Genomic DNA, 144,179 nt, shown 5'->3' with positions numbered 1-144,179 from the left:
CCTGTCTTCTCTCTTTCTCTGTCTTCTCTCTCCCTCTGTCTGCTCTCTCCCTGTCTTCTCTCTCTCTCTGTCTTCTCTCTCTCCCTGTCTTCTCTCTCTCTCTGTCTTCTCTCTCTGTCTGTCTTCTCTCTCTGTCTGTCTTCTCTCTTTCTCTGTCTGCTCTCTCTCTCTCTGTCTGCTCTCTCTATCTCTATCTCTCTTCCTTTCTCTCTCTCAGTCTCTCTGTATACTGAGGGAGAAGGCAGATGTCTAGGAAGTTATATGGTACACTAGATCCCATAGGTCATCTGAAGCTTCATCTGTGCTCAGCCTCTCTCCTCGCGCCATTACCCTTCTCAAGGCCTAACCCTGGGAGTCTGGGAGGGCGGCTGCATCTCTCCTCCATTTAAAATGTACAAACATGGCTGGAGACAAAAGCCAACCCCCCTCCGTCCCTCTGTTCCTCCTTCCCTCTATCCACCCTCCTCTTCTAACCCCCCCCCCCCCCCTGATGACCACAGTGCAGCTTGTTAGTCACACACATAAACATATACACACACACATACACACAGCGAGCACAGTGTGTGCTCCTACTGTACATTGTCCATTGTGTGAGATCTCTCTGCTTCTGCTCCAGGAGATGGGCGGAGGTAGTAAGGCTGGGTCAGGGGCCATAGGAGGGGGGATTTCACACAATGAGAATGCAGCCAGGCAGGGCAGCGGAGGCCTGGGCAGAGGGCCCCGAGTAACCCCTCGGCCGAGCCAGGCTCACCTGAACTGACCCCGTGTTGTTATTCTTGTGCAGGGGAAAAGGAAGCTCCACTGACATGCCCTCGGCTTCAGACCCAAGGCCCAGAGACAGTGAGGGAGAGAGAGAGAGCCCCAGCTGTGGTTGGATGGGGCTGGCTGGGCTGATATGCAGGGGCTCCAGTCCAGGGTCACCAGAGGGAAAATAAATGTCACACATATCACGATGGGCACCGATCGTGACTTGTGGAATTGTTTTCTTTTGCCAATTGTCGCTCCGTTTTTTTCCTACTCTCTCCCAATGTTCAAGGGTGATGGAGAGCTACGGCAGTTCAATGACAGAAATCTTGTTTTTTTAAGAGGGCTAAACTTCAACGTCAGAATTATTTTCTTTTTTTTTTTATCTGGATGTTGAAAAGTTGAAATCAGGTCAATTTTCAGTTCTGAATGAAAGTTGAAAAGACATTTACAGATATGGAAAATACCTATTTTTTCTGTCATTCATTTTATGGCAAAATTTCAACTGCACACACATTCTCAATGAAATAACCATTTTATCACGATAATAATTGTTCTGTCTATTTAATATAGGAAAGAGGAGCCTCAGTAATGGTTACATAGGTGTTTTTTTCTTGCTATGACTGTGATATGTTGTTATTTATCTACCTTAGCTGAATACACTGACTGTAAGTCACTCTGGATAAGAGTGTCTGCTGAATGACTGAAAATGTAAATGTATAAACAAACACTTACAAAGCATGCTGGGTATTACTCTAATGAGCTTTGCCCCAAAACAAGTCAAAATGTGGTTGGTCCGGACGAGACCAAATCTGAACACTTTACTGTTCTCTACTTTGCTCTACTGTATTGTACTGTACTTTACTGTACTATACTCCACTTGTCTTTACTGTACTGTAATGTACTGTACACTACTGTGTTCTGCAGTACTGTACTGTGCTGTCCAAACTTGTGAAACATAAATGTCTATGATTGGGCCAAATCAAGGCCAGTCTGTGGACGTTGAAATCAAGGCCAGTCCAGACCAGATCAAATCTGAACCAAACATCAATGTCCTCAGTATGTTTGGGCCAAATCATGGCCAGACCGGACCGGACCAAATCTGAACCAAACAGATGTCTATGATTGGCTCAGATTTGGTCCGGTCCAACAACAACAACAACAAGACATCCAAAAAGACGTCGGCATCGGTCCGTGTTTATTAAGAAGACATTCCTGGAGATGTTGCCATTCAAACCTGTGTTTTACTCCTGAATAACAGCCCACTTCATAATATCACCGAATAATAGTTCTACATTACAGGTCTAGGATATAAAGCAATTCTCAGCCTATTACTTTCTCACGGATTTGTTGCAATAGAGCGTCTCTATTCCTTAGTATCCATGCTATTACTGCATGTCATTAACATTAATATACTGTAATACCTCACAACAGCAGCAACCCAACCTTTCCCTCCCTCCAACAGATGGCAGTATGAATCACATGATTACACGTGTCAGAGAGTTTCCCTGAAGTGCTCCTTCCAGAAACCTTGTTTAGATTAACCTACTGTGTTTGTTCCACTCACGATGGTAAAGCTAGAACAGTTTTTCCCCGAAGCAGCTTCAACACAGAGTAATTATCCATAGTAATTATGCTATTGCCCCTCTGGAAAGAAAAAAAGAAGAAGCTAAATTTAGACCTGCAGTATATTATATTCTACCTCGACCCAGCCCAGAAATGGCCTGCCTCCTAAATGGTAACTTATTCGCTATATAGTGCACTACCTTTTGACCAGGGCCTATAGACTCTGGTCAAAAGTAGTGCACTATGTTGGTACTAGGGTGCCATTTCAGATGCAGACATGGCCTTTATTTGGACTCAAAATGAACCATGCAATTAGACCAGGCAGTCCAGTCTTTTAGTCCAGTCTGTGAGCAGGAGGAGATATGCTAGATGTGCTAATTAACTGTGACAAGAACTACTATAATTTGAGGCAGGTTTTCATTTATCTCGTTTATTTTTGCTGTGTGATAATTGGTGTTTAGTAGGCTGACTAGGGTCACACATGAGTATGAGTTGGACAGAGCTGTGACAAGCCTGAGCTCTGGACTGAACTGACTGCTTTGCTGTTGTTGTTGTTGTCGTCAAACAAACTCAAACGAACAAAGAACGGGGCAGTTGGCGTTCAGCAGTATGGCTGGGTGAGGCTGCTCTGCAGATAATACAGCTGGTCCCAGGGAAGGGGCAGGAGGTAAGCCAGGAACGGAAGGGTGTTCCTCTGTCAACACAGCCATTGGGTCCTGGTCCTCTGTCCCCAGTTGGTCCCCACTAAGCCCACGTTCCCCCCACTGCTGTCCCCCTGTAAAGAGACACTTCGGGACAGACAGGGTTGCAGAGAGAGGGTTGGGCCTCTATGGGTCTCAGAACAGTGTTTCCCCTACTATTGGTTAGGCTTGGCAGGGTGGGGTCCCAGCCTAGCTTTGTTGTCCCCCTCCTAAAGAAATTTGGCCCATGTAGTTTCAGTTAAACATTCAATTGAAAATGTTAGTGTTTTTCAGGCTGCTGTGTTATCCTAAGGGCTTTGGTGCCCCGCCCTATATATAAAAAAAGATTGTGCCACATAGTATGAGTGGGGCGGGGAGACTGTCTGGTGGTTTGTACCATGTGCTGTTTAGGAGGGTGGGGTGGGTGGGTTGGGGACAGCTGAGGCATCACCTGTCTGTGTATCACATGTCCTTTGACACAGTGAGGCAGACAGCGTTGTCACCAGCCATCCCTACCCCTCCACAGTGACACAATCCCAGCAGCGGTCAGTCAGTCACACACCCTTTTATGTTGCCTACCACTGCCTACCATGGGTTGAAGTTGCCAGCAGGCATAGATCTAGGATCAGTGTAATGGAGGTGGTTTGATAAGCACCTTGCCTGAGACCAGACGACTTGTGTTAGCTCCCTGAGCTAACACCTATTAGGCTAGGGTGAGAGTTGACTGGGATGTGGACACGAAGCTACACTGAAAAAAATGAAGGTTCCTAAACTGTTCTTCCTTAAGGCTCCTTGGAGAACTCTTGCCCAATAAAGAACCTTTGAGTTAAGTGTGGGGTTCTCGACGTGGCATCTACGGTTCATCAGAATTCTAAAAGGCATTTGAAATGTATGGAAGTTCTTTTCATACCACGCAGCAAATTGGCCAGTGTTAACTAGTGTTGATTTTTCAATGTAACATTTCTAGTGTTGATTTAAGAGTTACATTAGCACTGTAAATAGTTCCATTTAAACAAAGCGGTTAGTGTTGGTGTTCAAAATTAGAGTTGAACCAAAACCCCACCCATCATTATCATCTTTCCCAGCATGCTCTATTGCAGGTAGATTTTTTTATTGTTTGTTTCAATATCTACATTTTTGTAAATACATTGATTAATTCATCTTATGCTACTCAAATATAAATAACAAATGTTTCTAAACTATTCCAATCTGTTACTTGGACTTATTGCAACCATTAGTGATACTGAAATGTTTTTTCCAGTTTAGATGTTTAAGATAGTCTCATTTGTTACTCTTCCCTTACCTGGTAGTCATTCTGAATGTAGGTTGTGGGTGAATAGAAATGCAAAATGTTGAATATCCCCACTCTGGCTGGATTCTAATAGGAATTACACATCACTTTGCAAACCAGCCAAATGTGACCTGATGTGGCCTGCAAACTATGAGTTTCAGGTCACTGCATTATGGTAAAACTAGGTCCTTAGCTAGGGTTAGGGTTAGGGTTGAACTAGGATGTGGACATGAGGCTAGGGTTAGGGTTGAACCGGGATGTGGACATGAAGATAGGGTTAGGGTTTAACCGGGATGTGGACATGAGGCTAGGGTTATGGTTGAACCGGGATGTGGACATGAGGCTAGGGTTAGGGTTGGACCAGGATGTGGAAATGAAGCTAGGGTTAGGGTTGGACCAGGATGTGGACATGAAGCTAGGGTTAGGGTTAGGGTTGGACCAGGATGTGGACATGAAGCTAGGGTTAGGGTTGGACCAGGATGTGGACATGAAGCTAGGGTTAGGGTTGGACCAGGATGTGGACTTGAAGCTAGGGTTAGGGTTGGACCAGGATGTAGACAGGAAGCTAGGGTTAGGGTTAGGGTTGAACTAGGATGTGGACATGAGGCTAGGGTTAGGGTTGAACCAGGATGTGGACATGAAGCTAGGGTTAGGGTTAGGGTTGGATTTAAGGCCCCGGAAAAGGAGGAAAAACACAATAACAAGACAGGCTTAACCCTAACCCTAACCCTGTTCAGAACTCTAGCTTGAGCCCTAACCCTAACCCTGTTCAGGATTTTAACCCTAACCCAGTTTAGCCCAGATTACATGTGGTCTATCTTCTTAACACAGCTATGTGGGTCATGATAAACATTGTAGTTTAATCCAAGGCTTGTTCTAACCTTTTGTTATTTTGCTTCCTTCCTACTTTGATGATTATATGATGAATCATCGATGAATGATGAATCATCATTATATGACTCAATCATCGCTGTGGGGGGGGGGGTCTTATTGTATGTGATTTAATATCCTTCATCCATGGTTTCATATCCCAATAACAATGAGTGATACCCAATGTCCTGGTCTACTATAAAAGTGTCATGGCTGTCCAGCACACACACTCAAAGATGGATAAGAGGCGCCTAATCCTCAACACAAAAATAATACCAGTGAAGTCTGCAATGTGAATTTCAGACAAAATACTGCATGGTTCCTCACTATCAGTTATGACTGGAATGAGATTCTACAAATTCCAGTCTGTCTGTTGTATGAGATGCCATGGCTCCTTCACATACTTTGATGTACTTTTCTCTTCCCTTCAACCTCGTCAGGATCCATTACCAGGTATCTCAATGACCATAGAGTTTGCCAGCTTGTAGTCCTAAAAAAAATGAAATTACTTACCTCTGGTTCGTTCAGCCATTCCTATGGGGAAAATGAATGGGGAAAGATTAGGGTTTTGGGATAAACGCCGAAAATAAGGTCTGAGGTTAACACAGGCTTAGCAGATCGTATGCCTTTTGTTCTATGAGATAATAGCAGTCAGTTTACATGAACTTTATGAGCTATGAAGCCTTTATGTGCTTTTTCTGATTACATGAATGCTTCAAAGTTCACAAAATGTGACGTCAGCTGATGAAGATGATCTCATGGAACAAAACGTAGCAGATCTCCTAAGCCTGTGTTTACCTCAGACCTTATTTTCTGCACTTATCCAAAAAAACTTACAAAAACTCCATTCATTTCCCCATAGGCTTTGTCCAATGAACGTAACTCATGTATATAACACGAGCTAGTTCCCACAAAAAGACGCCATTACCATTGGTCTCTATTGCATTTATAAATCAGGTTAACAAGTAGTGTTAAGTGAAGCCTAAGATGGTGCCTTCCTGAAAAGATAACTGGATAACTCAGATATGAAGACGCAAAGCATTGCAGTAAAGATCTGTAAAAACTCATTGATGTTCAGAAAGGGGTGTGCGCACGAGTGTGTGTCTGTGTGTCGGCAGACAGTCCGGGTAATAGAAAGAAGTCGCCCGGTGGAGATGCGATGTCCCTATCAATTGGGTGACAGACACACACACCTCTGTTTACAGTTGAAACACCATGTCAACAGTAGCCATGCAGCCACAGCTCCTTGTGTGTGTGTGTGTGTGTGTGTGTGTGCGTGCGTGCGCTAAGAGCCCTCCCACTCCTGGATCACTCAACAGGCCCAGCTGCTATAATGAGTGGTTTTAGTAGGTAGACCGTGACAGATAGACAAACATGTTATTATACTCCACTGGTCTGTCATTGGGATGGGGTCATATTAGAGACCTGGCATCGCGGACAAAAGAAAGGCACAAACTCAGGGACACTCCTCAACTGCTGCACCCATTTAAATGCCCTCACTGATTGACTCTAGTCACGCACATATAATTACTAGATTTCCACTAGATGGGCCAGCTGCAAAGTCAAAATTGGCTATATATCGTAAAAATTCATAAAAAATGTAAGGCTTAGGCATAAGTTTAGAAGTGTGGTTAAGTTTAGAGTTCAAGTTCAAGTTTTATTGACACATGCACAAGTGCAGTGAAATACTTCACTTGCAAGCTCTACCCAATAGTGCAGTAATCAATATCAAAATAGTCTAACTAAAAGTTTTAAAATATATACTGTGCAGTGCCTTCGGAAAGTATTCAGACCCCTCTACTTTTTACACATTTTGTTACTGTAACGGTCGTCGATGGTGGAAGAAGGTGAGGACCAAGGTGCAGCGTGATATGTGTCCATATTTATTAGAATGAACACGGAAATAACAAAATAACAAAGAGAAATGACCGAAAATGGCTGGTGCAGACACGCAACAGAAAACAGAAAATAATCACCCACGAAACACAATAGAAAGAAAACAGGCTCCCTAAATATGGTTCTCAATCAGGGACAACGATTGACAGCTGCCTCTGATTGAGAACCATACCAGGCCGAACACAGAAATAGCAAATCATAGAAAAACTAACGTAGACAACCCACCCAACTCACGCCCTGACCACACTAAAACAAAGACATAACAAAATAACTAAGGTCAGAACGTGACAGTTACGTTCCAGCCATATTCTGAAATGGATTAAATAAAAATAATTCCTCAGCAATCTACAATCAATACCCCATAATGACGAAGTGAAAACAGGTTTTTAGTATTTTGTGCAAATTGAAAACAACTAAGCAGAAATACCTTATTTACATAAGTATTCAGAACCTTTGCTTTGAGATTTGAAATTTAGCTCAGGTGCATCCTGTTTCCGTTGATCATCCTTGAGATGTTTCTACAACTTGATTGTAATTCACCTGTGGTAAATTCAATTGTTTGGACATTCGCAGTTGACAGTACATGTCAGAGCAAAAACCAAGCCATGCGGTCAAAGGAATTGTCCGTAGAGCTCCAAAACAGCATTGTGTCGAGGCACAGATCTGGGGAAGGGTACCAAAACATTTCTGCAGCATTTAATGTCCCCAAGAAAACAGTGGCCTCAATCATTCTTAAATGGAAGAAGTTTGGAACCGCCAAGACTCTTCCTAGATCTGTCCACCCGGCCAAGCTGAGCAATCGGGGAAAAAGGGCCTCGGTCAGGCGACTCCTGCAAAACACCAGCCTCAACGTCAACAGTTAAGAGGCGACTCCGGGATGCTGTCCTTCAAGGCAGAGTTCCTCTGTCAATTGTCCTGTATTCTTTTGCCCATCTTAATCTTTTAATTTTATTGGCCAGCCTGAGATATTGTTTTTTCTTTGCAACTCTGCCTAGAAGGCCAGCATCCCGGGTCGCCTCTTCACTGTTGACGTTGACACTGGTGTTTTGCGGGTACTATTTAACTAAGCTGCCAGTTGAGGACTTGTGAGGCGTCTGTTTCTCAAACTAGACACTCTAATGTACTTGTCCTCTTGCTTAGTTGTACACTGGGGCCTCCCACTCCTCTTTCTATTCTGGTTAGAGACAGTTTGTGCTGTTCTGTGAAGGGAGTAGTACACAGCGTTGTACGAGATCTTACATTTCTTGGCAATTTCTCGCATAGAATATCCTTAATTTCTCAGAACAAGAATAGACTGATGAGTTTCTGGCCATTTTGAGCCTGTAATCAAACCCACAAATGCTGAAGCTACACATACTCAACTAGTCTAAAGAAGGCCAGATTTATTGCTTTTTCAATCAGGACAACAGTTTTCAGCTGTGCTAAAATAATTGCAAAAGGGTTTCTAATGATCAATTAGCCTTTTAAAATGATAAACTTGAATTAGCTAACACAACGTGCCATAGGCCTCTGTACGCCTATGTAGATATTCCATAAAAAAATCTGCCGTTTCCAGCCTAAATAGTCATTTACAACATTAACAATGTCAACACTGTATTTCTGATCAATTTGATGTTTTTTTAATGGACAAAAAAAATGTGCTTCTCTTTCAAAAACAAGAACATTTCTGAGTGACCCCAAACTTTTGAATGGTAGTGTATATAATAAAGAAAACATGAGAAATAGGAGAGGGAGCTATATACAGGGTCAGCGCTAATACCCAATTTACAATGTGCAGGGGTACTGGAGTATTTGAAGTAGATATGTACATATAGGCAGGATTAGGAGAAACTGATTGATAGCAGAAAAAATAATATTAATAGTAAACTAGCAGCATAAGTGGTGGGTGGGAGTGGTGGTGGGTGTTTGTATCTAAGTGTAAGTGTGTGAGTGAGGGTGTGTGTGTGCAAGTGTTACAGTATAGGTGTGATAGGCAGATATACAGTGCCTTGCGAAAGTATTCGCCCCCCTTGAACTTTGCGACCTTTTGCCACATTTCAGGCTTCAAACATAAAGATATAAAACTGTATTTTTTTGTGAAGAATCAACAACAAGTGGGACACAATCATGAAGTGGAACGACATTTATTGGATATTTCAAACTTTTTTAACAAATCAAAAACTGAAAAATTGGGCGTGCAAAACATATCTTTATGTTTGAAGCCTGAAATGTGGCAAAAGGTCGCAAAGTTCAAGGGGGCCGAATACTTTCGCAAGGCACTGTACATGTAAGACAGGGCTGGAAAGTGACTGGTAGCAGGAATATATAAATACTTGTGGTAATAAGGCAAGGGTTCGGTTTAAAATCAGATTGTATGACTTTGTGGCTGTGCCAGCTAGTAACTACTCTGCAGAGCTGCCTCCAGTACATGAGTCATCTCAATAAATCCCAACCTGCCAGTCAAGCATGGGTATAATATGGCCGTCTCTGTTGTTTGTTAAATGTCCACCCTGTAGTCACCCATCCTACAACATGTGCCCTTATGTTGTTTATTTTGTGTGTGTTGTATAAATAGATATACCAGATGGACCATAAGATGGAGGCAGTGCTGAAGATCTTGGTGGACCAGTACAAGCCCAAGGCAGAGCTGCTCCTGAGGGCCCCAGCCCCAGCCCCTCCACCCCCAGCCCCCTACAGCTCCCGCATCAGCATCGTGAGACGCCAGAGCATCGGCGTCAGCTTGGACGAGGGGCGGTGATGTCACAGTGGACAGAGAGGCGCCAGTGATGGACCAGGACCAGGCGTGGACCAGGCGTGAGATATTAGCTGCTTGGCCAGGAGGCCACAGACTCAAATAAAGAAAAAGAGAGTACTCCTGTTACTTCATTAGGAAGGTGGTGTAGTTTGGCTACTCATACATGTAGTACCCCATGCTACACTTTGTCTCATAACCCCCAAAAACCTTTATGTCACTGTCTTTGACCTCTGACCTTAGAGAGAGAATGTGAACAAGTCAACTCCTGCTTCTGTTCCCCTCTGGTGAAGAGGGGGGCTTGTCTGAAAGTTCCGGGAGGTAGAGAACCTTGAGAGGTAACATGGCAGAAGCAAACTGACAGCCACAGGCATACAGTCATGCCGTCCATCCTCCGTCCCCCACATCATGGTGAACGGGGATATGGGGTTCTCCTCTTCTTCAGAAGTTGTTTATCTCTATCTCCCTTTGTAATAGCAGCACAATGAAAACCTGCTGCTGAAACTTCCACAGCATAGAGTGTAGGGAAAGCACACATAATTCCCCTTTAGTTACATAAGATTAGCCTGCCACTTTCACTCCTCTGTAAATAGTCACATAAGCTATGCTAATGTATTCAACTGTATTCATTCAGTGAGGCACATCAGAGCACTGATTATTATTATCATTTCCAAGCAAACCAACACATTAATGACATTATTAGGAGCACTCACTAAAGACCACAGCAGACCAGAAGTCTAACAGAGGAATTCTTCAAATCCTACTGATGATCTTGGCACCATAAAAACCTAAATACAGCACCACTATTTCCATATGGCCACCAATTCATCTCAGCTTACTGTATTTAGGCCTGGCGTATGTTTGTAGGTAGTTATCAAGTGACATAGAGAAGGACCAGGAGATGATCTGCTGGCTTTGCCCGGAGTGTGTGTCTGTTAGTGGCTGGGCCTGTGCTGCTGGAGCAGAGTAGAGGGGGGAAAAAGCTCTGCAGGAACTAATCTGGCGCTGATTTACGGCTACGGTTAAGCTAATAAAAATAGCAAAACAGCCGTGACAAGGCAGAGTGCAGTATTACAGAAATACAGTGGTAGAAAGAACAGTATGGGGAGTTATGGTACGGCCTTTTGCAGTTGACTCAACACCCCGTGCCAAGATTTTCACTCGGATATTCCTATGAACCACTTCACCACCCACCCTTCTTCATGCTAAAACATTTTTATTTTCCTTCTCTGGACTCCAACTGCTGTATGCAATTTGAAATGAATTTTCCCCATTAGAGAGCTGATTATTTTTCATTCTCTTTCTAATTAAGTGCTGAATTCCTGGTAAGGCGAGATTGCTCTGTGTGTGAGTTGACTAATGAAAATAAATACTGGAAAAATGTGTACAATTTAAACAGTAGGCTTACATAATTTAGTGTGAAGGCCCTGAAATATCAGGCTACCACAAAGAGAGAGAGATGTACCATGGTTTGATTTCAAAGGCCTTTAAAGCATTTGAATAGAAAGAATGCTTCTCTTTTAGTTTCTCACATATTTCTCGACGGCCGGGACCCAGCTGGGTATAGCCAGTAGAACAGATTTTTTTAAATAACCAAGCTATGAATGCAAGCCCTTCCATTATTATAGTATGAGAGAGAGAGAGAGAGAGAGAGAGAGTGACTCTCCACTACTAGTATATATTTTATTATTTTGCCGTGGTTGAAGATGAGTTGTATGTATTTTCTATTAACAGGTTGCTTTTTAAAGCAAGTTTCTTTGACATAACTGCGCCACATACATCTGGCTGACCTGTATAGTTTTATAAGAGTTGTGTATAATGACATTGCCTCATATTTATTATCATGTGGAACGATCAACCTGGGAAGTCTCCTGGTCTGTTGAGAGATGATGAGAAACAAAGAATGTTTTAAAACGGATTGGAATGACTGTAAATTATATTCACAACCCTCTGTAAATCTGGTGTAAATAAAAATCTATTTCATTATATTTTCTGGGCTCTCCTTGGGCTCAGTGTTTCTTGATTACCGGCTCATCTTGTCTATAATTTGCTTTCCTTGGACTCAATCCTTCATTCTTGGCTGCATCTGTTTGATTTGCCACGTCAGGTCAAGGTAACCCATGGCCTCTCAATCCCACAAAGTTTTTAAAAATACTTAAATTCAGTGTTTTTTCTTCACACTACAATCAGGGGAGAAAAAAGAAGTTCACTGTGCCTACTTTGAACTTCAATATTCCATAACCATTCAGGAGTGAGGGAGGCATGCGGGCAGGGGAGTGAGCGAGAAAGAATACATCTCAAATTACCACTCAATTATATTTCCCTTCAAAGGCCAATAAATACTGGGGATAGCCCAAGAACAGCACGGCCAGAGCGGGGAGAGAGAGAGGTCTCTGGGGAGGGGTGGATGGAGGGGAGGAAGGCAGGAGAAGGAGGATTGGGAGGTGAGGGGAGTAGACGAGTAGACCAAAGACATTTTCAATTACCCAGAGAGCCATAGTCTCCACAGCCCAGCCGAGGTGTTATGCTGCCATTGTCCTCCCCTGGTTTATGTCAGTGGTGGGGGACCTTGGTAGCCCCTGCCCCCTGGGGGAGACCAGGTCTAGCTGCTGTTTACTGAGCCAGCTCAGCTCTTCCTGGTCCCTGCTACTCCACTTTCATCTCCGACTCCCCACTTCAAACAAGGTTTTGGTGTCAGAAGAACACAAGAGCAGGATCACAGGCTAAAGCATGGAACACACAGAGAATCTGACTGCCGATAGACTGCCGATAGGTACTTATCACAGTAAGGGGCCGTTCCTTCACTTGCTAGAACAAAAGAAGTACCTGCTGTGTATCGATGAATCTGAAGTCTCTACTTGTAGAATCGCAATGCTCGGCAGCGGCCGACAACTTGACTTTGAGCCAATCAGAGAGCACGAGCCTCTGCGTGGGGGAGCTGACAGGATTGATAAGAAATATGTAAAAATACGGCACCTTTCCCGGTGTAATCCACCCCCTTTTCATCAGAAGCTGCATAATACATTTTATTTTCTAGAGGAAGGAGTTTTGTTCTTGAAGAAGGATTTATTTGTTAGGTTTGATAATATCCACTAGCCTATTAGTTAGCTAGCTAGACACACTTCATATGAAATGAATGGGGTAGTAAAGTGCAGCACAATGCACACAACACTAAATGCTTTCCCAAGCTAGCTATCTGGCCACTGTAGCTAGTAACATTATAATTAAATCACAGTTTCCATGAAGCAGCTGCCTGCAGCTGGCAGCCAAGAGTCAATGCAGTGTATTTACTTTACCTAGCTAGCGCAACAGCTAGCTAGCGAATCATGCTAACCATTTAGCTAACTTTAGCCAGCTAACTAAAAATGTATATATGGGCTCTATGCGATTATGGAGAGTGAATTAAATTGTTTCATTGTTATCTTGTAGCTAGTTATCTAGCTGTGGCCATCTGGCTGGTATCAAGGGCTTTCTAAAACAATAGCAACATTAGCCCTAACATTGACCATACCATAAAGCGACACATTGCCAAACAACGCCACTGCCACCTTCTGGTTTGGAGTAGTTTAACAAGGCTCAGTGGCTGACGACTTCAAGGTCTTTGCTGTGTGAGCACAAAAGAGATTGACTGCCGACACTCTGTTCAGAGGTGCTAAGTACTATCGGCAGGCAAACTGAGCATCAAGAGATGCTCAGTGTGTCTGAGCATCAGGAGAGAGCCAGCAAGAAAGTGGAATATAATGTAGCTATGTGTGGGATGTAGTAGCCTATACCCTCATAACTTGTTTTCACGATAGCATGTTACGGCATCTGAGAAAGTTATATATAAACAGTAGTAGTGAAAAGTTTGGACACACCTACTCATTTAAGGGTCTTTCTTAATTTTTACATTGTAGAATAATAGTGAAGACATCAAAACTATGAAATAACACATGTGGAATCATGTAGTAATAAAATAAAAATGATTTTGATATTTAAGATTTTAGATTCTTCAAAGTAGTCATCCTGTGCCTTGTTGACAGCATTACACAGTCTTGGCATTCTCTCAACCAGCTTAAACTGGAATGGTTTTCCAACATTCTTCAAGGAGTTCCCACATATGCTGAGCACTTGTTGGCTGCTTTTCCTTCACTCTGCAGTCCAACTCATCCCAAACCATCTCAATTGGTTTGACGTCGGGTGATTGTGGTGGCTAGGTAATCTGATGCAGCACTCCATCACTCTCCTTCTTGGTCAAATAGCCCTTACACAGCCTGGAGGTGTGTTGTGTCATTGTCCTGGTGAAAAACAAATGATAGTCCCACTAAGTGAAAACCAGATGGGATGGTTTAGTATTGCAGAAGGCTGTAATAGCCGTGCTGGTTAAGTGTGCCTTGAATTCTAAATAAATCACAGACAGTGTCACCAGCAAAGCACCCCCACACCTCCTCCATGCTTCACGGTGGGAACCACACATGCGGATATCATCCGTTCACCTGCTCTGCATCTCACAAAGGCACAGTGGTTGGAACCAAAATTCTCAAATTTGGACTCATCAGACCAGAGGACAGACTACCACCGTGTTTCTTGGCCCAAGCAAGTCTCTTTTTCTTATTGGTGTCCTTTAGTAGTGGTTTCTTTGCAGCAATTCGACCATGAAGGCCTGATTCAGGCAGTCTCCTCTGAACAGTTGATGTTGAGATGTGTCTGTTACTTGAACTCTGTGAAGCATTTATTTGTGCTGCATTTTTTAAAACAATTTGTGCTGAGGCTGGTAACTCTAATGAACTTGTCCTCTGCAGCAACAGTACCTCTGGGTCTTCCTTTCCTGTAGCGGTCCTTATGAGAGCCAGTTTCATCATAGCGCTTGATGGTTTTTGCGGCTGCACTTGAAGAAACTTTCAAAGTTCTTGAAATTTTCCGTATTGACTGACCTTCATGTCTTAAAGTAATGATGCACTGTCGCTTTGCTTATTTGACCTGTTTTTGCCATAATATGGACTTGGTCTTTTATCAAATAGGGCTATCTTCTGTATACCACTCCTACCTTGTGACAACACAACTGATTGGCTCAAACACATAAAGAAGGAAATAAATTTCACAAATTATCTTTTAACAAGGCACACCTGTAAATTGAAATGTATTCCAGGTGACTACCTGATGAAGCTGGTTGAGATAATGCCAAGAGTGTGCAAAGCTGTCATCAAGGCAAAGGGTGGCTACTTTGAAGAATCTCAAATATAAAATATATTTTGATTTGTTTAACACTTTTTTGGTTTCTACACAGTTCCATATGTGTTATTTCATAGTGTTGATGTCTTCACTTTTATTCTACAATGTAGAAAATTGTACAAATAAAGAAAAATCCATGAATAAGTAGGTGTGTCCAAACTTTTGACTGGTGATGTGTATCTCAGGAGACCTGGAATATGGTATTTAAGACTGGGCACCTTGAGGGCCCCATGCAGGCCCAACAACGCAGAAAGCCGATACCGGTGAACAGGTGTGTGTTTTTTGTGTGTGTGTGGGTGAGATATGTGTGTGTGTGTGCGTGCGTGTGTGCATACGTGTGTATATGTGTGTGCCTATGTGTGTGTCAGAGAGGGACATAAACAGTGTCAGCAGCAGCTGATGCTAGCCACTCCATCGAGAGTCCCTAAATAGCGAAGGGCAATAGTTGGGTTCAAGACAGCTGTTGTTGCTGCTACTGTGGCTCCTCAGCCACTGTCAGTTAGTGTTCAAGCATAATTCAAATTCCCATTCAAAATCCCCTCACCCACTTTTTGCAAAGGGCTCCATCAAACATGTCATACAAAGCCAGTGGAGTACAATGTAATTTATTCTAAAAAATCCATCACAGTGGAATAAAAATAGCATATGCCATTCAAAGTAGTACTGTGTTGTCAAGCAGACAGCAGTAAGTGCTGTCCTTAGGGACCCTGGCCTTTGACCCACTGCAACCTCCAGAGGCCTACCTCACCCTAGCCCCCTTCCGTAGAGCACCGGATATTGTCTTTGAATGTAACCATTTAAAAGAAGAGACAATACAGTGCACGACCTCTGACCTCTGCTGTGGTTCGTATAGGTAGTTGCTACATCACCCCTGGGAGAGGAATGACCAAGAGGTTACAGGGTTAGTTTGACCATCGGTGACTTTTGCCCTCTGAGATTTCCCTTGGACCATATGTCTGGTGTGGTTGTTTGAACCTATCCACTGACCAGTGACCAGGGTAAGTAAGTTCAACAGCCAACAACAACTAGATCTCAAGATCCCTCTAGTCTACGCTCCTCTGGAACGCCCCACGCTGCTCTGCTTCATGTTCAAGCCAGGGCAAGCCGGCCGTCCGCAACAACCCCACCCAAGACTGGCCAAGTAAGCCAACAGCAGCAGCAGCTGCTGAGGATCAGGAGGAGAAGGACGAGGAAAGGAAGTCTGGGGTGGTGCACACATGTTATGTAAAGAGGCCAGTGGACAGAGAGGCTGTCCATTGCTTATGTAGGTCACAGTATTGGGGACTTTTCCCCCAGACAGGCTGAGATTCCTGGCTGGAACTGGAAGGACTTCAGTGGTGCGGTGGGGTTTGGCCAGCCAGAGCAGTACGTGAGGCATGGAGTACAGCTGCAGCTAAGGGCTACTGTGGAGACAGAGGCCGAGTAGGGCCGCAGAGGAGAGGAGGGGAGAGAACATGGCTTGGAAAGGGCATGGTGTTATGTCACACCACACATTGTCATACAATAGCCAAGAAAAATACAAGGGTTATTTTGCAAGCACTACCTTTATGATTGACATACCTTCTCATGTTAACATTACTTTAAAAAGTATATATACACATTGCTGCCAACACATAACAGAGTAAATATTGGAGTCCCTGTGTCCGTTGGTCATATCTCTAAGTTTGTGCATGGCTGGCCCTGACAAAGAGCCTGACAAGAGGAGAGAGGACTGTTTTCCTCATCATGCTGTGTACTTGAGAACATGCTACATTCCTCACTATAGCAGCTGTCTCTTCTGAGCCCCACTGAGCCACGGTTCAGGCCTGCTGAGGCACCTAGGGACATGAAGAAGCAAGAGACCTGCATGGAGAAAAGAAAAACCTCCTTCTGAGTTCTGCAGCTGTGTGAGAGAAAGCTCTAGTATCTTCTGACGTGCTGCCTTGGTGATAGCCCGAATCAGCTGGAGTTATGGGCTGCTTGATTGATCAAAGGAAAACTCAACTGTGTTTTGTTGCAGTTTCAAGAAATTCCACAAAACAGATTGGCAGTGGTTTTTAGGGGAGAGAGAGTGGCTGTTTAGTGTGATATTTCCCTCTGTGCATATGCCAGATGTGAGGTCATTTATTTGTTGGTGTATCAGTTTCGTTATGACTAATATTAAACGCTTACTGGATGTTTCTTCTCATCATATCATTTCATTTGAGTCCCGCTTGTTTGTGTATTTATGTATTCAACATCTCAATATTCTTAACATTTTCTTCCTTATGTTAAAATGTTAAAACTACGCCTCAGATCAATTTCCTACCTGGGACATGTTGACAGCAACTACTACTACTACTACTGTGTAGTAGCATTATGTTGCAACATGTAATTTGACTGACAGGAATGATTGCCACATCCACTTTTTTTGTTTGTTTGCATAATCCTCGTGAAATGATGTGACACACACCACCACACCCTGTGTCATCATCATTCTCGGTAAACGAAAGATCAGCTAAGCAAGATTAATATTTATCTTCAACAACAAAATGATACAGCATAGTAATACTATGTTGAGCATCTTACTGCTTCTGCTCCATTCGCTGTGTGGAACATCTCCATTGTGACCATTACACTCCCCATCCCACCCCATTCCCTGCTGTACAAGTAATTCCTCAGACTGCAATCTGTTGAAACATCTCACATATGTAGCTGTAGAACAGCTGGTTGTATCAGTGTGGTCCTCCTCTCTAGCAGTCATCTGCAGGTCATCACACCTGATCACATCCATGAGTATGGCACTTCTTTAGCTCTCAGCTCCCTCCAATCCCTGTCTGTCTATCTACACTGCACAGATGTTTGAGGCCCTGTTTTCTGGACAACAGCATCTGAATGCATCCTTAAGACATTCCTGACTAGATTGGGCTAGGTAGGGGAGAGTGGGGTAAGAGGAGCCAAAGGGGGTAAATTGAGCCACCCTTGTTTCTAGGAAACCATGTAAAAAAAATCCTAATTTGACTAAATATTAATTTCAGGGAGTCTGTGAAGGAAGAAACCACATGTAAAAAAGTGGTAAGTTAGGTCCAAAGAATATATTTTCACCAAGTCAAATGAAATGGTTGTGTTAGAGGTTTAATGATACTTGTATCTAAACCAAAGTAGATCACTTTAAGATTGTTATATACATCAGTTGGGGTCTCTATACGCTTCAATATGTTGTCCTAAACCTAGCATGAAAGTGCATCCTTGTAGCTGTGTGGGCTAATATAGCTAAATGCTTGACTTGGGGTAAGTTGAGCTAATAACCATGAGGTAAATTGAGCCAATGTTTGCGCCCATGGCAAGTTGCAAGGCAATATCGCTGGGATATGAGTTAACAACAGGGCCTGGACTATGTTAAAAGTGTTTAAAAAAACGACATAGTGTTGTTAGGCATTTAAGCCTGTGATAAAAGACACTTAAAATGATTAAAATACAAAAAGGTGATTGTGATTGTGTTGAATTGTGTTTGGGGAATAAAGATCGACATGGTTTTACACAGGTAGTGGTAATATTTAATTCAGAACAGAAATGTGTAGGCGACTTAACTTACCCTGTCCCGCGGCTCAACTCACACCCTTACCGGGGGGGGGGGGGGGTAAGATGTGCCAAGAGGCCACTTTTTTTGGTCAGACCCCCTTTACCTTCAGAACATCCTGGATTCTTAGGGGCATTCTACAAGGTGTCGGAAATGTTCAACAGGGATGTTGGTCCATGCTGACGCAATCGCATCACGCAGTTGCTGAAGATTGGACGGCAGTACACTCATGCTGTGAACAGCCCGTTCCATCTATTCCCAGAGATGCTCTATTGGGTTGAGGTCTGGGAACTGGCCAGGCCACTCAAGTAAACTGAACTCGTTGTCATGTTCCAGGCAATATTTTAACACACCTCAATTGTCCAATGTTGGTGATCATGTGCTTATTGGAGCTGCTTCTTCTTGTTTTTAGCTGATAGGAGAGGAACCCGTTATGGTCGTCTGCTGCAATAGCCCATCTGTGACAAGGATCGACAAGTTGGGTGTTCTGAGATAAGTTGTGTGTAAAAAGTGGAGGGCGGAAGTTCCTGAGATACTGGATCTGACTCGCCTGGCACCGACAATCATACCATGCTCAAAGTCGATTCACAAATTTTGCCCATTCTAATGTTCAATCCAACAGTAACTGAATGCCTCGATGACTGTCTGCCTGTTTTATATAGCAAGCCACAGCCACATCTGTAAGTAGGAGCGGGGTGGTGTACCTAATAAACTGGTCGGTGAGTGTATACTGTATGTAGATATCTTTGTTGGAAAGAATTCTATATTTCCCCTGATGGAGTGATGCTGAATGTATAAAATGGCTCAACTTACCCTACTCTCCCTTACCACAGACATACTGGTCATGGGGTAGGAGGTACTTAGGAGAGGGACAGAGTGTGCCTTGCCTCTCTTGATTTCGCGGTTCTATCTGCGTACTTGAGCAGATTTGCACCGATAACAGATAAAGGGTCTTTGATAGGCTGCAGGTGCGCTCGTTTAATGAGCATTAGGGCCTAACCATTAGCTCCCCCACAAAAACTAAACATGCCATAGACACATCTGTACATCTATCATTTGGTGCTCCGCAGCATCACATCTCTCATCTCTCCACAGAATTCACCCCTCTCTCTCCACCCTCTCCAATCATTAATCTCCAACTATTCATTGGCCATCATTGTGCTGTATTTGTCAGAGAAGAGGGAACACAGGCAGGTGTTTGTTTGTGGGCGCTCTTCCCCCGTAGGAGATGGTGCCAGGGGATTGGGTTATGACGTTGGTTGTGGCCAATTCAGGAAACATGGGGAGGAACTAGTGGTTTTATATAAAGTACTGATGCGGTTAACAGGAAAAGATAACCTGTTGCTGTTGATATACCTAGGAAGTGTGAATTCAGTCTCTGTCTGGCTTGGCACATATAAAACTGAGACAAAGAAATGTTCTGGAATATTCTCAACTTCATAACTTCATATTCTTTATGGTGGTCAGAGTGAATAAGAATAAAGTAGAGAAACATGCGTTGTTTTATGTTTGAATTTGAAACACTTCAAGGAGATAGCAAAGGGCCTTTGCTGAAAGTTGGGACTTAAAAATGATGGCTATATTCTTTGGCCTCCATAGTCTTGTCTATGGCTCATTGGATGGCTGAGATGTTGCTGGTAAAAGCAGAGATAATAACAGGGGAGCAACTTTGGTTTGAGAAGTGGGGGGACAAAAACATATTTTTTATCCAGTCGGATAAACACTCCAAACAGCCTACCCGACCGCTCGGATGCATCCGCTTGGTCCTAAAGCACACAGTTGCCTCGTTCTGTATCACATTCCAATATTCCAATAAACTGTGGGGGACAAAAATGTCCCGTCCCCATCCCCAGTGAAAGTTGCACCCGTGGATAATAACAATGTAATAACAGTGTAGGCTACTTTCATGTTGAACATTTCCAGTCCAACTGTTGGTTGGGCCTCTGGAGAATAACCAGGATTGCCTGTGTGGTCAAACTTACCCTTTAGTTATAGAGAAATTAATTATACAGAAAAAAAACAGCATTGCCTGACAGAATTCCTGGTGAACGTTATAAAAACAGAGGGGCTCCTGTTTTGAATGAACCAACAAATTAGTGTACTCAATGTTTGGCACAAATAACCTAACATTGACCTTGACCTCTGTCCATGCCAATATGACTTAATGACACAAATCATCCCCCCGTCCAGTGATACTCTTAGTGTGTTATTCTCAGACTGCAGATAGCACTTCCTCCTCCTCCTCCTCCTCTCCAGTATTTCGGGCCGGCAGGGCGGAGCCCTGCGGAGGCTCCTAGACGGGCCCTTTTGTCTGACTGGGAGCCCCAGACACAACAGTGCCAAGCGCCCACCCCTCACAATGGCCTTCCGCACAAAGCCACACACACATGGACAATGGACCCAGCTCTGAGTGGGGGTGAACAGCAGAGCTAAGGTTACCCACCTGCACACTTCAGAATGAATCAGGAACCCCACTAAGAGCTGCTGCTGCAGGTGTCTTCCTGATGCATCCTGCTTTCTGGTGCTCTCAGGCTGTAGTAGGGTAAGGAGAGGAAGGAGCCCTTTTACCAACTAAACACTCAATATCCTCTTTAAAAAAAATAAGTTTTTAGAATTTTAGTGGATGGTTGGTACATGAGCGTGAGTGAATCAGACTAATGGATTGAATTGACCTCTCCACAAGGTCAAGGTCTTAAACTGCCATGGAACTGATCAGATGGAATTTGGTGAGAAATGGCACAGGTCTTGACAAATGCATGACAAATTGTGCAATAGATTTTCAAATATCAGTGTGAACATGTTTTTATTGCTTTGCTGCTAATCTTTACAATGCCATTGATGATTTCCAAAATAGATTCTTTAAAAAATTGAAAATATTAAAAGGATTTGGAAACCAGATTTATTTGCAAAATTGATGCTATAAAATGTTTTTATGCTATTTGTGTAGGCGAATATATTGTTTGAAAATGTAGGCTACATTTTATAGTTGTAAAATATAGTTGGCCTATAAATTGTTGCAAACAACTCTGCAAATAGGGCTGAAATTGTATTTAAAGTAGCCCAGTAAAAACATCTAGGACAAAACACAATTCTGGTGTAAAAAGTGAAAATAAATATATGCCATTGCCCTTCATGACAAAACAGAGGAAACTCATATTTTTCATTTAAACTAATTACCGAATAGGCTACAAAATAAGGCAAATTAACAATCTACATCAAAACATTGTTTGTATAGCTTTAATATATAAAGACATCAATAACATGATACAAATATATAGACATCATATAGGGTTGTTGCTTTATTCAACGGATATTTCTACATGCATTTTTCTATAATTCATTCAAAGTCAAACTACATCTGCATGAATGCATTTAAAGTACTAATTGGTTATCGGCTATACTTATGCACTCGGGGAGATGAAATTGAACAAAAAACGCATGCACTAAGACTAACTTGCGTATTTCAAATGTGGACCCGTGTGGAGAGCAAAAAAGTGAATCGTTTCAAACATGCCGTTAGACAAATGTAACTGGATGCAACAGCGGTGTGCTTTCCTTAGACATAACCGGATTGGAGGACCCAAACGTCAATCACCACAGGCATCATTCTTTTTTTAAATACTCTACGATTTCATCATATTGGGAGTGTCACTGCGCAGACGGCGGCAGCCGTGGCATAGTTGATTTTAAACACAAGCTAAAATATATTGAAATAGCCTGATTTTGTAACCGTAGTAGTAGCAAGAACATCGTTTGTATTTACCGGATCCTGTTACGTGCTACTTCAAGCTTCAAACATGCAAACGTAATGTGCCAAATGGTACTCAATACGCACGGTTTGGTTCCAGTTTGTCCTCGAGCCGAAGAGAATACACCAATTTATAAACATGTTAACTTAATTTACTGAAATACTGTATCTAATCATAAATCCTATGAAAATCACTAGAACCACAAAAATACGTTTTTATCGAGTTAAATCTTTGCATGCCTTTGACTTCATTCCAAAATTGTAAATGGTCTAAATCATACTAAAAACAGTGGATATGGAGAGAACTGAGGTATAACACAATCACAGCAATCTGTTATTTTCTTATGCCTAAAAGCAGGGCCCTGAGGCATTTTTACTTGTGATTCACAAATAGGCTATATGAAACAAGTTATGAAGCAAAGGAATATAGATATAGTGTAATCTAAATAGTGAGTGTAATCTAAATAGAATAACTTGTATACTACTGGCTGAGAGATAGGAATGCTCTCCAGCCTACACAGTCTATCAACAGTGCAAACATGACCAACAAATCAGATAGATGTAATTTCTCAGTTTTAATTGATTGCAACATATCTTATAACCAACCACACAATACAAAATGCACATCAAATATTTTTTTTAATCAGGCTCAGGTTGCAACCTTATTTGATAAAATAAAAACTAGCAAAAATATGATTTTACAAAAAAAAAGAAGGTATAATGTAAATGCCACTTTGGATAACCGTAATCAAAAACCCATTTTATTCTACATTTAAAAAAGCCTGACATAAATAAGTTAGTATAATTTCTCAGTGTTTTTACACAGTTATGTACACTTCAAAGATTTACACGAAATACACAGGCAGAGTGACTGCTTTTTTGTGTGACAATTCTTAGCCTCTGAACAAAGGCTGATTGTAGCTGGGTGAAAAAAGTTATTTTCGAAGCTACATTTGCATGATCAGCAGTCTAACAATGTCATGGAGAAGAAGGGGGGGGGGGGGGGGCGAACAAATTCTATTACCTTTCTTAATCACGCAGGAGTACAATGTCAAGGCAACCTGATGGTAAGTGAAAGCGTCGACAGCCATATTGAAGCAACCAGGTATTTGGTATTGTAGGGCATTATTCCACCCATATGGAAACGCCTCCTTAAAAAGTAACATAACCATTAAACTAACAAAGACATATTTGAGCATGTCAGGGAGAGGATACAGTCGATTCATACAACCAGTACAGTTAACATAAGACTATCCTTCAGCAAATGATAACCTCCCACAACTTCAAATACAATTGGCTACACTTTCAAAAACGGTGAGAAGGAAAATGTGTTATTCCCGGAATCTCTCAAAATACAAAAAAATATTGGCTGACTTCAGATATTTTTGTTGCTGTTGTGTCATAACAGAAATAGTTTGTGGGGTGGATGAGAACCCAGATTGAGTGACACTTAAATGACCTTAAAAAAACAACAAGGCCACACATTAAGTACCGTCCTTCTCTCCTTACATACAGGGATGACCCATGAAGATCTATAATGACGAGGAACAATTATTTAATCCATAATAATTTTCTCAATGGAGCAGATTTATTATACTTCAACAGGTTACACTCACTGCCTTAAGATACACAGCATTTTGAAAACAAAAATACACTGCAATTCTTCAAGTCAAATCAAATTCACGCCTTTTACGTAAAGGATAAAAAAAAAAAAAACATAATACGTTTTATGTGCTACATATGAAGAGAAATATATACACAGGTAGTAAAAAAAATGAGCAAAAAAGGAAAACCTAATTGCACACTGCTACATTGACTGCTTTTAGAGGCAGTAACTTTATGAGTGCCAGAACTTTAGTGTTTATATTCAGTGCTTGCACAGCATCCCCATCCTTCAGGAGAATTGATATGTTTCATTTTCTTTGTAGTTCCTCTTCAAAAATCAACCAACACTGAGGCTTTTGATGACAAAAGGGGAAATACGGCTTCAGCTCTGCAGAGAAATTTAAAAAAGTTATGAGATCAGCTCTAATTTACAACCATGAACATGATTACATACAAATGCATTAAAAAAAACAGTGGTAGTTTTGACATGACAAAACATTTCTAAGAAAGCTAAAGACAGCCAAATATTGAAGTCAAAAAGACACCCTGTGGACTCATTCAAAGCACCAAGACTCACCAGAATACTTTCACTTTCCAAATTATAATTTGTTCTCTCCAACACACACTTGAAAGATTCATTAAAACTTTAGGCCTATTAAAAAACGTTGATAGGCTACTGTGCTTTCATTCACGAGAATGGACAGATGTTTTGAGAGGGGCCTAGCGTGCATAAGGCACTCTGAGGAGACCAGCCTCTTCTCCCTCTGGTGAGGGCAGTGGTTGCTGACGTTTTACTATAGTGTTGTTCTGAGACTTGTTTACAGTTTCGTCGGAAACTCAACCTCACCGTGGCAATGGTTGTAGTAAACGTCGCCTATGTGTAGCCTCTTGGACTTTAACCCTTTACTAGACCGCATTGAACGCCACGATATAGTTCATTATGCATTTCGAGCTTCATTAACGGGAATAGTCACTTGGCAATTGCGCATAACGTGAGAAATTCACAACTACTTAATATATTATTTAGACAGTAGGTCTTAAATTATTACAGGAACACACGTCAAGTGATGTCTCTTCACAAAACCCAACTTGAGCAGTTTTACACACCCTGCAAAAAAAATTGCTAAATTATTGGGTGAGTTCCAGAACAGCATAGTCCATCTCACTGAAGCCAGTCAATATCTAACGAACTATGAAACTAGTTGCCTGAGCTAGAAATAGAGAAACTCCAGCATATTCCAAGCTCCAAGAGACCATAGTCCTTCTGTCTAGTTGTATCAGATAAGTTACTCACCTTTGTCATCTTCACGTTTGAGTCCTGGGACTGGTTTTCAAGGGTGTATGTTCTACAGAATGCGCCAAGGCTGGGCAACGAGTATTTTCATCCGAACTGCTGTGTGACCTTTTATTTTGGGACGAGAGGTCTGGAAGAGAAATCAAAAAAAGTTAAGATGTCAAAATTATATTCTCGAAATGAAGTATTGCGAATAGCGCCGGGCGTTACTTTAAATTATATTTTGTGATTTTGCTTATCAGATTCTATACCGTCACAATTTGACAGTCATATACTACCCGTAAAGCCTAGTGAAAACGATGATAATACATTGCAGTAACGCTTTTATTTAGAATAACTAAGTGGGCCATCTAACTGGTAACTTTCGACAATGTAGCAAACAAACAGTCTGCTACAAGGTTACAACGTCGAGCCTGGCTGATACAAAATTACATCAGCGAATGGGCCAGCACCGGAAAAGTAGCCAGAAGGCAGAAAGACAAAGTAGCCAGACTGACATCATGATCAGAATTTATCATCATTATTCATAAACGCGTACCATGGCAGGCTGGTCTTTTTCTCTGCCCGGTGCACTGCTCTTTGCTCTCCGACCTTTCTGTGTTTTCAGAGGGCTGCGGTGGAGTCACACAACTATTCCCATTAAGATCCACATTATTATTCCCAGAGGGGCAAAGGCCCTTTGCCGATCGTTGAGTTCTGCTGTAGAAACGTGGAATGTCTTTACTATCCACTAATTCCCATTCGAATCTCCCGTTTAATAGGGGTGTTTGACTTAAAAAATCGAAGTTCCATTTCGCTGAGGACGTCTCTTCAATCTCTTGCAAATGTCCCTTTAAATCCCTCCTTAACTCTTCGTGATCCACCGGGCCGAAAAGGTTCCTGCAGGCTGACGGTTTGGGGTGATCCGAAAACCGAGCATCGGTCCTTTCAAATGTAGGGCTCCCATTTGAAACACGAACATTTGACATTTTCCGAGAATCAAAGAACGTCCAAATAGAACACTTAAAAATGCGTATTTCCTCCTTGCTCGCCGCGATCCAAAACAAGAGTAAATCGGCTGATCAACACAAACGCATGCATAGGTCTGTAAAGAAACGCTAACTTCCAATATGGCAATATGAGCTAAAGTAGTCTCGACAGACCATCAAAACAAAGTGCCGTAACTGAAGCCACTCCTGTCAATTTCGTCTCGTAGTAAGAGAGACGAAACAACAGACAAACCTTTTCAGTACCCAATATGGCGATTGAGGGAGGCTGACTAGGGTAGAAATGATTGACACAGAGAACGATTTAAAACGAAGAAGGGCATTCATTGGTTAAAGAGTATAGACCCGCCCATTTCCCTTAAGGTTATCTACACGCTACAAAGGCTTTCTTCTATACGTTAAACTTCATGAAACCTGCTGTAATCACAATAGGCATCTGTAACATTGTAGCAGTGGATGTAACGAAATAAAGGCCACTATAAGGAAACGTCAACAAACGAATAATGGATACTTTATGTTGAGAAAATACTTGAATGGCAATGTTGTCTATCTCTGTGTCAAGAGTTTTTCAGCACCAAAATGTAACAATAAATATACAGGGGGAAATCTAATTTTATTTGTGAATTCTAGAATGCTAATAGTTTTTCAATACATGTGGAGATTGTAATACCACCTTAATGATTTGAAACGTTTGAAAATACACAAGTCAGTGTGAAGCAACTTGTTGCATGAGGTAGGCACACTTCCATTGTCATATCTGTCAAGCATTCTACCAATCTGAACATTTTAATTATTTTACACGCCGTTGGCTTAATTCTCTCCATGATTTAGATGAGAATATTTACTTATTTGGGCTAAGTCAAAGTCACCAGTGGTCACCCCAGCAAAAGGGATGGGTATCACAGTAGTGGCAAGCATCTCTCATTGGGAAAACAATCTTCATCTGCAATATATCGAAACAAGACAATTTTGAAAAAAACAATCAAACCATCAATGAAACACTACCTATATAAGTTCCAATAACTTCTTCGCCATCTTCAATAGAGACAGACTTGGCAGTACAATGTGACAAACATACACTTGTTTTTAATTAGTGTGCATGGTGAAGGCAGGACACTGGATTTCTTACATACTTCTACGTATTACATGTATTCCGCCCTCTTTAGAGCTGAAACTATTTAAGATATTAACAAGAAACCAACTTTCAAATGTGCAGACGGAAATCAAAGGGCCATAGACTTCAATGTTAAAAATGACACAATTTGGCCACGCATCTCTTCCTGAACCGTTTAATCTATTAACACCAAAAACAACATTGAGATGTTCAGACGGACCTTACTTAGATTGGTTGTCAAAGACTTTTTGAACTATTCTGATTTAACATGTGCAATATTAACACGAGAGTCAATGGTGACCACGAGAGGTAGATACAGTAGTCACAGTGCCACTGCTTTCTAACCATTCAAGCTAGAAACTCCAGACCAACTTCAGGATGATGGAAACACTTCGTAGATTCATTCATTATTTAATTCCCCCATCCTTTAATCAGCTGAAATGTGCGGAAATTCTGTAACCGTATAAGCTATAAACACAAAACCAACTTTCAAACGGGCAGACCACCCCAACTTTCCTTGAGAAAATTCTACAAATATTTTTTTTTTACAGCATCTATACTTTTTTTGTACTACAACAATATTTAAATGAGCTCCCAATGCACTTCAATGGCAATGAAAGAGCTATAGACTTACATGGGGAACATTTGGCAACGCAACTCCTCTTGAACCATTTAACACTAGAACTGGGGCCTCGAGGGACCCCCGCCTTCAAGCTAATAAGCAGTCAATCTCACTGCAACAATCTAACAGTGTAATTAATACATGTCATATATGCTATGGCAAAAATAATAATTTGGTTGTGTTTATGACAAGCTTAGGTAAGATTAGAATAAGATTTATTTTTCTGTATAACAATAGCATTTTCATTAGTTTATGTTACTGTAAAACTAAAAACACCAACATTCAAGTGTTCAATCAATTTTAATTTGTGGAGTGCCTTTGTTACAACTATGAAAAACAGAAAGCATGTGTTGAAACACATTAACAGCTTATTTTAACAACAACCAAATAAAAATACCCCAAACACCAAGCCTGTGTTCCACCTATATGCATCTGGCAGCGGCACCCACCAAGCTAGACACCATGTTCAGGCTATCCATTCAATCAATCAGCCAATCAATCTTTCCATATACATACTTTTCCAACTATAACCAGTCACCACCCATTACTACTGGAGTCACTACTAGTGATGCGCGGGTTGACTCATAATCCACATGGTGGATGGGTTTAGGGTCACTAAATATTGTGTGGCTGAAGGGTGGGTGCGTGGCGGGCGGGTTGAACAAAGAGAAACAATACCATAAAAAAAATCTATAAAAAATGTTTAATTCTTGTGCAATTTATATAGGCTACATTGAGGTTTTTCTGTCATTATTTTAGGCTATCTGGTATTAGTGCATAAACCTAAGATTTAGAACTTAACTGTATGTGCCAAATAGCCTACACAGCCAATCACCAAATAATGCTTTTGGGAACGGGAGGAAAAAGTTCATGTCAAACCAGGTTTGAGGTTAAAAATTTAATTCAACAAGACCAAAGCTGTGAAAGGAGATTTGACAATAAAGAGAAGGGAGGGCCAGAAAAGTCATGTTTGGGAAAGATTTGGTGAAGTGGTTAAAGAGGAGGCTGTGTGTGATGATTGTGAGGCGCGGTACAAATCCCACAGTCACAAGACGGGACTTCAAATAGGCCTATGGCACGTCAAGGGAACTGTAGCCTAGTGTTCAGATGGGTTAAATGGAAAGTGAAATCTGGCCACTGACTCTAGGTCTATAACCTCTCACTTAGCCTTAATATTAACTCCTGCAGAATGAAGCCTTTCTTACAGTAAAATGATACACCAAATGTAGGCAAAATTTGGAGAAATAGGATTTCTTTCTTTCTGCATTTTGATAGAATGCATTGCTCAGTTAGATAGATCTGCAGAGGTGCTGTCTTCATCATAAGAGCAGCATAAAAGCTGATAGTATTTCAAACACATAAAATATGCATCGAAGCCAAACTGAAATATTATCAGAAACACTGGGTCATTTTCACAGCTTTCTTTTTCCTTTCAACTGGTCAAACTGATGTCATTTGGACATTTTGCACAGAAATCATTTTTGTTGTTGTTGCGTCATTGTATTTTCTCCCCAGTCCCTAAACGTATTTGCTCTGCAAAAGAAGACAGAAAAAACATTACTGATGTCAACTAGATTGAAGCATTCACTCTAGGGATCTATTACATTATTCTGGTGAGCAAGGGTTTATGTAGTCTTTTAGGGAAACATAATAATGACAAAAGAGAAGCTACATGCATCCAATTATTGGCAAGTAGACTAACAAACAGCCTACAAATATGTTGGAAATTATAAGCAGAATCATGACTAACAAATAACCTACCAATATGTCGGAAATTATATGCAGAAACATATCTAAATCATGCCTATAGCGCATTTTCTACATCTTATTTCATCACATGTAGTCGTGCGGTTGCAGATGGGTTATTAGCAATTGCGGGCGGGTGCGGGTGAACAAACAGCTGACCCACGCACCATTAGTCTGTACCACAACTATAACTTATTTCAAAAACCATAAATACTTTAAAACAAGCTAGCAAGCACACATTTTCTTCAGGAAATATACTTCCATAATTTCCTATTCCTATTGTCATTTTTTTTTAAATTTGAATTATAATTTATTTTAGCTTTAAGATATTTCTGCCATTGAATTTTAATTCCTGGATGTAACTAGGGTCTCACAACCGAGCTTTGCTTCAGGCTTGCTAAAGGAGGCTTTTCCCGGTCCTCATTGAAAGAGAAGACAATACTGACACCTAGTGGTGAAATTCAATAGTAGGCAAATCTGCTATCTAATATCGAATGATCACAAAAATAAAACAGTTTACAGACACAGTATGTAACATACAACTAACAAGACAAAAAACTTCTAACAAATATACTTAATACCACATCTTACAGCATCATTAAATCCACACATATATAGTGCACTACATCCCCTCAGACACAAATAGGGATGTATTGAAACAATACAGGTCCATTTCCAATATCCATCTCCCTTCACCTAAGCCTCCCAGCTTGCGGTCCTACCTCCAGTCCACAAACAGTCCATAGTAGTTTCAAGGTCCCAGTGCCACTCACAGATTGAGCCACTTGATGATGTGGAAGTTCTTCTTGCCCACTTTGAGGAGAGAAAGTCCGTTGGCCAAGAGGTGCTGTCCAGGGATCAGTACCTGCTCTGGGCTGTCTGTCTTACTGTGGTTGATCCATACAGCTCCTTCTGATACCATGCGATACCTGCAGCACATCACAACACATTACAGCACAGAAAGAGTCAGTTAACACCGTTTGAAAGTCAGACAGACAAAAAAAGGTAGAATTTGAGAGAGAAATAGAGGGAGTGAGAGAAACAAGCAAATAAATTAAGACCGGCCCAAAAAATAGCAATGTACTGCTCTGTCCCTGACTTTACTGCTCATTTGTCTGAATTTTTTAATCACAAACAGAAAATTATTTGGAGCTTAAATTAAAAATTAAAAAAATCCCCCCACACCTATTCCCAACTTAACCCACCAAGACAATGCATTGTAAGACATTGGTACCCAGTCTGGAGCTAATGTGTCTCTCTCTCCTTCCTGAATGAATAACAAATGGATAAATGGGCAATAATTGTTTTCATAACAATCGGAGATCGGTATTTTTGGGCGCCGATTTCCGATTATAAAAAAAAAACAAAAAAACATTTTTTTTTTTTTTTTTTTTTTATACCTTTATTTAACTAGGCAAGTCAGTTAAGAACACATTCTAATTTTCAATGACGGTCTAGGAACTGTGGGTTAACTGCCTTGTTCAGGGGCAGAACGACAGATTTTCACCTTGTCAGCTAGGGGGTTTGAACTTGCTACCGCACAGTTAACTAGTCCAAAGCTCTAACCATTGCACTCCACGAGTAGCCTGCCTGTTACACGAATGCAGTAGAGGCCAAGGTAAATTGCTAGCTAGCATTAAACGTATCTTATAAAAAACAATCAATCATAATCACTAGTTATAACTACTAATCCAGTTTGGCAGGCAATATTAACCAGGTGAAATTGTCATTTCTCTTGCGTTCATTGCACGCAGAGTCAGAGTATATGCAACAGTATGGGCTGCCTGGCTCATTGCAAACTAATTTGCCAGAATGTTACGTAATTATGACATACATTGAAGGTTGTGCAATGTAACAAGAATATTTAGACTTAGGGATGCCACCCGTTAGATAAAATACCGAACGGTTCCGTATCTCACTGAAATAATAAACGTTTTGTTTTCGAAATGATTGTTTCCGGATTTGATCATATTAATGACCAAAGGCTCGTATTTCTGTGTGTTATAATGTTATAATTAAGTCTGATTTGATAGAGCAGTCTGACTGAGCAGCAGCAGGCCCGTAATCATTCATTCAAACAGCACTTTAGTGCGTTTTGCCAGCAGCTCTTCGTAAGCACAGCGCTGTTTATGACTTCAAGCCTATCAGCCTAATGGCTGGTGTAACCAATGTGAAATGGCTAGCTAGTTAGCTGGGTGTGCGCTAATACTGTTTCAAACGTCACTCACTTTTAGATTTGGAGTAGTTATTCTCCTTGCGCTGCAAGGGCAGCGGCTTTTGTGGAGCGATAGGTAACGATGCCTCGAGTGTGGCTGTTGTCGATGTGTTCCTGGTTCGAGCCCAGGTAGGGGCGAGGAGAGGGACGGAAGCTATACTGTTACACTGGCAATACTATAGTGCCTATAAGAACATCAAATAGTCAAAGGTATATGAAATACAAATGGTATAGAGAGAAATAGCCCTATAAATACTATATTAACTACAACCTAAAACCTCTTACCTTGGAATATTGAAGTCTCATGTTAAAAGGAACCACCAACTTTCATATGTTCTCATGTTTTGAGTAAGGAACTTAAAACATAGCTTTTTTACATGGCACATATTTTACATGGCACATATTACTTTCTTCTCCAACACTTTGTTTTTGCATTATATAAACCAAATTGAACATGTTTCATTATTTATTTGTGGCTAAATTGATTTTATTGATGTTTTAATTAAGTTAAAATAAGTGTTAATTCAGTATTGTTGTAATTGTCATTATTACAAATAAATAAAATTTTAAAATTTTAAAATCGTCCGATTAATCGGTACCGGCTTTTTTGGTCCTCCAATAATCGGTATCGGCGTTGAAAAATCATAATCGGTCGACCTCTAGTGGACACCCCTTCAAATGAGTGGATTCAGCTATTTCAGCCACACCCATTGCTGACAGGTGTATAGCCATGCAATCTCCATAGACAAACATTGTCAGTAGAATGCCTTAATGGCCTCAATAAGTCAAATTTCTACCCTGCTAGAGCTGCCCCGGTCAACTGTAAGTGCTGTTATTATGAAGTGGAATGTCTAGGAGCAACAACGGCTCAGCCGTGAAGTGGTAGGCCACACAAGCTCACTGAACGGGACCGCCGACCGCTGAAGCACCTAGGCCCCTTAGTTCCAGTGAAGGGAAATCTTAACGCTACAATGACATCCTAGACAATTCTGGGCTTCAACTTTGTGGCAACAGTTTGGAGAATGCCCTTTCCTGTGTCAGCATGACAATACCCCAGTGCACAAAGCGAGGTCCATACAGAAATGGTTTGTCGAGATCAGTGTGGAAGAACTTGACTGGCCCGACCTGCACAGAGCCCAGGCTTCAACCCCATCGAACACCTTTGAGATGAATTGGAACGCCGACTGCGAGCCAGGCCCTAATCGCCCAACATCAGTGCCCGACCTCACTAATGCTCGAGGCTGAATGGAAGCAAGTCCCCACAGCAATGTTCCAACATCTAATGGAAAGCCTTAGCAGAAGAGTTGAGGCTGTTGTAGCAGCAAAGGGGGGTACCAACTCCATATTAATGCCCATGATTTTGGAATGAAATATTCGACGAGCAGGTGTCCATATACTTTTGGTCATGTAGTTTCTTTAGACCTGCATAAAATAAATCATATGTTTATACAAAAGGGATGTATTCCATATCAAATGGATTTATTCGACTTTGTAAACGCAGTTGTTCCAAAGGCACGCATCAGCATCTCAGTACGCTGAGGCCTGGAGATGCTAAACGTGTTGATGTTCAATGACAACATTTTGAGACTGCCACAGCCCTATGCACGTTACCTCACAATCGAATTTCAATAAGGCCTAACTGATTGATAAGGAGGGTGAAGAGATTAGAACAACAATAGTGTAAAGATCTTGTGTTCTGCCTATTTATCAGGGTTGGGACCCATTTTAATCATTTGACCGCGGGCCTTGCGAGTTGATATCATTCTCTTTTACATGTAACTTTTTTTAAAGACGCTATTGCGGGACAGTTTTATTTACTACAACTCTATTACTAATAAAATGCAAGACGGGGGGGGGGAGCGGCGGCAGGGCAGCCTAGTGGTTAGAGCGTTGGACTAGTAACCGGAAGGTTGCAAGTTCAAACCCCCGAGCTGACAAGGTACAACAAATCTGTCGTTCTGCCCCTGAACAGGCAGTTAACCCCACTGTTCCTAGGCCGTCATTGAAAATAAGAATTTGTTCTTAACTGACTTGCCTAGTTAAATAAAGGTTAAAAAAATAATATCCTTGACTCTTTCCAAGTTGATGAGTGCAGGGCCTTTGAAGCTGGCCCACGAAACTACACCTAAACTAAACCGAAACTACTTTCACACATAATAAAAGTTATCCTGAAGACACTATTAAATTGATAATAGTCTGATGAGTGACAATATGCAGGGAAAGGAGCCTTCATCAAATCCTCCTTCATGTTCAATGTTTTGATTTCAATACTGAACACAAATACAAACACATATACAGTGTTGTTCCCATGTTTCATGAGCTGAAACAAAAGATCCCAGAAATGTTCCATACGCATGTTCCATACGCACAAAAAGCATATTTCTCTCCAATTTTGTGCACAAATTTGTCTACATCCCTGTTAGTGAGCATTTCTCCTTTGCTAAGATAATCCATCCACCTGACAGGTGTGGCATATCAAGAAACTGATTAAACATCATGATCATACACAGGTGCACCTTGTGCTGGGGACAATAAAAGACCACTCTAAAATGTGCAGTTTTGTCACACAACACAATGCCACAGATGTCTCAAGTTTTGAGGGAGCGTGCAATTGGCATGCTGACTGCAGGAATGTCAACCAGAGCTGTTGCCAGATAATTGAATGTTAATTCCTTTACCATAAGCCACCTGCGGGAACATCTGAGACCAACCACCCGGACAGCTGATGAAACTGAGAAGTATTTCTGTCTGTAATAAAGCCCTTTTGTGGGAAAATACTCATTCTGATTAGCTGGCCCTCCCAGGCCCACCTTTGGCTGCTCCCCTGCCCATCCATGTGAAATCCAAATATGAACTGTAACTCAGTAAAATCGTTGAAATTGTTGCATGTTGCATTTATATTTTTGTTCAGTATATATAGTATCAGAAAGAGTATATTCTGCAGTTTCTATGACACTTACCCGTGGTAAAATAACTTAAAATTCAAGAAGTGCATCTCTATTTCCAAGAATAGCTGCGCTGTCCATGCGTTCAGCACATGCATGACCACTCTGCTGTCCATGCCTTCATGGACAGCCGGAAGAGTCGAAATATGGCTTTAGGCGTACGTTATTCACTCAGACTTTGTAGAACTACACAAAACATATCCTTGACTCTAAACAAATATCGATTGATACATGTTTACATGGATATAATTCCACAAATAGGTCTTCATGCCATTCATAATTTACAATAGTTGATGCACTATTTATGGTGCTTATGTGTTGGTGCTTGTGTTTGCGCACCTTGAGGGTTGATATGCATATGATGCTTATGCTAAAGGTGCGAGTAGCGAAACAGAGAGTGAGTGACCCTCCGTGTGAGGTAGTCGGGTCAGGTATAAGGAACAGAGGAACGTAAAGGGGGAGCCCTACCCTTTGCCCCCCTGGGGAATGGCCTCTGCCCTGCGGCAGGCATCCAGTACTGTGGTCCCTGGCTCCAGCAGCAGCTCATGGAAAGAGGCCTCTCTGAAGAGCTCCTGCAGCTCAGCATCACTCATCTGCTCCAGGGCCTGTAGGTTACTGTGGTACAGGGCATTGGTGCATCTGGAGGGAGAGAAACAAACAAACACACACACACAGCATTAATAATAGTGCCAAGCGAAACCTCATTAATGACACACAAATGACCTACGCACATGTGCACTCACATAACACACATGGACACACTCCTCACCTTTTGGCACTCTCCAGACCCTCCTTGCCGTGGACCAGTTTGGTGATTTCGGCGGCGAGGCGTTTGTGTGCGGGCCGTTTGCCTGGCTCCTGTCTCTGCTGCTCCATCACCCTCTCCACCTCGGCCAGGGGTAGGAAGGTGAACAGCTTCAGATACCTGCAGGTAGCACAACCAACCAACTCCAACTCAGTCTCCAACACCACCATACATAGGCTGCACTCAGGTGCTAATACCACCAGGTCCCATGTTCACAAAGCATCTCGGAGTAGGGGTGCTGATCTAGTTGCGCCTTTTAAATCATAGAGGGGGGACCTTGTCCTAGATCAACACTCATCACCTGAGACGCTTCAATACGGGCCTAAGGCCGGTTTCACTACTCTGGTTAAGCCTAGTGGTCCTAGTCTATACAAACAAAGCATCAAATTATACCAGAATGAATATAAGCCTAAATAGAAGGCTCTGATAAGTGGGCCAGTTCTATTGCGGTCTCAGTCTCCAGCCACCTACCATTCCACACTGCTGTCAGGCTGCCTGAGGAAGAACTGATAGAGGTCAAACGGAGATGTCTTGTCCCTGTTCAGCCACACTGCATTGCCTGCTGTCTTCCCCAGCTTGTCCCCCGCAGAGCTGGTCACCAGTGGGATGGTCAGCCCATACACATCCTGTCCAGTCACCCTGTTATAGAGAAATTGATACAATGGATATTAAAGAGGCCATCACCGGTCAGTTAATGTTGAGGCATGTGTGTGTTATTGCATGTTTACTACTGCAGGCTATTTATGGCCTTGAAGCATCACTCTGGTGTCTGATGCACCATGCAGATGCTAGGCTACAATATCTGGAATCAATGTGATAATTGGTCAGTACATTTGCAAATGTCTCTGTGTGTGTCCAATGAATCTGATGCAACATTACTTGTGTATAAACTCGTGCCCAGACATCAGGTTGCCCAGCTGGTCTGTCCCTCCCAGCTGGATCTTACAGCTATGATTCTGGTTCAGGTGGTAGAAGTCATAAGCTTGAAACAGCTGGTAAGAGAACTCAGTTAGGCTCATGCCCTCTGCACTCTTCAGCCTGGACTGGACACTGTGCCTACTGAGCAGGGTCCCCATTCGGAAACGTCTGCCAACTTCTGACAGAAAAGCAACCACATTCCAGTCTTTGTACCAAGCTAAATTGTTCAATAGGGTTACAGTGCCAAACTTTTTAGAGTCGTTGTGGAAATGCAGTTCATGGTTGGTGAAGATTCGCTGCAAGCTGTCCCTGATAGCCCTTGTATTGTCCTCCACTACATCAGACGGTAGCTGCTCTCTCTCGCTCGTTTTCCCGCTTGGGTCCCCTATCTGTGCTGTTGCACCACCGATTAGAGCGATGACATTGTGTCCTGCGCTTCGAAAATGCAATAGCCCGACGATGGCAAGTAAATTACCCACGTGAAGGCTGTCCGCCGTGGGGTCGAATCCGCAGTACACGGTCTGGCACCCAGACTGCAGCAGTTGAGGAAGTTGATCTTGGGCTGCGTTTTCGGGGAAAGCATCCTTCAAAATGCCCCGTTTATTTAGCGAAAAAAGAAGTCCACTTTGGGTTGTTGCAGAGCGATGAAACGTGTATCTTAACGATATACATGGGAGTGTGTTTTTCAAAATAATACAAGAACCATGCCACGATACACGTGAAAAAAACCTGGCTATGAATGCCGCCATATTGGAAACTGTGACACACCGGACAGGAAAATGAAAGGGACTAATGTATGACAGAAAAAAATATAGCGCCATCTGGTGTATTGTGTGGTACCACATCCTGCCTGTTCCTCCTGACCTGTGGCCTTTTTATTCAAAGGAGCATCACCCTCACCACTGTGCACTTTCACCACCCTGTGAAGTTCCTCATAATTTACGAGTGGTAGTGGGAGGACCACACAACATGTCATCACGTGACTCCAAATTTACTTCGGCATGATGGTTATTACAGTATATCATTCAAAACGATTCCACCAACATTTCTCACATAATTCATTTGACCAACACAAAAAGATTCCACCTTGTGTAGCATATTTTGTTTAGTCAACATTTGGAAGGTTTAGCCTACCTGTTTCCATCAGGCCTGTCATGACATGTTTTATCCGACATGTAGGCTACTGTACTAGCATGAAGAAATTGGAAGGAAATCTGATTATTTTCCAGATTTTTTCTGCCCGTTCCCAAAAGCTTTTGGCGATTGACGTGTAGGCTATTTGGCGTCTGTACAGTTAGACTCTAAAGTTTAGATTTACACACTAATGCCAAAGTTCCCAAAAATTCTGGAGAAAAAAAATCTCAATGTACTCCATGGATATTAATTGCACAAAAAATCTAAATATATGGATTTTTGATTGTGTTCTCTTTATTCTACGATTTTGAAGCAACCGCCCTGATTCCACTTGTTCTAGTACCTTTTCTAACACATCTGCCCCCAGAAAATCGAGCATTTTATGCAGTTGCGCAAGATTTTAGTTCTGGGTTTCCGATATTATACATTGTGTAACATTGTTCGTACGTAGTTTCAATATTGAAATACGATCTCTAATATTGAGAATTAAGTGTCAGGACGACACTCACATGTTATATCAGCCAGTCGAAATCATGAATCAACATACATTGTATGGATTTATACAAAGAAATGTAAAAAAAAACAGGTCAAACTTCGCTGTTATTCCCCCCCCAAATAAATGCACTACTAAGCAGGTGGGGGGTTTGCTTTTATTTTTAGTCTCCTTGGCTTTTGTCATTGACATAGGGGGGTAAGAAAACATGGTCAATTACACATTATTCCCATTTTCCAAATGATCCAGATTTAAATTTGTGAGATTCGAATGGGATATCCACATAACAGGCAAACACACAACCCAAACAAATACTTTCTTTCATTATCAACCTGAGAGGATAATAAGACACATTGTGTAACATTAAAATCAAATATATATAAATATTGAGGTTGTTATTCTGGTGACATGATGATCGTGTTTGGCTGCCATTTGATAAATTAAAAATAATCTCACACTTTTGTCCATAATAATCTCATCATGTAGTTATAGGTATTCCCAAACTGGGCAATGCCGTTAGGGGTTCGCCAAATAAAAACATTTAAAACATATATATAGTACTTTATTATTCTAAAAAAATAAAAATAATAATAATATTCACATTTTCAAACAGTCCATTTATATTTTCCAACGGGGCTGTACATTTCGGTGAGGTTTTTATCTCACCTGAGTAGCATCGTTTCACTGCCAAATATAAAATTAAACTATCCAGTGTTCAGCGTAATAACATCACAATGTCAAATACAGGTAGCCTAGTCAATTGATTAACATCCAATCACATTAACCGTTACTCTCTCGCGGGAATTCCACTAACGGTCCGTATGTTACCAAACGTAGCTGCTGCTCATTCTGTTTGCTCAAAAATTGATAAATGGTAAACATTTTTTTTTAAAGTAAGGCCTGTGTCCATAGAGACACATACCAGCTCTACTGGTAGTACTGCTAATACCAGCATTACTACACCTGCACCTGTCGACGACACAAGTTGTTCTGCTTCCACGAGCACGTCCAATGCGTAGCTTCTGTAATTCTACATTTGTTGTTAGCCCAGCTAGCATGGACACTGACAGTTGTGAATCTGATGCAGCCGTGCATTCCCTGAAAGCACCAAACAACAGACAGGGACGATGGACAATCGAAGAGGCACAAATTTGACGAGAACTACTTTGATTAGGGGTTCACTTATATTGGGAGTAGTGCCTTTCCTCAGCCACAGTGTGTTATATGTGCAAAAGTACTAACTCACAACTCGATGAAACCTTCACTCTTGTGCAGACATTTCGAAACAAAACATGCCAATTAGAAAAATAAGCCACAGGAGTTTTTTTGAGTGAGAATTAAGACGACTTTCGAGTAGTAAGACATGTATAAAAGCAACAGATACCATTAATAAGAAAGGCCTAGAAACGTCGTATATGGTGAGCTACCGAGTGGCTAAGACAGTCAAGCCCCATACTATTGTGGAGGACTTAATTCTTCCTGCTGCAGCGACTATGGCTGGGACAATGCTGGGGGAAAAGGCCAAAAAAACCATATAGACAATGTTTTCAGCAAACAACACTGTTTCACGACGCATCAGTGATACGACAGGAGATGTTTTGAAACAATCACTACTTTGCATACAAGCCAGTGAATTCTATGTGTTACAGCTGGATGAGTCAACAAACGTGGCGGGCCTGGCACAGATCCTGGGATATGTTCGTTACTTTTATGGGGGGTCAATTAAGGAAGACATCCTCTTCTGCAAACCAGTGGAAACCAGGAAATTATATTTTTAAGTACTGGACAGCTTTGTGACATCAAATGGACTTTGGTGGTCAAGATGTGTTGGTATCTGCTCTGATGGCACAAAGCCATGACAGAGAGATAGTGGAGTGGAAACGCGCGTGCAAGCAATTGCTCCCAACGTCACTTGGGAACACTGCAGCATCCACGGAGAGGCTCTTCCTGCCAAGCTTGACAGCTTGAAAGACATTTTGGACACTACAGTGAAAATGGTTAACGTTGTTAAAGCAAGGCCCCTGTATTTTCTGCACTATGATATGGCCAGCAACCATGTAACACTTTTACAACATACAGAAGTGTGCTGGTTATCAAGGGGCAAAGTATTGACACTTTTTTTTTTTAAATTGAGAGACGAGCTTAAAGTTTTCTTCACTGACCATCATTTTCACTTGTCTGACCGCTTGCATGATGACGAGTTTCTCACACGACTGGCCTATCTTGGGGATGTTTTTTCTCGCCTGAATGAATGAACTGAATCTAGGATTACAGGGACTCTCCACAACTATATTCAATGTGCGGGACAAAATTGAGGCTATGATTAAGAAGTTGGAGCTCTTCTCTGTCTGCTTTAACAAGGACAACATACAGGTCTTTCCATCTTTGTATGATTTTTTGTGTGCAAATGAACTCAAGCTCACGGACAATGTCAAATGAGATATAGCGAAGCACCTGAGTGAGTTGGGTGCTCAATTACACAGATACTTTCCTGAAACGGATGACACAAACAACTGGATTCGTTATCCCTTTCATGCCCTGCCTGTCACAACCTGATCTGTTTCACCTGTCCTTGTGCTTGTCTCCACCCCGCTCCACGAGTCGCCCATCTTCCCCACTTATCCCCTGGGTATTTATACCTGTGTTTTCTGTCTGTCTGTGCCAGTTCGTCTTGTTGGCCAAGTCAACCTCCTGTTTTTATTCTAGCTCCTGGGTTTCCCCAGTTTCTGATTTCCTCATTCTCCTGGTTCTGACCCTTGCCTGTCCTGAATCTGAGATCACCTGCCTGACCATTCTGCCTGCCCTTGACCTCAAGCCTGTTTACTGCCCTGTACCATTTTGGACCTGGTTATGAACTCTTGCCCGTCCCCGATCTGCCTTTTGCCTGCCCCTTGGATTATAATAAATATCAGAGCTCAAACCATCTGCCTCCCGTGTCTGCATCTGGATCTCGCCTTGTGTCGTTATACTGCCTCCAGTCCACTTACCGATATCTGAACAAGAGAGCCTCACCGAAATTGCAACAAGCGGCTCTATGAAAATGGAATTTAATCAGAAGCCACTGCTAGATTTCTGGATTGGGCTGCGCTCAGAGTATCCTGCCGTTGGCAAATCGTGCTGTTAAGACACTGATGCCCTTTGCAACCACGTACCTATGTGAGAGTGGATTCTCGGCCCTCACTAGCATGAAAACTACATACAGGCACAGATTGTGTGTGGAAAATGATTTAAGACTGAGACTCTCTCCAATACAACCCAACATTGCAGAGTTATGTGCATCCTTTCAAGCACACCCTTCTCATTAAACCAGTGGTGAGTTATTCACAATTTTCAATTAACAAATAAAGTTTTATATGTAAGATGGCTAAATAAGGAGAAAAAGTATTGATTATTATATTACTATTTGTGCCCTGGTTCTATAAGAGCTTTTTGTCACTTCCCACGAGCCGGGTTGTAACAAAAACTCACACTCATTCTTATGTTAAATAAATGTATTGTATAGTGTGTGATGCAGGCTTACAATGATGGCAAAAAACAACATTTGAGAATGTGCTGACCCTGGTGCTAGAAAACCCCCTGTACGCAGCTGGGGGTTGAATGTTTGAAGGGGTACGGGACTACAAAAAGTTTGGGAACCACTGATGTAGTAGGTTAGAGCCAGAGTGGGCATATTATAGCCTACAAACCATAGCCGCAGGAAGTAGGGGTGCTGAGTGTGCTGCAGCTCCCCCGAAAAGAAATACAAATAATAATAATTTAAAAACCAGTGCACTGGGCCTTTACTAGTATTAGCGGACCAATATCAGTCTGTCGCACTGGCAAAAACATTTTTTCAGGAACTCCTCTTTGGTCAAAAAAAAGTTAGCTGTATAATTAAGAACAGTATCTTGCAGGATTCAATAGCTGGAATTGTAAGAGTTGTTGCCCCGTCACTTTCTCTGCGATTGAATCCAGAAAGAAGAAGAAGAAAAAAAAGAAGTTTTTGTGCAGTATTAATTTACCATCCTTACAAACCACTTAATGTAAATGTACATTACTGTATTGTACATAGGCTGGTCATCTAGGTTTGTGTCTGTAGACTTTCCATCACCACAAAGAAAAACAATGTTCAATACAGTAATTGAGTACATTGAGACATCAAGTGGTTTGTGATGATGTGGCTCAGTTGGTAGAGCGTGCCACTTGCAATGCTAGGGTTGTGGTTAATGTTCACTGAGCTTAGAAGAAATATCAGCCCGCGCAGAGACGCACTAGACTGAACTTCACTCAACTTTCTATAGTTTTCTCCTTTAGTTAACACTATTGACGTTTCCATCTACTGTGGGAATTGTGATTGAATCAACACAATATTAGCCACTTTCAGTGTAACTTTCTATAGTTTTCTCCTTTAGTTAACACTATTGACGTTTCCATCTACTGTGGGAATTGTGATTGAATCAACACAATATTAGCCACTTTCAGTGTAACATACCGAAACAAAACGAACTATGCAAGACCCTTAGTATGCTAAACTAACTGGGTAAGAGATATTCTTGTAGGTAGAGTGCATTGGAGAAGGATTCTGTTGCATTGACGAGCATGACTCAGGCCTGTCTGGACTGTGTTTAGGCTACAGTAGATGTGCTTGTTGGAGATCAAAGCAAGAGCTGCACGTAGCCACGTGTGCACATTTGTTCATATTCTTTGCTAGTTAGTGAGTTATTAGCCCAGTTATAGATCATTTTAGGTCTACAATGGGGGAGTGGTTGCTTCCTACAATAGCACAACATTTTAGCCATCTTTGAAAAGCGAGGCAGGTAAGGAGCTTTATATTATGTCTTAAAGGGGCAGTGTTGTATTTTGAGAAGGTCTTGAATAAGCTAAGTAGCCAATATGCAGAGCGTATCATAATTTGTCTGATTCTCTGTAATAGTGGTATGGGGATAATAATGAATTGTATTTTGTAATGGGGTTCCTTGCATCAAGCAAGACAACATGTTCATTCACTGTGTCTGAAGTGGAAAAACAGGTTAATGTCAAGCCTCATGGAATATAGGCCTTCATTGAACACCACACATTGGCTGCTACTGTGGCTGAATGATATAAACAGCTGTTCTATGTTAAAATGTTATGGGATGCATTTTTCTCCGAGGTGGTTTATGGTATGCCTACAGTGCATATTTTTAAATAAAAAATTCAAGCTGAAATATTACATTTACATAAGTATTTATACCCTTTACTCAGTACTTTGTTGAAGCTCCATTGGTAGTGATTACAGCATTGAGTCTTCTTGAGTATTACCTTACAAGCTTGGCACACCTACAGTTGAAGTTCGAAGTTTACATACACCTTAGCCAAATACATTTAAACTCAGTTTCTCACAATTCCTGACATTTAATCCTAGTAAAAATTCCCTGTCTTAGGTCAGTTAGGATCACCACTTTATTTTAAGAATGTGAAATGTCAAATCAAATCAAATTTTATTTGTCACATACACATGGTTAGCAGATGTTAATGCGAGTGTAGCGAAATGCTTGTGTAATGAAACCTAAGATGACCTGGGGTACTAATGTAAGAAATAACACGTAAAAAAACAAAAAACTGCATAGTTTCCTAGGAACGCGAAGCGAGGCGGCCATCTCTGTCGGCGCCGGATAGCTTGTCAGAATAATAGTACAAATAATGATTTATTTCAGCTTTTATTTATTTTATCACATTACCAGTGGGTCAGAAGTTTACATACACTCAATTAGTATTTGGTAGCATTGCCTTTAAATTGTTTAACTTGGGTCAAACGTTTCGGGTACCCTTCCACAAGCTTCCCACAATAAGTTGGGTGAATTTTGGCCCATTCCTCCTGACAGAGCTGGTGTAACTGAGTCAGGTTTGTAGGCCTCCTTGCTCGCACACACTTTTTCACTTCTGCTCACAAATTTTCTATAGGATTGAGGTCAGGGCTTTGTGATGGCCACTCCAATACATTAACTTTGTTGTCCTTAAGCCATTTTGCCACAACTTTGGTAGTATGCTTGGGGTCATTGTCCATTTGGAAGACCCATTTGTGACCAAGCTTTAACTTCCTGACTGATGTCTTGAGATGTTGCTTCAATATATCCACATAATTTTCCATCCTCATGAGCCATCTATTTTGTGAAGTGTACCAGTCCCCCCAGCAGCAAAGCACCCCCACAACATGATGCTGCCACCCCCGTGCTTCACGGTTGGGATGGTGTTCTTCGGCTTAAAAGCTTCCCCCTTTTTCTTCCAAACATAACGATGGTCATTATGGCCAAACAGTTCTATTTTTGTTTCATCAGACCAGAGGACATTTCTCCAAAAAGTACGATCTTTGTCCCCATGAGCAGTTGCAAACCGTAGTTTGGCTTTTTTATGGTGGTTTTGGAGCAGCGGGCTTCTTCTTTGCTGAGCGCCCTTTCAGGTTATGTTGATATAGGACTCGTTTACCTTTGTACCAGTTTCCTCCAGCATCTTCACAAGGACCTTTGCTGTTATTCTGGGATTTATTTGCACTTTTCGCACCAAAGTACATTCATCTCTAGGAGACAGAATGTGTCTCCTTCCTGAGTGTGTCTCCTTCCTCAGAATGTGTCTCCTTCTCCTCCCTCCTGTCTGCGTGGTCCCATGATGTTTATACTTGCATACTATTGTTTGTACAGATGAATGTGGTACCTTCAGGCATTTGGAAGTTGCTCCCAAGGATGAACCAGACTTGTGGAGGTCTACAATTATTTTCTTGAAGTCTTGGCTGATTTCTTTAGATTTTCCTATGATGTCATGCAAGGAGGCACTGAGTTTGAAGGTAGGCCTTGAAATACATCCACAGGGACACCTCCAATTGACTCAAATGATTAGCCTATCAGAAGCTTTTAAAGCCATGACATAATTTCTGGAATTTTCCAAGCTGTTTAAAGGCACAGTGAACATAGTGTATGTAAACTTCTGACCCACTGGAATTGTGATACAGTGATATAATCTGTGAAATAAGTGAAATAATCTGTCTGTAAACAATTGTTGGAAAAATTACTTGTGTCATGCACAAAGTAGATGTCGTAACGGACCTACCAAAACTATAGTTTGTTAACAAGAGCTTTGTGGAGTGGTTGAAAAACAAGTTTTAATGACTCCAACCTACGTGTACGTAAACTGCTGACTTCAACTGTATATTTGGGGAGTTTCTCCCATTCTTCTCTGCAGATCCTCTCAAACTCTGTCAGGTTGGATGGGCTGCGTTGCTGCACAGCTATTTTCAGGTCTCTCGATTGATGTTAGATCGGGTTCAAGTCCCGGCTCTGGCTGGGTCACTCAAGGATATTCAGAGACCTTTCCCGAGTATAAGGGCACAAGGCGAGACCCAAATGCAGACACAGGAGGCAGATGGTTGAGCTACCTCTTGCTCCGATATTTATTATACCAAAATGGGTTGGCAAAAGGCAGGTCGGGACAGGCGAGAGTTCGTAAACCAGGTCCTAGTCCAAACAGTACCAGGGGATAGGCAGGCTCGCGGTCAGGACATGCAGGGGTTCAGTGAACAGGTCAGAGTCCAAACAGTATGAGGGGATAGGCAGGCTCGAGATCAGAACAGGCAGATTGGTCAGGCAGGCGGATTGGGCGTCAGGGCAGGCAAGGGTCAAAACTAGGAGGGCTAGGAAAAAACAGAGACTGGGAAAAATAGGACATTGGAGAAATGTTGGTTGACTTGGCAAAACAAGACGAACTGGCACAGAGGGACAGGAAACACAGGGAAAAATTCACTGGGGACTAATTGGGGAAATAGGAGACACCTGGAGGCGGGTGGAGACAATCACAAAGACAGGTGAAACAGATCAGGGCGTGACACCGAGGCCACTCCTACGTTGTCTTTGCTGTGTGCTTAGGGTTGCTGTTCTGTTGCAAGGTGAACCTTCACCCCAGTCTGAGGTCGTGAGTGCTCTGGAGCAGGCTTTCATCAAGGATCACGCTGTACTTTGCTCCGTTCATCTTTACCTTGAGCTTTATTACAGACAGAAATACAGGTTTACAATGTTTTTATGCAGATTTTAGAATATTCGCATGAAGGTCTGTCACCAATTGGATGGAAACCTATAGACACCCTAAAGACTGACGTGTGCGGGTCGAGTGTCACATTGATTAGACTAGGGTTTAATATTTTCCCGGTATTTTACAAATGTTCCATCCCGAGAATAATAACTTTTCTCCTGGCTAACCAAATATTTCCCGCCCAAACCGGAAGTGTCATTCTAAAGCATATAAAGCATATTAATATGTCTGGATTTGAATAGAGTTCGGGTCGGCAATTCAAGACTGGTGCTACTTGAGTCATACAGCCCAAGCTCAAAAAAGCCCAAATGATTGTGCTGTTATCCAATACATAGCCTATAATATAGGCTACTACCCATTACGCGTGACAGAAACATAAAAGCCCATAGATGTAGCTATGTTCATAAATAAGGTGGCCCCTGAAAGCCGGATAGAGATGTGTAAAATAGGCGTGCGTCCAGTTCTTATAGTACTGTAGCGTTTGCTGCAGCAAATGTAGGGACCACAATAAAAATAAGTCCCCGATTTTATTGTGCAATCCCAGTCACTTTTAAAATGTGTATATACAGTATGCCTTTAACTGACAAATAAAATCAATCAATAATTTGATGAATGGAAAGAGACATTGTCAAGCCAAACTCGGGTTTTCCCCTGGCTGATCATTGTCTGCAACCGGCTCTGATCGTGAAGCAATGAAACAGGCAGAAGGAGTGAGCTCATCTGTGGTGGTCGGCTAACCTCAAGCCTCTGGCCCATAGCCCTGTGTGGCATCAGTTGTGCCACAAAAGCAAAGTCGATATCCACGTTTATTAACACAGGGTCACTACAGTTATTGTTATTTGTAGTGTTGTTTATTCATGGATGGCAAGGGAAGCAATGCTTCCCCCAAAAATGTACCAATAATTATTTTTTCCCCGATAAAGTTATGTATCTTTCGTCTCTCTGTGTTTCAGAATTTTCCTTCAATTCGCAAGAGGCTGAATGTATCTCACAGGAGAAAGCATCCGAGTGAGCGAAACAGTGCCCCTCTGTCTCTCTACGCATAGGCCATCTATCTGATGCTGTCTGGTCCAAACGGGTATGACATTGTTGCCGCCCGTAGCATTGAAGGCAAGGGAAGCATATGGCCACCCTTGACAATAAAAGTATACAAATTAGCCAATCAGCGTTGAGCTAAACTGAGCAAGCTCAACTGTGAAAGCACACCAAAAGAAGTGTCAAGGGAAGCCAGCTTGGATTTGGCATCACTCCTATCAAATCCCTTTGAGAGCATATTTAATTCACAGAAAAACTAGCTAAAGTTGGCCCTTTCCTAAATAAGCCATGGATGGAGACAGGGATGGTTTTACTTAATTATCCGTACTGGCCAATTATTATAACGGCAATTCTGATCCAACCATTACTTAATTCATTGTTGTGCCCCTGGCCTGAGAGGATGGAAGTTCAGTGATTTTACCCACGTACCGCTACTGGTTATTTGTGGTCATAAATACTATTTTGAGGTAATTCTATGAAGGTGGAGGGTGTTCAATTTATTAGACAGTACAAACGGAGGGTCATGTGAAAATGTTTTTTTTTAAAGTCTGTCCCTAAGAGGAAAGCCGCTAAATGGAGAGTTGAAAATAGTGAGAAGAGAGGGCCAGAAATCAAATGTTCAGGAAAGATTTAGTGAAGTGATGAAAGAGCATGATAGCAGGGAATGTTATGTGTGACGATTGTGATAAGCAATACAACTGTCGCCTACTGTCGTTTTCACAGCTTTCTATGTCCTTACAACCGGTAAAACGGCTGTCAATTGAACATTTTGCACAACAAATATTTGTATTGAATTATTTTGGGTGCGGGTGAACAAAAAGCTGACCCAGGCACCACTAGCATTTGTCCAAGATGCTAGTGGTGCCTGTTCAAGACATCCTTTGCAGTTATGTCTGAAGACCAGCAGATGGAGTCCTCAGTCTCAACATCCCATGGCCTCATAGATTCATATGGCCTTCTTCTTTGGGATTGGGTTGGCGGATCACATCCAACATTTAAGGTGTATACACCGCCACCTACTGCACTGGAGTGTGAGGCCAGTCGCTGCCTAACTACATTAAATTCTCTTCATTAGTCCCGTTCTTCTAAGAAAGTAAAATAGAGCCCTAGACACCACTTCCCTCCTCTTTCCTCCCCACTACACCACCGAAACCCCAACCCCAACCCCATCCAGCCTCTCTAACCCTTTCACACAATCTCTCCCTATCTACGTGATACAGTTCACAAAATATCAACACGTTCCACCGTTTCCTCCACTAAAACACTCATCACACAGACCTGTTTCATGCCTCCCTATCATCCACAACATGGCATTCAAACATCCACAACTTCCTCTCTTCTACATCCCATACTCCCCACTTCTTCCTTTACTGACCGATGCGCGCAATAAAATTGCCTCCCCTTACTACTAGCATCCCACTCCTTTTTCCAAAGATCGAGCCCTTTTGATCAAGGACTTGACTTCCCTGCAGCCCAACGGGATCTGAATATCTACCCCCTCTCTCCTCACAGCACTCTTAGCCACCACACCACCACATCAGCCTTCTCGTTACCCTCCACACCCACATGGGTGGAAAGACAGCAAAAGCTTACCAACACTCCCATCCTCTCCAATCCCATTGACAGCACCATCATCTCCACAAACAAGTCTCCCCTGCCTGTCGTCACACTACTCAACACTGCAGCCGAATCAGAGCAGATCACCACTCTGAGTGGTTTCACCTCCTCCACCCATCTCAGACCTAAGATCATGGCCATCAACTCGGCGACATACACTAACACATGATCAGTTAACCACTAACATACTCTAACATTGAAATCTGGGATATACATCCCAACCCCCACCCTACCACTGACTGGATCCTTTGAACCGTCTGTATATATCCTTAAAAATGAATAAAACCGATTATCTATACATCTCTCCACACACCTTCTCACGTCCTCACCCCATTAAGCGAATGTCCCTCTGAACTCCCTTTCAACCTCGCCCAGTACGCTAATGCAAGTTTGTCCCGCCTTGTTCTCAGTGGCAGTTCCCCACTATCCACCTGCAAGCTGCAATGCCTCAACAGGTGTTGTCCTGCAGTCACCCACACACAATCTCAGGGCCCTTGACCGTATCCTATCCAGGCACTGCAGTACCGTTTTTTGACTGCCGATCCATATACTGTACAAAGCACCCATAATCCAAAGATGTCCGGATCAATGCCTGGTACACATACAGCAATGTTTTTCTATCTGACCCCTAATCATATCCTGCCACTACAGGGGGTTGGTGGCACCTTAATTGGGGAGGATGGGCTCGTGGTAATGGATGGAGCGGAATCAGTGGAATGGTATCAAATACTTCAAACACATGGTTCAATGCCCCAATGCAATTGCCGTCCGTATTTCTCTCTCCCCCAGTCCGTTCTGGCAGTTTAGATCGGCTGGCTTTAGGACCATTTGTGGACGCCTCAGAGCCAGTGGAAATGCTGTTTGATTGGCTGGCTGCATCAATTGAACAACGCGGCTTGGGAGCGTGGTGAAACAGACGTGTCACAGTCTGTCCTTTAGAGTTTTTCATCTTTACATGACAAGGTCATGTAAGGCTATATCAATTACCATGTTTAGAGGTTGGCTTCTTAGCGTTCATAGCAATGGTTATCATCTGTACGTAAATCACAGAAAATAGATGTTGTGGTGGCAGCTGCAGAGAAGTACTTGGGGGTACGAGATTTGACTTCATAAGAGTTGCAGTGTGTGTTGAGTGGTGGTGTCCCGTCCTCCCAGTCCGATGGCATGGTGCAGGAGCAGATAGGGTCAAAGTAGTAGAATGGGGTAGTGGGTTTGAATGAGTCTAAGGCCGGTTGGAAGGGTGTTTTATTTGTTATTTAATTTTTTGTTTTGTATCACTAAGTATAATGGATTTATACTATAGTCCAGTAGGGGGCGGTAATGCAACATGTTGGATGCCAATAAGAGGTCTTCCCGGATCCACATGTACTTGAATACCCGAGACCCATTCTGGGACCTAAGCGGCTCCGCATCCAGACTTCTAAATAATGTCACAGGTCTGGGTGGGGTCTGATATTATTGTCACAGGTCTCGGGTATCTGTAATTATAACTGACCTGTCCGGAAGGGACCGTACAGATCGAAACATGACTGCTGCAGGAGAGAGACAAATTGTATAATTTATGCTGCTGCTCTTGCTTTTCACAAGAGTGGAGCGTGTAGCTTGTTGTTGGCCAATCAAAAGTCATCAAAGATGCAATAGGCTACAGTCATAGAACCTTGCTCCGTGTGGCAAAAGTTAGGAGATATCTAATCCATGGAAGAAAAAAAAGTTAAAGGAGATAATGGCGCCGGAGGATATGGCTGCCGTTTTACATTCTCCTAACCAATTGTGCTATTGTGTGTGGTTTTTCATGTTATTTGTAACTTATTTTGTACATAATGTTTCTGCCACCTTCTCTTATGACCGAAAAGTGCCTCTACTCACCTCGTACAGGAAAAAAAAACTTTAATGAGTCGGATTCGAAGGATTTACTTCAGAAACCCAACAAGGCCCAAATCCCTGTGATTCGCATGAGAAAGAGACGGAGATATTGGGGACGTAGGTCGGGGTGTCTTGTAAGTGGGTAATTTGCCTCCACCATCATTACTATTAGCCAACGTACCATCATTGGATGACATAATAGACTAACTACGATCACGAATATACTACCAATGGGACATTAAAAATTGTAATATCAGCTGGCAGGTTTTACGCCGCTTCGGCAAGTTAGAACAGCCGCCTCCGGTAACACAAGGGGTGGTGGTCTGTGTATATTTGTAAACAGCTGGTGCATGAAATCTAATAGTAAGGAAGTCTCAAGGTTTTGCTCGCCTGAGGTAGAGTATCTCATGATAAGCTGTAGACCATTCTATTTACCAAGAGAGTTTTTATCTATTGTAGCAGACCAGGGGGTTGGGTCAAAACGGTTACACACATCAGACACAGACAGAGTAGGATTAGCTCAGTTTCAAAGGTGTTTATTAAAATAATATGTCAAAAGAAAAGAATAGGTCTCCTCCAAGAGACCCTCTGCGGGATACCGTCTTCTGGGCACCGGGTCTTGCTGTATCCTGTGGGGATCAAAAAGTGACCTCACTCATGTTACCTCTGCAACCATCCACAACTATACGGTAGTCCATTCTTCCCCCACTCTCTTCCCTGTGTGCTGCCCTTCTGGCAGCTTTATGGGACTTGTACAGCCGGTGAGCAATCAGCCCTTGATTACTCACCAACTCCCAATCAGCCCCAATTACTCCTGGCCGGCGAGCCCGTCGAGACCTGGCACGTCCAGCAGACGGAGCCATCGCCTCGTGATGTATACTCCGTCTGTCACCAGGCCTCGACGAGTCTCCCCCTGGTGGCTGACCTGCTGTACGCCACACTATATTCTTCGTAGCTGTCTATTTACCACCACAAACCGATGCTGGCACTAAGACTGCACTCAATGAGTTGTATACAGGCATAAGCAAACAGGAAAATGCTTATCCAGAGGCGGCACTCCTAGTGGCTGGGTACTTTAACCTTTCTGATCTCCCCATCCCGGATCCGGGATCGTGAATACAGACTCAAGCTCATTACCATAACTATTCATGAAAATCGCAAATGAAATGAAATAAATATGCCATCTCTCAAGCTTAGCCTTTTGTAAACAACACTGTCATCTCAGATTTTCAAAATATGCTTCTCAACCATAGGAAAACAATCATTTGTGTAAAAGTAGCTAGCTAGCGTAGCATTTAGCGTTAGCATTAGCGTTAGCATCCAGCACGCAACATTTCAACAAAAACATAAAAGCCTTCAAATAAAATAATTTACCTTTGAAGAACTTCTGATGTTTTCAATGAGGAGACTCTCAGTTAGATAGCAGATGCTCAGTTCTTCCAAAAATATTCTTTGTGTATTAGAAATAGCTCCGTTTTGTACATCACATTTGGCTACCAAAAAAACCCGAAAATTCAGTCCTCAAAACACAAACTTTTTTCCAAATTAACTCCATAATATCGACTGAAAACATGGCAAACGTTGTTTAGAATCAATCCTCAAGGTGTTTTTCACATATCTCTTCGATGATATATCGTTCGTGGAAGTGTGCTTTCTCTCCTGAATCCCAGGAGAAAATGCCCGCACCTGAAGATTACGCACAAATTTAGACAAAGGACACCGGGCGGACCCCTGGAAAATGTAGTCTCTTATGGCCAATCTTCCAATGATATGCCTACAAATACGTCACAATGCTGCCGACATCTTGGGGAAACGGCAGAAGGTCTAAGCTTATTCCTGTCGCATTCACAGCCATATAAGGAGACATTAGAAAACAGAGCTTCAGAAATTCTGCTCATTTCCTGTTTGACGTATCATCTTGGTTTCACCTGTAGAATGAGTTCTGGGGCACTTACAGACAAAATCTTTGCAGATTCTGAAACTTCAGAGTGTTTTCTTTCCAAAACTGCATAGTCAAGCATCTTTTCGTGACAAAATATCGTGCTTAAAACGGGAACGTTTTTTATCCAAAAATGAAATAGCGCCCCTAGAGATGCAACTGGTTAATGTTGGGAGACTTAAATCCATTTGACCTAATTTCTACCAGCATGTTAAATGTGCAAACAGAGGAAAATAACTCTAGACAACCTTTACTCAACACACAGAGACGTGTACAAAGCTCTCCTTCATCCTCCATTTGGCAAATCTGGCCATAATTCTATCCTCCTGATTCCTGCTAAGCAAAAACTAAAGCAGGAAGCACCAGTGACTCGGTCAATAAAGAAGTGGTCAGATGATGCAGATGCTAAGCTACAGGACTGTTTTGCTAGCACAGACTGGAATATGTTCCAGGATTCTTCCGATGGCATTGAGGTGTACATCACACGAGTCACTGGCTTCATCAATAAGTGTATTGATGATGTCGTCCCCACTGTGACTGTACGTATATACCCCAACCAGAAGCCATGGATTACAGGCAACATCCGCACTGAACTAAAGGGTAGAGCTGTCACTTTCAAGGAGTGGGACTCTAACCTGGAAGCTTAAAATAAATCCTTCTATGCCCTTCGACAAACCATCAAACAGGCAAAGCGTCAATACAGGACAAAGATAGAATCCTACTACACCGGCTCTGACGCTCATTGGATGTGGCAGGGCTTGCCCAGTGACACAAGCCTACCAGACAAGCTAAATGACTTCTATGCTCACTTTGAGGCAAGCAATACTGAAGCATGCATGAGAGTATCAGCTGTTTCAGACAACTGTGTGATCACACTCTCTGTAGCCGATGTGAGTAAGACCTTTAAACAAGTCGACATGCACAAGGCCACAGGGCCAGACGGATTACCAGGACGTGTACTCCAAGCATAAGCTGACCAACTGGCAAGTGTGTTTACTGACATTTTCATCCTGTCCCTGACTGAGTCTGTAATAACAACATGTTTCAAGCAGACCACCATAGCCCCTGTGCCCAAGAACACTAACCTGCCTAAATGACTACCGACCCAGTGCACTCATGTCTGTAGCCATGAAGTGCTTTGAAAGGCTGGTCATGGCTCACGTCAACACCATTATCCCAGAAACCCTAGACCCACTCCAATTTGCATTCCGCCCCAACAGATACACAGATGATGCACTCTCTATTGCACTTCACCCTGCCCTTTCCCACCTGGACAAAAGGAACACCTATGTGAGAATGCTATTCATTGACTACAGCTCAGCGTTCAATACCAGCTCCAGCAGGTATATCTCTACTTTCCGGCTACCCGGATAAAGCACTAAATAAACTTCAGTTAGTGCTAAATACGGCTGCTAGAATCCTGACTAGAACCAAAAAAATTTATCATATTACTTCCAGTGCTAGCCTCCCTACACTGGCTTCCTGTTAAGGCAAGGGCTGATTTCAAGGTTTTACTGCTAACCTACAAAGCATTACAAGGGCTTGCTCCTACCTATCTCTCTGATTTGGTCCTGCCGGACATACAGTACCTACACGTACGCTACGGTCACAAGATGCAGGCCTCCTAATTGTCCCTAGAATTTCAAGCAAACAGCTGGAGGCAGGGCTTTCTCCTATAGAGCTCAATTTTTATGGAATGGTCTGCCTACCCATGTGAGAGACGCAGACTCGGACTCAACCTTTAAGTCTTTATTGAAGACTCATCTCTTCAGTGGGTCATATGATTGAGTGTAGTCTGGCCCAGGAGTGTGAAGGTGAACGGAAAGGCTTTGGAGTAACGAACCGCCCTTGCTGTCTCTGCCTGGCCGGTTCCCCTCTTTCCACTAGGATTCTCTGCCTCTAACTCTATTACAGGGGCTGAGTCACTGGCTTACTGGTGCTCTTTCATGCCGTCCCTAGGAGGGGTGCGTCACTTGAGTGGGTTGAGTCACTGATGTGATCTTCATGTCTGGGTTGGCGCCCACTCTTGGGTTGTGCCGTGGCGGAGATCTTTGTTGGCTATACTCGGCCTTGTCTCAGGATGGTAAGTATGGTGTTTGAAGGTATCCCTCTAGTGGTGGGGTGGCTGTGCTTTGGCAAAGTGGGTGGGGTTATATCCTTCCTGTTTGGCCCTGTCCGGGGGTATCATCGGATGGGCCCACAGTGTCTCCTGACCCCTCCTGTCTCAGCCTCCAGTATTTATGCTGCAGTAGTTTATGTGTCGGGGGGCTAGGGTCAGTTTGTTATATCTGGAGTACTTCTCCTGCCTTATCCGGTGTCCTGTGTGAATTTAAGTATGCTCTCTCTAATTCTCTCTTTCTCTCTTTCCTTCTCTTTCTCGGAGGACCTGAGCCCTCGGACCATGCCTCAGGACTACCTGGCATGATGACTCCTTGCTGTCCCCAGTCCACCTGGCTGTGCTGCTGCTCCAGTTTCAACTGTTCTGCCTGCGGCTATGGAATCCTGACCTGTTCACCGGACGTGCTACCTGTCCCAGACCTGCTGTTTTCAACTCTCTAGAGACAGCAGGAGTGGTAGAGATACTCTTAATGATCGGCTATGAAAAGCCAACTGACATTTACTCCTGAGGTGCGGACTTGCTGCACCCTCGACAACTACTGTGATTATTATTATTTGACCATGCTGGTCATTTATGAACATTTGAACATCTTGGCCATGTTCTGTTATAATCTCCACCCGGCACAGCCAGAAGAGGACTGTCCACCCCTCATAGCCTGGTTCCTCTCTAGGTTTCTTCCTAGGTTTTGGCCTTTTTAGGGAGTTTTTCCTAGCCACCATGCTTCTACACCTGCATTGCTTGCTGTTTGGGGTTTTAGGCTGGGTTTCTGTACAGCACTTTGAGATATCAGCTGATGTACGAAGGGTTTGATTTGATCTCGCTGGTCACCCCCAAAGCCAATTCTTCCTTTGGCCACCTCTCCTTCCAGTTCTCTGCTGCCAATGACTGGAACAAACTGCAAAAATCTCTTACCTCCCTCACCAGCTGTCAGAGCAGCTCACAGATCAAAGCACCTGTACATAGCTAATCTGTAAATAGCCCATCCAATCTACCTCATCCCCATACTGTATTTATTTATTTATTTAATTTTCCTCCTTTGCACCCCAGTATCTCAACTTGCACATTCATCTTCTGCACATCTTACCATTCCAGTGTTTAAGTGCTATATTGCAATTACTTTGCCACCATGGCCTATTTATTGCCTTTACCTCTCTTATCCTACCTCATTTGCACATGCTGTATATAGATTTTTCTACTGTATTATTGATTCTATGTTTGTTTATTCCATGTGCAACTCTGTGTTGTTGTATGTGTTGAACTGCTTTGCTTTATCGTGGCCTGGTCACAGTTGCAAATGAGAACTTGTTCTTAACTAGCCTACCTGGTTAAATAAAGGTGAAATAAATCAATAAATAAAAGAAAATAGTGCCCTCAAAGCTCATCACCAAGCTAAGGATCATGGGACTAAACACCTCCCTCTGCAACTGGATCCTGGACTTTCTGACGGGCCGCCCCCAGGTGGTAAGGGTTGGTAACAACACATCTGCCACACTGATCCTCAACACGGGGGCCCATCAGGTGTGCGTGCTCAGTCCCCTCCTGTCCTCCTTGTTCATTCATGACTGCATGGCTAGGCACGACTCCAACATCATCTTTAAGTTTTCCAATGACATAAGAGTGGTAGGCCTGATCACCGACAACGATGAGACAGCCTATAGGGAGGAGGTCAGAGACCTAGCCATGTGGTGCCAGGACAACAACCTCTCCCTCAACGTGATCAAGACAAAGGAGATGATTGTGGACTACAGGAAAAGTAGGGCCGAGCAAGCCCCCATTATCATTCACAGGGCTGTAGTTTAGCAGGTTGAGAGCTTCAATTTCATTGGTGTCCACATCACCAACAAACTAGAATGGTCCAAACACACCAAGACAGTCATGAAGAGGGCATGACACTGCCTTTTCCCCCTCAGGAGACTGAAAAGATTTGGCATGGGTCCTCAGATCCTCAAAAGGTTCTACAGCTGCACCATTGAGAGCATGACTGGTTGCATCACTGCCTGGTATGGCAACTGCTTGGCCTCCGACCACAAGGTACTACATAGGGTAGTGGGTATGGCCCAGTACATTACTGGGGCCAAGCTTCCTGCCATCCGGGTCCTCCAATACCAGGCGGTGTCAGAGGAAGGCCCTAAAAATTGTCAAAGACTCCAGCCATCGTAGTCACAGACTGTTCTCACTGCTACCGCACGGCAAGTGGTACCAGAGCACCAAGTCTAGGTCCAAAAGGCTTCTTAAACGCTTCTAACGCAGCTAATTAAATGTCTACCCAGACTATTTGCATTGTCCCCCTCCTTCTTTTACGCTGTTGCTACTCTGTTTATTATCTATGCATAGTCACTTTAACTCTACCTACATGTACATATTACCTCAATTACCTCGACTAACCGGTGCCGCCGCTCATTGACTCAGTACTGGTACCCCCTGTATATAGCCTCACTACTGTTCTTTTACTGCTGCTCTTTAATTATTTATTTGATCTATTTTTATATTTTACTTATCTATTTTTTACTTCACCCTTATTTTTCTTAAAACCACGTTGTTGGTTAAGGGCTTGTAGGTAAGCATTTCACTGTAAGGTCTACTACACCTGCTGTATTCGGCGCATGTGACAAATAACATTTGTCAACATTTGATTCGATTTGAGAAGGAAAGGCTACAACGACCAAGAGCCACAGGTAGGCTGCTACTTAATATTCTGAACGGAGTTGGTGTTATTTGTAACTGTAGGATCAGAAAGCGCTGCAGCATAGTTAGCCTAGCTAGCTTAACTAGCTTCTCGGTTTGATGCAGTCCATGACTGACACCATGTAATCATTCAGTATTTGATCATTAATAACCTAGCCATGATAGCTATGGTAGCTACTATAGCGTGAGTCAGCATGGTTGGTTGTGTCACTCCTCCCTGCTCCCCATGTCACTTGCTCACAGTACAGACCCTGCCCTGCCTTCTAGAGCAGTACCTCTTGCACTTTATCAGCTCCGGTTAATAACGTAGCTTAAAATGTTTATTTTCTGCTGCTTCCCTCACTCGGATTGGATCTTACCAAGTCTATATGGAAATGGGCCTCGGGTCTGTTCAGAACGGGTCTCTATATTAAAAATAAAAAAATGATGCTTATCGGGTCCGGGTGGGAAAGACCCAGGTCCATTTTGGAGCAGACCCACATTTTTGGACCCGTGAATACCCCTTGGAGCAGACCCAACTGCCGTTAAACCTGATCTTAGAAGAAGAACAACTATGTTGATTTGATGAAAGCATTGCAGAGGTGGAAGATGACTGGGTAACTTCGGTTTGACTTGACAGAAAGCTAGACTCGTTTTTAATCCCGGTGCTGAGCTAGCTAATAGCTAATTGCTCTAGGTTATGGCATGTTTGTTCAAGAATGTTATACACTGAGTGTACAAAACATTAGAAACACCTGCTCTTTCCATGACATAGACTGACCAGGTGAATCCGCGTGAAAGCTATGATCCCTTATTGATGACACCTGTCAAACCACTTCAATGGATTGACACGGGTGTGTATGTGTGCCATTCAGAGAGTGAATGGCAAGACAAAATATTTAAGTGCCTTTGAACAGGCTATGGTAGTTGGTGCCAGGCACACTGGTTTGTGTCAAGAACTGCAACGATGCTGGGTTTTTCACGCTCAACATTTGTGCATCAAGAATGGTACATCACTCAAAAGACATCCAGCCAACTTGAGAACTGTGGGAAGCGTCAACATTGGCCAGCATCCCTGTGGAAAGCTTGTGATACATTGTAGTCCCTGCCCTGAAGAATTGAGGCTGTTCGGAGGGCAAAAATGGCTGCAACTTCATATTAGGAAGTTGTTCCTAACGTTTTGTACACTCAGTGTATAACTCCCGTTGCTTGTTTTTATCTGTTCTACAAATAGCATGTAGAAATGCAGTAAATTAGCTTAAACTTTCAAAAAAATCCTTGGACGGGGTGTTACCACTGAACATGTATCTAGCTTGAATATGGATCAATATGGATCTCTTCTAATGGATTTATTTGAATAAATTAGGGCAGTAACAAATGTAAAGTTATTTAATACAATGAATCGTAGTTCAAGACAATTTTCAAACGCTATTTGTGAAACAATTTGTTGATTTCCCATGGCCACCCATTTTTATTTATTTTGTTTTTTATTTAACCTTAAATTTAACTAGGCAGATCAGTTAAGAACAAATTCTTATTTACAATGACGGCCTACCAAAAGGCCTCCTGCGGGAACGGGGGCTGGGATAAAAAAAATAATAATACATGACTGGTTCTCTCTCGGTGAAACCATTTGGCCACCCCATCAACAAAAATCCTAGAATCGCCTGTTTCTTTCATATATTCAGCTCTCACCATCAATACGTTATTATTCACATAAAAAATAGATGGACAACAATGTTGGATTTTAAAATCATTTTATTTTAAAGTCCATTCAAAGTCAACTTGTTTATTGTTTAAATGACTAAGATATACAGTACATTTGTCAAACATTTACAGTATTGATACAAAGCCACAGTACACATAAACCTCTAAAGAGCATCTCCGGTATCTGTGCATGACACTAGCCATAAAAACACTGCATCAACTCCATGACATTTAGTAAATGAATACAGAATCAAAATCATATTTTCTATATCTGATGCCCTCGTCATTTCTATGTAGTTCTATTTATTTGTTATTATTATTGCTATTATTATTTGTGTGCTGTATGGCAGTGCCCTATAAACTCAACAAGAAGAAGAGTCCCCCGCTATGTCCTAAACTACGACAACCAAAGGAAGACAACATTTTCCCTGATACTTGTCAAAAGTTGCTTGACAATTCAACACAAAATAATATACGTCACTAAGGGTAGCAGAAATCTCTAGTATTTGAACCATTATATTACCTTGTTTGTATTTTCACTATTGCAAGACAGAGATCTCTCTCATTTGGAAGATCGTGATTCCAAACAGTCATTGTGTTCCACAGATTCAACAATAATCCGTCTGCCTATCACAATTCTGATACCTTCCCTAATTCTGTCACTATGTCATATCCTCTCTTTGTGTATCTCTGTACTGTGTAGTGTCATATCCATACCAGCACCTTGGTGACACAGAACTGTGTGCATCTTTAGGGCTATACTGTATTGTGTCTAATGTTGTATGTCATGGGTTAAGGCACGGGTTGTGTTTAATCCCTAATGTGTTCAGTTCACCTGGTGATTCTAGAATCTAGATCCAGGTGGCAGTGGATTAAAGCATCGTTGCATTCTATGGAGGCCTGACATTCCCGAGGAATACATACTATAGAACTACCACTACAGGCAGCTTGAGATGCAGTCCTCTAACATATGGCATGATTATGGTTAAGTTAGAACATAGCAGTGAGCGAGGAGGAGACAGGAAGCGGGCAAAAAGCTTGATACAATGGGAGCGTGTTAATAAACAATATACTGCATCTTATTACTGCATTTCTCTTCAACTGCGTTTGACTGTTGTGAAGTCGCTGTGCATTGTGTCTAAGTGGACAAGTTCTGAGTGCATAATGTCGTATATATTTATCAATACAGAGAAGGGATATAATAGGGCCACAAAAACGACAAAACCGCTTGGCTTGAAGTACACGGAGAGGCAATTATGGAGCATTTATGTTGTGAATCGTGAAACTACGCCCTAAACATCTCCTCTACTATTTAATCTTCAACCTGAGATGACAACGTAGAAGGAGACTTGTAAGTACTGTATTATTACCAGTCTTAACGCTAATGATTTACTTCTGTCTGTTCAAGACAAAGATTATATCCAGATCACGTTGTCTAGTGAAAAAGTAGTGCCAATAACCCATAGCAGGTTTCGCGGTCAAGTCTTGATATTAGCTATGAGTGCTTTTAGTATCCCTAAAGCTAAGCACAGCACACACTGTACATAACATGTTAACTCTCCCTCTATAGTGTGGGAATTAACAAAAGGAATGTCCCCATTGGGAATCAAATCTATGGTTATATCACCAGTTACTTAGTTACTCTTAGTTACTCTATTTACATTGCACTCTTCAACAGAACAATTTCCGATCTACTCATAGATATGCTTTAGCTTTAGTATAAAAATAAGATCCAACTCAATTATAACATGGTCAAATTAGGTAGGGCTTAAAAGAAAAAATCCCCCCAAATCGATATTGTGGTCTTTTTTTCATTAGTCCATGTCGGCAGTCAAATTTCCAAGATATCGGACTTCCAAGAAGCAAAGTGTCACTTGCCACATCATCAGAATGATACAAAATGCATCATATGATGCGAAACATTTTGCTTCCTGAAAATCCTATATTTTAAAAACTTGACTGCTGACATGCAATACATTTTGGGACTGTATTAACAGTGGACTAATGAAATAAATACCAAAATATTTTTTTGGTGTGGATTTGGCTTTTAAGCAAAAAACATACCTGCATTTCTGTACAATTGAAAACATTGAAAAGTATTTACCAGACAAAGAGGAATACAAAACATATCCAATATTAGTTCATATCTTGTAAACCTCCAGTTATAGTTGGGGCAAGCAATCACATAATCACTGAATCTATGTACAAAGCATTTATACAATGTGGTGCAGCGAGTGAATCTAGGTCCATTACATGAAACCAAATCATTGATTTATGGATTCAGATGAGAATTTGGTACGGTAAGTAAAGAACAAAAAAACATTCCCTCACAGAAAATGCACTTAAGAACGTACTCCCGTCAGACAAACATGCACACGTGAATGATTATTTCTTTATGCTTTTGCAGCATTCCCATTAGCTCTGTGAGGGATCGATGGCTGGTTTGATGAAGCAGTTTTAGTGTGTCATCTCTACTAGATTCTTACATTCAGGTGTAAGTTGTCATCCATTAATATTTCAAATCACGGAGAGAGCTGGGTTAGTTGACATTCCATATTATACCAGTCAGAGTTGAAATGTTTGCTATTCTATTTTGTAAGAAAAAGAGAGCGCAACAATGGTCATCTGTCATCAATCCAAAAGAAAGTATTATCGTTGTGTAGCATAATTCCCTGAACCTAAGGGCTCGGAAGATCTAACATTTAAAGGCAATGTTACCGCGTTTGCAGAGATTGCATTCACACTAAACGCTGCATTTGTCGGCTCTATCGGAAATTAACTTTAAATGTCATCTGAGCTGCAACGCAGATCTTCCACGCTACAGACTGAATCGGGCCCTTAATCTATGGGGCAACAAAGAGGACCAAGCCAAACGAGGCACTGTGACAGAGAGAGAGCAAGAAAGGGAGAGAAGAGAGAGTAAGAGAGATAGAGAGAGAGAGAGAGAAATGAGAGAGAGAGAGATGATAGAGTCAGATATGTGTAATGGGGGTGATAATATGAGTGAGAGAGTAAAAGAACAGGCTTTCTGGTATTGTTTAAAATTGCTTAAAATGTGGTAAACCTGCTCTCAATCTGCATGTGTTAAGGTTTTAATGTAGTTTAACGTCGGATTAGACCTTTAATACCAGAACGCAAAACAAGATGGAGTGCCAAATATTTGTTTTTTTTTCCTCAAAAAGGCATAATTACGGAGGTACAGTATACCACATAGACTCATATCACATCTCGGAAGCATACTTGTGCTTTAGTGTTGCATTGTGGGTGCATTTACATAGTGAATCTCTGACAGTGGTCTTTTCTGAATGTCTGTTATGAAGAAAATCAAACTACTTCCAAACAAAATGTCCTGATAGAGCCACGTTCTGAAGGGTGGGGGAAACACTATTGACATGGTCGTTTGTTTGCCTTTGTTTGTGAAAATACTGAAAAAAATCAGTTAAAGTTCATTGAGTTTCACATTGGTTTTATGAAATGAATATAATGCGCACCAAAGCCTCCCTGTTAGTGTTTGGTCTAGACTCTAGATAGAGGAGGAAAATGAGATGGATGGTAAGGGACGTGAAAACCATCCCTGTACAGCACATGGGGAATAATTCTCTGTAGAATGACTGAAGAGTAAACTGATGTTGGAACAACGGAGGCCTGTTGAGGCCAAGAGTGTGTCTGTCTGTCGAAAATAGCAAAGGACAGAATATTCAGAGAGACAAAGAGGGAGCAATTACTGAAACTCTTTAGCCTCATCCATGATAACATTAGTGAACGTGACCATGTTAAATCAATGGCTAAATTATAGTTATAGTTTTTTTTTCAGAGGAATCCCATTGATAATACATGATTTGTTATCGCCTAAGCAGGTGAAAGAATTTGATAAGGCACAGGAGAGCTTTCCCAAAATGAATGAAGCAATCTGTTACATTTACTTGTCCTGTGAGTTGGATTTTGAGCCGCTACAGCCGCATCTGAGGGACAATAGTCTGGTACAGTATGGGGCATTAGGAAACTGACCATGCAATCCCATGACAGATGTAGGATCTTAAATCACTCTTTTAGTCGCTAAGAATTTTTCCTGCACAGCAGGAAATGCAAACGTGTAGGGTAAAAGGTTTCTAGCGTTTGTAATTTCTCCTTTTACATTTCAGACTTGATTGGCACTAACGGAAAAGGTATCAACCCCGACAGAAAATGTCCATGAATAATTCACATTTCCTGTTGCTGCAGAAGTATTATCCTGCTGTAGCAAAACCATCTCAAATAAATGACCTACATCTGTACTTCACTTGGGGCAGCACAGCCAATCACTGAAAAAGCTGCCTTGCTGTGAGACACAGTCACTCACATCTAAAATCTGTAGTCGGCATTGAAGTCACTTGGGTGTCTTTACTGCAAAGTAGGTGGGCATCACTATCATTCTTTCCTCTCGCTCTCACGTTCGGTACACAAAGGCATAGTTATAAACATACCGCTGGAGTGGTGTTCTGAAGAGTAAGTTCTGCTGTTCTTCACTCTAGTGCCGGAGTATGGCTCAGTGCATGCCCCTTTAAGCGTGTACCTAAGCAGGGATTCTGGCGGTTATAGTCGGACTGAATCTTACTTACCCAAAACAGAAATGTATTATTTGATCTGTGTACTCCAGCCCGATACATGTTCTCTAGCTGGGAACTGCATTAGGATAAACACTAGGATAGGACAGGAGACTCAATTCAGCTCCACACTGCCCCTCCACACACGTAATACGGCCCTATAGGTCCATGTAGGAGTAGTGGACCCAGCTGCAGGTGCCCCAGAATAGTGTCCTGTAGTTCTGTCTTGTCCTGTGATGTCTGGGCCTCATAAACACCAATACTCTCGCTGCTGAGAAACACGAGCAACCCTGTATCTGGGGGTTCAGTGGTTCAACCCTATCACCGTGGGACTGTTCAGATAGACTGTTCACGCCTGCGTCCCCAAAATGGCAGACCACCTCCTTTCTAGGCTCAGTACATGTCCCCAAAATGGAGGGTGAGGTGTGTGTTCTCAGCCTCCAGCCCTTCTCCCTGGGCTCAATATCTCAGTACATGTCCCTATAGATCTCCTGCAGCAGGGGGTGGAGTGACGTGTCCTCTGTCTTCTTGATCTCCTGGACCAACTGCGCATGCTCGGTGACCAGTTGACGGAGGTCGGCAAGTTTCTGCAGCAGATTGGGGAAGAGGAAGGTGTCGTCTGGGTGGTTGGCCAGCAGGTGGAGCTGCAGCACCTGAACAATGTTCTCCTGCATGCACTCAATGTGGGTCACGTTCACCAGGCCAGGGCGGTCTGAAGGAGAGAAAAAAGGAGAGGAGAGTTAGAGAAAGGATTATGTCAACCCAAGAAGAGACAATATGATTGGCATTGAGGGGACTAGCAAATCCATCAAGAAGACGCATAGTAATTAACACTAAAACAAATTAGTGTACCAATTAGTGGTCATTAACCCCAGATCCCAGCCTCTCCCGTTCTCTCTCTCTCACCTCCACAGCAGATGATGGCAGCCACAAACAGAGCCAGGTCACTGTCATCCAGCTCCAGCCCGTTGAACTTCATGGCGAACTGAAACTTTGGCTCCATCATGTCGCTGAAGGGCCTCCTCAGACTCTTGAGGAACTCCCTGGTGATGAAGCCCGATCCGTAGGCCACCAGGAGGCCATCCTTGTTCATACACGATGCCAGCAGGGCGAACAGTGCCTCATACACGCCGTACTTCAGCAGAGTCACCTGGTCGTTCAGGTCCAGGCTGGAGAAGCCGGGGACAGACTTGGCGAACTCGGTTAGCTCTGTGACCGTCTCTACGGAGGTGCACTGGCAGCAGTGGAAGATGCGGACCTCAGCCTCCTTCTCAAGCAGATGGCCACCGGCCGTGCCCACCATCTTAGCCACCAGGGTCTGCTCTGCCAGCTGGAGGGTCTCCATGTCATGGATGACGAAGGGCTGCAGGGGCATGGAGGGAGACAGGGTGGTGAGGAAACAGTCTGTAGCCATGTGTAATGACAGCCCTGTATGAAGGAAGGCCGGTAGATAGGAAACTATTTCAAACGGAACCCTAGCCCCTACCTAGACCCTGTGGATGAGATACAGTTGAAGTCGGAAGTTTACTTACACCTTAGCCAAATACATTTAAACTCAGTTTCTCACAATTCCTGACATTTAATCCTAGTAAAAATTCCCTGTCTTACGTCAGTTAGGATCACCACTTTATTTTAAGAATGTGAAGTGTCAGAATAATAGTAGAGAGGATAATTTATTTCAGCTTTTATTTATTTCATCACATTCCCAGTGTGGTCAGAAGTTTACATGTACTCAATTAGTATTTGGTAGCATTGCCTTTAAATTGTTTAACTTGGGTCATACGTTTCAGGTAGCCTTTCACAAGCTTCCCACAATAAATTGGGTGAATTTTGGCCCATTCCTCCTGACAGAGCTGGTGTAACGGAGTCAGGTTTGTTGGCCTCCTTGCTCGCACACACTTTTCCAGTTCTGCCCACCTTGACTTTGTTGTCTTTAAGCCATTTTGCCACAACTTTGGAAGTTTGCTTGAGGTCATTGTCCATTTGGAAGACCCATTTGCGACCAAGCTGTAACTTCCTGACTGACATCTTCAGATGTTGCTTCAATATATCCACATAATTTTCCTGCCTCATGATGCCAACTATTTTGTGAAGTGCACCAGTCCCTCCAGCAGCAAAGCACCCCCACAACATGATGCTGCCACCCCCATGCTTCACGATTGGGATGGTGTTCTACGGCTTGCAAGCATCCCCCTTTTTCCTCCAAACATAACAATGGTCATTATGGCCAAAAAGTTATATTTTTGTTTCATCAGACCAGAGGACAGTTCTCCAAAAAGTACGATCTTTGTCCCCATGTGCAGTTGCAAACCGTAGTCTGGCTTTTTTTAATGGTGATTTTGGAGCAGTGGCTTCTTCCTTGCTGAGCGACCTTTCAGGTTATGTCCATATAGGACTCGTTTTACTGTGGATATAGATACGTCTGTACCTGTTTCCTCCAGCATCTTCACAAGGACCTTTGCTGTTGTTCTGGGATTGAGTTGCACTTTTCGCACCAAAGTACATTCATCTCTAGGAGACAGAACGCATCTCTTTCCTGAGCGGTATGACGGCTGTGTGGTCCCATGTTGTTTATACTTGCGTACTATTGTTTGTACAGATGAACGTGGTACCTTCAGGCGTTTGGAAATTGCTCCCAAGGATGAACCAGACTTGTGGAGGTCTACAAAAACAATTGAGGTCTTGGCTGATTTCTTTTGATTTTCCGATGATGTCAACCAAAAAGGCACTGAGTTTGAAGGTAGGTCTTGAAATAAATCCACAGGTACACTTCCAATTGACTCAAATTATGTCAATTAGACTATCAGAAGTGTCTAAAGCCATGACATCGTTTTCTGGAATTTTCCAAGCTGTTTAAAGGCACAGTCAACTTGGTGTATGTACACTTCTGACCCACTGGAATTGTGATACAGTGAATTATAAGTGAAATAATCTGTCTGTAAACAATTGTTGGAAAAATTACTTGTGTCATGCACAAAGTGGATGTCCTAAACAACTTGCCAAAACTATAGTTTGTTAACAAGAGATGTGTGAGGTGGTTGAAAAAACGAGTTTTAATGACTCCAACCTAAGTGGATGTAAACTTCCGACTTCAACTGTAGGTATTTGTAATATTACTACTACTACTAGAATGAAGGAACGATATGTTTCACAGACAGTCCTGCCTACATGTAGCGATAGTGAGCCTAATATAAAACATTTATTGACAGAAAGAAAAGAGAGCCGTTATCGCAAGCAGTTGTAAATCCTCATTGTAACATAACCCAAGTCCTGTCCCAAGTCCTGTCCTTGATTCTAGAGTACGTTATAGAACACCTCCGTTCATCACAGTCTCAAAACCTACAATTTTATTTTGGTTGTCGTTATGTAAACTGTGAAGGTTACAGTAGCTTATTTCTCCTGGAATATGTCTGTTGGAGGACAGGGCAAACCGGGTCTAGATTAGCTGTGATGTCCTACACTGTGGCCAAACAAACAACAGGACAATCTCATCTTATCAGGTCTGTACCCTTAGATAGAGCCACGTCTTACAAAAACACGGCTGCCTGCGCTTCTTCAAGCAAGCACTGCAAGGACACCAGCTCCAATAGAAAATACACGAGGACTGTGAACTTAAACTCAACTGTTATCACTGACTCTCATGAGGTGTTTTCAACATGTTGTTTTTTAGAGTGTGAGGCTGCTAAACAACACGTATCTGGGTCATCGTGTTGGTCAGGTTGTAAGTACACGACCAGAGCTGCGGTGGTGAACGTTCCCACAGGAGCCAATCCAGCACTTGCTCCTAACTGAGAGCTGCGTACGACACACAGCTTACTCAACTCACAATATGATACGCTCCCAACATCTGACTGGCAATGCAGGCCAGAATATTATTGCTGAAGGTGGCAGCTGGGTAAGAGCAGCTTGATCAACAACAGAAAACAAGGTCAGAAGACACTGCAATGTGCAGAAGACCGTACAATGCATTGCTAAAGGCTACGCTAAAGCTGAGTGGGATGTCTATCCATACAGTGTTACTGTGTCATTGATCCACCACTTCTACTCACGGTTTACAATCCCGTGATCCTCCTCTCTGACGTCTGCCACACCTACACCCACCGAAGATGGATTTCAACCACTCACCAGATAACCTCACCCTTACCGCACCCATTTATTCTCCTATGTGATGAAAGAATGAATGGAGACCACAGATCTAAGGGGACCATCTTTAAAGAAAGAAAGAGAGGGAGGGAGGGGTGCAGCGGTCTTTCAACACTGTTGATAATGGTCCATTATAAGTCAGGGTCATACAGAGTTGTTCTTCATGTATTCAGGCAGATGTGTCCTTGTCCAGACACGTTGGCTTCTAAATGCCATTGATCAAGTTATTTCTGTCGTTGCATGGTTCTTTAGCTCCTAGTGGGTAGTGGTTGCCAACAGGTTATGTTGACACACAAGGACTGTTTGGTTTTCACATTGCATCCCATTCAAACTGGATCAAAACGCAGCCCACGCACTCCAAAGGGAATAATTCAAAATATAATATTGGACCCGTCTGATTGCACAGAAGACATGTAGTATCATCAGGGTTGCAAAAAAATAGTATTGCATTTCCACATTTTGAATGATTCCCTTTGGAGAGTTAGTTTAATTTTTAATCCAACAACCCCCCCCCCACACACACACACACAATCCTACACACTGCTCTTACTGGAGTGCTCGTCTTGCCAGTGAGGATGGTGCGGGCTTTGGCCTTGTTCATGTTGAAGTTCTTGAGGTAGGCCTCATAAATGTGCCTAGCCAAAGTCTTCTGGTCGGCCTGCTGGGGGTCCTCCACCTCCCTGTCACCCGTCAGGATCTCTGCCTTCAGCTTCAGCTTCTCAGACTGGGGCATCCGACCAAAACGGATCGCTAATTAGAGAGAAAAGAGGCGATTGCACAGATGAGAACGTACATAAAAAAAATAATATACAGTATTTACAATACAACGGACAATGATGCATCTGTTTTGCTGAGAGATATATGGAGACTCAAGACAATTGTATATTGTTTGTCATATCAACATTAGAAAGATATGGAGACTCAAGTCAATGTGTATTTTTTTAAAATTTGTTTGCCAAATCATGAACACTGTTGTTCAAAGGTTTTTGGGTGTAACTTGGAAGAGGTATGGTGGTTTCCAGGAGCATGTGGTAATGGAGTCTGATACGTCGGAAGTTATGGGAAACAAGATGGACGCCTGCCTCTTGGGCTGCCCCACCTCCTGGGCCTTTTGTTTCTGTTGTGAGATTTGTTATGTTTTCTATTCTTTGAGGAAAAATGTACTTACCACGACTGAGATATGTAGTTGTCTCACCTAGCTATCTAAAGATAAATGCACTTACTGTAAGTTGCTCTGGAGAAGAGCGTCTGCTGAATGACAAACGTGTTTTAAAAAAATAAGTAAAATGTAGACAGGCTATGGATCCCTGGGGACAGTTGAGAGAAGTGGGGGCAGGATGAGAGGCAGTTGAGGAACAATGTGTTAGACCGCTAAAGGAAATAGGACCAATCAGATAGCTAGTGCTAGTATGTGTGCGCGTGTGTTGTTTTTGTACAGAGCGAACTCTGACTCTTTCAGACAATCTGATCCTAAGTGTATAACTAGGATATGCAACGCGGAGTGCCTGCATACAGCTATTAGCCGTGGTATATTGGCCATATACCACAAACACCCACGGTCCCTTATTGCTATTATAAACTGTTTACCAAAGTAATTAGACCAGTAAATAGTACTTTTCTGTCATACCCATTGTATACGATCCGATATACCACAGCTTTCAGCCAATCAGCATTCAGGGCTCAACCACCCAGTTTATAACTGTCTTTATAAACCCGGTGGTTCGAGCCCTGAATGCTGATTGGCTGAAAGCTGTGGTATATGACAAAAAAGTACTATATACTGGTCTAATTACGTTGGTAACCAGTTTATAGTAGCAATAAGGGACCTTGGGTGTTTGTTGTATATGGCCAATATACCACGGCTAATAGCTGTATGCAGGCACTCCGCGTTGCGTCGTACATAAGACCAGCAATTAACCGTGGTATTATGGCCATACACCACACCCCCTAGGGCCTTATTGCTTAATTATACTATGGGCACCGATAGCTAACAGTCACCAGTAATTCCGGAGCTTGGATTTTTCATCAATGTTTATTTGGACAAATCACGATTTCACAGGTGTAGAGCCAACCACCTGGCTCTCCAGGAAGGCTAAAGCAAACGCTGAATGTATTTGAAAGATTCATTAGCGAAAGAGGAAGTGAGAGTTGCTCTGTGTAGGGATCAGGATACCCAGGATAAGAACATCAGGCTGAGCTGAGGGTGAGAGGATGAGTCTCTGACCCTCTACAGCAGAGCACAAACAACAAACAACCCAACCTATGCTGTTGCAAGGCTTAAAGAGGAGGGAGGGCTGTCATCCTGCTGTAGTCCTCCTCAGTGTATCAGGTTCCTTCACCCTCTCCCATGTCCTTTCCCCTGTATACGGTTACAGTTAGGAAACACAACACACGTGTTTCCACAAGGAGAAACTCGTCTTGGACACACCCCAGATGTGAAATAAATACTAATGTTGAGCATCAGTCCACATATTAGATTGCTCTCCAGCATGACAGTGTTCAATTCAGTGGTTTCACAACCTGAAGTGTGTCCATGAGTTCACTGACACTAGTCCCCAGGTCTACAGATGTAGGATCTAGATTTGAACCAGTTTAGTATAGCAGAAAAATAACCCTGCAGCAGCTGGAAATATTATATTTTAGATTCTTCAAAGGAGCCACCCTTTGCCAAGACATCTTTGCACACTCTTGGCATTCTCTCAACCAGCTTCACCTGGAATGCTTTTCCAACAGTCTTGAAGGAGTTCCCACATATGCTGAGCACTTGTTGGCTGCTTTTCCTTCACTCTGCGGTCCAACTCATCCCAAACCATCTCAATTGGGTTGAGTTTGGGTGATTGTGGAGGCCAGGACATCTGAAACAGCACTCCATCACTCTCCTTCTTAGTCAAATAGCCCTTACACAGCTTGAAAGTGTGTTGGGACATAGTCCCACTAAGCGCAAATCAGATTGGATGGCAAATCACTGCATAATGCTGGTGTAGCCATGCTGGTTAAGTGTGCCTTGAATTATAAGTAAAATCACAGACAGTGTCACCAGCAAAAAACCTCCACACCATCACACCTCCTCCTCCATGCTTCACGGTGGGAACCACACTCTGCGTCTCACAAAGACACAGGGGTTGGTACCAAAAATCTCAAATTTGGACTCATCAGACCAAGGACAGATTTCAACCGGTCTAATGTCCATTGCTCGTGTTTCTTGGCCCAAGCGAATCTCTCCTTTTTATTGGTGTCCTTTAGTAGTGGTTTCTTGCAGCAATTCAACCATGAAGGCCTGATTCACACAGTCTGCTCTGAACAGTTGATGTTAAGATGTGTCTGTTACTTGAACTCTGAAGCATTTATTTGTGCTGCCATTTCTGAGGCTGGTAACTCTAATGAACTCATCCTCTGCAGCAGAGTTAACTCTGGGTCTTCCTTTCCTGTGGCAGTCCTCATGAGAGCCAGATTCATCGTAGCGCTTGATAGTTTTTACGGCTGCACTTAAAGAAACAAAGTTCTTCATTTTTCTGATTGACTGACCTTCATGTCTTAAAGTAATGATGGACTGTCGTTTCTGTTGCTTACTTGACCTGTTTTTGCCATAATATGGACTTGGTCTTTTACCAAATAAGGCCATCTTCTGTATACCACCCCTACCTTATCACAACACAACTGATTGGCTCAAACGCAATAAGAAGGAAAGAAATTCCACAAATTAACTTTTAACAAGGCACGCCTGTTAATTGAAATGGATTCCAGGTGACTACCTGGAGCTGATTGAAAGAAAGCCAAGAGTGTGCAAAGCTGATATCAAGGAAAAGGGTGGCTACTTTGAAGAATCTCAAATATTTTGATTTGTTTAAAGAAAAATTGGTTACTACATGATTCCGTATGCGTTATATCATAGTTTATGTCTTCACTATTATTCTACAATACAGAAATATAGAAAATAGTCCAAATAAAGAAAAACCCTGAAAATGAGTAGGTGTGTCCATCTTTTACTGGTACTGTACATTATTAAAGGGGTTGATTCATTTTTCATTTGGGGAAAATTAAGTCTGCAATTTCAAAGTGGAATCGCAAACTTTAGAAGCCTTTTTAAAACCCAAATACACTAAAAGTTAGCATTTCCTGGTGTGCAGGACAATTCTCAGCAACAAAAGAGTGATAATATCAAGATCCTACATCTGTATGTGTGTGTCTGTCCTTCAGTCCATCTGTCTGTCAACTCTGATCGACTGCTACAGTGACCTTGCTAAGCCCCTCTTCACATCCCCACACACAACACACAACCTCGAAATTCTATTGCAGTCCATTGTAAGCGGCAGGACATCGATCTTAGCTGAGGTTCAGAATGCCATGTTTTATGCTGACATAAAACACACAGGTAAGCAACATCCATCCAATAGGGTCAAAGAATTTTAACTAATTGTCCTGGATCAAGGTTTTTGTTTGTAGATTAACTCTCTATAAAGTAAAGATCCTTATGTTTATAGTGCTTGTAGTTAGTCTGTCTGTACGGTATGTATGAGGATGCATGTCTGTGATATTTTTCTGTACAGTGAAATCTGTTGTACGATTTGTTTTACACTGTGTGTGTAGGCAGTAATGTTGCACTAGTAACGTATCCCATTGAAAGACACTGCACTACCCTTTAAAGCTCTCTATCAGCCCTGGTCACATGACCGGCAGGCCCAGGCTGAGACTCACACTGTATGTTTCTCTGTTCACACATCCACAGCTAAAGGGTGAGGAGGGTTCAGCCAACGCAATACAACCCCACCTTATAGTTTTACTGACCTTCACAAGGAAACACCAGAGAGTCTGCATAGAGACCACCACACAGAGGCAGAGAGACTCATGCATCAATTGTATCGTTTTTGTCTGGATAAAGCGAAATATGAAATGGTGCAAATGTTGAACAATTCTTTGGTTTTTTTAATGAAAATTGTATGATTCACAGCAGTCTCTCAACCTACTTTCATTAGTCTTGAAAAGCAACCTTCTGTGTTAATGTGGTGTTAAATTGCAACTCCCAGTTCCTCAAGAGTGTGGTTTTGAATGGCGTACATGTATGTGTGAATATGTCTACGTGCCAATGCGTATGTGTGTGTGTTCCTCTCTGGTTGCTGCTGGCAGGTTGTGCTGTATGCAGAAAGTAGTACTCAGGGATCTGGCTATGTCTGTGTTCCGGCCTGTATCACAACCGGCCGGGATTGGGAGTCCCATAGGGCGGCGCACAACTGGCCCAGCGTTGTCCGGGTATGGCTGGTGTAGTCCGTCGTTGTAAATAAGAATTTGTTCTTAACTGACTTGCCTAGTTAAATAAAGGTTAAAGAAAACATTTTTTTTTTTTAAGAAAATAAATCCTCACCATTGTGGGACATGCCCACAGACAGGCACTTCTGAAAGCGGCAGTATTGGCACTTGTTCCGGTTCTTCTTCTGTATCTTACAGTGACGCTCACACTTGTCATATTCCAGCTTCAGGCGGATGGTCCGCCGAAAGAAACCCTGCAGGCACAGAAAGAAGAGAGAGATAAATGTTCAGGTCGAGACCCAATAGACTGCACTTGTGAAAGAAACTCAGCCTCGACTCAGCAGGCCAACTCAACCACACACTACGGTGACTTGATAAACAAAGACGATTGTCAGTTCATACCAGATATCTTGATATCTCTCAACTGCTAACTTTATTCATTTGCGTTCCGTCATTGAAGACTTTCTCAAGCTCTGTTATCTATCAGCGAAGTGAAGGCAGTGTCCCGACCTAGAACATGACACTAGCAAACCTCCAATCACCCAACAGCCACTTTCACCGTTAAAAAAGTGAAATACTGAGAATGGACCCAAATGACTGGAGCATGACACTATCAGCCTGGACATATATGCTTATCAGGTCTAAATGGGATTTCACTTATATTACACAACCCTGAGAAACAACAGTGTCTGGCTATGGGCAGCTGTAGATGTCCTGTGCTGAGTGGTTAAGGGCTTGGACTGGGGTTGGGGCAGGGGGGTTATTGAAATGGACAGGGAATTGCTTAAGAAGAACATATTTAGCCACCCCCATTCCAAGTCATTCATTTCCCAATTCTTGTGAAAGATCTCCTTAATGTGTCTCTGCACATGGCATGCACTAACACTTGCAAGGACACACACGCACACACCCACCCCTCGAGGATCACATGAGGCCAGGGCAGAATGCCTGTCAGACACAACGGCCTCATGACCTGTCTCGTGTCTTTGTACGTCGTCCTATCCAGGGGTCAGTCCCCTCCTCTCCCCTCCCGTCCCTCTCAGATGACCAGACAGCTGAGGAGCAGGGCACACGTAGGTATGTGACATCAGAGAGGGGAAAGCTGGAATGCTGTTTTAGCCTATCAGCATCTAGGATCCGAACGTACAGTCTTATCAATCCGAATGTACTCATAGGTTCCAAATACCTGTGTGTGTATGTATTGTATGTGTGCTATGTACTGTGTGTCTGTGTATCTAGCTATGCCCTTCAGTGTGTCTCCATGTCTCCGGGAGAAACACCGGCCCACTCCGTGCTGCCCATCTGATTGGCCAAGAGGAAGGTTCACAGAGTTCACTGTAAGAGCAACTGCGACCTCTGGTTTACGGCCCCGTACCTTGGCCAGGCCTGCTCCATGGACCACGTAGCACACATAGCTGGAGTTCCAATCTGGGACAGCTATGCTTGACCAGTTCAGGCAATGTCCACTCTAACCCTGAGCCAGGTCCAGCCAGGGCAGGGTAGGATACACTGTGGAACTCAGTGTAACAGTGTGTTGACATGAGGGGAAGGAGTGACTGAGAGCACCGCCAACTTCGCCATGTGAGATCCATACTCAGACAGCCCTGGCACAGGGATAGATGGGCTGGCCAGGGATCCAAGAAGGCATCACCCATACATTCGGCGTGAAAGACGGATGTAGCGGATGAAAACCCATTATCTTTGCCTGACTTTCATAGCAGGGTGAGAATTGACTCTTCTCCTTAGGGCATGGATATTCAACCTGGGGTCTCGGAGGTTCTGCAGGGGGTTCGGTGAAAATATTTGGAATAATGCAATCTTTATTTCTCAACTCCTAATATTGACCAAATTACACAAATTTGAGTTAATTACACTCAATAGCTGACATTGGCTTTGAAAAGGCACTAGCGAGTACCAGTCGCGGCAAGTGCCTCTGGCTGCTTGCAAGCTTTCTTGACTTTCTTGGCTTTTTGCCAATACATGGCTAACCTTTGTTTAACCATGTGTTTGGAGTAGGCTATGTTAGAGTTTACACTTCTTCTTCCAATTACAGACGTAGGATCTTCATTTGAGCCAGTTTGCTACAGTAGGAAATTAATCCTGCACCAAAAGGAAATGTGAATTATTACGTGGATTATAATTAATGGAGATTATTGTTGGGGTTGATACATTTTCCGTAAGGGAAAAGGCTCAGAAGTAATACAGTAACAATGTTAAAGGTCATGGGGTCAGCAACACCTACTTTTGGGTCACAACTAAAGACTGGGATATGCTTACTTAATGGTATGTGCGTCATAATAACACCAACACGACATTATCTTACAGTGTGCTATAGTGGCCTTTCGGTGGCAGATTGAGATCTCCTCTGTCCTCCAGTGACTTGTGACAAAACACATAAGCCTTGGGTTGCTCTTCAACAGGCCCAGAAATAATTAACCAAGAGAGCATCCACACCAGTGTCCTTGTTGTACAATACAGTGGGACAAAAAAGTATTTAGTCAGCCACCAATTGTGCAAGTTCTCCCACTTAAAAAGATGAGAGAGGCCTGTAATTTTCATCATAGGTACACTTCAACTATGACAGACAAAATGAGAAAAGAAAATCCAGAAAATCACATTGTAAGATTTTTTATCAATTTATTTGCAAATTATGGTGGAAAATAAGTGTTTGGTCAATAACAAAAGTTTATCTCAATACTTTGTTATATACCCTTTGTTGGCAATGACAGAGGTCAAACGTTTTCTGTAAGTCTTCACAAGGTTTTCACACACTGTTGCTGGTATTTTGTCCCATTCCTTCATGCAGATCTCCTCTAGAGCAGGGATGTTTTGGAGCTGTTGCTGGGCAACACAGACTTTCAACTCCCTCCAAAGATTTTCTATGGGGTTGAGATCTGGAGACTGGCTAGGCCACTCCAGGACCTTGAAATGCTTCTTACGAAGCCACTCCTTCGTTGCCCGGGTGGTGTGTTTGGGATCATTGTCATGCTGAAAGACCCAGCCACGTTTCATCTTCAATGAACTTGCTGATGGAAGGAGGTTTTCACTCAAAATCTCACAATACATGGCCCAATTCATTCTTTCCTTTACACGGATCAGTCGTCCTGGTCCCTTTGCAGAAAAACAGCCCCAAGGCATGATGTTTCTCCCCCCCCCCCCCATGCTTCACAGTAGGTATGGTGTTCTTTGGATGCAACTCAGCATTCTTTGTCCTCCAAACACGACGAGTTGAGTTTTTACCAAAAAGTTATATTTTGGTTTCATCTGACCATATGACATTCTCCCAATCTTCTTCTGGATCATCCAAATGCTCTCTAGCAAACTTCAGAAGGGCCTGGACATGTACTGGCTTAAGCAGGGGGACACGTCTGGCACTGCAGGATTTGAGTCCCTGGCGGCGTAGTGTGTTACAGATGGTAGGCTTTGTTACTTTGGTCCCAGCTCTCTGCAGGTCATTCACTAGGTCCCCCCGTGTGGTTCTGGAATTTTTCTCACCGTTCTTGTGATCATTTTGACCCCACGGGGTGAGATCTTGCCCCAGATCGAGGGAGATTATCAGTGGTCTTGTATATCTTCCATTTCCTAATAATTGCTCCCACAGTTGATTTCTTCAAACCAAGCTGCTTACCTATTGCAGATTCAGTCTTCCCAGCCTGGTGCAGGTCTACAATTTTGTTTCTGGTGTCCTTTGACAGCTCTTTGGTCTTGGCCATAGTGGAGTTTGGAGTGTGACTGTTTGAGGTTGTGGACAGGTGTTTTTTATTCTGATAACAAGTTCAAACAGGTGCCATTAATACAGGTAACGAGGGGAGGACAGAGGAGCCTCTTAAAGAAGAAGTTACAGGTCTGTGAGAGCCAGAAATCTTGCTTGTTTGTAGGTGACCAAATACTTATTTTCCACCATAATTTGCAAATAAATTCATAAAAAATTCTACAATGTGATTTTCTGGATTTTTTTTCTCACATTTTGTCTGTCATAGTTGAAGTGTACCTATGATGAAAATTACAGGCCTCTCTCATCTTTTTAAGTGGGAGTACTTGCACAATTGGTGGCTGACTAAATACTTTTTTGCCCACTGTATGTGTTGGAGTGCACTCTGACCAGGTGTGTTTTTATGTAGGCATATATTTATTTGTGTGTATGTGCATGCTCTGCGTGTGTGTGTGTGTGTGTGTGTGTGTGTGTGTGTGTGTGTGTGTGTGTGTGTGTGTGTGTGTGTGTGTGTGTGTGTGTGTGTGTGTGATGGCTGGTCACTAACCTTGCAGCCCTCACAGGCGTGAACTCCGTAGTGGTATCCGGAGGCGCGGTCGGCACACACCCGACACTCCAGGTTGAGAGAGGTGGAGGAGAACTCCTCCAGCCCTGCAGCTGCCCCATACCCCCCTGACGACGGGCTGGATGCTGGGGTCAGAGCATCTGGAGAACACACACACACACGTACACACACACACACGCACATGAATAAAGTCATGCCCAGATAACAGACACACACACACACACACTTATAACCAATGAACCAATAAACCTGGATACATTGATATTCCTATTAGTGTCTACCCTGTGAAGCCTCTTTGCCCTAGCTGGCAGAATATGTGGTACCAGTGGAAAGTCACTGGTGTCTCATGCCTTTGGCCCAACACAGAGGAAGACCACATGTAATATGTGTTCCATGACATCTCTATAAATACATAGAGACAGTCATACACAGTCAGACAGAGCAACACTTCTATATTCAGGGGATGAGTCAAATATTGACCCATGATACACTCACGGTATCTTTCTTGTTACCTGAATACAGAACAAACCAACCACACAGCGTTCCAGGGATGGTGCAAAATAGAGCAGCACTAAGTCATTCCACATGAGGTGGGTGAGAGAAGCCAAATCAGGGATAAATATTGGACTAACTGCACGTGACACACACACACACACACACACACAACTCTACAGTCTACACTGTAACCAGGAAGAGCATATCACGTCACAGATACTCAGTGTCTGCTTCTTCTTCCCCTCTCTCTCCCGCCTTCTTCACTCCATAAACCACCATAAACAACCAGTACTTCTCCAACACTCTCTCCATTACTTTTCCATGATATCATCATTGTTATTTTCCATGAAGCCCCCTCCTCCATTCCTCTTCCCCCTCTTAGTCCCTATCCCCTATTCCCAATACACCAACCCCTCTTTGCCTCTATGTTTACGCTCCAGTCACTGTTTCAATTCTATTTGCAAAATAACTAATACGTAGTAACATATTTGTTAACACATCCCAGTGGTTTCTATTAGACACAAAACAACACAATGTTTACAAAAATATTATTTACGGCACAGCAAATTGACCAGTGTTACCAAGTGTTGATTTTTCAGTGTAACACTTCTAGTGTTGATTCAGGAGTTCAATTAACTTTCTAAGAGTGAATTTAACACTCATTGGTGTAAAAGAACCCCCCAGTGTTGGTGTTAATAACCAGTGTTGAGTGTGAGAGTCTGATTGTGTACTCTGTGGAGAATAAAATCAAAACCCCGTATATCATTATCATATTTCCCAGCATGCTCTGCTGCAACTGGATATTTTTGGGATTGTTTTTAATGTGTGTGTTTTTGTTAATGTTAATTGTTTGATCTTATGCTACACAAAGATAAATAACATAATTGTCTTCTAAACTAATCCAATCAGTTAGTTAGATGTATTGCAATCGTTACTGAAATGGTTGGTCTATTTTGAATGGTTTAGGTAGTTTCCATTATCGATGTTTCTAACCTTGACAGTTATTCTGAATGCAAGTTGTGGGTGAATAAAAATTCAAACTGTTGGCTGTCCTAACTCTGGCTGGATTCCAGTAGGAATTAGACATCACTTTGCAAGCCAGCATAATATGACTTGTAAACCAGGAGGTTCCTAACACCACTGATTAGGGTAAAACCTGGCCGTCAAAGTAAGGCCTTATGATATGTGTAATGTGTTGTCATAAATTTAGAGTAGGAACTCACTAAGCGAAGTCCACAGGACTGGAAATGAATGAATTCACTAGTCGTGGTACCTTGTCCCTCTCTCTGTCTTTCTCTCTACCGCACCTTCTGTCTCGACCTCTGAAAGCTCGGTTATGAAAAGCCAACTCCTGAGGTGCTGACCTGTTGCACCCTCTATAATCACTGTGATTATTATTTGACTCTGCAGGTCATCTACAGTATGAACATCTTGAAGAACGATCTAGCCTCAATGGCCATGTACTCTTAGAATCTCCACCCGACACAGCCAGAAGAGGACTGGCCACCCCTCAAAGCCTGGTTCCCCTCTAGGTTTCTTTCTATGTTCCAGCCTTTCTAGGAGCTTTTTCCTGACCACCGTGCTTCTACATTGCTTGCTCTCTTGCGTTTTAGGCTTGGTTCATGTAAAGACACTTTGTGACAACAGCTGATGTAAAAAGGACTTTATAAATACATTTGATTGATTGACTTGTAAATATTATTGTAATGTCTCTAACCTCTCTGTCAAGAGATACTGACCTATTGGTTTAATGGTAAAAAATACTACATGAGGTGTTATTGCATAACACTGAAAGTTTTCATTCCCTAACATTGACAAAGTGTAGCAGTGTCAGTACTAATCACAGAGTTAATTTAACACTCAAAAGTGTGGATTCGTATAGACACTGGCCCTTAGTTAAATTTAACACTGTCAGTGTTTATTTAACACTAACTAATTTGCTGTGGGGGAATGTGTGTCCGAGTCCAAAATGGCATCCTACTCCCTATAGACTAGGGCCCTGGTCAAAAGTAGTACCCTATATAGGGAATAGGGTACCAGGTGAGACTCATCTTGTGAGTTGAGGAATGTGTGAGGATTTAGGAATTCTTCTGTGGAAGTGTGGGGAAGAGGAGAGTGGCCTCAGGGTGTGAATATGTAGGTCAGACAGACATTCACAGAACAGATAACCCCTCTGCCAAAAGCAGCTCTGTTGCCTTGAGGTAAGGTCAGAGGTTAAACAAGCCGAGTGTCCTCTCTTAACCCTCTGAGTCAGGGTGAATTACAGATTAGCTATGTGAGGAGGGGTCCTGAATGATCAGGTAATATATGGTCAAACGATAACAACGTAGAGCTGGCTTACGAAAGGATTACTACAGCGTAGGCTACTCATTTTTACTTTAGGGAAAACTAACAAGAAATACAATTGGGTGAGAAACTATTCGAAAATATTGGACAGGCCCACTAGGGAAACTATAAGGCACTTGAATGATCTATTTTTCGATAAGAGAAGGTAAGTCAAAGGGGAATACGTCATAACATGTGTGAGACAGTAGTAACCAATCACACCACCACTACCTCACATTGCTGAAGATACACATCCAGCGGCAGCCTCAAGGTTGGAGAAACGGGCCAGCAACCAGAGGGTTGCCAGTTCCAATCAAATCCCAGTGCTGATGGGGAGGTGGGTCTGTCGGGGAGTGAGCTGGCAACCACCGATGTTCCCTTGAGCAAGGAAATGAACCCCCTAAACTGTTCATTGGGTGCTCCAACCTAATGTGTGTTGTGTGTATATTTGGGGGGTTGGATGAAAACAAATGTCCATCTTGTGTGGACTAATAAAGTACACGCTCAACAGGCCAATTTATTAGGTACACCACCCCCTTCCCAAAAATGTACTGCTCCTACAGACAGTGAGTCATGTGGCCGTGGCTTTGTATATAAAGCAAGCAGGCAGACAGGCATCGAGGCATTCGACTGAACGTTAGAATGGGAAAAATGAGCGCCTTTGAGCGTTGTATGATTTGTTGGTGCCGGATCCAGTATCTCAGAAACGGCCGCCCACCTGAGCTTTTCACACACGCCAATGTCTACGGTTTACCAAGAACGGCGTGAAGAAGATGAAAAAAAACACCCAGTCAGCGGCAGTCCCGTGGGCGAAAACAGCTCGTTGACGAGAGAGGTCGAAGAAGAATGGCAAGAATCGTGCAAGCTAACAGGTGGGCCACAAACAGACAAATAACTGCGCAGTACAGTGGTGTACAGCGCAGTACAGAACGGCATCACGGAACGCACAACCCATGGATCCTTGTCACAGATGGGCTATTGCAGCAGACGACCACACCGGGTTCCACTCCTAAAACAAGAAGAAGCGGCTCCAGTGGGTGCGCGATCACCAACACTGGACAATTGAGGCGTGGAAAAATAGAGCATATTTGGGATGAGCTAGAACGGGCTGTTTGCAACATGAATGTACCGCCGTCCAATCTGCAGCAACCGCGTATTGTCAGCATGGACCAACATCCCCGTGGAACGTTTCTGACAACTTGTAGAATGCCCCGAATAATTCAAGATGTTCTGGCGGCAAAGGGGGGTTTCTGACCCGGTACTGGATGGGTGTACCTAATAAACTGTCTGGTGAGTGTATATCTATCTTACCTAGAACGGTGGATCCTTCAGAGCCGTTACTCGACTGGGACAGGTACTCAGGGACGTCCAAGGAGCTGAGGGTGTCACCGTCGATGGACTGGGGGATGTCCTGCAGCTCCTCCATGCCCCCAAGGAAGTCCCCACACACCGGGCTGCCCAGCACCGAATCCTCCAGGGGGGACGGCGGCCGGTAGTGGCTCGCCATGTCGACCACAATGGAGGACAGGACCAGGGGGGGGATTACTCATCAGACTAGAGAGACAGGAGGGGAGAGTGAGAAAGTGGGTTAGTTAATGGAGGGTCTGAACACTAACAAGCGTTCCTAATGAAGTGTAGCCCTGACGACAACGATGGAACACACTCTGTTCTGCATGCTAATCACAGGCTCTATACACAGTCAGTTTGCACAATCGATGTACAATGAATTTGGCACAATGGTGTATGGGGCATACGTGACCCATACAAGTAGGAGGAGCCTTCAGCTCTGCAACACATATCTAGTGACACAACACAGCCTGGTCAGTTCTGGTCCCTCAATGGATCCTAATTTTAGAGACAGCAACCTGATCCCTCATACCCACTGTTATGGGGGAGAGGGAGGGGGAGCAGAATGTATGACTCTGGGCTGGGCTGGATGAGGGGAGGGGCTGGAGGGGTGATAAAGACCTAATAGTTTTCGGTAGAATTTACCCTCAGTCACGGGGGAGGAGGAGGTGCTACTCCATCTGAAGCCAGGGCTTGACCCTATTGAGGCGAAGTCTAACCTTAACAGACTCCATGCAGTACTCACGTCTATTTTGGGCTCTGGTCAATGGTGTCTAACAGTACATGCACCTTCAAAGAGAATTCCAGCCCCACACCTCTCAATGTATTCCCATGTCGCAGATATACCAATAAGAGAAATACATAGCATTTTGTTGAATCATAGTGTACGGCTGTAGATCTAAGTCAACACTGAAATGCATTGCGTTTCATTGACGCATACTGTGGGTATATAATAGCTGCAGGTCAAAGTAGGCTCTGCAGCGGGCATTACGAACCGTGTTGGTTAACCCAGGAGAAATAGAGCTGGTCTCATTAACTAACATAGTCCTCCTGCTCCCAGAGGTCTTCATTTAGAGGACACCTTGTTTCAGGACATTCAATTCTCTCATTAATATGTCATCACAGCACGGGCCTTTCCATGACATCCACAGTGCCAGGTAGTGAAGAAATACAGTACTGAGGTTAGACACTGCTGTGCCAATGTAGATCATAAACAATGAACAGAGTTGGTGTTACAGTAGGTAGCAGTTGACACTACCAATGCTGGTGCTGACTGACTGGCTGGCTGACTGACTGACTGGCTGACTGACTATGGCTAACTAACTATGGCTGACTAGAGACATTGTGTAAACAGACACCTGTCACACAGGGTCCCTGGTCACAGCTCACCCTTTATGGTTAGTCTCCACAGACATGACTGACACACTCAATGACCGCACGACCCCCACCAGCAGCAGCAGCTATGTGCTCCAGTACTGCCCTACTCCACTATGCCCTAGTCCAAGAATATACCTTATAAATGCTTCATGAGCTTAGTTCAACTGTCATACCCCATTAGAACCCAACACATGAGCCTGTTTTACTCCATTGTTTATAAACAATGTCATTGTCAACAAACACTGTACAGCCTCAAAACATGGTAAAAAATATATATCACTTTGATATCCTGGATGGTCAGTCGTTTTATCCATAGCCATAGTCTATGAATTTGAGAGTGGTTACGTTTCTACAGACTCATCCCTCAGCTTTTTACCAAAACACTGGCAGGGTGTCACTTTGTTATTGTTTGAACGGCAGATGATCCCTTTAACCTAGTCTGACAGATGTGAGGGGGGTAGGGTGGGCTGGTCAGATAAACAGAATGAGAGAGAGAGTCAGATAGAGACATTGAGAGAGAGGGATGGAGAGATTGAGACAGAGAGCGACAGCGAGGCAGTGAGAGGCATAGAGAGACAGAGAGAGTAACAGAAAAACAGATCAACATAGGGAGACAGAGAGAGTAACAGAAAAACAGATCAACATAGGGAGACAGAGAGAGTAACAGAAAAACAGATCAACATAGGGAGACAGAGAGAGTAACAGAAAAACAGATCAACATAGGGAGACAGAGAGAGTAACAGAAAAACAGATCAACATAGGGAGACAGAGAGAGTAACAGAAAAACAGATCAACATAGGGAGACAGAGAGAGTAACAGAAAAACAGATCAACATAGGGAGACAGAGAGAGTAACAGAAAAACAGATCAACATAGGGAGACAGAGAGAGTAACAGAAAAACAGATCAACATAGGGAGACAGAGAGAGTGACAGAAAAACAGATCAACATAGGGAGACAGAGAGAGTAACAGAAAAACAGATCAACATAGGGAGACAGAGGGAGTAACAGAAAAACAGATCAACATAGGGAGACAGAGAGAGTAACAGAAAAACAGATCAACATAGGGAGACAGAGAGAGAGAGAGAGAGAGAGAGAGGGTGAAGAGGGAGAAAGGACGCCAGGCGGTTCCTACGGTAACAGCAGTGCTTTGTCCCAGAGGTCAACCAAGCCTGCTGAGGAGGGCACTGCACATACTGCACCGAGGACAAGCAAGGTCATCTGCATTCGTGTGTGTGCGTGCATGCAAGTTTGTGTGTGTTAGGGTTGTGAGGGGGAGGGCTCTGGTCTAACAAAATACCTCTCCCATCAGCCACTGGGATAGCCAAAATCGGGAGGGGAAAACATTCCAAAACAACAATCTACTACCACTGCAATCTATTACCACTGCAAGAGTCTCAGAAAGGTGTACTAGCAACAGAAAACAGAGAAAGGTGTACTAGGAACAGAGAAAGGTATACTAGGAACAGAAAACAGAGAAAGGTGTACTAGGAACAGAAAACAGAGAAAGGTGTACTAGGAACAGAGAAAGGTGTACTAGGAACAGAAAACAGAGAAAGGTGTACTAGGAACAGAGAAAGGTGTACTAGGAACAGAAAACAGAGAAAGGTGTACTAGGAACAGAGAAAGGTGTACTAGGAACAGAAAACAGAGAAAGGTGTACTAGGAACAGAGAAAGGTGTACTAGGAACAGAAAACAGAGAAATGTGTACTAGGAACAGAGAAAGGTGTACTAGGAACAGAAAACAGAGAAAGGTGTGCTAGGAACAGAAAACAGAGAAAGGTGTACTAGGAATAGAAAACATAGAAAGGTGTACTAGGAACAGAGAAAGGTGTACTAGGAACAGAGACAGGTGTACTAGGAACAGAAAACAGAGATCAACATGCAGTCTGGTTGGTCTAATACCCCTGCTTTAGTATCAATGTGCAGGCATTATGCGTTGTCTCCACTGCACAGCCCTGAGACAGCCTGTAAAGCAGTCCCCATGTTGTGGGAGAGCTGTTATAGGGGCAAGTTCTAAACATGACTCAGGCATGCAGACTGCAGACAGGTAGGCAAGTTCTTCTAGTCAGAGCTGTGTAAAATAATTGTTGCCAAGCTGAGCTTTTATGGTTCAGCTGAATTATTGACAGCTGTCTCATAGTGCAGAGTGCTGGTGGAATATACAGGATGGTATACAGTGGCTTGTAAAAGTATTCATCCCCCCGTGGCATTTTTCCTATTTTGTTGCCTTACAACCTGGAATTAAAATAGATTTTTGGGAGATTTGTATCATTTGATATACAGTGCCTTGCGAAAGTATTCAGCCCCCTTGAACTTTGCGACCTTTTGCCACATTTCAGGCTTCAAACATAAAGATATAAAACTGTATTTTTTTGTGAAGAATCAACAACAAGTGGGACACAATCATGAAGTGGAACAACATTTATTGGATATTTCTAACTTTTTTAACAAATCAAAAACTGAAAAATTGGGCGTGCAAAATTATTCAGCCCCCTTAAGTTAATACTTTGTAGCGCCACCTTTTGCTGCGATTACAGCTGTAAGTCGCTTGGGGTATGTCTCTATCAGTTTTGCACATCGAGAGACTGAAATTTTTTCCCATTCCTCCTTGCAAAACAGCTCGAGCTCAGTGAGGTTGGATGGAGAGCATTTGTGAATAGCAGTTTTCAGTTCTTTCCACAGATTCTCGATTGGATTCAGGTCTGGATTTTGACTTGGCCATTCTAAAACCTGGATATGTTTATTTTTGAACCATTCCATTGTAGATTTTGCTTTATGTTTTGGATCATTGTCTTGTTGGAAGACAAATCTCCGTCCCAGTGTCAGGTCTTTTGCAGACTCCATCAGGTTTTCTTCCAGAATGGTCCTGTATTTGGCTCCATCCATCAATTTTAACCATCTTCCCTGTCCCTGCTGAAGAAAAGCAGGCCCAAACCATGATGCTGCCACCACCATGTTTGACAGTGGGGATGGTGTGTTCAGGGTGATGAGCTGTGTTGCTTTTACGCCAAACATAACGTTTTGCATTGTTGCCAAAAAGTTCAATTTTGGTTTCATCTGACCAGAGCACCTTCTTCCACATGTTTGGTGTGTCTCCCAGGTGGCTTGTGGCAAACTTTAAACTACACTTTTTATGGATATCTTTAAGAAATGGCTTTCTTCTTGCCACTCTTCCATAAAGGCCAGATTTGTGCAATATACGACTGATTGTTGTCCTATGGACAGAGTCTCCCACCTCAGCTGTAGATCTCTGCAGTTCATCCAGAGTGATCATGGGCCTCTTGGCTGCATCTCTGATCAGTCTTCTCCTTGTATGAGCTGAAAGTTTAGAGGGACGGCCAGGTCTTGGTAGATTTGCAGTGGTCTGATACTCCTTCCATTTCAATATTATCGCTTGCACAGTGCTCCTTGGGATGCTTAAAGCTTGGGAAATCTTTTTGTATCCAAATCCGGCTTTAAACTTCTTCACAACAGTATCTCGGACCTGCCTGGTGTGTTCCTTGTTCTTCATGATGCTCTCTGCGCTTTTAACGGACCTCTGAGACTATCACAGTGCAGGTGTATTTATACGGAGACTTGATTACACACAGGTGGATTGTATTTATCATCATTAGTCATTTAGGTCAACATTGGATCATTCAGAGATCCTCACTGAACTTCTGGAGAGAGTTTGCTGCACTGAAAGTAAAGGGGCTGAATAATTTTGCACGCCCAATTTTTCAGTTTTTGATTTGTTAAAAAAGTTTGAAATATCCAATAAATGTCGTTCCACTTCATGATTGTGTCCCACTTGTTGTTGATTCTTCACAAAAAAATACAGTTTTATATCTTTATGTTTGAAGCCTGAAATGTGGCAAAAGGTCGCAAAGTTCAAGGGGGCCGAATACTTTCGCAAGGCACTGTACACAACTTGCCTACTACTTTGAAGGTGCAAAATATTTTTATATTGTGAAACAAACAAGAAATAAGACAAAAAAACGGAAAACTTAAGCGTGCATAACTATTCACCTCCCCCAAAGTCAATACTTTGTAGAGCCACCTTTTGCAGCAATTACAGCTGAAAGTCTCTTGGGGTATGTCTCTTGGCACATCTAGCCACTGGGATTTTTGCCCCATTCTTCAAGGTAAAACTGCTCCAGCTCCTTCAAGTTGGATGGGTTTCTTTCTTCCTTCAATTCTGACCAGTTTCCCAGTCCCTGCCGATGAAAAACATCCCCACAGCATGATGCTGTCACCACCATGCTTCACTGTGGGGATGGTAATTCTCGGGGTGATGGAAGGTGTTGGGACTGCGACCAGACATTGCATTTTCCTTGATGGCCAAAAAGCTCAATTTTAGTCTCATCTGACCAGAGTACCTTCTTCCATATGTTTGGGGAGTCTCCCACATGCCATTTGGCGAACACCAAACGTGCTTGCTTATTTTTTCTTTAAGCAATGGCTTTTTTTTGAGAGCCCAGCTCTGTGGAGTGTATGGCTTAAAGTGGTCCTATGGACAGATACTCCAATCTCCGCTGTGGAGCTTTGCAGCTCCTTCAGGGTTATCTTTGGTCTCTTTGTTGCCTCTCTGATTAATGGCCTCCTTGCCTGGTCCATGAGTGTTGGTGGGCAGTCCTCTCTTGGCAGGTTTGTTGTGGTGCCATATTCTTTCCATTTGTTTAATGATGGATTAATGGTGCTCCGTGGGATGTTCAAAGTTTCTGATCTTTTTTTATAACCCAACCCTGATCTGTACTTCGTCTCAACGTTGTCCCTAACCAACGCTTGCTTGGTGGTGCTGCAGACTCTGGGGCCTTTCAGAATATACTGAGATCATATGACACTTAAATAAAGTCCACCTGTGTGCAATCTAACTAATTCTGTGACTTATGAAGGTAATTGGTTGCACCAGATCTGATTTAGGGGCTTCATAGCAAAGGGGGTGAAAACATATGCACGCACCACTTTCCGTTTGAAATTCTTTTCATTTCACTTCACCAATTTGGACTATTTTGTGTATGTCCATTACATGAAATCCAAATTTAAAAAACTATTTAAATTACAGGTTGTAATGCAACAAAATAGGAAAAACTCCAAGGGGGATGAATACTTTTGCAAGGCACTGCACATGCTATATATAGAACACACAGAGGGTAGCTACATTAGCCAAAAGGGTTATTTGGTTGTCACCATAGGAGTGCACTCTTTGATTCCAGGTAGAACCCTTTTTGGTTTCCGGTAGAACCCTAAACCCTAGCCGTTTGTATTCTAAGAGTGTGTTGCTACGTTCCATTAAAGGTGACCAGGATGTACCCATGTGCTGAAATAGTTAACCAGTCTGAGCCAATACTGATCTAGGACTAAGACAGCCCATGGTTTAGCTTCCCCAAAAGGAGGAAAGAAAACAGTAGACCAACTGTTTTACAAACCTGGCAGCAGACTAACACAGAGGTGTGTACAGGCTTGTTTGCTGCAGGTAGAACACAACTGAGCATGCAGTAATATTGCTGAATATAAAACTAAAATAAATAGTTTCATCACAATTCCGTGGTAGACAACTGCTTATCAAATCATGCTGGTCTTATTCTCAAGGCCAGGGGGGACTGACCACTTTTCAACATCCATGGATGTCCAGTGTTGATCGGCGCTCAGTGGGTGAGGATGCTGGTTACAGTAAATGGAAAGAGAGGGGGCTCATGGGTAGGTGTCAGTAAGAGCTAGGAGAGGTGGCATTAATGAGAGAGAGAGAGAGAGAGAGAGAGAGAGAGAGAGAGAGAGAGAGAGAGAGAGAGATATGTCCAGACTTTTCATATTCTTGCTTTGACCACCAGACGACAGAAAGAGAAAGAAAACTGTTATGAACTGAATATAATAGTATGTCAGTGGTTCTTGGGGACCTTCAATGCTGCAGACATTTTTTGGTACACTTCCCCAGATCTGTGCCTCAACAAAATCCTGTCTCGGAGCTCTACGGACAATTCCTTCAACCTCATGGCTAGGTTTTTGCTCTGACATGCATGGTCAACTGTGGGACCTTATATAGACAGATGTGTGCCTTTCCAAATCATGTCCAATCAATTGAATTTACCACAGGTAGACTCCAATCAAGATGTAGAAACATCTCAAGGATGATCAATGGAGACTAGATGCACCTGAGCTCCATTTTGAGCCTCATTGCAAAGGGTCTGAATAGTTACAGTTGAAGTTGGAAATGTACATACACCTTTGCCAAATACATTTAAAATCAGTTTTTCACAAATCCTGACCTTTGATCCTAGGAAGAATGCCCTGTCTTAGGTCAGTTAGGATCACCACTTTATTTTAGGAATGTGAAATGTCAGATTAATAGAAGAGAGATTAATTTATTATTCTTATACTTCCATCACATTCCCAGTGGGTCAGAAGTGCGCATACACTCAATTAGTATTTGGTAGCATTACCTTTAAATTGTTTAACTTGGGTCAACCGTTTTGGGTAGCTTTCCACAATCTTCCCACAATAAGTTGGGTGAATTTTGGCCCATTCCTCCTGACAGAGTTGGTGTAACTGGGTCAGGTTTGTAGGCCTCCTTGCACACACACACTTTTTAGTTCTGCTCACAAATGTATATCTATAGGATTGAGGTCAGGGCTTTGTGATGGCCACTCCAATACCTTGACTTTGTTGTCTTTAAGCCATTTTGCCACAACTTTGGAAGCATGTTTGGGGTCATTGTCCATTTGGAAGACCCATTTGCGACCAAACTTTAACTTCCTGACTGATCTCTTGAGATGTTGCGTCAATATATACACCTAATTGTCTCATCCTCATGAGCCATCTATTTTGGGAAGTGCACCAGTCCCTCCTGCAGCAAAACAACCCCACAACATGATGCTGCCACCCCTGTGCTTCATGGTTGGGATGATGTTCTTTGGCTTGCAAGCCACCCCCTTTTTCCTCCAAACATAACGATGGTCAATATGGCCAAAAAGTTATATTTTTGTTTCATCAGACCAGAGGACATTTCTCCAAAAGTACGATATTTGTCCCCATGTGCAGTTGCAAACCATAGTCTGGCTTTTTTATGGTGGTTTGGAGCAGTGGCTTCTTCCTTGCTGAGCAGCCTTTCAGGTTATGTCGATATAGGACATGTTTTACTGTGGATATAAATACTTTTGTACCTGTTTCCTCCAGCATCGTCACAAGGTCCTTTGCTGTTGTTCCGGGATTGATTTGCACTTTTCGCACCAAAGTACGTTCATCTCTAGGAGACAGAACGCGTCTCCTTCCTGAGCGGTATGACAGCTGTGTGATCCCATGGTGTTTATACTTTCGTACTATTGTTTGTACAGATGAATGTGGTACCTTCAGGCATTTGGAAATTGCTCCCAAGGATGAACCAGACTTGTGGAGGTCTACAATTTTTTTCTGTTTTCTTGGCTGATTTCTTTTGATTTTCCCATGATGTCAAGCAAAGAGGCACTGAGTTTGAAGGTAGTCCTTGAAATACATCCACAAGTACACCTCCAATTGACTCAAATGATATCAATTAGCCTATCAGAAGCTTCTAAAGCCGTGACATCATTTTCTGAAAAGCTGTTTAAATGCCTTTAAACGGTCAACTTAGTGTATGTAAACTTCTGACCCACTGGAATTGTGATACAGTGAGTTATACGTGAAATAATCTGTCTGTAAACAATTGTTGGGACAATGACTTGTGTCATGCACAAAGCAGATGTCCTAACTGACTTGCCAAGACTATAGTTGGTTAACAAGACATTTGTGGAGTGGTTGAAAAACGAGTTTTAATGACTCCAACCTAAGTGAATGTAAACTTCCGACTTCAACTGTATAGCCACGCAGAACACTGAACATCCCCTGTGCCGTTTCATGCTCTGGAATTGTGAGACAGAACAATATGTCATCGTGAATAGCGAACAAAAGTCAATGCATCTTGGCCCTCACAGCTAACGTCCATTTGGAGAGCATAAGGTGGGGAGTTTTTGAGTCAGTTTGCTCTTGATATGCTAGCAATAGCATTAATTCTTAGTTTCACAGTGTTATCTGACAAAGGCATTGATGTGAGTTTCTGTGCCTCTGCCTCCCCACACATTGTTTTCACCATATCAGTTGTGGCCGGTATTATCAAAGCCCATGCAATAGTGTGTGGTTTCATAGCATAGCGGGCTTAGCCATTCACCGCGGGAATGATTCAAGTGTAACGGTCAGGTGCGGCCTCTTCCCACGAACTAAGGGCACTCTCTGGTTGAACTTTAACTTTTAGATTTTAATCATTTTCGTTTAGATTAAGGTTACAATGATTGAGAGACAAAGAAGATATTATCATTTATTTATTTTACCAGGATTCTGGAAAGTTTCCTGCGACCCCATGTTCATATCAGTCGACCCCTAGTTTGGGAACTGCTGATCTAACCGTACATTTAATGCCAAACAAAAGTTGCCGTTTTTAGCCTGCCGCCCAATGAGACCCATGCAATTGCAATGGCCAATGTGCATTTTGCACACTTCGTATTTCAAAGCCATAACAAATATCTTGGTTGTAAACATTTGAGTTGAGAAATAAGAAGTATACATTCAGAAAGCCGAGAACCTTCTCTCTAACTGTGACAACAGGGTAGATGTGTTTCCCCCCCCCAACTGGATTTTTAAATGTTATACTAAATCAAAACACTTTTTCCCCAGGAATCTGGAGACAGTGTGGCTTGTTTGACACAGCAGTAGGCCCAACTGAAAGAGGCACAGGGGAAGGCAGACACTTTCATTACAGGAATCATGAGGATACTGTACTTTACTGTTTGACCAAATCGTGGTTTTAGGGCGTTTTGAGTGAGGTGACCATGTAGGACGTGCAGCTCGCAACGATGAGACCAGTAAAAAAAATGTAACTCGTAGAGCCAAGTCAAAGGGTCTCAAAATGCGACAAAAAATGCTATATAGTGTAGTCATTTTGACCAGGGCCCGCATAGGGCTCTGGTCAAAAGTAGTGCACTATGTAGAGAATAGGGGGGGATTTCGAACGCAACCTGTGTTTGCAGTGTTTCCTTTTTCAAATCAAATTTTATTAGTCACATGCGCTGAATACAACAGGTGTAGACCTTACAGGGAATTGCTTACGTACGAGCCCCTAACCAACAACGCACTTTCAAAAAATACGGATAAGAATAAGAAAAGTAACAAGTGATTAAAGAGCAGCAGTAAAATAACAATAGCGTGGCTATATACAGGGGGGGTACCGGTACAGAGTCAATGTGCGGGGGCACCAGTTAGTTGAGGTAATATGTACATGTAGGTAGAGTTTTTAAAGTGACTATGCATAGATGATAACAACAGAGAGTAGCAGCGGCTCGGCGTCTGACCGTGCCCAATGAACAAACAGAAGAGTGGCCCTTATCTGAGCCCACTGATACGCCAGCCACCAAAAGCACCCAATCATCTCTAAGGAGACCGGTCAAAGTGCAGTGTACTGGGTGGGATGATAGACACTGCACTGACTGGGGGATTTTTCAGCAGGAGTTTAGTAGGTTTATGATGGGGTCACCCATGTGATGTGATATCTGAAGGTTCAAAACTACAATACTAATGGGTCGTTTACCTAACTCATGTCAAGGCCACGTTATTAAATGTCAACATGAACTCAATGCTCCTTTAGGCCTACTCTAATGCTCCTTTAGGCCTACTCTAATGCTCCTTTAGGCCTACTCTAATGCTCCTTTAGGCCTACTCTAATGCTCCTTTAGGCCTACTCTAATGCTCCTTTAGGCCTACTCTAATGCTCCTTCAGGCCTACTCTAATGCTCCTTCAGGCCTACTCTAATGCTCCTTTAGGCCTACTCTAATGCTCCTTCAGGCCTACTCTAATGCTCCTTTAGGCCTACTCTGCTCCTTTAGGCCTACTCTAATGCTCATTTAGGCCTACTCTAATGCTCCTTTAGGCCTACTCTAATGCTCCTTTAGGCCTTCTCTAATGCTCCTTCAGGCCTACTCTAATGCTCCTTTAGGCCTACTCTAATGCTCCTTTAGGCCTACTCTAATGCTCCTTCAGGCCTACTCTAATGCTCCTTTAGGCCTACTCTAATGCTCCTTTAGGCCTACTCTAATGCTCCTTTAGGCCTTCTCTAATGCTCCTTCAGGCCTACTCTAATGCTCCTTTAGGCCTACTCTAATGCTCCTTTAGGCCTACTCTAATGCTCCTTTAGGCCTACTCTAATGCTCCTTTAGGCCTACTCTAATGCTCCTTTAGGCCTACTCTAATGCTCCTTTAGGCCTACTCTAATGCTCCTTTAGGCCTTCTCTAATGCTCCTTCAGGCCTACTCTAATGCTCCTTTAGGCCTACTCTAATGCTCCTTTAGGCCTACTCTAATGCTCCTTCAGGCCTACTCTAATGCTCCTTTAGGCCTACTCTAATGCTCCTTTAGGCCTACTCTAATGCTCCTTTAGGCCTTCTCTAATGCTCCTTCAGGCCTACTCTAATGCTCCTTTAGGCCTACTCTAATGCTCCTTTAGGCCTACTCTAATGCTCCTTTAGGCCTACTCTAATGCTCCTTTAGGCCTACTCTAATGCTCCTTTAGGCCTACTCTAATGCTCCTTTAGGCCTACTCTAATGCTCCTTTAGGCCTACTCTAATGCTCCTTTAGGCCTACTCTAATGCTCCTTTAGGCCTACTCTAATGCTCCTTTAGGCCTACTCTAATGCTCCTTTAGGCCTACTCTAATGCTCCTTTAGCTCCTTTAGGCCTACTCTAATGCTCCTTTAGGCCTACTCTAATGCTCCTTCAGGCCTACTCTAATGCTCCTTTAGGCTCCTTTAGGCCTACTCTAATGCTCCTTTAGGCCTACTCTAATGCTCCTTTAGGCCTACTCTAATGCTCCTTTAGGCCTACTCTAATGCTCCTTTAGGCCTACTCTAATGCTCCTTTAGGCCTACTCTAATGCTCCTTTAGCTCCTTTAGGCCTACTCTAATGCTCCTTTAGGCCTACTCTAATGCTCCTTCAGGCCTACTCTAATGCTCCTTTAGGCTCCTTTAGGCCTACTCTAATGCTCCTTTAGGCCTACTCTAATGCTCCTTTAGGCCTACTCTAATGCTCCTTTAGGCCTACTCTAATGCTCCTTTAGGCCTACTCTATGGGTTGAGATGAATGGAGGCAGTAGACATATGTCCCAGTTCTACTGCACTGCTGCTAGGTCACTAGGGCTCCACTGTCTGTCACCATCTCAGTCACTTTACTCCATTTACAGAGTAAATCAATCTGCTGGGGTAAGTGTACATACACTGTAGAAAAGCCAACTCAACCAATTGCTTAAATCAGCGTTATTATTCGGTCCGGGACGATACCAGTATCGCGATACTCGTTAGTAGAGTGGCAAGGAAACCAAACACAAACCAGATTGAACTTCTTTAGGAAAACTGCCATAGTGTTGGGAGCAAACATCATTATGTTGTCATCCATAGTCACATTTATTTATTTTCCAAACTATAGAACACAATATTATAGCACACCATATTTTACATACAGCAAGTTTTTAAAAGGACCAAAGAGTTGGGTCTGCTTTGTGTTTGCCTTTTCTCCATGGAAAAAATGTTGTGAAATAAATTAAAAGGGAATGTTAGCTGTCATTTCAGAGTTTGATGTGACTGGATTAGCTTTTAGCTGTTATCTAAAACCCAATTACACTCTGGGGTAGGCATAGAACCCTCACTGGGTATATACACTGAGTGTACAACACATTAGAAACACCTGCTCTTTCCATGACACAGACTGACCAGGTGAAAGCTACAGTATGATCCCTTATTGATGTCACAGGTTAAGCCTTGAGACATCTGAGACATGGATTGTGTATGTGTGCCACTCAGAGGGTCAATGGGCAAGACAAAAGACTGAAGTGCCTTTCAACGGGGTATGGTAGTAGGTGCCAGGCGCAACCGGTTTGTGTCAAGAACTGCAATGCTGATGGGTTTTTCACGCTCAACAGTTCTCCGTGTGTATCAAGAATGGTCCACCACCTAAAAGACATTCAGACAACTGTGGGATGCATTGGAGTAAGCATGGGCCAGCATTCCTGTGCAACACTTTCAACACCTTGTAGAGTCCATACCTCCAACAATTTTTTTTTATTTTACAGTTATTTTACTATGCAAGTCAGTTAAGAACAAATTCTTATTTTCAATTACATCCTAGGAACAGTGGGTTAACTGCCTTGTTCAGGGGCAGAATTACATATTCTTACCTTGTCAGCTCAGGGATTTGATCTTGCAACCTTCTGGTTACTAGTCCAACGCTCTAACCACTAGGCTACCTTCCGCCCCGAATTGAGGCTGTCCTTAGGGCAAAAGGAGGTGCAACTCAATATTAGGAAGGTGTTCCTAATGTTTTCTACACTCAGTGTATATAGAAGCTTTTTTAATAAATGGTTGTACAATCTCGTCCAAAGAACCAAAAGGTTTCATATAAAACCCAAAGAGCGCTTTTTCTAAGTGTACTGTACTCTACTCTTCTGTGCTGTACTCTACGGTACTCTCCTGGGCTGTACTTTACTCTAATGTACTCTACTCTTCTGTGCTGTACTCTACGGTACTCTACTGGGCTGTACTCTCCTGGGCTGTCCTTTACTCTAATGTACTCTACTTTTCTGTGCTGTACTCTACTGGGCTGTACTCTCCTGGGCTGTCCCTAACTCTAATGTACTCTACTTTTCTGTGATGTACTCTACTGGGCTGTACTTTACTGTACTCTACTGGGCTGTACTTTACTGTTCTGTACTCTACTGGGCTGTACTTTACTGAACTCTACTCTACTGGGCTTTACTTTACTCTACTGTACTCTACTGTTCTGTACTGTACTCTACTGTTCTGTACTCTACTGTTCTGTACTCTACTGTTCTGTACTTTAATATACTGTTCTGTGCTGTACTCTATTGGGCTGTACTTTACTCTACTGTACTCTAATTGTGCTCTACTGGGCTGTACTGTACTCTACTGTTCTGTGCTGTACTCTCCTGGGCTGTACTCTACTGTTCTGTGCTGTACTCTACTGGGCTGTACTTTACTGTTCTGTGCTGTACTCTATTGGGGAGTACTTTACTATACTGTACTCTACTGGGCTTTACTGTACTCTATTGTTCTGTGCTGTACTCTACTGGGCTGTACTCTACTGTTCTGTGCTGTACTCTACTGGGCTGTACTCTACTGGGCTGTACTCTACTGGGCTGTACTTTACTGTTCTGTGCTGTACTCTACTGGGCTGTACTCTACTGTTCTGTTCTGTACTCTACTGGGCTGTACTTTACTGTTCTGTGCTGTACTCTACTGGGCTGTACTGTACTCTACTCTTCTCTACTGTACTCTAATGTGCTGTACTGGGCTGTACTTTACTGTACTCTACTGTTCTGTGCTGTACTCTATTGGGGAGTACTTTACTATACTGTACTCTACTGTACTCTACTGTTCTCTACTGTACTCTACTGTTCTCTACTGTACTCTACTGTGCTGTCCTGGGCTGTACTTTACTGTACTTTTCTCTACTGTACTCTACTGTGCTGTACTGGGCTGTACTTTACTGTACTCTACTGGGCTGTACTTTACTGTACTTTTCTCTACTGTACTCTACTGTGCTGTACTGGGCTATACTTTACTGTACTCTATTGCTCTGTACTGTACTCTACTGGGCTGTACTTTACTCTACTGGGCTGTACTTTACTCTACTGTTCTGTACTTTACTGTTCTGTGCTGTACTCTACTGGGCTGTACTTTACTGTACTCTACTGTTCTGTGCTGTACTCTATTGGGCTCTACTGTACTCTACTGTTCTCTACTGTACTCTACTGGGCTGTACTCTACTGTACTCTACTGTGCTGTACTGGGCTGTACTTTACTCTACTGTTCTGTACTGTACTCTATTGGGGTGTACTCTACTCTACTGTTCTGTACTTTACTCTACTGTTCTGTACTTTACTGTACTCTACTGTTCTGTGCTGTATTCTATTGGGGTGTACTCTACTCTACTGGGCTGTACTGTACTCTACTGTTCTGTGCTGTACTCTACTGGGCTGTACTGTACTCTATTGGGCTGTACTGTACTCTAGTGTACTCTATTGGGCTGTACTGTACTCTACTGGGCTGTACTCTATTGGGCTGTACTGTACTCTACTGTTCTGTGCTGTACTCTACTGGGCTGTACTGTACTCTATTGGGCTGTACTGTACTCTAGTGTACTCTATTGGGCTGTACTGTACTCTACTGGGCTGTACTCTATTGGGCTGTACTGTACTCTACTATACTCTACTGGGCTGTACATTATGTACTCTACTGGGCTCTACTTTGATGTCCAAACTTGTAAAACATAGCTCTGATTTGTTCAGATTTGGTCAAGTCCAGACCAACCAAATTTGGTCTTGTTTGGGGGCAGAACTCATTAGAATAATAGCCAGTGTGTAGATTATTTAGGATACATCACCATGAAGAGAATGACATTCATATCCATAATTATGCATTTAGGGTAGGGAGACTTCACTGTTACTGATTTCACTGTTACAAAATGCTGTTACCAAACTTTGCATCTGCATAGTTCTTCCAGTAAATGTGTTTTTGTAAAATGTTCAGTGTAAATTGTTAAAAGTAGTCATTGTGCATGTAGTTGTATGGTTTGTTAAACTTTGAAATCAATGTTTTCTTCCGTTTGGCATACATTTTAAGGAAACATTTTAGTTTAGGCGCAATTGCCCAAATCTATAATCCGGAATAGAAAAATGTGTGAAAAGAAACCTTTATATACAACTTTTCCAGAGTTGACCAAATTGACTCCATATCTCCCTACATGTGCGCTGGCATCTGGGATCACGTGGTAATCACGCATGGCAACTACTATGGAGTACGGGGACTAGGGATTGAGCACCGGAACATTGGGATTTAAACATTTATTTTACTGTAGTTCACACATTTGAATAACTCGTGACGACTGCTAAGGCATTCTGGGTTATGGATTTGCCTTCAGTGACGGGACAAGTTTCTTGGAAATAGGTAAACCAGAGGGTTAGTAAGTTTTCGGGGGGGGGGGGGGGGCGGGTATGTTTTCGGGGATATGGGATGTAGCCTTCAGCGTTGGGAGTCCAATGTGTACAGGTCTCCTGCCCATTGCCTCTCCTTCCGGCCAATTGTTATGTACAGTCTGCCGCTGGTGCATAGAGGCATTGAGAAATAAAACATTAAACCCCAAACATTACATAAACTCGTCCACTAGACTTTGTCTCATGACTTGACAGCAGGTCCAGTGTCATACTGATAACCACTGTAACATTATAATACGTCAGAGAGAGGTCAGAGAGAGGTCATGAACAAAGCAAACACATGAACTGTAACTCTGTACCTTCACCCCATAACTCCAACACAGGAGTAAAAATAAAAATAAACATATTTTTAAACTTGGGACCCGAGTAATAACCTAAATACAGAATAATGGTCTGTAGTATTTCCTGGGCTTACTTAGGATGTGTCCACACCGGTGCAGATACAGGTGGATATTCAGTTCAGTTGGTATTCTGCTGCCCTGAATGGGCCAGTGTGTAGATATGGCATAGATAGTGGCGCTGAGAGTACATGGGAACGTCAGGTCACACTGTCCCGTAATGCCAGAAATGTTTAGAGTTGAACCAGTGGCAGCCTTTCTTTCCCCCTCTGACACCCCCCCCCCCCCCCCCCCCCTCTCTTTCCCTCTCTCTCTCTCCCTGTTGCTCCAAGCAGCACTTGGTAACAACAATGTCCTTAAGCTACACCTCAGCTCTGTGCCAAACTCTTGGCGGCCATGTTGAGCTTATTTCCAAATCTTCCAGCAGGATCAGATGCAGAGCAGCGTTACAAAACAACTCGGTGCTCCTTGCAACTGTACTGTACATTTCAGAGTGGGGAAAGACAAACGGCAGCAATCTGTCCCAGCTATTTTATCCACTGGACAGCTGGAGGACTGGCTGAAGAGGAAGGAATTCTATCTGTACAGCAGTCACTCACTACACACTATATTATCCAGTAAGAGCAACACAATAGCCCTATAAAAGCCAAATACCTCCTATCTTGCCTAACTGAGACATACAGGAGTGTGTCCCTAAAAGGCCACTGTGCCAAGCTGCTCAGGCCTGGAAATTGAGTTGCACAGGAGGTTCTATCTACCAGGGCTATTAATGTGTGGATTGGGTTGGCAGGAGCCCTGGCTAGCAGCTGACAGCCAAATTTCATCAGCCGTTGTCTACACGTGCTCTCTGACTGACTGACGAGGATGGAGTAGCATATGTGACATCGATAAGAATGCTTTACGGTAACGTCTAGGATTTGGCTGATATTGACAGGGTGAGTTGTGTTTCTTCAGAAAGTATTCATACCCCTTGACTTTTTCCACATTTTGCTGTGTAACAGCCAGGATTGTTACAGCCTACACACAATACCCCATAATGTCAAAGTGGAATATGCTTTTTGAAAATTTTACAAAATAATTAAAGATAAAAGCTGACATTTCTTGAGTCAACAAGTATTCAACCCCTTTGTTATGGCAAAGCTAAATAAGTTCAGGAGTAAATATGTGCTTAACAAGTCACATAATAAGTTGCATGGACTCACTCTGTGTGCAATTATAGTGTTCTGACATGATTTTTTAATTACTATCTCATCTCTATCCCAACAATTATCTGTATGGTCCCACAGTCAAGCAGTGAATTTCAAACACAGATTCAACCACAAAGACCAGGGAGGTTTTCCAAGGCCTCACAAATAAGGGCACCTATTGGTAGATGGGTAAAAGAAGCAGACATTGAATATCACTTTAAGCATGGGGAAGTTATTGGTTACACTTTGAATGGTGTATCAATACACCCAGTCACTACAAAGACACAATCATCCTTCCTAACTCAGTTGCCGGAGAGGAAGGAAACCGCTCAGAGATTTCATCACGAGGACAATGGTGACTTTAAAACAGTTACAGAGTTTAATGGCTGTAATAGGAGAAAACTGAGGATGGATCAATAACATTGTAGTTACTCCACAATACTAACTTAATTGACAGACTGAAAACAAGGAAGCCTGTACAGCACAAACATAATCCAAAATATGAATCCTGTTTGCAACAAGGCACTAAAGTAATACTGCTAAAAATGTGACAAAGAAATTAATTTTATGTCCTGAATACTAAGTGTTATGTTTGGGGCAAATCCCGATACAATACGTCACTGAGTACTACTCTCCATATTTTCAAGCATAGTGGTGGCTGCATCATTTTATGGGTATGCTTGTCATCGTCAAGGACTAGGGAGTTTTTTGGATTAAAAAAAACAGAATAGCACAGAAAAATTCCTAGAGGAAAACCTGGTTCAGTCTGCTTTCCAACAGACACCGGGAGACAAATTCACCTTTCAGCAGGACAGTGACCCAAAAACACAAGACTTCCAAGACAACATTGAATGTTCCTGAATGGCCTAGTTACAGTTTTCACTTAAATCGTCTTGAAAATCTATAGCTGTCTAGCAATGATCAACAACTAACTTGACAAAGCTTGAAGAATTAAAAAAATAATAACGTGCAAATATTGTACAATCCAGGTGTGCAAAGCTCTGAAAGACTTACCCAGAAAGACTCACAGCTGTAATCACTGCCAAAGGTGTCTTGACATGTATTGACTCAATGGTGTGAATACTTACGTAAATGTGTATTTCTGTATTTCATTTTCAATACATTTGCTGACATTACGGGGTATTGTGTGTAGATGTTTGAGAAAAACAAGTAGTCCATTTTGAATCCAGGCTGTAACACAACAAAATGTGGAATAAGCCAAAGGGTATGAATACTTTCTGAAGGCACTGTAGTTTGCTGTCAGTGCATGAAGGGCAGCATTTGGTCAAGGTCCCTCTTTATTCCGTGGAGCGTGAAAATGGTGGTCATTTGTCACGGATGTGAAGTAAGCTCACCAAATTATTTTCTTACTTGTTTGTAGCACACCAGACGGGCTAAAACAATAGCAGACGCACAACAATGAGCTTTTCTCCCCTTCGGATTACAGCAGGAACAGCATGTGCATGAAAATAAAACTGACAGACAGACAGATACAGAAAGCCTGAGGAGGCTGAGAACAGAACAGGGTCTGACCTCCCGATGTGTGAATTCTGTCTGTTTCTGAGGTAAATACTACAAGGTCAAATGTTGGGAGATGGACATTGGGAGCACTTCTCCCCACTAGACAGCTGTGTGGGTCCTGTTACATTTTCCAGTATGACATTGGAGTCTTGTACTACCCCAGTCTGGCTGCCAAGTCAGCCTACATGTTTGTTAGGTTGGAAGCTAGGCATGCAGTGACGTGCGTACAGGCCTGGCGACGGACAGTTGGGTCATTCCACGAATAGAGTGCCTTTTATGTCTCTCAGACATTACATGCTGATTAGACATTTTGCGTTGCGTGCGCGAGCGTTGCAAAATAAATGTACACATACAGTACCAGTCAAAAGTTTGGACACGCCTACTCATTCAAGGGTCTTTATTTGTACTATTTTCTAGATTATAGAATGATAGTGAAGACATCAAAACTATGAAATAGCACATATGGAATCATGTAGTACCCAGAAAAGTGTTAAACAAATCAAAATCTATTTTATATTTGAGATTCTTCAAAGTAGCCCTCCATTGCCTTGATGAGAGCTTTGCACACTCTTGGCATTCTCTTAACCAGCTTCCTGAGGTTGTCACTTGGAACGACTTTTAAATTAACAGGTGTGCCTTGTTAAAAGTCAATTTGTGGAATTTCTTTCCTTCTTACACGGAACCCAAACCGGCTGTGTGCGTGCGCCACATCGTGCATACATTTATTTTGTCCCCCCACACCAAACGAGATCACGACACGCAGGTTAAAATATCAAAACAAACTCTGAACCAATTACATTAATTTGGGGACAGGTTGAAAAGCATTAAACATGTATGGCAATTTAGCTAGCTAGCTTGCACTTGCTAGCTAATTTGTCCTATTTAGATAGCTTGCTGCTGCTAGCTTGTCCTGGGATATAAAACATTGAGTTGTTATTTTACCTGAAATGCACAAGGTCCTCTACTCAGACAATTAATCCACACATAAAACGGTCAATCGAATCGTTTCTAGTCATCTCTCCTCCTTCCAGGCTTTTTCTTCTCTGGACTTTATATTCCGATTGGCAACTTTCATAAATTAGATGCATTACCGCCACCGACCTCGTTTGTCTTTCAGTCACCCACGTGGGTATAACCAATGAGGAGATGGCACGTGGGTACCTGCTTCTATAAACCAATGAGGAGATGGGAGAGGCAGGACTTGCAGCACAATCTGCGTCAGATTTAGAACTGATTTCTATTTTAGCCCTTGGCAGCGCAGATGCTCGTTGGCACGCGCGAGCAGTGTGGGTGCAATAATTTAACAACATAGATTTCTACATTTACATTTGCAACGCTCACACATGCGACACGAGCGGTGTAGCCAGCCTGTTAATGTGTTTGAGCCAATCAGTTGTGTTGTGACAAGTTAGGGGTGGTATACAGAAGATTGTCAAGACCAAGTCGATAATATGGCATATTAACAGCTCAAATAAGCAAAGATAAACGTTAGTCCATCAATACTTTAAGACATGAAGGTCAGTCAATAAGGAAAATGTCAAGATTTTCAAAAACCATCAAGCGCAATGATGAAATTGGCTCTCATGAGGACCGGAAGAAGGAAAGGAAAGGAAGACCCAGAGATACCTCTGCTGCAGAGGATAAGTTCATTAGATTTAACTGCACCTCAGATTGCAGCCCAAATAAATGCTTCACGGAGTTCAAGTAACAGACACATCTCAACATCAACTGTTCAGAGGAGACTGCGTGAATCACACACCTCCAGGCTGGACCCATACCTCCAGGCTGTGTAAGGGCTATTTGACCAAGAAGGAGAGTGATGTAGTGCTACATCAGATGACCTGGCTTCCACGATCACCCGACCTCAACCCAATTGAGATGGTTTGGGATGAGTTGGACCGCAGAATGAAATAAAAGCAGCCAACAAGTGCTCAGCATATGTGACCCGTTTCAGGAAACTAGGCTTATGTCGCAAGTCACGACTTGCGTGTCAACAGGCGTCTGCGTAGCCAGGCGCTAAAATAGAGCTTGGTTCTATTTTACACACTTGACGCGCTGCACGTCCCACCTCTCCCATCTACTCATTAGCTTTTAAGAGCATATACCCACGTGGGTGACTGAGGTCCACACTCTAGTCCAGATGGCAGCGGAAATGCACCTTAAAATTGGTTGCCTACCGCCATATAAATTCCACAGAAAAAGAAGAAGAAAGATGAACGGGGAGAGACATTTATCAAAGAAAATTAAAAACTAACTATGTTTCCCCTTTTCATCTGTTGATTTATTGTCGGAGTAGGAAAACACAATGTTGTACGACTCAAAATGGATAAAAATTGGACAGAAATTCGACAGCTAAAAAAGGACCACATCTATTTCAGATAAAATAACAACCCAATGTTAATTTTCCAGGACAAATTAGCTAGCAGCAGCAAGCTAACTAAATGTCCATGAATGTTTCATGTGTGTTTCAACCTGTCTCCAAATGAATACAGATGGTTCACAGTTGGTTTTGGTATTTTAACTTTCGTGTCATGAACATGTCTGGTAGGGATAGACAAAATCTAAATCTGCACAATGCTACGCGCAGACGCATGCGCGGAGCCAGTCTGGTCAGCATGTTAGGTGTGTACATTTTGATAAAACTCTCAATTTAACAGTTGAATCACATACCTCTATGCTGTACCTAAACTAAACCATGTTCCAAAATTTGTGTTTCCATTAAAATAAGAAAAAATAAGTTAAGATGACATTGTCAACCCTGTCACTTTATAATTTTTTTACACTCATTTTTCTCCCCAAAATGGTAGTTACAGTCTTCTCCCATGACTGCAACTCCCATACGGACTCAGGAGAGATGAAGGTCGAGAGCTGTGGTCCTCCAAAACACAACCCTGCCAAGGCGCACTGCTAGCTGCACCAACGTGTCAGAGGAAACACAGTACAACTGGTGACCGTGTCAGCACATGAGCCCCGGTCCGCCACAGGAGTCGCTAGAGCGTGATGGGACAAGGACATCCCGGCCAGCCAAACCCTCCACTAACCCGGAGGACGCTGGGCCAATTGAGCATCACTTCATGAGTCTTCCGGATCTGTAGGGACTAATTTCTTGTTAACAAACTATAATTTTGGCAAGTTGGTTAGGACATCTGCTTGACACAAGTAATTTTTCAAACAATTGTTTACAGACAGATTATTTCACTTATAATTCACTGTATCACAATTCCAGTGGGTCAGAAGTTTACATACACTAAGTTGAATATGCCTTTAAACAGCTTGGAAAATTCCAGAAAATTATGTCATGGCTTTAGAAGCTTCTGATAAGCTAATTGACATCATCTGAGTCAATTGGAGGCGTACCTGTGGATGTATTTCAAGGCCTACCATCAAACTCAGTGCCTCTTTGCTTGACATCATGGGAAAATCAAAAGAAATCAGCCAAGATTTTGTGTGGTTCATCCTTGAGAGCAATTTCCAAACGCCTGAAGGTACCACATTCATCTGTACAAACAATAGTATGCAAGTATAAACACCATGGGACCACGCAGCAATCATACCTATCAGGAAGGAGACCCGTTCTGTCTCTTAGAGATGAACATACTTTGGTGCAAAAAGTGCAGGTGCAAAAGTATCTATATCCAAAGTAAAACGAGTCATATATCAACATAACCCGAAAGGGCGCTCAGCAAGGAAGAAGCCACTGCTCCAAAACCTCCATAAAAAGCCAGACTATGGTTTCCAACTGCACATGGGGACAAAGACTGTACTTTTTGGAGAAATGTCCTCTGGTCTGATGAAACAAAAATACAACTGTTTGGCCATAATGACCATCATTATGTTTGGAGGAAAAAGGGGAGGCTTGCAGGCCGAAGAACACGACCCAACCGTGAAGCACAGCAGTGGCAGCATCATGTTTCGGGGGTGCTTTGCTGCAGGAGGGACTGGTGGAGTTCACCAAATAGATGGCTCATGAGGATGGAAAATGATGTGGATATATTGAAGCAATATCACAAGACATCAGTCAGGAAGGTTAAGTTTGGTTGCAAATGGGTCTTCCAAATGGACAATGACCACAAGAATACTTCCAAAGTTGTGGCAAAATGGCTTAAGGACAACAAAGTCAAGGTATTGGAGTGGCCATGACAAAGCCCTGAAAATTTGTGGGCAGAACTGAAAAAGAGTGTGTGAGCAAGGAGGCCAACAAACCTGACTCAGTTACACCAACTCTGTCAGGAGGAATGGGCCAAAATTCACCCAACTTATTGTGGGAAGCTCGTGGAAAGCTACCCAAAATATTTGACTCAAGTTAAACAATTTAAAGGCAATGCTATTAAATACTAATTGAGTGTATGTAAACTTCTGACCCACTGGGAATGTGATGAAAGAAATAAAAGCTGAAATAAATCATTCTCTACACTATTATTCTGATATTTCACATTCTTAAAATAAAGTGGTGGTCCTAACTGACTTAAGACATGGAATTTGTACTAGGATTAAATGTCAGTAATTTAAAAAAAACTGAGTTTAAATGTATTTGGCTAAGGTGTATGTAAACTTCCGACTTGAACTGTATGTTTGTTATGAAGTTGAAATTGTTTTCTTTATCACAAAATGTTAAAATTAGGTGAAATAAATAGTTATTTTGGACCAAATTATTTGATCCAAAAGGCCCTCTATTCGTGGAATGACCCAGTCCATGTAGTTTACTACACACTACTACCGCTGTTGTTTCATCCTGAGGGAGTTGTGATAGGGTTAGTGCAACAGTGCAACCTAAACTAACGGTTGAAGTTGACAAACAAAACTGTTCCTGGGCCAGCGCTTGGACGGCCCTAAATTCACACTAACAGTCTGTTTGCCTCTTAAACACACACACACTACTATTTTGTCAGCTTAAATAATTACATTCATTCTAAACAACATTCATATGCTAAATAGGTTCTAAGATTATTTGAACTGCGACAGTTTCCCATATATATGTCTCTCTTCACAACACGAGTCAGTTTGACAAAGATTCACACACAGTCCAGTGTAAATGAGCATACAGACTTGCAGCATACAGAACCACTGGAAAACACCAGCACTCCTGACCAACCAAGACTCTTAGGTATCACCCTTATAAACAGTCTTAATTAAGCTCCAAGGAATATAGCAAGAACAGCCCTTCTCCATAGTACATTGTTGATAATAGCGCCTGTCCAGAGCAGCTTACATTAAGTTTGGCTATGACCCAGTCCTATAGATGGGACTGAGGAACTTTACCATGGAAGATCTAGGCTGTGTTCCAAATGGCACCCTATTCCCTACGTAGTGCACTACTTCCCAAATGACATGTGTTTTCAGAGGATGTTCAAATTGTATCTCTCTCATAAGTCCCTGGAGCTAATCCAATGGTTACTAGAGAGAGAGGGGGACAAACATAGAGGGAACAACAAAGACAGATAGAGAGTGACAAAGAGAAAGCTAAAGAGACTTCTCTGTTATTTACTGTTGTAAGGTGTCCTCCAAGGACCTCTATGAACGGTTCCACCAGTGTTATTAGCCTTTACGATTAAATTATTTATGGCAATACATTATTCACAGTGGGGCAAAAAAATATTTAGTCAGCCACCAATTGTGCAAGTTGTCCCACTTAAAAAGATGAGAGAGGCCTGTAATTTTCATGATAGGTACACTTCAACTATGACAGACAAAATGATGATTACTGTGTTACTGAGGGTAGGCTTTGTTACTTTGGTCCCAGCTCTCTGCAGGTCCTTCACTAGGTCCCCCTGTGTGGTTCTGAGATTTTTGCTCACTGTTCTTGTGATCATTTTGACCCCATGGGGTGAGATCTTGCGTGGAGCCCCAGATCGAGGGAGATTATCAGTGGTCTTGTATGTCTTCCATTTCCTAATAATTGCTCCCACAGTTGATTTCTTCAAACCAAGCTGCTTACCTATTGCAGATTCAGTCTTCCCAGCCTGGTGCAGGTCTACAATTTTGTGATTTTTAATGAATTTATTTGCAAATTATGGTGGAAAATAAGTATTTGGTCAATAACAAAAGTTTATCTCAATACTTTGTTATATACCCTTTCTTGGCAATGACAGAGGTCAAACGTTTTCTGTAAGTCTTCACAAGGTTTTCACACACTGTTGCTGGTATTTTGGCCCATTCCTCCATGCAGATCTCCTCTAGAGCAGTGATGTTTTGGGGCTGTTGCTGGGCAACACAGACTTTCAACTCCCTCCAAAGATGTATATGGGATTGAGATCTGGAGACTGGCTAGGCCACTCTAGGACCTTGAAATGCTTCTTACGAAGCCACTCCTTCGTTGCCCGGGCGGTGTGTTTGGGATCATTGTCATGCTGAAAGACCCAGCCACGTTTCATCTTCAATGCCCTTGCTGATGGAAGGAGGTTTTCACTCAAAATCTCACAATACATGGCCCCATTCATTCTTTCCTTTACATGGATAAGTCGTCCTGGTCCCTTTGCAGAAAAACAGCCCCAAAGCATGATGTTTCCACCCCCATGCTTCACAGTAGGTATGGTGTTCTTTGGATGCAACTCAGAATTCTTTGTCCTCCAAACACGACGAGTTGAGTTTTTACCAAAAAGGTATATTTTGGTTTCATCTGACCATATGACATTCTCCCAATCTTCTTCAGGATCATCCAAATGCTCTCTAGCAAACTTCAGATGGGCCTTGACATGTACTGGCTTAAGCAGGGGGACACGTCTGGCACTGCAGGATTTGAGTCCCTGGCGGCATAGTGTGTTACTGAGGTTAGGCTTTGTTACTTTGGTCCCAGCTCTCTGCAGGTCCTTCAATAGGTCCCCCCGTGTGGTTCTGGGATTTTTGCTCACCGTTCTTGTGATCATTTTGACCCCACGGGGTGAGATCTTGCGTGGAGCCCCAGATGGAGGGAGATTATCAGTGGTCTTGTATGTCTTCCATTTCCTAATAATTGCTCCCACAGTTGATTTCTTCAAATCAAGCTGCTTACCTATTGCAGATTCAGTCTTCGCAGCCTGGTGCAGGTCTACAATTTTGTTTCTGGTGTCCTTTGACAGCTCTTTGGTCTTGGCCATTGTGGAGTTTGGAGTGTGACTGTTGTTTGAGGTTGTGGACAGGTGTCTTTTATACTGATAACAAGTTCAAACAGGTGCCATTAATACAGGTAACGAGTGGAGGACAGAGGAGCCTCTTAAAGAAGAAGTTACAGGTCTGTGAGAGCCAGAAATCTTGCTTGTTTGTAAATGACCAAATACTTATTTTCCAACATAATTTGCAAATAAATTCATTAAAAGTCCTACAATGTGATTTTTCTCATTTTGAAAATTACAGGCCTCTCTCATCTTTTTAAGTGGGAGAACTTGCACAATTGGTGGCTGACTAAATACTTTTTTGGCCCACTGTATATCAGAAGGCCTATTGTTGAGGGCCTAATTATGTCCTAACACAGTGGTGTTAGGAAGCTCCTGGTTTACAAGCCACAAGTACGTTTGACACCGGAGCCCAGAGGCATGCGTCGAAATTGCTAAGCAGTTTGCTTCAAAACAGTGTGCTAATACTTGTATCACTTTATCAGAAGGACGTGTGGAATTTTTTTTATCACCCACAACATGCATTCAGAATTAAGATTAAATACTGAGACAACCTCAATCATCTAAAAGGGAACAACCATCCCAGTAACGGGTGCAATGAGTCCTACTACTAACAGATTGTATGTTATTTATCTTTGTGTAGCATCACTAAGAGTGAGAGAGAGAGATCATGAGCAGATGGGCTCCCGCATGTTTTTACAAAAAGATAGATCGAGTAAACTTGGATTTTTCCGCATGGACATATACAGGATACTACCCTCCACAACATTACCTTCACTCCAAATCAAAACTGCAAAACTAAAACCTGATGTTGGACAAAATTCCCTGGAAGGATTCCTACTACCAAAGATTCTTATTTCCAAGGTCTATACAGCACAAGAAGCAGAAGAAACTTGAACACAATCCAACCTGGAACTGAGTGAGTAATGTTTAGTCTGAAGCAAAAAATTAAATTACAACTATATATTTTACTTTGTAAGGACTGAATGCTAAGTTAAGGCTACCAAGCTTGCTAGGACAGAACAGATCAGATCAATTAGCCATGAGGTGTGAAGTGAGGTTTCTCAAAGCCCTTCAACCCAACAATGGCAGGAGACTTTCACAGCCTCCCCCACCCAAATGCAGAGACCTTTGAAGCCCCCTCCATCTGTGCAGAGGTCATTACAATACAGTAACCCCTGGATTCATCTCTATTTTGAACTGATATGCAGCCAGGACACTTCAATTGTAAATTACCTCAATAAGAAACAATATTGTTGCTTTGATCATATCAGAAGATATCCTTCTCGCAAACCCCCAAAAGCCGAAACTGAAGAGATATATCTAGCTAATGACTTCCTTTTCCACATGGTGAATCAATGGTGGACAGAGACTTGCTACATCAGCTAGCTAACTGTGATTTTTTTACAAGGAATCTGCCTCCCGAAAAAAGCTTCTCCCAAGTGAGTGTGACACCTACTCCCATTGCCTGCTGCACTGCTGTTTGGATTGCAACTGGCGATCTGTTCACCATCTGCCCTGGCCTGTCTCCCGTCTGGTACAGGTACCCCTGCTCTACAATCCCGCCTCTCCCGAGTTTTCACTTGCCTCCAGCACACACGCACTGTTGGGGCGAGTGACTCTGAACTTACAATGACTAGCCCCAAGTCGTTATATTTTTTTATTGTGCTGTATTTGCCTCGTGACTCTTGCATGCTTTGTTGACTATGAACTTGCTTGTTTACCCAACCGTGGGACAGACTATGTTTGTTCCCACACTCGAGACTCTGGTTACAAGGCCTCCCATCCTATTCTAACCACTTCTCGCCGGCTTTGTATTCATGTTACCTGATGATCCTGCTGTACAATATGATCTTGTTGCCATCTAATGCACATTCAAATGTCAACAAAAAAAATCAACACATCAGAGCTCTCTCCCTGTCCTCTGCAGTGCCTTGTATTACTGTTGATGATATCTGGAAATGTGCATGTACACCCTGGCCCATCTACTGTTGCTAGCCCCAATTCTGACTTGTGCTCTGATATCTGATTCACTGATTTCTGATCTCTTAAAAGCCTGGGTTTCTGCACGTTAACACTAGAAGCTTATTACCTAAAATGGATCAATTGAAAGTTTGGGTTCACAGCTCCAATCCAGATGTGTTGGTCATTACTGAGATGTGGTTTAAGAAATAGTGTTTTGAACACTGTTGTTAATCTTTCTGGTCATAACCTTTTTTGTCAAGACACATCTTCCAAAGGTGGTGGAGTGGCAATCTTTACCAAGAAACACCTTCAGTGCTCAGTTGTCTCCATCATCATCTGTCCCCAAACAATTTGATTTGCTGGTTTTAAGCATTAAACTTTCAAATAGCTCTTTGTTGACTGTTGCTAGGTGTTATTGTCCATCAGCAATGGCTTGTACCCTAAATGGCCTAAGCTCGCTCCTGGCCAATTAAACTAAGTCTGAATTTGTCCTGCTAGGTGACCTAAACTGGGACATGCTTAAACCACCTGACCAAGTCCTAAAGCAGCGGGACTCCCTCAATCTTTCTCAGATTATTACCAATCCCACAATTTATGACTCCAAACACCCAGAAAAGGCTACTCTCCTTGATGTTATCCTCACAACTAATCCTGATAGGTATCAGTCTGGTGTTTCCTGTATTGACCTTAGTGATCACTGTTTTACAGCCTGTATTCATAATGGCTGCTCAGTAAAATGGCCTGTCCTGATTTGTCATAGACGCTTGCTAAAAAACTTCAATGAGCAAGCCTTCCTTCATAAACTGGCCTCTGTAAAATGATATAGAATCAGCTTGGTCCCCTCTGTCGAAGACACTTGGACCTTCTTTTTTTTATATTTTCAGTGGTATTGTTAACAAACACGCACCCATAAAGAAAATGAGAAATTGAGAAATGAGTGCACTCAGGCTATCCGGAAGGCCAAAGTTAGTTACTTTAAGGAGCAGTTCTCTCTGTGGGTCTAACCCCAAGAAGTTCTGGAAAACGGTTAAAGACCTGGAGAATAAACCCTCCTCCTCACAGCTGCCGGTGTCCCTTAATGTTGATGATGTGGTTGTTACTGACAAGGAGCACATGGCTGAGCTCTTTAATCACCACTTCATTAAGTCAGGAGTCCTATTTGACTCAGCCATGCCTCCTTTCCCATCCAACATGTCCTCATCTCCTACCCCTTCTAATGTGACTAGCCTTGATGCTCCTCCCTCTTTTTCCCCCTGCCCCGCTACAAAATTTCTCCCTGCAGGCGGTCACTGAGTCCGAGGTGCTAAAGGAGTTACTTAAACTTGACCCGAAAAAACATCTGGGTCAGACGGTTTAGACCCTTTATTCTTTAAGTTTGCAGCCCCGTTCATCATCGCCAAGCCAGTCTCTCCTTTCTGGGGAGGTTCCCATTGCTTGGAAGGCAGCCACGGTGCGCCCTTTATTTAATGGGGGAGATCAAGCTGACACTAACTGTTATAGGCCTATTCTTATTTCGCCCTGTCTATCAAAAGTGTTGGAAAAAACTTGTAAATAATCAACTGACTGGCTTTCTTCATGTCTATAGTATTCTTTCTGGTATGCAATCTGGTTTACGGGCAGGTTATGGATGTGTCACTGCAGACTTAAAAAGGTCCTAAATGATGTCACCATTGACCTTGATTCTAAGCAATGTTGTGCTGCTATTTTTATTGACTAGGCCAAAGCTTGTGATACGGTAGATCATTCCATTCTCGTGGGCCGGCTTAGGAGTATTGGTGTCTCTGAGGGGTCTTTGGCCTGATTTGCTAACTACTTCTCTCAAAGAGTGCAGTGTATAGTGTCAGAACATCTGCTGTCTCAGCCACTGCCTGTCACCAAGTGAGTACACCAAGGCTCGATGCTAGGCCCCACGCTCTTCTCAATTTACATCAACAACATAGCTCAGGCAGTAGGAAGCTCTCTCATCCATTTATATGCAGATGATACAGTCTTATACACAGCTGGCCCCTCAATGGATTTTGTGTTAAACACTCTTCAACAAAGCTTTCTTAGTGTCCAACAAGCTTTCTCTGCTCTTACCCTTGCTCTGAACACCTCCAAAACAAACGTAATGTGGTTTGGTAAGAAGAATGCCCCTCTCCCCACCGGTTTGTTTACTACCTCTGAGGGTTTAGAGCTTGAGGTAGTCACCTCATACAAGTACTTGGGAGTATAGCTAGATGGTACACTGTCCTTCTCTCAGCACATATCAAAGCTGCAGGCTAAAGTTAAATCTAGACTTGGCTTCCTCTATCGTAATCGCTCCTCTTACAGCCCAGCTGCAAAACTAACTAAGATGCCAAGCAAGAAAACACTCAAACTGTACAGTTTTATCTCCATCTCTTCATTCAAAGACTCATTCATGGACACTCTTACTGACAGATGTGTTGCTGCTTCAAGTGATGTATTGTTGTCTCTACCTTATTGCCCTTTGTACTCTTGTCTGTGCCCAATAATGTTTGTACCATGTTTTGTGCTGCTACCATGTTATGCTGCTGCCATATTGTGTTGCTACCATGTTGTTGTCATGTTCTGTTGCTACCATGCTTTGTTGTCATGCATTGCTGCCATGCTGTTGTTGTCTTAGGTCTCTCTTTATGTAGTGTTGTGGTGTTTATCATGTCATGATGTGTGTTTTGTCCTATATTTGTATTTAATTTTTAATTTTTAATCCCAGCCCCCGTACCTGCAGGAGGCATTTTGCCTTTTGGTAGGCCGTCATTGTACTTGCCTAGTTAAGGTTAAATAAATAAAAAAATTATGACATTAATTAACCAATCAATGTATATGCAAAAACAAACAATTCTGAAAATCACCTGCAATAGAGCATGCTGGGAAATATGATATATGGTTCTACATAGAACCCTTCTTGCCTTCCAAAGAATCCTTCTTGCCATCTGAAGAATCATCAAAAAACGCTTTGTTTCAAAAAGTTTTCTGATAACAAAAACCTATCCCTCAGCAAAGAACCCTACTGGAACACTTTTTTCTAAGAGTGTACACAGGCTTGAGACGTACCAGCAGGGCCGTGTAGTCTCTAACATCAATGGGAGGCCTCTGGGGTTACTGATCCCTTAGCATCTAAGAGTGGATAGCAGAGTAAAGCAAAAAGCATTGTCAATCCGGCGTTTGCATTGACTGTATAGCATTTACTGCGATGCGGCCTCTGCAGAAGTCAGGGGATTCATACTACTTGCACTTTGAGGAGCAGAGCAGAGCTGTTGTGAAGGAAGTTGTCAGCGAAGGGAGATGGTGTTTATACAGGACGTTTGCCTGACCTACCGTCAATCAATCATGTCAATGTGGCGCTATAATGGAGCCCTCTGCATTGTTAAAACATTTGGGAGGCGCACGGCATCGCCATACGGAGATTGATTTGGCATCCGGAGGTCCTGCAATGGTACCACACCCTCCGTACTGAGCCTTTGATCCACATCAAGCATAAATCGGCTTTAAGAGACTCGCACATATCCTCACATAGTCAGTCGCGCAGGCAGAGAAGTACACACACATAAACACGTCGACAAACAAGTACACACGTGCATGCAAGAACGCACGCATGCACTCACAGACACACAGAGTTACCAACATACCCACACGCTTGCCGATACCTCCATGAACACATTCTCTGTACTACAGCAGCCTCTTGATACTGCTCTATGGTGACATTTGTCTTCAGAAGGACTCACCTCCCTAATGAACATGCATACCAGGCTTCTGAAAGAGGACGTGTGTTGTAAACAAATCAAATTTATTTATATAGCCCTTCGTACATCAGCTGATATCTCAAAGCCTACTGACATGTTGTTTTTGGAATCACAGATAATAAAATGTGATAAATGCAAGAAAGAAAGAAGTAAAGACGAAACCGGAAAGTCCTGTTTGAGGAGAGGAAAAAAATAAAGCCCTCCCCTCTCTCTCATTCTTTCTATCGCTCTGTCTCTATGCAGCTGTCAAACGCAGCCAAGCCAATTGCAGGTCTCAAGTTCCAGTGGTGTAAAGTACTTTAGTAAAAAATACTTTAAAGTAGTACTTGAGTTGTTTTTGAGGGTATCTGTACATGACTTGACTAATAATATTTACTTTTACTTGTCTTCGGGAATGCAGTGAAGTATGTACTTTTTACTCCATTTATTTGAATGCTTAGCAGGAAAGGAAAATGGTCTAACTCACACATCCCTGGTCATCCCCACTGCCTCTAATCTGGCGTACCCTCTAAACACATGCTGCATTTGTAAATGATGTCTGAGAGTTGGAGCGTGCCCCTGGTTATTCGTGAATAAATAAAATCTAGAAAATATGGCCGTCTGCTTTGCTTAATATAAGGAATTTGAAATGGTTTACACTTGTACTTAACACATTTTAGCAGTTACATTTACTTTTGATACTTAAGTATATTTAAAACCAAATACTTTTAGACTAACTCAAATAGTTTTTTACTGGGTGACTTTCACTTGAATCATTTTCTATTAAGGTATCTTTACATTTACTCCAGTATGACAATTGGGTACTTTTTCCAGCAATGTCAAGTTCCTAAAGACAAGTCTCTCACAGTGCAGCCAAGCCACTTAGAAACGTACAGCCCAAGAACAGAACAGGAGAAGTATCCCATAGCTCCCATAGGAATAGACTAAACACGTACAACACATGGTTAGGAAGGGACTATGTCCTCAGATTGTGGGTCGTAGACATTATGCAGGTACTATTCATCTGCAGTGGTTCTACACCATAGCGCTGTGCACCATGATGTGAAATTGCATGGAAAGCTCTGATGGGAAATTATACCTTTTTGAAAGCTAAAGAAGACCCATTGGGTTCTGTCAGTGCATGCAGTAACCAACTCAACAGGCTTGCTGCTGGTAGAACAAGTGTCCGGCAGCTCAAATCACCCTGTATCATTGGTGCAGCAGAGAGAACAGTTTTTCAGGTGCACATTGAAGGGCCCTCTGGGGAATATTTCATACATCAATATCAGATCAATTTCTATAAAATCTTTGCAACTGAAAATGCCGTCCTCAGGAACTTCAGCTTGCAATCAACATAGTATAGCCTACATGCACAAAATATGTGAGTAGACCTCCTTGTGCATGAACATGAACACTTTGGGATATGCAACCATGGCAGATCATTAATGGATATTAAACCAAGAGGAAATTTTACAGCATGATAAGGGCCAGTGCGGAAATTTTTCACTGATGGGAGGGTGACCTTTGAACTAAAGGCAAACTCCACGTCCACACACCCCTGGCAGTATGGACAAGGGCCCCACGGCAGCAACCAAAGATAATGATTATGTAACCCTCAACTACCAGTGCAGTCAGTTTGTGTCCAGGCTAGAATGTAAAACAATTTCCAGTAAAATGTACAGTGCATTACTGGTAGCAATTTGCCAATAGGTTATTGTAATTTATTTTATGGTAATTTTATGGTAATCCATTTTACAGTACCAACATGTTTACTGCATTCTAATTTACAGTATATTACTGGAATTATCCATGCCGTGACATATTACCCAGTGTTCTTTGCAAGTTTTAATTTTTACATTTACATTGTGGTAATTTAGCAGGCACTCTTGCCCTTAGCAACTTACAGTCACTGCATTCAATGAAGGTCGATAAAAATAACGCTTATCACAGTCATAGCAATTAAAACATGTCTATAACCATTACTTAAAATGTTGTTATAGTTAAGGATACATTGGTGAAAATAATTGTATACTGAACAAAAATATGAATGCAACATGCAACCATTTCAAAGAGTTTACACAGTTCCAGTTCAAATGAGGAAATTGGTCAATTGGTAAATTCATTAGGCTCTAATCTACAGATGACTGGGAATACAGATATGCATCTATTGATCACAGATACCTTCAAATAAATGGGCCTCGGGATCTCGACATGGTGTTCATGTGCATTCAAATTGCCATTGATAAAAATGCAATTGTGTTCGTTGTCTTTAGTTTCTGCCTGCCCATACCATAACCCCACCGCCACTATGGGACAATCTGTTCCCAACGTTGACATCAGCAAACCACCCGCCCACGATGGTGCCGGAGGAGATGGCTGCCATTTTACAGGCTCCTAACCAGCTGTGCTATTTTATGTGTTTTTTTTTCACATTGTTTGTAACTTATTTTGTACATAATGTTGCGGCTACTGTCTCTTATGACCGAAAAAAATGTTTATTTATATCAGAACAGCGGTTACTCACCTCGAACTGGACAAAGATTTTTTCTTTAATGATTCCGACGCAAAGGATATACTGCTTCTCCAAGACCAGGCCCAAATCCCCATTATTCGTGTAAAGAAAATACGGAAATTCAAGGGGCGGAGATTGGGGTGCCTTGTGAGAATTTGTCGGCGAGTGGGTAACCCACCTCTACCATCCGTTCTATTGGCCAACGTGCAATTACTGGAGAATAAAGTGGATGATCTCCGTTTGAGACTATCCTAGTAATGGGACATTAAAAACTGTATTATCTTATGTTCCACTGAGTTGTGGCTGAATGACGACACAGATAACCCAGCCAACTGTTTATTTTCTGTGCATCGGCAGAACAGAACCGCTACGTCTGGTAAGACGAAGGGTGGGGTGTGTGTCTATTTGTCAATAACAGCTGGTGCACGATGTCTAATATTAAGGAAGTCTCAAGGTATTGCTTGCCTGAGTACCTCATGATAATCTGTAGACCACACTATCTACCAAAATACTGTATTACACTGTATTTCATTGCTCTGGCATCAAGTTTTTATTTATTTATTTATTTCACCTTTATTTAACCAGGTAGGCAAGTCGAGAACAAGTTCTCATTTACAATTGCGACCTGGCCAAGATAAAGTAAAGCAGTTCGACTCATACAACAACACAGAGTTACACATGGAGTAAAACAAACATACAGTCAATAATACAGTAGAAAAATAAGTCTATATACAATGTGAGCAAATTAAGTGAGATAAGGGAGGTAAAGGCAAAAAAAAGGCCAAGGTGGCGAAGTAAATACAATATAGCAAATAAAACACTGGAATGGTAGATTTGCAGTGGAAGAATGTGCAAAGTAGAGATAGAAATAATGGGGTGCAAAGGAGCAAAATAAATAAATACAGTAGGGGAAGAGGTAGTTGTTTGGGCTAAATTATAGATGGGCTATGTACAGGTGCAGTAATCTGTGAGCTGCTCTGACAGCTGGTGCTTAAAGCTAGTGAGGGAGATAAGTGTTTCAAGTTTCAGAGATGTTTGTAGCTCGTTCCAGTCATTGGCAGCAGAGAACTGAAAGGAGAGGCTGCCAAAGGAAGAATTGGTTTTGGGGGTGACCAGATAGATATACTTGCTGGAGCGGATATACAGGTGGATGCTGCTATGGTGACCAGCGAGCTGAGATAAGGGGGGACTTTACCTAGCAGGATCTTGTAGATGACCTGGAGCCAGTGGGTTTGGCAAAGAGTATGAAGCGAGGGCCAACCAACGAGAGCGTACAGGTCGCAGTGGTGGGTAGTATATGGGGCTTTGGTGACAAAGCGGATGGCACTGTGATAGACTGCATCCAATTTATTGAGTAGGGTATTGGAGGCTATTTTGTAAATGACATCGCTGAAGTCGAGGATCGGTAGGATGGTCAGTTTTACGAGGGTATGTTTGGCAGCATGAGTGAAGGATGCTTTGTTGCGAAATAGGAAGCCAATTCTAGATTTAACTTTGAATTGGAGATGTTTGATGTGAGTCTGGAAGGAGAGTTTACAGTCTAACCAGACACCTAGGTATTTGTAGTTGTCCACATATTCTAAGTCAGAATCGTCAAGAGTAGTGATGCTGGACGGGCGGGCAGGTGCAGGCAGCGATCGGTTGAAGAGCATGCATTTAGTTTTACTTGTATTTAAGAGCAGTTGGAGGCCACGGAAGGAGAGTTGTATGGCATTGAAGCTCGTCTGGAGGGTTGTTAACACAGTGTCCACAGAAGGGCCAGAAGTATACAGAATGGGGTCGTCTGCGTAGAGGTGGATCAGAGACTCACCAGCAGCAAGAGCGACATCATTGATGTCTACAGAGAAGAGAGTCAGCCCAAGAATTTAACCCTGTGGCGCCCCCATAGAGACTTCCAGAGGCCCGGACAACAGGCCCTCCGATTTGACACACTGAACTCTATCAGAGAAGTAGTTGGTGAACCAGGCGAGGCAATCATTTGAGAAACCATGACCAGCTCTGAAACCAGATTGCATAGCGGAGAAGGTGTGGTGGGATTCGAAATGGTCGGTAATCTGTTTGTTGACTTGGCTGTCAAAGACCTTAGAAAGGCAGGGTAGGATAGATATAGGTCTGTAGCAGTTTGGGTCAAGAGTGCCCCCCCTTTGAAGAGGGAGATGACCGCAGCTGCTTTCCAATCTTTGGGAATCTCAGACGACACAAAAGAGGTTGAACAGGCTAGTAATAGGGGTTGCAGCAATTTCGGCAGATAATTTTAGAAAGAAAGGGTCCAGATTGTATAGCCCGGCTGATTTGTAGGGGTCCAGATTTTGCAGCTCTTTCAGAACATCAGCTGACTGGATTTGGGAGAAGGAGAAATGGGGAAGTTACAGTGAATATCTCAGTATTGTATTAGCACTAACCAGATATAGTCAGATATACTGTATATCATAAGATATCTGGTGGTACTGAACAAAAATATAAACGCAACATGTAAAGGGTTGGTTCGATGTTTTATGGTCCCACATTCCATACGCACAAAAAGCTTATTTCACTCAAATATTGTGCACAAATTTGTTTACATCCCTGTTCGTGAGCATTTCTCCTGTGTCAAGATAATCCATCTACCTGACAGGTGTGGCATATCAAGAAGCTAATTAAACAGCATGATCATTACACAAGTGGACCTTGTGCTGGGGACAATAAAAGGCCACTTTAAAATGTGCAGTTTTATCTCAAGTTTTGAGAGAGTGTACAAATTGGAATGTTGACTATAGGAATGTCCACCAGAGTTGTTGCCCGACAGTTTTATGTTAATTTCTCTACCATAAGCCCGCCTCCAGTATTGTTTTCGAGAATTTGGCAGTACGTCCAACCGGCATCACAACTGCAGACCATGTGTATGGTGTCGTGTGGGTGAGCAGTTTGTTAATGTCATGTTGTGAACAGATTGCCCCATGGTGGGGTTAAGCTACGGACAATGAACAAAATTGCATTTTATCGATGGCAATTTGAATGCACAGAGATACAGGGATGTGATCCTGAGGCCCATTGTCGTGCCATTCATCCGCCACCATTGCCTCATGTTTCAGCCTGATAATACACGATATCATGTCACAAGGATCTGTACACAATTCCTGGAAGATGAAAATGTCCCAGTTCTTTAATGGCCTGCTTTATTCACCATACATGTCACCCATTGAGCATATATGGATCGAAGTGTACGACAGCGTGTTCCAGTTCACGCCAGTATCCAGTAACTTTGCACATCCATTGAAGAGGAGTGGGACAACATTCCACAGGCCACAATCAACAGCCTGATCAACATTATGCAAAGGAGATGTGGTGTCATACTGCGTGAGACAAATGGTGGTCACACCAGATACTGACTGGTTTTCTGATCCACGCCCCTGCTTTCTTTAAAAGGTATTGGTAAACAACAGATGCAATATCTGTATTCCCAGTCAGACTGTGCCTTTGCCGGACTGGTATGGGCTAGGGCACGGGTGTTGCTAGGTGTGGTTAGGAGCGATTTTGTTTTGACGTGGGCTAGGTTAGAGAGAGGCGTAGGGAGAGCGAGGGGAACGGATAGGGACAGGTTTCTGCTCTGGCTTCTCATGAGTCTCTTTAAACGGGGGCTGTGGGAAGCCAGGCAGAATTTAGTTAAGACAGGGAGAGATTGGGGGGTGGAAGGGATAGTGAGGAGGGTGGAAGGTGATGTGAGGGGGAGGATGAAGAGGGAGGAGAGGAAGTGGGGGCAGCATGCGGCACGGGAGAGGTGGAAGGGGGGTTTAGGGCTGGGAGTGTTAGAGTTAGATGTGTAAGGGGATAGATTAGGGACGGGGACATAGGGAAAGGGTTAGGTATTGGTTAGGTATGACGGGGAGGGACGATGCTCCCCTGAGGTTGGTTTTGTTTTGTTTGGGTGTTTGGTGGCTTTTGTAAATAGAATGAATGAGAATTATTGTTTTGTAAAGTATGAATGGTATAGATGGTAATTAATTATTTTTTCAAAAAAAAAAAAAAAATATCTGTATTCCCAGTCATATTGTCACACCCTGACCATAGTTTACTTTGTATATTTCTATGTTGTGGTTGGTCAGGGTGTGATCTGAGTGGGCATTCTATGTTACATGTCTAGTTTGTCTAGTTCTATGTTCGGCCTGATATGGTTCTCAATCAGAGGCAGGTGTTCGTCATTGTCTCTGATTGGGAACCATATTTAGGTAGCCTGGGTTTCACTGTGTGTTTGTGGGTGATTGTTCCTGTCTATGTGTTTTTCACCAGATAGGCTGTTTTAGGTTTTCGTTACGTTAATCACGTTCTTTATTTTGTAGTGTTTGCATTGATTCGTGTTTTACGTTTGTTCATTAAAACATGGATCGCAATCTACACGCTGCATTTTGGTCCGACTCTCCTTCTCACCAAGAAAACCGTTACAGAATCACCCACCACCAACGGACCAAGCAGCGTGTAAACAGGCAGCAACAGCAGCGTAAAGAGGAATGGACATGGGAGGACGTTTTAGATGGCAAGGGCTGTTACACTTGGGAGGAGATACTGGCTGGAAGAGATCGCCTCCCATGGGAACAGGTGGAGGCACTTAGGAGAGCAGAGGCAGCCGGAGAGAGGAGCCGGCGATATGAGGGAACACGGCTGGCAAGGAAGCCCGAGAGGCAGCCCCAAAAATTTATTGGGGGGGGGCTAACAGGGAGAATGGCTACGCCAGGTAGGAGACCTGGGCAGACTCCCTGTGCTTACCGGGGGGCTAGAGAGACCGGACAGACACCGTGTTATGCAGTGGTGCGCACGGTGTCTCCAGTGCGGGTGCATAGCCCGGTGCGGTATATTCCAGCTCCGCGTGTCTGCCGGGCTAGATTGAGCGTCGAGCCTAATGCCATGAAGCCGGCTCTACGCAGCTGGTCCCCAGTGCGTCTCCTTGGGCCGGCTTACATGGCACCAGCCTTGCGCTCGGTGTCTCCGGTTCGCCTGCATAGCCCAGTGCGGGCTATTCCACCTCGCCGCACTGGCAGGGCGACCGTGAGCATTCAACCAGGTAAGGTTGGGCAGGCTCGGTGCTCAAGAGCTCCAGTGCGCATGCACGGTCCGGTTTTTCCAGTACCACCTCCACACCCCAGCCCTCCGGTAGCAGCTCCCCGCACCAGGCTTCCTGTGCGTGTCCTCGGCCCAGTACCACCAGTGCCAGCACCACGCATCAGGCCTACAGTGCGCCTCGCCTGTCCAGCGCTGTCGGAGCCCTCCTCCTCTCCAGCGCTGTCGGAGTCTCCCGCCTGTTTAGCGCTGTTAGAGCCTTCCTTCTCTACAGCGCTGCCGGAGTCTCCCGCCTGTTCAGAGCTGCCAGTCTGCATAGAGCTGCCAGTCTGCATGGAGCTGCCAGTCTGCATGGAGCTGCCAGTCTGCAAGGAGCTGCCAGTCTGCAAGGAGCTGCCAGTCTGCAAGGAGCTGCCAGTCTGCAAGGAGCTGCCAGTCTGCAAGGAGCTGCCAGTCTGCATAGAGCTGCCAGTCTGCAAGGAGCCGCCAGAGCTGCCTTTCTGCAGGATGCCGCCAAAGCTGCCAGTCTGCAAGGAGCCGCCAGAGCTGCCAGTCTGCAAGGAGCCGCCAGAGCTGCCAGTTAGCATGGAGCAGCCAGGGCCGCCAGTCAGCATGGAGCAGCCAGGGCCGCCAGTCAGCATGGAGCAGCCAATGCCGCCAGTCAGCATGGAGCAGCCAGTCAGCATGGAGCAGCCAGAGCTGCCAGTCAGCATGGAGCAGCCAGAGCTGCCAGTCAGCATGGAGCAGCCAGTCAGCATGGAGCAGCCAGAGCTGCCAGTCAGCATGGAGCAGCCAGTCAGCACGGAGCAGCCAGAGCTGTCAGTCAACCAGACTCTACCAGATCTGCCAGTCGACCAGACTCTTCCAGATCTGCCAGTCGACCAGACTCTTCCAGATCTGCCAGTCGACCAGACTCTTCCAGATCTGCCAGTCGACCAGACTCTTCCAGATCTGCCAGTCGACCAGACTCTTCCAGATCTGCCAGTCGACCAGACTCTTCCAGATCTGCCAGTCGACCAGACTCTGCCAGATCTGCCAGTCAGCCAGGATCTGCCAGAACCGCCAGTCAGCCAGGATCTGCCAGAACCGCCAGCCGGCCAGGTTCTGCCGGATCCAACTACCTGCCTGGGCTTCCTCTCAGTGCTGAGCTTCCTCTCAGTGCTGAGCTTCCTCTCAGTGCTGAGCTACCCATCAGTCCCGAGCTACCTCTGTCCCGAGCTGTCCCTCTGTCCCGAGCGGTCATTAAGGAGGGTAACCTATCTAGGGACGCTAAGGAGGTGGACTAAAACGATTATGGAGTGGGGTCCACGTCCAGCGCCAGAGCCGCCACCGCGGACAGATGCCCACCCAGACCCTCCCCTATAGGTTCAGGTTTTGCGGCCGGAGTCCGCACCTTGGGGGGGGGGTACTGTCACACCCTGACCATAGTTTACTTTGTATATTTCTATGTTGTGGTTGGTCAGGGTGTGATCTGAGTGGGCATTCTATGTTACATGTCTAGTTTGTCTAGTTCTATGTTCGGCCTGATATGGTTCTCAATCAGAGGCAGGTGTTCGTCATTGTCTCTGATTGGGAACCATATTTAGGTAGCCTGGGTTTCACTGTGTGTTTGTGGGTGATTGTTCCTGTCTATGTGTTTTTCACCAGATAGGCTGTTTTAGGTTTTCGTTACGTTAATCACGTTCTTTATTTTGTAGTGTTTGCATTGATTCGTGTTTTACGTTTGTTCATTAAAACATGGATCGCAATCTACACGCTGCATTTTGGTCCGACTCTCCTTCTCACCAAGAAAACCGTTACACATATGATATATCCGTAGATAAGGCCTAACAAATGTAATAAAATTGACTGATTTCCTTATATGAACTGTAACAGTAAAATCTTTGAAATTGTTGCATTTTTTTTTCAGTATATGTTTATTCAGTATAAATGTTATTATTAAGTAACTACTGCCACATATCACTTCAATTGGTACAGCACTCTCACTAAAGGATGCAACAAAAATAACCACTTACAAAGCCTTAAAATATGTTAATGATCAGCGATTCTTCCTCTTCCCACAATATTTCTCCACAATAAACCATCATTTACAGTTTGCTGCAGTAAATATATAGCAAAACAGCAATACAGTACTTTGCTGTTGAATTGTAATTAAAATAAAATCAGCAATTTCTAATAGTGCATATATAACTATATACACTGTATATTTCAGCATACCAACTGATATGTTGTGTTTTATATCACCTGCAATTTAGACCCTAACAAAAGCATCTAAACTGACAGTGGCTACTGGGCAGAACAGATTAAAGGGACATGGCTAGCAACTCGAATATTAAAGGTTCTCTGATCAGAGGGTGTGCTCGCCACCGGGGCCCCGCCCCCGGCCCTGCCGTGATTTTCCAAGGGCAGTACCAAGTCCCGCCCGACACCCAGCTGAGCGTGGAATCGAGCGTACCCATAACTACCCGGACCAGCATACAGCGTGAAGCCAAACCACAAAACATAAATAACAAAAAGCAAAACATACAATAATCCTACGCCCACCCCCACCCCTGATTGGAGGAACTCAAACATTTACATTGTACATTTGTGTATATAACTATTTCAACGCTCATCAATTCTACCCTTCAGACAGCCACAGATCAACCCAAATTTCCCAATAAATCATCATTGTAACATTTCCCCAAGCAATACATCTCTCCATTCTCCCATGGCGTCACACTCGGGACTTGAACCTCCCCATCTGCAACATTTCTGCCAAAATTGCCCAGGAAAATAAACATTTTACCCAAGGCAGCAATGATATTTCCTATTGACTGACTGTGGTCCTTCAAATCGCCTAACAATAGAGTTTCCAGGTCCAACCGCACCCTGATATTATGGCATAACAACCATTCCTGGACCTGACTCCAAAAACAAGTTACCGACGGACAGTAACAAAAGAGATGCTCTACAGATTCTACCTCATGGCAGAGTCTGCAACTGTCTGACTGTTGAATCTTATATTGAAAAAAGCTAAATTGATGCATCAGTTGTTGTCCTGTGTATCAGTTCATAAACCCGGTGCCATGGTATTGGGACATCGAAACTCTGTTCCCAACTATCTTGTATGTAGCATAGTGGCCAACCCTCTTGACCATAAGTGAAACAGATTTTTTACTATCTATATTAGCTATTTCAAACCATTTATGATGTTTAATTGGTGGCAGACAAACAAATTCATTCCAACTCTGTATGGCTTCATTTAAAATAAGGTGACATTAAACAAGGTTCCATTGTCAATCCACCAGAAATTGATAGTTTTAATCTGTATAACAGCAAAGAGCCCCCTTTTAAACATCAGACATGCCTCTCTAAGAGTAGCTTTGAGAGAGAGAGGTGTTAAATGCCTTGATATTTAGTAGTTTTAGCTCTCCAAACTCAATTTTTTGCTGATACTTTGATCTGTCTCCTATATAAACATAATTGTTAGGGAACCACTACCACATACCAGTTAAATTGGTACAGCATTCTCACTAACGGATGAAACAAATATAACTGCTTATTAGACACACCTCAAAATATGTTAATGAGTAAGAAACAACAATACCCCACACCCACTAGTGTTCAAAAGGGTTTTGGCACTCCAAAACTCCAGTGTTGATATTGTATTCTGAATCACAGTAAATTACTGGCAACTCCCTAAACTGAATAGAGTAGGTCACCGTAGAATGCACAATACCTTTCTGTAAACACTGTAGAATGCACAGTAAAATACAGTAAATGTGTTACACAGCATTAATTATGGTGCATTGTCAGAGACTCCCCTCCCACAATGCACCGTAATTACTAATGTAAAACACATTTATGGTATTTTACTGTGCATTCTACAGAAAGGTCTTGTGCATTCTATGGTAATCTATTGTATTCAGTTTATACAATATCATACTATTGATTAATACAAGTTACTGATACAATTACAAAACGTCTAACAGTATATCCTTACCAAGCCTCACAGAGAATACTGTGACCCATGTGTAACAAATTCAGAAAAATAGTGGATGACTAAAAGAAGGTAACAAATGGGTTAAAATCTCAACTAGCCTGGCTGTGGAAAAACCCAGGCAGCATTCCTGTAGCTTGGGGGACTGGGACAGGTACAGCAGGATTTGGGTCAAGTTTCAGACTCACAGAGGAAGTGTGCAATTTGGCACTGAATGCCACCCTCAGAGTGGGGTCACAGCCAGGGCCTGCCATTATCAACAGCGACCCTGGAGCAATTGGGGTTAAGTACTGTACCTTGCTCAAGATTTTTCACCTTGTCGACATGGGGATTTGAACCCAATGCTCCAACCGCTAGGCTACATGCCGCTCCAACCTCTAGGCTACATGCCGCTCCAACCTCTAGGCTACATGCCGCTCCAACCTCTAGGCTACATGCCGCTCCAACCTCTAGGCTACATGCCGCTCCAACAACTGTACTCCCAGACAAACATTTTAGCTCCATCACTGAATATGTCCTCAACACCGCCTCTCACCCCTATTTGACATATCAAGAAAAACTTCAAAGTGTAGACTAACTGGTGCATGGGACAATAAAACATATGTTTTTGTCTTAACTTAACACTTCTGCAATGAGAAAAATCTTGAACATTTTCTATAAGTTAAATGCATATCCTAAAATAGAACATCTCTCTCAAGCTCCAATTATTAGGGTAAGGCTCCACTAGGGCCAACATTTGTTACTTTGATTCAAGGAGTGTGCAGTGCAACATGTAGCCTAGTCTATGCGTGGGGAAAAAATAACTTAACAATGTCTTGCATGTGCAACTTGGAGTATAAGACTGTCACAAAACTCTCATGGGCAGTTGTTTATTCATAGTAGTAACCGAGTACAAGAGTTACGAACAGCCTTACATCACGAAAAGCGTGTATCGATATCCATGTCGGATGCGCCGGCGTGCCCGATGTGAAATCAGATTATACAATAACAATGGCCCCAGATATCTTGTTGCAACAATATCCATTCATAGATTTTCTGTTATTTTGCTGAAACTATAAATATGAATGGAATAAATTCCCTCAAAAACATCATTCGATGAACACAGGCAAATTCGAATCGTAACATTTAAATTCTATGTCAACACCATATAGACGTAAAGTAATGCAATTCACATCAATATGTGCAGTAATAAAGCGCTCAAATTGATCTACCTTACAGTAGACAGCCCGATCTGAAGCCGCCATATCGTCAGAAATCTAGGTGCGTTGAGAAACTGTCAGTGCGAGATCGGGAGGAACGAGGAGAGAAAAATAGTCCCCTTCAACACGTCCTTGTTTGTCTCCTAAACAACGCTGTCGCTGTCAAAATTCCCCACCACACAGACCATAGAGCTCGACCCACCCGCCGGAACTGACGTCATAACTGACAGCTGAGGCAAAGAAGCACACACCCCTGACACACCTATCATTTCAACGAATAGAAAAAGTTCATTAAAAGATCTCAATTGTCGACCCTCGCGTCCTCGCTCATCGTCTCCTTCTCAACATCCATTGGATGAGAAAGCCAGATGTCCCGCCTCTCTGTCCTTCTCCTCCAATAGATTTTGAGAAGGAGGAGGGGAGAGAGCACTCGAGAAGGTTGATATTGAGATTCTCCCCATGTCTTTTCCTTGTTCAGGACGCCTCTTAACAATGAAATGACGTGAGGGAGCAAGGCAAGAACAGTCCGCATCATCCAACTCTGTCCACTCGTAGCTGTTTGCCAATGTAGTAGGAAAGAATGTCACAGAAGCATCAATAACACTAAATATGGGCATTATAAGAACTTTCATGCTCCACTTTTATGCCCTCATATCTACATTTACTCAATGTTTATATACCTGTATTACCATGTTATAAACATAAACACACACACAAACACACAGGTCGTTATTGTAAAATATAATGGGTTCTCAATGACTTACCTGTTAAATAGTGGCAAAATAAACACACACATTCCACTTCAAGTGCCCCTACTAGTTCCCTGAATCCCATGTCATTCCCCCCTCTGCCTCCACAGCTCACCACTGGCCCTAGAGAGTACACTCTTAAAATATGCTGGGTTATTTTTGACTCAGCCAGTTGGGTCACTTGAAAGCCTTGTTCACATTGGCAGTTTGAAGTGACTTAAATCCTATTTATTTGCATATCCGATTTGAATCTGTTCTTTCTCCTGCAGTCTGAACAGCCAAAAAACACCTGTACTATGACCACTAGTGTAGCCATGTTACCTTTGTAGGTGGTTTGAAGTCAGATACAAATCGGATTCCTGGCCATGTGACTTGTGGTCAAATCTGATTTATTTACCCTCAAGTGGCTTTTAGACTGTTGTTTGACATATCTTGTTGCTTGCTAGCTACTCTGTTTAAAGTTTTGACAATACTATATGGTAGCTAACTAGCTTGTTAATTGTTTACAAACAAATCAGTGAATGTGCTAGAAAGCTAAACAGCTACCTAGCTATCTAGTTGACTGCTGTGGCTAGCTATCTAGTTGACTGCTGTGGCTAGCTAGCTAGTTGACTGCTGTGGCTAGCTAGCTAGTTGACTGCTGTGGCTAGCTATCTAGTTGACTGCTGTGGCTAGCTAGCCAGTTAACTACAGTGGCTAGCTAGCTAGTTGACTGCTGTGGCTACCTAGCTAGTTGACTGCTCTGGCTAACCAAAAAGGACTTGTTTTGAAAGTTGGATAATTTATTCTTTGAGGCTTTAAAAGTGTTCTTACACTATACTTTTGAACATTCAAAGCAACTGTGAAACATCCGTGGCGGGCATTGTTGCCACCTTAGCTTGCTACATAACTTCTGAGTGATAGGAAGCATGAGCACCACCAATCAGCCTACACCACTGTGAACACACACCTGTTGTTGCTATGACCACTAGCGTAGCCATGTCAGCAAATTACTGCTGTCTGAACACACACAAATTCGATTTGGTTACTTGTAACTTGCTGTTTGGACAGTCAGTAGTCCAAAATGGATTTAAAAAACAAAACTGATCTGAGCATTAAGGCCTGCAGTGTGAACAAGGCTTCAGTTGGGTTATTGAGCTATGATCCACAGCGTTAGAGCAGAAGACTGGAGGCGTGGCTTAACAGGGCGTGGCTGTCAAATAGTTATTTTTGGCCACCTGTGAGAGTACATGTAATTCTGGTTAATCTATTCTGTTGTATTGTCAACACATGTTAAGGGTGAGCACTGACACTTTGGTAGCTTAATGAGGCATAAGTTGAGTTCCTCAAATGCCTATGCGTATCCCAACGTTGGAGTAGTTACAACTTTATATTATTTAAACAATGTTATTAATTGTATATTAAAAAGGTCATTCTTATTCCCATGTAAAATATATTTTTGAGTGACTAAAATATTACCCTTAATATTTGTTTTAGATAAAAATGCTACATTGTGTAGAAAAATTACTTTATCACTCATGTCTGACTACTAGGAAGTTTGAACAGACAGGCTGAGTGGGCATGGGAGCCTATATTCATGAGCTCCCCCTAACTGACAGCTCTTTGAAACACCTATGTCAAACAACTTGAATGTAGTGAGCAGCATTATTCTCTTATACTACTTTGGTGATACACAAAGCAACTCAAACATTGAAATTGCATCAATTATACATCTCCCATTTGCACATCGCTTGTAATGTAGTACACAACAGCACACATGCATGTGTTGACTTGGCAACTATATCAGAGTCTTGAAAGACCCCCCCCCCCCCCCCTTTTGTTCCAAGACCCCCCCTTTTGCACCAGACACATATTAATAGTGAAACATATAAGTATATTTGCCATAGATTAAAATGGTAAACTTTGTAATTATATTTACTGACAGTTTACAGTCAAATGTTGGCACCAGTAGAGTAGCTATCTTGCTATATAAATCACGCCCTTCTGCAAACACGCCTTCTCCGATGTTGGTTACAAGGCATAATTTAGTTAAATTGGGTAGAAGAATATCACGTTACCATCGGCGTATTAAAATGAGAAAGTTAGGGTGATGTTACCATGTGCCCTCCTGCTTCCTAAATCCAAATGGTTTGACACAGGGCAGGGGACCAGTAACTTCATGATCAAACATCTCTTTTCATTCTTTGAACTGGTTTAATCCAAGTATCATCAAAATTCAAGAAAACTATTATTTTGACTGTTCATGACCATTAAAATTTTGAAAGAGGAAAATATTGAAGAAAACTTAACATTTACCGTGTACAAAAATGACATGATGAACAGGAATGACATGTTCGCTCACGGGTGGTCAAAAATACCTATTTCAAAGAAACACCCCCAACACACCTCCTGAAAATAATCTATGGATCACATTAAAAAAAGACATCCAGTATGAAAGTGAATAAAAACTGATGGCTAAATTAACCCATGTTTGATTAATCCAAAGGTGTGACCTATTTGGGGCTTTGGCAACCCATGAGGATAAATGTCATTAATGTCCATCATTTTAAGTTTGTGCACCATAAGTTTGTATTTTTATTCAATTGTTTTGCACATCACACCTTCTGATCTAAATTGCAAACATAACATGATATGGTGGATGGTCTCCTCTCAGCTGATGGAGCTATCTCCATCCCTCTGGAAGGTGACCCCAAGCATCCTGGTGGTCTCTGTTTTTCTGTTCTACCTGATAATTCATTGCACACACCTAACTCAGTCCCTAATTAGAGGGAAAAAATAAAAACATTTAGCGGAATTTGGTTCAAGGTCCAAAGTTGAGTTTGTGGGCGTTTGGTATATGACGTACAGCAGCCACGTGGGAGTACTATCACTGACCTCCGGGTCTTGTGCTTCCAGGTGTGTCTGCTCGCTGCTCAGGTTGTCCTTCCTCTCCTCTGCAGATCCAACACCTGTCCCGGTTCCAGGTTTCCTCCAGATGTGACGCTTGGCATTCAGGTCAAAGAGTTCAATCTCAGTTTCATCAGACCAGAGAATATTGTTTCTCAAGGTCTGAGAGTCTTGAGGTACCTTTTGGCAAACACCAAGTGGGCTGTCAAGTGGCTTTAACTGAGGAGCGGCTTCAGTCTGAACAATCTACCCTAAAGGCCTGATTGGTGGAGTACTGCAGAGATGGTTGTCCTTCTGGAAGGTTCACGCATCTCCACAGAGGAACTCTGTCAGAGTGACCATCGGGTTCTTGGTATCCTCCCTGACCAAGGCCCTTCTCCCCCGATTGCTTAGTTTGGCCGGGTGGCCAGGTATGGGAAGAGTCTTGGTGGTTTCAAACTTCTTCCATTTAAGAATGATGGAGGCCACTGCGTTCTTGGGGACCTTCAATGCTGCAGAAATGTTTTGGTACCCTTCCCCAGATTTGTGCCTCAACACAATCCTGTCTTGGAGCTCTACGGACAATTCCTTCGACCTCATGGTTTGGTTTTTGCTCTGACATGCACTGTCAAGTGAGGGACCTTATATAGACAGGCGTGTGCCTTTCCAAATCGAAAGAATTTACTACAGGTGGACTCCAATTAAGTTGTAGAAACAAGTCAAGAATGATCAATGGAGAAAGGATGCACCTGAGCTCAATTTCGAGTCTCATAGCAAAGAGCCTGAATAGTTATGTAAATAAGGTTGTCCTGTTTTTTATCTTTAACAAATGTGTAGAAAATGCATAAAAACCTGTTTTCGCTTTGTCATTATGGGGTGTTGTGTTTAGATTGTTTAGGGATTTCAAAAAATATCAATTTTAGAATAAGTCTGTAATGTAACAAAATGTGGAAAAGGGCAAGGGGTCTGAATACTTTTCTGAGGGTACTGTACATAGGCACTTAGGATACATTTACTTCAAAATGAATTACATTTTAAAGTTCAAATTAAATCCATAATTAATTTAAAATTCCAAAAAATAAACCATTCAAACAATACATAATCAATTTACATTAGATAAATAAACAAAGGGTCATCCAATCAAACAAAAACAAAACAAAAGCAATACATATATATTTTTTAAAGTCAGTCAATCAGTCACTCCGTCCACAATGTGTCTGTGTCCTTGTGTTGTGGTAGGGGAAGGGATGTGGTCTGGGCTGGCAGTTGTTGAAAGGAATTGGCAGGTGTGGTTGGCTCTGGGTCATTAAGCTTCAATGCCATACAACTCTCCTTCCGTGGCCTCCAATTGCTCTTAAATACAAGTAAAACTAAATGCATGCTCTTCAACCGATCGCTACCTGCACCTACCCGCCTGTCCAACATCACTACTCTGGACGGCTCTGACTTAGAATACGTGGACAACTACAAATACTTAGGTGTCTGGTTAGACTGTAAACTCTCCTTCCAGACCCATATCAAACATCTCCAATCCAAAGTTAAATCTAGAATTGGCTTCCTATTTCGCAACAAAGCATCCTTCACTCATGCTGCCAAACATACCCTTGTAAAACTGACCATCCTACCAATCCTCGACTTTGGCGATGTAATTTACAAAATAGCCTCCAATACCCTACTCAACAAATTGGATGCAGTCTATCACAGTGCAATCCGTTTTGTCACCAAAGCCCCATATACTACCCACCATTGCAACCTGTACGCTCTCGTTGGCTGGCCCTCGCTTCATACTCGTCGCCAAACCCACTGGCTCCATGTCATCTACAAGACCCTGCTAGGTAAAGTCCCCCCATAACTCAGCTCGCTGGTCACCATAGCATCTCCCACCTGTAGCACACGCTCCAGCAGGTATATCTCTCTAGTCACCCCCAAAACCAATTCTTTCTTTGGCCGCCTCTCTTTCCAGTTCTCTGCTGCCAATGACTGGAACGAACTACAAAAATCTCTGAAACTGGAAACACTTATCTCCCTCACTAGCTTTAAGCACCAACTGTCAGAGCAGCTCACAGATTACTGCACCTGTACATAGCCCACCTATAATTTAGCCCTATCAACTACCTCTTTCCCAACTGTATTTAATTTATTTATTTATTTTGCTCCTTTGCACCCCATTATTTTTATTTCTACTTTGCACATTCTTCCATTGCAAAACTACCATTCCAGTGTTTTACTTGCTATATTGTATTTACCTTGCCACCAAGGCCTTTTTTGCCTTTACCTCCCTTCTCACTTAATTTGCTCACATTGTATATAGACTTGTTTATACTTTATTATTGACTGTATGTTTGTTTTACTCCATGTGTAACTCTGTGTTGTTGTATCTGTCGAACTGCTTTGCTTTATCTTGGCCAGGTCGCAATTGTAAATGAGAACTTGTTCTCAACTTGCCTACCTGGTTAAATAAAGGTAAAATAAAATAAATAAATAAATAAATACAATTAAGGAGCGGGGAGGAGTTAGGGGCAATAGGGGGCATAATAGGGAGGTCTGGGTCCGTTGGTGGTATGATGAGGGGTCTAGGAGGGGGAAGACGGTTCATCAAAGGGAACAAGGGGTTTGGCGGGTCGTGTTTGCTGGCGTCAAGGTTTGGGTTCTGGTGTGGTCTTCTGGTCTGGTCTCTTGTTGGTCTGTTGTTTGTCTGGTCTTTTCGATTTGGTCATTTTTGTCCAGTTTGGGTAGTTGTCATCTACGAACTGGAATTGTGTGGTGAGGGGGTCTTCCGGTTGTATGACCTCTCTCTGAGTTAAATGGGGCTGAATCTACGCACTTTCTGAATTTTGACCAAAAGTATTCTAGTAACTGGGGGGTCCTGAAACTGCCTTCAAATGATTTCTGTGGCGCTGGGGGTTTCACGGGGCAGTTCACGTCAGATGGCACAAAGCCCATTCCTCTCTGGAGAACTACCCTGCTGAATTCCAGGCGGGTCATGGTTTCTGGTCTGGTGGTTGTTGTTGCTGGTCCTGCTGTTCCCTGGCGTTTGACGGCTCCATCCTTGGCAGGCTCCTCGTTGGAGATTAGTGTCTGCCTCACTGCGTCGTAGTGGCTTATCAAAGTATGTATTTCAATACTTCTGAGTATTTTGTAATTTGTATTACACTGGGCTGAACTATAGTCCAATGTATTTGGTAACAATATATTTCCGGGAGCTGTAATTTGTATTTTCAAAATACAAAATACTTTCTATTCATTTTTTCATAGCAGATCACTATGGTCCCCTTTCACCTTGCATTGGTGTCAGAAGTCTGATAGCACTATGGTGTGATAAGAGCATTTGCTAAATTAACTAAACATAAATGTGTTTGTGAAAATGGACAATTGTAAAGCACGCTGAGTATTATTCCAGTAAGCTCCGCCCAAAACAAGGTTTAGTCTAGAAGGAATACATATTTTGTCAAAATTGACATTTCATAGCAGGTTTAGGATAATTAACGTAGCAGGTTAGGAGAATTAGGTTAAGTTGTATCCCATCTAGCCATGACCCCGAAACAAGGCCAATAACATAATGAATAAAAATGTAAATGCAACATGCAACAATTTCAAAGATTTTACTGAGATACAATTCATATAAGGAAATCATTCACTGTAAATAAATTCATCAGGCCCTAATCTATGGATTTCACATGACTTGGAATACAGATATGCATCTGTTGGTCACAGATACCTAAAACAAAAAAGGTAGGGGCGTGGATCATAAAACCAGTCAGTATCTGATGTGACCACCATTTGTCTCATGCAGCGCAACACACTCCTTCGCATAGAGTTGACCAGGCTGTTGATTGTGGCCTGTGGAATGTTGTCCAACTCCTCTTCAATGGCTGTGCGAAGTTGCTGCATATTGGCGGGAACTGGAGCATGCTGTTGTAGACGTTGATCCAGAGCATTCCAAACTTGCTTATTGGGTGACATATCTGGTGATTACGCAGCACATGCAAGAACTGGGACATTTTCAGCTTCCAGGAATTGTGTACAGATCTTTGTGACGTGGGGCTGTGCATTGTCATGCTGAAGCATGAGGAGATGGAGGCGGATGAATGTCACGACAACGGGCCTCAGGATCTCGTCATGGTATCTCTGTACAGTCAAATTGCCATAGATAAAATGAAATTGTGTTCCTTGTCTGTAGCTTATGCCTGCCCATACCATAACCCCACCACCACAGTGGGGCACTATGTTCACAACGTTGACATCAGCAAACCACTTGCCCACAAGACACACGTGGTCTGCGGTTGTGAGGTCGGTTGGACGTACTGACACATTTTATAAAATGACTTTGGAGACGGTTTACAATAAATTAACATTCAATTCTCTGGCAACAGCTCTGGTGGACATTCCTGCAGTCAGCATACCAATTGCGCGTTCCCTCAAAACTTTAGACATCTGTGGCATTGTGTTGTGTGACAAAATTGCACATTTTAAATTGACCTTTTATTGTCCCCAGCACAAGCTGCATCTGTGTAACGATAGTGTGGTTTATTCAGCTGCTTGATGTGCCACACCTGTAAGGTGGCTGGAGTAGCTTGGAAAATGAAAAATGCTCACTAACAGGAATGTAAACAAATTTGTGCACAACTTTTTAGAGAAGTACATTTTCTGTGCATATGGAAAATTTTTGGCATATTTTATTTCAGCTCATGAAACATGGGACCAACACTACAAGTTGCGTTTATATTTTTGTCCAGTGTAATACCCTGTGTGCTTTGCAGTTCATTTTGGTATGTCCATTTTCACATAAACATTTACATATTGGTCATTTGGCAAACACGCTCATCCAGAGTGACTTACAGTCAGTGCATTCAACTAAAGCAGATTAACAACACTTATCACAGCCATAGCAAATAAAACGGTTCTGTAATCGTTACTGAGAATGTTGTTGCTGTTTGTGTCGTCTACTTGAAAATGTCCTTCAGTATTTTAAAATATTAAATACGTATTTAAATTAAAGCAATTTCAAAGTACAATTATTTTCTAGATTATTTTGATACGTTGCTCTTTATTGTGTTTTGTAATTGTAATTTGGTAGTTTTGCCCATATCCTGATGAAAAGGTCATATCATTCTGTCCAAACAAAACAGGCATACCAGGGCAGGAGGACCTTGTCAATGAGAAGCTTGTATAAAATGTCAAAAACACTTAATTCTAAATCATTGTTTTCATGCAGCTTAAATTCTTCGGCCACGCTAATGTGAAAAATACGAAAACCAGTCCATATCATTGTGAGGAATGCCGAACGCATCATAGCGTGGAGTATTAAGTTACCCACAGTTCATATGATTTAGCAGAGCATGCATTAAAACCTTGAGGAGAATGTAATAACATATGGATATTGCAATAATTGTTGCACTAAGTTCAACATTAGTGGACCATTTTTGTTTGTACAGGCCTGGCCAGGTGCTGAGTGTGCAACAACCCGTCCACTGATTACATTTCTCCTGCAGCCTGTTTCTTCATGTTCTGTCCCCAGTCTGGACTCCATCACACTGTGCCATTGGCAGAGTGCTGTGTGTTGCTCCATCAGACCCTGGCTGCTGGCCCAGATACCTTCCTCTTCTTCCCGTACCCTGGGGCCAGTTTGTACCCTCCAGACCCCTGTGCTCCAAATACTGTGCTCCACACTCGCGCATGCACACACACACACATACACGGCCCTGTGGCAAGCGGTAATCGACAGCTCTCTGCATTCCCTGGAGCGGCTCCAAGGCCCCAGCCATGGCACTGGAGGTTTTTCCCTGTGAAGAAAGGATCATTAAGAAGATAGGGCTCATTTCAACACTTTTTGAACATGTCTCAGAGGGGTTGTCAAAAAAAAAGAGTGTCCAGCCATCGGATTTACAGTGTCTCTGTCTGCACCTCTTTGTTTGGTTTCACAATCTGAATCTGGGAATGGACACAAAATGTTTCCCCACAGCTCCTTCATGGGGGATCAACCCATTGACTCCCATTTGAGACAAAATGGCATAACCATACAGATATACAATATAAAGTCAGCAAAAAAAGAAACGTCCCTTTTTCAGGACCCCCGTTTTTCTTCCCTCTTCATTGTAAAAGGTTTAAACTATCATTGTCTGAAAAATATAACTGCCTATCATTGTCTATCATTGTCTTCAAATATCATTGTCTGAACTACTGAACTACTACACTGAACAAAAATATAAATGCAACATGTACAGTGTTGGTCCCATGTTTCATTAGCTGAAATATATGCATTTTGAAATGGTTCATATGCACAAAAAATGTTAGTGAGCATTTCTCCTTTGCCGAGATAATTCATCCACCTGGAAGGTGTGGCATATCAAGAAGGGGGGGGGGGGGGGGGGGGGCGGGGGGGGGGGGGGGGGGGTGCTGAGGAGTATTTCTGTATGTAATTAAACCCTACTCGTTATGATTGGCTGGGCCTGCTTGTGCCTTCCAAGGCCCACCCATGGCTGCAACCCTACCCGGTCATGTGAAATCCATAGGTTAGGGCCTAACACAATTATTTAAATTGACTGATTGCCTCATATGAACTGTAACTCAGTAAAATCATAGAAATTGACATTTTTGTTCAGTATATAAAAACTATAAAAAACAACAGCTTTGGTGCTATTTTAACATGTATGTTGTGAATTTTCAAATCTCTTAATACAAAACTCCAAATTGGTAACATTTGTAATGCAGCAAGTCTTACATTCAAAACCTTCTCTTGTGCATTCATTTTGTTTGGAAACATCTTTCATCACACGACCATTGATCCAAAATATTATGAAATGCCTTGAACAGCAAATGACACCTTTACAGGAAAGTATTCAGACCACTAGAAATCCTCACCAATCTACACACAATACCCCATAACGACAAAAGAAAACAGGTTTGAGACATTTTTGCAAGTTTATTAGAAATAAAATACTAAAATATCACATTTACATAAACATTCAGACCCTTTACTCAGTACTTTGTCGAAGCACCTTTGGCAGCGATTACAGCCTCTTCTTAGGTCTTAAGTCTTCTTAGGTATAACGCTACAAGCTTGGCACACCTGTATTTGGGGAGTTTCTCCCATTCTCCTCTGCAGATCCTCTCAAGCTCTCTCAGGTTGGATGGGGAGTGTCGCTACACAGCTATTTTCAGGTCTCTCCAGATATGTTTGATCGGGTTCAAGTCCGGGCTCTGGCTGGGCCACTCCAGGACATTCAGAGACTTGTCCTGAAGCCTCTCTGGCATTTTCTTGGCTCTGTGCGTTAGGGTTGATGTCCTGTTGGAAGGTGAACCTTTGCCGCAATCTGAGGTCCTGAGCGCTCTGGAGCAGGTTTTCAGGAAGGATCTCTCTGTACTTTGCTCCGTTCATCTTTCCCTTGATCCTGAATTGTTTCCCAGGCCCTGCCGCTGAAAAACATCCTCACAGCATGATGCTGCCACCACCCTGCTTCACCATAGAGATGGTGTCCGGTTTCCTCCAGACATGAAGCTTAACATTCAGACCAAAGAGTTCAATCTTGGTTTCATCAAACCAGAGAATCTTGTTTCTTATGGTGTGAGAGTCCTTTAGGTTCCTTTTGGCAAACTCCAAGTGGGCTGTCATGTGCCTTTTACTGAGGAGTGGCTTCTGTCTGGCCACTCTACCATAAACTCCTGAAGTGCTGCAGAGATAGGTGGTCCTTCTGGAAGGTTCTCCCATTTCCAAAGAGGAACTCTGGAGGTCTGTCAAAGTGACCATTGGGTTCTTGGTAACCTCCATGACCAAGGACCTTCTCACCCGATTCCTCAGTTTGGCCGGGCAGCCAGCTCGAAAATCAAATCAAATCAAATTTGATTTGTCACATGCGCCTTACCGTGAACTTTATTTGTAGACCTTATCGTGAACTTTATTTGTAGACCTTATCGTGAACTTTATTTGTAGACCTTATCGTGAACTTTATTTGTAGACCTTACCGTGAACTTTATTTGTAGACCTTACCGTGAACTTTATTTGTAGACCTTACCGTGAACTTTATTTGTAGACCTTACCGTGAAATACCAACTTACAAGTCCTTCTTGAACAGTGCAGTTCAAGAAGAGTTAAGAAAATATTCACAATTTTTATTTTTTATTTTTTTTACACAATAACATAATTATAACGAGTCTATATACAGGGGGTATCGGTACCGAGTCAGTGTGCGAGGGTACAGGTTAGTTGAGGTCATTTGTACATGTAGGTACTGGTGAAGTGACAATGCATAGATAATAAACAGCGAGTAGCAGCAGTGTACAAAGAAATGGGGAGGGGGTCAATGTAATAGTCCGGTGGCCATTTGAGTAATTGTTCAGCAGTCTTATGGCTTGGGGGTAGAAGCTGTTAAGGAGCCTTTTGGTCCTAGACTTGGTACTCCTGTACCGCTTGCCGTGCGTTAGCTGAGAAAACAGTCTGACTTGGGTGACTGGAGTCTCTGACAATTTTATGGGCTTTCCTCTGACACAGCCTATTATATAGGTCCTGGATGGCAGGAAGCTTGGCCCCAGTGATGTACTGGGCCTTACGCACTACTCTCTGTAGCGCCTTACGGTCAGTTGCCCAGCAGTTGCCATACCAGGCGGTGATGCAACTGGTATGGATGCTCTCGGTGGTGCAGCTGTAGAACTTTTTGAGGATCCGGGGACCCATGCCAAATAATTTCAGTCTCCTGAGGGGGAAAAGTTTTGTTATGCCCTATTCACGACTGTCTTGGTGTGTTTGGACAATGATAGTTCGTTGGTGATGTGGACACCAAGGAACTTGGAACTCTCAACCTGCTCCACTACAGCCCCGTTGATGTTAATGGGGGGCCTGTTCAGTCCACCTTTTCCTGTAGTCCACAATCAGCTCCTTTGTCTTGCTCACATTGAGGTAGAGGTTGTTGTCCTGGCACCACACTGCCAGTTCTCTGACCTCCTCCCTATAGGGTGTCCCATCGTTGTCGGTGATCAGGCCTACCACTGTACCACAGCAAACCTAATGGTGGTGTTGGAGTCGTGTTTGGACATGCAGTCGTGGGTGAACAGGGAGTACAGGAAGGGACTAAGTACACACCCCTGAGGGGCCCCAGTATTGAGGATCAGCGTGGCAGACGTGTTGTTGCCTTACCACCTGGGGGTGGCCCGTCAGGAAGTCCAGGACTCTAGTAAGAGTCTTGGTGGTTTCAAACTTCTTCCATTTAAGAATGACGGAGGCCACTGTGTTCTTGGAGTCCTTCAATGCTGCAGACATTTTATGCTACCCTTCCCCAAATCTGTGCCTCGACACAATTCTGTCTCGGCTCTCTATGGACAATTCCTTCACCCTCATGTCTAGGTTTTGCTCTGACATGCACTGTCAACTGTGAGACCTTAAATAGACAGGTGTGCCTTTTAAATCATGTCCAATCAATTGAATGTACCACAGGTGGACTCCAATCAAGTTGTGAACCGGCTCAAGGATGATCAATGGAAACAGGATGCACCTGAGCAAATTTTCACATCTCATAGCAAAGGGTCTGAATAGTTATGTAAAAAAGGTATTTCTGTTTTTGTAATTTTGCAAACATTTCTAGAAAACAGTTTTTGCTTTGTCATTATGGGGTGTTGTATCTAGATTAATGAGGAACGTTTTTTGTTTAATCAATTTTAGAAAAAGGCTGTAACGTAAGAAAATATGGATAGTCAAGGGGTCTAAATACTTTCCGAATGCGCTGTAAACATGGCCGCACAGGTTCATGGCTCCTAAGAAACTTTGCAATGTAAAAGCATTTCGCTACATCCGCAATAACATCTGCTAAATATGTTTATACGACCAATACAATTTGATTTGACGATTTGAATTGATTGATTTATCACCAAAACACAACAAAATGATATCTTCTCAATTTAGTTGTTTTAACAACCAAATAGCAAAAATTGCAAGATACACGTTTCAAAATTGTCCTTTTGTCACGCCCTGACCTTAGTTATCTTTGTTTTCTTTATTATTTTGGTTAGGTCAGGGTGTGACGAGGGTGGTTTGTTTAGTTTTTGTATTGTCTAGGGGTCTTAGTATGTCTAGGGGTTGTTACATATCTAGGTGTTTATATGTCTATGGTTGCCTAGATTGGTTCCCAATCAGAGGCAGCTGTTTATCGTTGTCTCTGATTGGGGACCATATTTAGGTAGCCATATTCCTTGGGTATTTCAAGGGTTATTGTCTATGTGTAGTTGCATGTCAGCACTCATTATATATAGCTTCACGGTCGTTTTGTTAGTGTGTTTAGTGTTCTTCGTTTAATAAAGAAGAATGTATTCATATCACGCTGCGCCTTGGTCTCCTCGTTATGACGAACGTGACACCTTTGAATGTAATATGCTACAGTACTGCGAATTATAGTACATTACACTGTTCTGACATTAGGCAATATATACTTGCACTATCCATCAAAATGTACCCATAAAAAAAACATAATTTCTATCCCATGTGTGATCAAAGGTGTGATTGAAACATCTTTCACAATCATTGATGAAAAAATATATTGTTCAGATATAATTACAATATAAAGTCAAAAGTTATGACACACCTACTCATTCAAGGATTTTTCTTTATTTGTACTATTTTCTACATTGCAGAATAATAGTGAAGACATCAACACTATGAAATAACACATATGGAATCATGTAGTAACCAGAAAAGTGTTAAACAAATCAAAATCTATTTTATATTTGAAATTCTTCAAAGTAGTGGAATTTATTTCCTTCTTAATGCGTTTGAGCCAATCAGTTGTGTTGTGACAAGGTAGGGGTGGTATACAGAAGAGAGCCCTATTTGGTAAAAGACCAAGTCCATATTATGGCAAGAACAGCTCAAATAAGCAAAGAGCAATGACAGTACACTATTACATGAAGGTCAGTCAATCCGGAAAACTTTCTGAAACTTTATTTTGAAGTTTCTTCAAGTGCAGTCTCAAAAACCATCAAGTGCTATGATAAAACTGGCTCTCATGAGTACGGCCACAGGAAACTAAGTCCTAGAGTTATCTCTGCTGCAGAGGATAAGTTTATTCGAGTTTGCAGCCTACGTAAATACTTCACAGACTTCAAGTAACAGACACATCTCAACATCAACTGTTCAGAGGAGACTGGTTGAATCAGGCCTTCATGGTCAAATTTCTGCAAAGAAACTAAAGGACACCTATAATAAGAAGAGACTTGCTTGGCCCAGGCAAGTCGTGGTTTCCATGGAAATTAGACCGGTGGAAATCTGCCCTTTGGTCTGATGAGTCCAAATTCGATTTTTGGTTCCAACCGCCGTGTCTTTGTGAGACGCAGAGTAGGTGAACGGATGATCTCTGCATGTGTTGTTCCCACCATGAAGCATTGAGGAGGTGTGGGGGTGCTTTGCTGGTGACACTGTTAGTGATTCATTTACAATTGAAGACACACTTAACCAGCATGGCTACCACAGCATTCTGCAGCAGTCCACCATCCCATCTGGTTTGCGCTTAGTGGGACTATCATTTGTTTTTCAACAGGACAATGACCCAACACACCTCCAGGTTGTGTAAGGGCTATTTAACCAAGAAGGAGAGTGATGTACAGTGATGCAGTGCTGCATCAGAATACCTGGCCTCCACAATCACCCGACCTCAACCCAATTAAGATAGTTTGGGATGACTTGGACTGCAGAGTGAAGGGAAAGCAGCCAACAAGTGCTCAGCATATGTGGGAACTCCTTGAAGAGTGTTGGAAAAGCTTTCCAGGTGTATTGTAATCAAATAAAATAAATTAATAAAAGAAACAACTTTTAGTAGGCACTAGTTTACATCAAGCCTGTCTTGTGCATTTGGCCATAGGTTCTCATCGACACAGTAAATTACTTCATTGTTCATGCACCTGGGGAAAAACCTTTTGGCATGGCAAATCCATGCCTGAAGGAGGTTGGCATGCTCAAGGGGATGACAATCATACACCTTCCACCTGTATTGTAATAATGCATTGTATTTTACAGTATTGTATTGTATTTATGTACTTTAGTGGCCCTTTAGTGGCTCAGTTACTAAGCAGTTACTAAGCAGTTACTCAGTTACTAAGCACATGGCACTAACAACACTAGTGGTGGGTGCTATTGAAAATGGTATCCACGAGTTCATCTGACTCGGAGGAAGTAGCGAAGGGGCTTCATTGACAAAATTCTATAGTAGCCCTTTAAAAGATTCCTGTCATTTCACAGTACACTACAGGGTACTAGTTACAGTGAAAGTAAAGTAACACAGGTGGGTTAAGGCGTTATTTTTTCACAGGTGGGTTAAGGTGTTATTGCTGTAGAAGGACAGTGTATACTGCTGATTACTTGAGACTATACCTCCAGTGGGATTTGAACTCACAACCTCTTGACCTGAATTTCCTGCACTGCTGCCAGGTCTGGGTGAGTGGCAGAGATTGACCACAGATTTAATGGCAAGAATACAGTTCTGCACTTTGCTAAATGTTGCCCAGAATCAAGCCAATAATTATCTGATAACACCAATGTAATAATAGACACTTGATGTAAAGTGCGCATAAATGCTTTGAGGATTTGAATATTTTGGGCAGAAGTGCATTAATGCTTCAGACATGCCACCAGGTACATCTTTATTACTAAAGAGCATATATCCACATAATTTCAATATTAGGGTACCGTTAAGGTACAGTGTTTTTTTGGGGGTATTAAAAGGTCAAAGGTACACACGTAAGGCACCTTCAGAGGTACACATAGGACCCACATGGTACTGGTCAGTTCTTTTTCGGGTACATATGCAGATAATCTAGCATAATGGTACATTTGTTGAGGTACAATCATCACTGGGCTTTGAAATGTAGGTTGGGCAATATACTGGTGGGGCTCATTACCATATTTGGGTGCATGGTCTAATATATGTGTGTTTGTGCAAAGCTTTATCATAAAGTTACTGGTCCCCTCCCCCATGTCAAACACTTGCTTAAGAGATGGGATTATTAAGGGGACAGGGTGACATCACCCTAACTCTAATTTTAATACACCAATGGTAACATGATAGTCTCTTACCTAATTTGAATAAGTACCGCCTTGTAACCAACATCAGAAGGCATGTCTACAGAGAGCTAGCTACTCTCCTGGTGCCAAAATGTGACTGTTGCGTGTCAGCAAATGTATATTTAAAGTTTACACTATTTATTTATTTTTTTTTTAACCTTTATTTAACTAGGCAAGTCAGTTAAGAACAAATTCTTATTTTCAATGACGGCCTAGGAACAGTGGGTTAACTGCCTGTTCAGGGGCAGAACGACAGATTTGTACCTTGCAACCTTCCGGTTACTAGTCCAACGCTCTAACCACTAGGCTACCCTGCCGCCCCGAGCTATCTATGGCAAAGATACTTATATGTTTCCCCTTTCATCTGTGTCTGGTGTTAGCTAGTTACTGGCTAGCTAGGTCTTCATCTGTGTCTGGTGTTAGCTAGTTACTGGCTAGCTAGGTCTTCATCTGTGTCTGGTGTTAGCTAGTTACTGACTAGCTAGGTCTTCATCTGTGTCTGGTGTTAGCTAGTTACTGGCTAGCTAGGTCTTCATCTGTGTCTGGTGTTAGCTAGTTACTGACTAGCTAGGTCTTCATCTGTGTCTGGTGTTAGCTAGTTACTGGCTAGCTAGGTCTTCATCTGTGTCTGGTGTTAGCTAGTTACTGGCTAGCTAGGTCTTCAGCCAGCGTGAAACAAAAGGGGGAGGAGGGTACTTCAAAACTCTGACACAGTTGTCAGTGCTGCTGTGAACCGCATCATAAGAGGCCTGCCAAACGGGAAATGTATATAATTAATGCCATTTCAATGTTGTTTGAGTTGCTTTGTGCATCACCAAATTTGCTTGAGATGATTTTACTGCAACACTGCTCACTGCATCCAAGTTTCTTTTCATAGGTGTTTCAAAGAGCTGTCAGTCAAGGCCAGCTCATGAATATAAACTCCCCGCCCACTCACCCTGTCTTTTCGAACTTCCTGGTAGTTAACGGTGAGAGAAAAATAGAAGTACATTTTCTCACATTTTGAGCCTT

At 42.7% G+C, this 144,179-nt stretch overlaps 4 protein-coding genes across 9 annotated transcripts in view; 1 reads left to right on the top strand and 3 right to left on the bottom strand.

Annotated features, from left to right (window-relative positions):
- kcnq1.2 (potassium voltage-gated channel, KQT-like subfamily, member 1.2) overlaps window positions 1-11,766 on the top strand; it is a 252,912-nt gene extending 241,146 nt beyond the window's left edge. The window contains exon 17 of the mRNA XM_021579553.3: window positions 9,602-11,766. Coding sequence (XP_021435228.3) covers window positions 9,602-9,784 — 183 coding nt within the window. The 3' untranslated portion in view covers window positions 9,785-11,766. The remainder of the gene's footprint in view (window positions 1-9,601) is intronic.
- An 11,065-nt stretch (window positions 11,767-22,831) lies between these two features.
- Window positions 22,832-26,419, bottom strand: cdkn1bb (cyclin dependent kinase inhibitor 1Bb). Its single transcript, XM_090204205.1, has 3 exons — window positions 25,713-26,419; window positions 25,175-25,304; window positions 22,832-24,268 (listed from the first exon to the last, which is right to left on the bottom strand). Exons 1-2 carry the CDS (start codon window positions 26,140-26,142, stop codon window positions 25,186-25,188), a joined length of 549 nt encoding a protein of 182 aa, XP_090060331.1. The 5' UTR covers window positions 26,143-26,419; the 3' UTR covers window positions 22,832-24,268; window positions 25,175-25,185.
- Window positions 26,420-28,177: 1,758 nt separating this feature from the next.
- Window positions 28,178-37,314, bottom strand: yars2 (tyrosyl-tRNA synthetase 2, mitochondrial). 2 transcript variants are annotated; one of them, XM_036952649.2, is made up of 6 exons: window positions 36,487-37,314; window positions 36,079-36,246; window positions 35,572-35,727; window positions 35,271-35,441; window positions 30,416-30,571; window positions 28,178-29,429 (listed from the first exon to the last, which is right to left on the bottom strand). In XM_036952649.2, the coding sequence occupies exons 1-6, from the start codon at window positions 37,272-37,274 to the stop codon at window positions 29,372-29,374; spliced, it is 1,497 nt and encodes a 498-aa protein (XP_036808544.1). In that variant the 5' UTR covers window positions 37,275-37,314; the 3' UTR covers window positions 28,178-29,371. The 2 variants fall into 2 exon arrangements, with proteins under 2 accessions (XP_036808544.1, XP_021423397.1); XM_021567722.3 differs by having other exon boundaries at window positions 30,365-30,571; window positions 36,487-37,313.
- Window positions 37,315-59,166: 21,852 nt separating this feature from the next.
- Window positions 59,167-127,411, bottom strand: pparab (peroxisome proliferator-activated receptor alpha b). 5 transcript variants are annotated; one of them, XM_090185786.1, is made up of 7 exons: window positions 127,280-127,411; window positions 81,512-81,754; window positions 77,363-77,520; window positions 73,219-73,357; window positions 68,410-68,609; window positions 64,623-65,079; window positions 59,167-64,428 (listed from the first exon to the last, which is right to left on the bottom strand). In XM_090185786.1, the coding sequence occupies exons 2-7, from the start codon at window positions 81,705-81,707 to the stop codon at window positions 64,184-64,186; spliced, it is 1,395 nt and encodes a 464-aa protein (XP_090041912.1). In that variant the 5' UTR covers window positions 81,708-81,754; window positions 127,280-127,411; the 3' UTR covers window positions 59,167-64,183.
- Window positions 127,412-144,179: the final 16,768 nt, after the last annotated feature.

Source organism: Oncorhynchus mykiss, chromosome 2, assembly GCF_057628025.1.
Source record: "Oncorhynchus mykiss isolate SJ-2025 chromosome 2, ASM5762802v1, whole genome shotgun sequence".
NCBI lineage: Eukaryota > Metazoa > Chordata > Actinopteri > Salmoniformes > Salmonidae > Oncorhynchus > Oncorhynchus mykiss.
Note: the sequence above shows the minus strand (reverse complement) of the source record. Positions and strands in the feature narration are given on the sequence as shown.

Coding starts and splice junctions, on each gene's coding strand:
- cdkn1bb (XM_090204205.1), bottom strand. CDS start 26,142: ATGTCAAATGTTCGTGTTTCAAATGGGAGCCCTACATTTGAAAGGACC. Junction 25,305..25,712: donor AAAAAGACCAGCCTGCCATG/GTACGCGTTTAT, acceptor TTTCTCTTCCAG/ACCTCTCGTCCCAAAATAAA.
- pparab (XM_090185786.1), bottom strand. CDS start 81,707: ATGGCGAGCCACTACCGGCCGCCGTCCCCCCTGGAGGATTCGGTGCTG. Junction 77,521..81,511: donor TGAAGGATCCACCGTTCTAG/GTAAGATAGATA, acceptor TGTGTTCTCCAG/ATGCTCTGACCCCAGCATCC. Junction 73,358..77,362: donor ACGCCTGTGAGGGCTGCAAG/GTTAGTGACCAG, acceptor CTGTGCCTGCAG/GGTTTCTTTCGGCGGACCAT.
- yars2 (XM_036952649.2), bottom strand. CDS start 37,274: ATGGCGGCATTCATAGCCAGGTTTTTTTCACGTGTATCGTGGCATGGT. Junction 35,728..36,078: donor CCTGACAGCAGTGTGGAATG/GTAGGTGGCTGG, acceptor TGCTACCTGCAG/GTATCTGAAGCTGTTCACCT. Junction 29,430..30,415: donor ATCATCAAGTGGCTCAATCT/GTGAGTGGCACT, acceptor CTTCTTTTGCAG/AGCAAATACGTTTAGGGACT.